Below are 144,179 nucleotides of genomic sequence, written 5' to 3'. Positions count from 1 at the left end.
TAATGCATACTTTTAACAAATGAAATTCAGCTTAAGAGGCAGGATGAGCAGAACTTATTTTAAATTTCCATCTCAAATGGTTGAGATAAATAGAACTTCTGACTATAAAAATAAAAGTACTGGGTTCAGTGCTGCAGGGTTATCAAATAATAACAGTCACTTCTGGAGCATTCTGCTTACACCAGGCTTGAGCTAACTACGTTTGCATGCATTAGCTCATTTAACCTGAATAACAGTACTCGTGGGGTTAATTAACCAAGTTTTGTATGTAAGGAGCCTGCAACCCCAAGAAGGGAAGCGCCGTGCCCAAGATCAGAGAACAAGAGGCAGAGGTGTGTTTGGTCCTGAAAACCCAACACGTGCGCCTTCCGCTTCCATCACACGACTCACTGCTGACACAGCCGAGCTCCTAAGGAGTATCAGCAACATGGGAGTTTGGTCAAGTTTTCTGCCTTGCTTAGCAATGCAGCATGCCCCAAAACTTCATTTGGGTAATTTACACTCATGGCAAGTGCTTAAAAGCAGATTGCACTTTTTACTTGGCCTAGCTCTAAAATGCATTTAATGGGCTACAGGTAAACTCTTTGATATTTATTAATCTGGACTTTTACAGCATCCTAAACAGCTGTGATGGCTTCACTATGAATTTTAAATTTGCACGGCTTTTATTTTCACTCTGAAAATAAAATTGATGGGATTCCTTACTGATTCATTTCTTACCTGATTAGCATTTGAGGATGGTAGTTCAGCAGCCGACACACAGGAGTGATTCTTCTGGGGGAACAGGGCAGGGGGGGTGTGGACCCACCCCCGAGAGGACTTGCCATGGTACATGTTAATTCTGCAAAGGCATTCACAACACCACCCGCACATTTTGTCATTGGGACATTTAGCAGCTTGCACCAAAGTCTAATTCATCTTACACAACTGGTGTCCTCAAGTTCTGGGTAAACCAAGTTGCTTTTAGTGGATTATGATTTTAAGGCCCTGAATAAAAATGGACAGGGCCACACATCCCCAGCCACTGCAGAAAATCATACCTTCGCCCCTAACAATTTTGTCTGCTAAAATTAGGTGAAAGTGCCTTTGATAAAAGAGGAGCTGGAAAGTTGTCAGAAGATGATAACTCGAGAGGAATATAAAGGTGGAGAATATTTGCTTTGTTGAGAGTAGAGGGCAGTTGGGTCGGACTGTGAGTTGTTTAGCTTCGGCAGTTGTTTTACTAAGAGTTAACAGAATCCCATGACACATTGGGGACACATCACCAGTGTCAGCATCTCCCCTATAGTCTAGACAGTATGGACTGTAACCCCTATTTCATTTCAACCACCCCCAAGATTTCTGGGTGTCTATGCCTTTTCACCACCTCTGGTTCTGAGTCCTGCTCTTCTGAATTTATTAATTTCCAGATTATTCTTCCATCCAACCAACCCCTGCTCTGCACTGTGGCAACCCTCATAGGAAAATCTCAGTTCCTTCCATCTGCACAAACCCCTCCCCCCTCCCCCCACAAGCACCTACATAACACACACGTGCACACATGCACACAAGCACACCACTTAGGAAGGGCATGCACTTGTGTGCACAACACACTCGACTAAAGATCTCAGCAAACCAGGAGAGGTGGGGGGATTATGTTACCAACATGCAGCCCCTTCGAGCTGAGCGTTTGTCATCTCGGGGCATTTAGTTCCTTTGAGCTCCCTCCCAAGGGAGGCCCTGGGATGGTTACTTTTGTGCGTCCACCCAACAAGGCCACAGATGCCCAGATACCTAGTCAAATGTTATTTGAAGGTGTGGCTGTGGGTAGGTTTCCCAAAGAGATCATGGGAATTGGCAGACGGTGTAAAGCAGATGGCCCTCCTCAGTGTGGCGGGTGCCATCCAACCTGCTGAGGCCCCCATAGAACAGGAAAAAGTGGAGGCGTGTTGAGATCCCTCAGCCCGACTGACTGAGCTGGGACATCCACCTTTTGCCTCCGGTGTTGCTGGTTCTTCAGAACTGGACGGGAACATGCAGCTTGCAGACAGCAGTCATGAGATTTCTCTGCCTCCAAAATTAAGTGAACCAATTCCCTGTAATAACCTCTTTCTGCATATACATAAGCACACATATCCATGTCCTATTGGTCTGTATCTGGAGAACCCTAGCCAATCAAATAGAGGCACTTCACACTGGCCCAGCCCCCAGTACCGTCTCCAGCTCCCCACTTGCTTCTCCTTCTCCCCAAGTCCTAATACCTGTGCACAGTGCTTTTGAAATTCCTCAGGTTGTCTTGACTCCCCAAATAACTTGTCAGGATACTTTCCTGGAATAGCTCCCTTTCTGGGAATATTTCTGGTAGCGAATGTTAAAAATAATATATTCTGCTACCACCCACATGCTTCTTTCTTCACTGCCTACTTTTGTGTGTGTGTGTGACTTGATACCTGGTACCCAGGACACCACACAAATGCAGCAGTACGAATTTGATAAAGCCCAGTAACAAAACAAAATCATTAAGTCTGCAACAGCCCCATCTTTATGGGTATGCCACTAATTTAAAGGCCATAACTGGCCTGACTTCAGTTAAACACAGGGCATACCCATACAGTCCTCGGCTCAGTACCTGATCCGTACGGAGATCCCATCAATTCCACGGCCCTCAGCTTTATTCAGGGATAGCCGGTTGTCTGTCAACCACAAGATTTGAAACTTAGAAGACAGATATGCAATAACCCAAAAAGACTGTTGGAGGAGGTGCCCATGATTCCACGTCAGAACAGAGGCCTGCCCACGACTCTGCTTAGTGGGGACTGAAGAGAGCCACGCGTGGAGGGGACAGCTGGAGTGTGACTTTCAAGGCCCAGTCTGTCATGCCAAATGCACAGATTGAATACAGCAGGAAAAAACAGAACAAAGACACAAACAGATGTGAGTTCAGAGTGCCAGGTGTTGTCTTTGCTGTAACAGAAGAAGGAGAGGGGGAGGAGGGGACTGATTTCCAGGATCCATGACCTTAAACCCCAGGCCAATTCTAGGTCAAAGACACTCAAAATGATGCACACAAAAAAAAGCCGGTCCCCCTTCCATTATCAGCATTTCTGCACTGGTCTTTCTCCTGTTGCCAGACCTCTCGAGTCCCCAGGCTGGTCTCTCTCACCTCCCTGCCTCCCCTCCTCTTCACCCCACATTTGCAGTGATACACATACATTTCCCATTTGTGGAACCATTCCTGCTGCTTTTGCCTCCGTGTGAAAGCCAGGATGCTGGCCACACCTCTCAGGGGTAGCTGCTTTCTTGCTCTGTGAGAGGGGAGTTCATCCTGCCCCAGAGAGTGGGGACAGGGGGTCGGGGCGGTAGATGATGTGCCTGCAGTTTTGTCAGAAAATTTTCCTCTTTGTTCCATTAATCATTCTCTGACTCTGCTGGCTTCTTGTTGTTTGTCTTCTACTTCTTTCTTTCTTTCTTTCTTTCTTTCTTTCTTTCTTTCTTTCTTTCTTTCTTTCTTTCTTTCTTTCTTTCTTTCTTTCTTTCTTTCTTTCTTTCTTTCTTCCTTCCTTCCTTCCTTCTTCTTCCTCCTTCTTCTTCCTTCCTTCTTTCTTTCTTTCTTTCTTTCTTTCTTTCTTTCTTTCTTTCTTTCTTTCTTTCTTTCTTTCTTTCTTTCTTTCTTTCTTTCTTTCTTTTTTCAGTACAAAGAGAACAGTTCAGCCAGGGATTATGAGCAAATTAGGAGGTACAACTTTCCTGCCAAGATGCCAAGTCACAAAGAAAATGTTAAAGGGACTTACCTAAGAAAAAGAAGATAAAAATGATGAACAGTGAAAGGACAGCAAACTCACAGTTATTAACAACCACACCTAAAACAAAAGCAAACTAAGAGAATAGCTGGATCAGGAGCAGAACCATAGAAATGAAGATCATATGGAGGGTTAGCAACAGGGGAGTGGGAGGAGGAGAAGGGGGGAGAAGGCATAGAAAATAAGTAGCATAGACAGTAGGTAGAAAATAGATAGGGTGGAGGGCAAGAATAGTATGGGAAATATAGGATCTAAAGAACTTGAGACAAGTGGTCATAAACTAAAGGGGGGGAATGGTGGGGGAGGGATTTACAGGGTGGAGGGGAAAGAAGGGGGGAAATAGAACAACTATAATGGCATAATTAATAAAATATATTTTTAAAAATTCTAAAAAAAAAAGAAAATGCAACCTGTCTGGTGATAAAGGGATCAAGAAAGAGTGATGGCCTGAGAGCTCCCCAAAAGCCACTGAGGGAAATGAAATCCAGGGTCTGAGAGTGTGGGAGGAACTCCGTCCAGCAGAACTCCTCCAGGCTGCTGTAGGTGAGAAATAAGTCATCCCAGACACAATCTTGTTCCAGCAGGAAAGGGGGTGGCAATTCCCTCTAGTGGGGAATGCCCTGAGCCCTTGTCCCAATATTGGGTTTTTATCGGGAATGGTATGTGTAGGTACATACAGCATAGATGCACAGTTCATCAATCTATGTCAAAAGGCTATAGTCATATAAAACCAGGTACTATCTATAGTCAACAATTGAAGGAACACAGAGATTTGCCATAGGTCAGGGTCTGCTAGCCATGCTGACGCTAGAGGATCTTTAAGACGTGTTTCATGAGACAAGGAGTTTACTCCTTATGCCTTGAACTGAAACATCCAGTTTATATCAACAGGGCCATACAAAGCAAAACAGAGAAACCTTCAAAGGATACAATGGATTAATTAGGTCTGATTCCCACGGGAACCCTCGGTGTTAGAGTCCAGTCATGTCTGTCACCTGCCTTACCTGGTTTTCCAGGGAGATTTACTAGCCCCTTTCAGAGCCTGTTTTCTCAGGGCTGCAACCTCCAACACCACACTGAGTGGTCCCCAAAGAGAGGAAAGGCAAAGGGACCTCCCGCTGGGCTTTCACCTCTAAGCACAGGAAGAGAGTGCAGGGTGTGGTGGGAGGCAGGGTGTGGTGGGAGGCAGACATCCACAGCTGCACCACAGTGGCCCCACCAGGAGTGTGGCTCACCCACCCCACTCTCCACCCGAAGCCCACTCTCCCTTTGCAGCCACACTGGCCAGTCATTCTCCTTTTCTGGCTGAATTCTCCTATCCCTGACCTCTTCCCTCTAGTCCCCAAACACCAGAATTTCCCAGGGCTCAATCCTTAGGCCTCCGTGCTCCGTCAGTTCTCACTCCTGAGCTGATCTCATCCCTGCTGCAAGGAACGTCCGCATGCCAATGACTCTCATATTTGTAACACCAGTATCTCCCCTAACCTCAGATTCATGTATCGATATGTCTATTCAGCATCTCTGCCTGGATGTCTGACAAGCACCACAAACTTAACATGTCCTGAGAAGAATTTCTGGTGAAAGAATGTCTGCCCCAAACCTGTTCCCCCTTTCTCTCATTCATCTCAGTAGATGGGAAAGCCATTCTTCTAACTGCTCAGACTGAAATCTTAGAATCATCCTTGAACTTCCCTCTTCTATACAGACCATCAGCAAACCCACTGGTCAGACCTGAATCTATCTACAATGCAACCGTGTTTCCCCATCACTCTCACCCTGGTACGGGGCTAAGCCCTGTGTTTGCATTGGGACCATTGCAATAGCCTCCCAGATGGTCTCCAGGTTTCCATCCCATCTGCTCCCCTGGAGCTGAGAGTCAGATTGGACCATCTCTCTATTCAAATCTTCCAAGGATTTCCAGTCTCACTTACCATGAGTTCCTACGTGGTCAGTCCCCTGCTGTTCCTCATGTCTTATTTATACCCTTAGCACTTACTTAGTCATGCCTGCCATTTTATATGTCCACTTTATTGTCTACAACAGGGGTCGTCAAATGACAACACAGAAGACAGCCATCTGTCTTGTAAATAAAGTTCAATTGGAGACAGCCATGTCTGTTCACTTATATCTTTTCTGTGGCTGCCTTAGTGCAAAAATGGCAGAGTTGAGTTTTACTGGAGAGACCTGCCGACTGCAAAGCCTAAAGTATTTACTCTCTGACCAAAAAAAGAAAACAAAAAAACTTGCTGGTTCCTGCTCTAAGAATGTAAATTCCATGGAAACAAGGACTCTGTAAATCTTTAACAACTATTTGTTAAATAAATAGTAAACAAGGGTAGGTGCAAAGTAGGGACTGGGTTTCCAACAAAGGTGATATGACATCCAGATGAGTGCTGTCCTGCAAAGGGAGTACTTGTAATAAGTAGACCACTGAGAATAGATCCAAAGATTTTTTTAAAGATTTTATTTATTTTTTAGAGGGGAAGGGAAGGAGAGAGGGAGAGAAATATTGATGTATGGTTGCCTCTTGTGTGTCCCCTGCTGGGAACTGGCCTGCAACCCAGGCATGTGCCCTGACTGGGAATCGAACCGCAATCCCTTAGTCCACACTCAGTCCACTGAGCTACACCAGCCAGGGCTGATACGAAGATTTTTGATGCTGCAGATGGCTTCTGCCTCCTGAGAGAGGAGTCTTGAATGTACTTTCAGGGAAGACAACATTTTGGTTTAGGAAAATATTTATTAGCAGATTCCCACCTGTCACCCCTGCAGAAGACCTACATGCCGTGGAGTCGCCTGGACGTTTCTGTTCCAGAACGTTCCCTTTAATAATGCACATGGTGTCTTTCAGCAGAGGCAAGGGCTGCACATTAAGGCCAGACAGACAGCTTCTGCTCAGATGCTAAGGAAGGTCTGTTCTGGACCCTGAGGGAGGGAGATGCTTGGAGCCTTAACCCAGGGCTGGGTGAGAAGCTGCCCCATTGCATGGCGGCTGGCCAGGGGTAGGCACGGACGTGGCCCTGAGACTGTCTATGAACAGATCTTGGCCTGGTCATTGGTGAGTACTGACACGTAGTGGTGGTTTTAAGTTTCTCTCTCTGGTGAAAGTCCTTGCTCCCCTGAAGCCAGATTTGGGTGCTAGAGAGGGACACCAGCACAGGCAGTCATGCCCACAGGAGAGCCACTCTGTAAGGGTCACCGGAAGCCAGGGCAGCAGCATGGGCACATTACAGTGGGCTAGAGAGCAAGAGAGAGAACTGGGTACCTTTCTCCTGAGCACCACCGAGAGATAGCCCCTTCAACAACTCCCAGAATTCCCCTGGGGAGGGGACTCCTCCAGTCAAGGTAGTGTAGAACATCACAATGTGGATTTTTAAAATGAAAACGTGATCTTATTTTAGATTGCAGCCTAGTGAGACCAAAGCATTTAGGTTACAATAATTTCAGCAATTTAAAGAATGTTCTTTTAATAAGCACCATTGAGTGTTCATGAAATCATTCCTTTAATAAATATTGATTGAGCCCTGGTCCATGAGGCTCAGTTGGTTGGAGCACTGTTCCATAACTGATAAGTTACAGGTTCAATTCCCAGTCAGGGTACGTGCCTAGGTCATGGGTTCCATACCTGGTCCAGGTGCGTATGATGCCCAGTCCCGGTGTGTACCAGAAGGCAACCAATCAATGCTTCTCTCGGTCACTGACCACCAGTGAATCATCACTTGTTTACAAATATGTTCAAAGAAGCTGATTCACTGGTGGTCTCACTCACTGGCACTTAAGATGGAACAGACTGATCCTCCCCCATAACTGCCCTGTCCAAAAGAACCTGCACTGCAACGCCTCCCTGCTGGAGAGGAGGGGATTTTAATAAAATCTCAAGTCAGTGCCATTAGTTTTTGGTGACTTTCAATTATTAGAACAGTGTAAGCTCAGTTCTTAAAGACCCATTCTTTTTCATTCTTCAAACTCATATCTGAGTCAAAGCCTCCTTCTTTTGGTGGCCCTGACTGCACAGCAGTCACCTCCATGAGGTAGGGTTCAAAGTGGACTCTCAGGAGCACATTTGTGGATTTATGTGAGGATGGATGGTCATCAGGGCCCACTCCTGTAGGAAGTCCTACTATGTTTATCCTGTACCTACCTCCCTCAATGCCCCCAAAGGAGATTGCAGGGACCCCTCTCCTGGAAGGGAGCCAGCCACTCCTTCTGGGGCATGCTCAAGAGCCACAGGCTGCTCATGTGTCCCTGCCATGCCCACGGAGGTAGTATAGGCACTTCACTGGGACCACCTCTGGTTCCCACCTTCCCCCTCCAGCTCATCCCCATGCACCACCAGCATGGGTGCTCGGGCAGAAGAGACACTGTGACCACAGGTTCCCACACTAGAGGAAGGAGAGATGGTCCAAACACCCTCAATGGATTTGGGAGCCTCCTAGCCCTTATTTGGGCAGAACAACAAAAGGAATGGTCTGTCTTCATCAACAATGCCCACAAACAGACACACCCCAAGAGGCTACTTCTCTCCCATGTCCCCAGCCCTCTTCCATCGGGGGTCAGCTGGGGCAACAGGAATGGAGCCAGTTCTCTAGCTCATGTCTCTCGAAAAGCCCTGCAGAGAAGGGCTGGGCCCCCACTGCTGGCAGTTCTCTGAACTTGGGACTCAGGCTCCTTAACAACTCTGGGTCTCAGCTGCAGGGCTCTGCGGGCAGTTCTAAGGAGAGGTGACCACGTGCCACACCAGACACCAGCCTGCTAAGCCTGTTACCCCACTTTAATGGCTCAGGGCCAAACTGGGTGAGAGCATCAAAATCCAAAAATGCCTCCCTGAAAGGACAGGTAAAGCCCAAGGGAGGACCCTCCAGGTCTCTGGTTGGGGGTCTCCGCTCGGTGACCTCTCGGTTGGTGAAACAGGACAACTCGTCTGTCGGTAGCTGAATGCTCACTAACCACTAACAGAGCAGGGAAGGCTTGTCACTGCAGCACTCACAGGACACCAGACATGGGGTGCCTCTCCCTGTCCGCAGTGCCAGCCACACTGTGCATTCGACGTTTATCGAGTCCCAGAGTAGTGGCACTTGGAACCACACATGGACAGCGCCTCCCCCGCCTCTGCTGCCTCGAGTGACAGTCTCGGGGAAGAGACAGATCTAAAAGCAACCCCTCGCCAAAGGGGACAGAGGCAGCCACAGAGGCAGGTGACCCCCAACCCCCGAGAGAACCGGGAAACCTTCTCAGAGGCTTACCATTTGTCCTGATTTTTGGAGACTAACTAGATCCAAAGGAAAATGTTAGAGGAAAAGAGGAGAAATATCACCAGCTTTTCACACAAGATTATAATGGGGTATGTCTGCTCTCTCTTTACACCTCTAGTATCCAAGAATTCCTGAAATCCATAGATGATAAACTACCACCACTTTCCAAGACAGCCCTCAACACGGATCGTTATCTATTTGAAGGGCTTTGGGTTGGGGTAAGTGAAGACTGTCTTCAAGTTGATTCTGATCTAGAATGAAAATAAACTGCCAGAAGTTCCAGAAAGGCAGATTTGAAGCTCAGTGAAGACACCTCTTCGGATGAGAGGGGCATCTGTCACTAGAGAGTCCAGGCAGAAGCTGAGCCACCACACATCAGAGCAGCAGAAGCGAGGGCTCCCCTCGCACCCAGCCTCCAGAGCACTTCCCAAAGAACTCGAAAATTCGCTAATTCCATCTGGAAGAGGTCACCACTCATTTGGATGCCTCATTTCCCACGTGTTTATTAAACAACGGTCTCCAGAGTCCACAGGTCATCCAAACAGGAAACACCTGCTGTTCATGAAAAGAGCTTATATGCCAAATCATTCATTAGTTGTCTGAACCTATAGTGAAAAGACTGGAAATCTTGCTCGGGGAATTTGGGGATGGAGGAAAGAGCATTGCTGTCAAAAACATAAAAATTATACACTTCTTATTTTTATGGTCCTAATGATAAAGAGAGGCACTTTCTTCCCTCCACACCACTTTTTTAAACTTTCCACTGTGGTTGCCATGGTGATCTGAGCTGGCGCCTGACTCCTGCTTGGAGACCCCAGCTCCCTGCTGTGGTCCAGTGTGTTTCTAAGCATGGCTGACCCAGCTCCTCTTCAGGGATTTTGGGGCCCTCTCTGCCAGTCGTGAGTTGTGTCTTATTTTAGTCAAAATAATAAAAGGGAGTTTAAACCTTCCTTCTATTGTCTTAATAACTTTTTTTAAATGTCACATAGCACATTATGAACACATATACGTACATACACACACAAATGTAAGACAGGGCCAATTAAGTAAAATCACCTGAAATCCCATTCAAAAAGGAACTTTGTCTAATATCTTGAACACACTGCAAAAAACTCAATTGTTGCCTCTGTCATTTATGGGTGTGTGCTCCCAAGCACAATGCTTTTTATACAAAATAGATCATAACGTACTTGATCTTTTGAAACCTTCATTTAGCACTGGAAATGTCATGCCATGGTCACTGATCTTGAGCAGCAAACATAATAGCATCTAGTGTTCATTGAGAGCTAAAAAGGAGGCAGTATATTAGTTCATATAATTCTCATAAAACCCCAGCCAAGAAGGTTATTATCTGTTATTATGCCTACTTTGCTGTTATTATCTCTATTTTACAAATGGCAAAATGGACTACATTCCAACATCACGCAGCTAGTAAGTGGTAGAATAATGGTTTAAACGCAGACAGTGTAGTTCTAGAGCCTGTGCACTTAACTGCCACACTGTGCCATCTGGAGCAATGCCTCTCTTTTGCAAAGGAGGTATGGTATTTTGTGGTGTAAATGTACCACCTCTTATTTTCTCAGACCTCTTTTGATGGGCATTTATGTGGTTTACAATATTTTGCCATGAAGAGCAATACTCTGATGCTTGGATATGCCTCTGGTTAACTTCATGAGCTCATCTCCTTCCTTGGCAGATACTCCCAGCAGCAGGATCACTGAATCAAGGAGTCTACTCTGCCCTTTGCAAAGGCAGTCTGACTTTTTAGTGGCATGAGGGTGCCTCTTCTACCCATATCCTCGACAATATCATCATTGATTATTTCAGTTGCAGTTCCTCATTTTTAACGACCTCTTGGTTTTCTCCTTTTGAGTGACCTGTCTTCTCCATTGCCTGTTTTTAAAATTTTGGCACTTACTTTTTTTCTGGATAGCATCTCACAGCTGTTTATGTACATTCCAGGGTATATCACTATGGGCAAGAGAGTAGATTGGCTCCTTTAGCACCTGCCCTAATCTGTAGCTCCAGGGAAGCTAAAAACCACACTTGCCAGACTCCCTTGCAGCTAAGATTTCAAATGTGATGTAATTCTACCACTGGGACATGCTGGCAGTGATTTAGTAAGAAAATGAGTCAACACCCAAAGCACGTATGGCATTCACATTTGCTGCTGTGGAAGTCACTGGGCTCAGTGGGATTCATGAGCCAATGGTTCTAGCTGCACCTTCCTATTCTTGGTTCACAGTAGTGACCCTGGGACCCAACAATCAGCAGAGGCGACAGTGGCTTCCTCAGTAGCTTCCTGGGTGGACCCCAGCAGCAGTTGCCCTTTTTCAGCCCTTCCAAGAATTCAGTAACCACTTAAATCCTTGTATTAAATCCCTTCCTTTTTAACAAGCCAGAGCAGGTTCTGTAATCTGCAACTGAACCCTGACCACTAAACGGTGAACCATAAAAAACGCTCCTTATAAATATTTTTCCAAGTTAGCCATTTCACTTTCAATATTGTTTCCATGGCTCCTCTACCCTTTAAATTTTTATAGTCATAATTTAAAAACTCTATTTTTTTCTTGTCTGTATCAGCTCTGGTAAAATATCTTCCACCACAAATTTATCAAAGCTACCTTTCCTTTCAATACAATTATTACTTAGTATTTGCAACTTGCACGTGTGGATAGGGGTGATGGGAGAAATAAGGCAACTGCTATAACATTTAGTCTCACTGATTTTTTAAGTGCCATCTGTGGACACTTGAATGTGGACTTTATTCCACGCAGGGGTTAGCACACTTTTACCGTAAAGGAACAGACAGTAAATATTTTTGGCTTTCCTGGCCAGCCAGTCTCTGCTGCAACTATTCTGCTCTGCTGGTATACTATGAAAGTTACCATAGATAATACATAGATGGATGGGCAGGGTTTTAATTGGCCTTAGTTTTCCCACTCAATTCTAGGTCCTGAATTTGTCTATTCCTGGTCCATTACCACAGTCACTGCTTTAACTACAAGTCCTTTCTCACTATACTTCCTTACAAAATTTTCCTGGTCTATTATTGAAGATCTAATCATCTGGAGGAACTTTAGAATAATTCTTTTCAACTTAAGAAAATTTTATTGGAATTATAATTGGAGTATAATCTAATTAATTAATAAATTTAGAAGAAATGCCATCTTTACAAAATTACCTTCCAATCTCCATTTATTCAAGTCTCCTAGTGTCAAGAATTTTCTTCCGGGGGTGGGGGGCAGTACAGGCACAGATTCTAACCCCAGCTCTATCACTTGCCAGCAGTATGACTTTGGGCAAGTCACTTCCCTGTGTTTTAATTTTCTCATCTGTAAAGTTGGAATAATAGTCTCTCTTCTGGGGAGTTTTGGAAGGACTGAACGACTCACCTGGAACACAGAAAGCATTGTTCAGCTGGTGCTCTGAGTTTCTTGTTCCATCTCTCAAATTACAGTGTCTACTGCTGTGGGAATCCCATCTATTTCTAACTTGAAAACCTGGTTCTATTGTCTCACCATCAAGCATGATGAAAACAACTCATGGACATTTCCCTAATATGATGAATTACTATTTTACTGTTTTGTTTAACCAGGACATATGTTGACTTTTATCCAATGCCTTTGCCACATCCTTTGAAATCAGCAGTTTTCCCCTCCCTCCTTTACCCATCAAAATAGAGAATTATGTGGGCAGATTTCCACTACTGATCCCTCTTTGATTTCCTAAAATGAACCGCACTTGGCCATGGGACTCCCCTTTACTGCAATGCGAGATTTATTTGCTTGCACTTTAGGCAGGACTTTCATTTCAGTGTTTGGAGGAAAGGTTAGAGGGCTTAGCTGATTGTTTTTGGGAAATACCCTTACCCATTATTTTATACCATTGTGGTCCCGGCTTCATAAAGATAATTCAGAAGCTTTACTTCTTTTTCTCTGTTCTAGAACACTTTTAAACAGCCAAAAAAAAATCTGGTCTGAAATCATTTAAAATTATCCAACTGGAAACTGTTTGTGTCTGATGTTTTATAACAAATGGCTCAATTTCTTCCACGAGAATTGGTCATTTTCTTTTTCTTTGTTCAGTTCCTCTTGAGTCCATTTTATTAAAGCCTTTTTCTTAGAAAAGCATTCATTTAGCTGTATGTTTCCATTTGTTAAAATATAATCTGTACTCAGATTTACTGGTTATAGAAAAGCCATAGAACTTTTCTAGTTCATACTTACTTGCTTTTTATTATCCCTTTCATTAGGTTTATTCATTAACTTTTAATTTAAAATAAAAATAGTCCATTGTTATATACACCTCATTCTGCTTTCCCTCCATCCCCTCACCTCCCCCAATCAAATGCACAGTCTGCGGCAGCCCTGAAATGATATTTAATATGAGCAGAAGCCCCCAGGCTGCATGAGTCAGGACGCAGCTAGGAGGGAAAAGCAAAGATAACCCAAGGTTGCCGGGGCAAGAGCATTATGGGCCACAAGAGTGACTCTCAACCCTGACTACACATCAAATCACCTGCCATGCTTTTAAATTTAATGCCAATGCTTGGAGCCCTCTCCAAACCAATTAAATCTGATCCTTTAGCGCAGAACCTGGGCATCAGCATTACAGGTCTCCTCAGATGATGCTAATGCGCCTCCACAGCTGAGAATGAGGCTCTAGGAATACTGACGGGGAAAACCTTTCAAAGAATGTGGCCACGTGGCCTCTAACCCACACCCAACACTTGCAGACTTAAGCCCTCGCCCAGGTCTGCCCCACGACAGCTCTAGGGATTTTGTTCCAGATACAATGGCTCAGATCTCTCTGTGGGCGTGAGACACAGGCTCACATCCTCACCACATCACACACCAAAAAAAAAACCCCAAAAGATAACCCACAGAAATACAAAAGTGCTCTCCCCCGGAGGTTGGAGAGCAGAGCCTCAGGCACGGAGACAGAGGAGGGTCAGTCCTGCAGCTCAGTGCCCTCCTCTGCTCCTGCCTCAATCCACCATTTCGTCTGAAAATGATTTAGCATCGTGGAAATAACTCCTGGGAGTGAGATTTCCACGTCTCTCTTTGGTGATCAAGGTGCAACAACACCATAGGGTGGCATTTTCAAATTGAATGTGTGGCTCAGAAGACAGTCTTTTGACATCTCGTGCAAGAGAGGGTAGAAACTTTTTGGAATAATCATTCTCCACCCACCCTCACCCCACTCCCCCACAATACCCAATTACCTTTGGCTAACAACGGGTCTGTTTTTTCCTGTTTTATCCTTCCATGTTTAATTTTTTTATTTTTTTATTGATTATGCTGTTACAGTTGTTCTATTCCCCCCTTCATTCCCCTCCACCCTACCCCCCCATCCCCACCATTACCCCCCTTTAGTTTATGACCATGTGTCTCAAGTTCTTTAGATTCTATATTTCCCATACTATTCTTGCCCCCTCATCTATTTTCTATCTACCATCTATGCTACTTATTTTCTGTACCTTCTCCCCCCTTCTCCTCCTCCCACTCCCCTGTTGCTAACCCTCCTTGAGATCTTCATTTCTATGTTTCCACTCCTGATCTAGCTGTCCTTTTAGTTTGCTTTTTTTTCCTTCAGGGCTGGTTGACATGTCAGCTAGTTGGGCTTTTAAAAATGGAATCTAAGAGAAGTTTCATACATTTCATATGATAATTAACGGCAACCCCCAAACCTCCAGCTTCCCTAGTAATTCAGGATGGAGTCAGGCAGACTAGTCCATGTCCCGACACTCATTGTGTTTGTATCCTTGGGCACGTTTTCAAGTTGTAGTTTCGAATATTACCCACCTCTTGGGATTGTTACGGGGATGGAATGAGATAACGCACGAAGAGGGCTTAGCGCCGTGTCTGCCACCTCGTAAACGCCACGTCCACTCGTCCGACAGCCACTCCTCTGCTGTGTTCCATATCATGTGTCAAGGACTCTGCTAGGCACTGAGGACACGGAGGGGCGTAAAATCAGACTTGATCCTGGCTTCCGCGGAGCTTACAAACGAATTCTCAGTAGATGCTGGCTGTTATTATTTCAAGATGCTAGGACGGGAATGATCCTTTCGCTGCTAAAAATAAATAGTGAGTGACACAGCAAGAATTTGCAACCTTTTACTTGGACTTGCTGATTCCCAAGTGGCATGTATTCGTACAGTTAAAGTTTCACAGAAAGAAACGACACAGCCCTGAAGGGCTGGATAACTTTCTGACTTTGCTTAAACTGGAAACGCCAGAGATTGGGGTGTGGAGACACAGGCTGAGAGGGCTGGCTTCCTGCTCCCCAACCTTCCCAGTGCATTACGATGTCCACTGGAGTCACTGGAGTCACTGGACCTCTGAGGGTTAGTTCCTTCCTCTGCCAGGTGGCGTCTAAGGACCCTGCGGCTCCAACATTTTCCAGTAATGTTAAGTGTGCGTGAGGGGGGCGGGGGGAGGGGTCTGTTTTTTGTTCCTTTCCCCCCAAATCGTGATGATTCAGGTCTGCCAACTTTAATAGAGTATTATTGAAATAACTAAGCAAAATGCCTTCTCACAGATTGAGACTTTGAATCATTTAAATTTTTACATTAAATCTTTGAAATTTAATAATTTTTAAAAGATTTTATTTATTTATCTTTAGAGGGGAAGGAGAGAGGGAGACAAACATCAATCTATGGTTGCCTCTAGTGCATCCCCTGCTGGGAAGTGGCCTGCAGGGAACTGGCCTGCAACCCAGGCATGTGCCCTGACTGGGAATTGAACCGAGATCCTCTGGTTCGCAGACCTGTGCTCAATCCACTGAGCTATACTAGCCAGGGCTTGAAATTTAATAATTTTTAAAAAATTAAGAATGTGGCAAACATTCACCGTCCCTTTCCTCCTCAGTAACTTAACCCCAATTTTATTTCAAGTGTCTAGGAGCCCAGCCAAAAAAACCTATTTCCCAGCTTCTCCTGTGACTCTGGCTAGAATTATACTAAATATCAGTTAATGACACATAAATTAGTCTTTCTGGCATATATTCTTGAATGAGAGAGGTCAGGCCCTTTCCCCCTGCTGAACAGCAATGAAAAATGGAGTACGTGGAAAGTAAAGGCCCCTGAACATTGCAAAAGAGGGCTTTTCAGAAGTCAAATTTTTAAACAAATGTTTTACTTCCACATCCATTACCTTAACCCAGCAAGACAGATGCAGGATCTTCAAAGGATTAAATCAATGGCCCTTATACCACTTACGACCACTAGGGGGAAGAAGCCCCCATAGTTAGACTGTAAGTTTTTCATTCCACATTCTCAACAGTGTCTGCCACATCACCGTAAACACTACATCACAAATGTTTATGATCATTGCAGATTTCCCAGGCACTCTTCTATCCTCTATGGAAAACAGTTCAAAATCCCATGCTCTAAGTTACCTTTTTGTTAGAGGAGGTAATGCAATACTCCAAAGAGAAGATTGTATCTACCTTCGTTTAGGAATTCCAATATGCACTTCTAGGATAAAGGCATCTGGGTTGGCCGGGCTTCTCCAGAGGATCAGGACCGCCAGGATGATCCTCCAGGGTGTGGACCAGCAGGACCACAGAGAGAGAGAGAAATGTATTTCATGGAATTGGCTCACGCGATGGGGAGGCTCAAATCTGTAGGGCGGGCTGGCAGCCGGAGACCCAGGCAAGAGTTTGATTCCAAAGGCATTTCACCGGCAAAATCCCCTCTTCATCCAGGAAAGTCAGTTGTTTTTCTGTTTGTTTGTTTGTTTGTTTTGTTTTATATTTAAGGCCCTTAACTGATTGCGTGAGGCCCAAGCACATTATGGAGGGTAATCTGCTTTACACAAAGTTTCCTGATTTAAATGTTAATCTCTTCTAAAAAAAACGTACCTTCACAGATACATCTAGAATAATGTTTAACCAAATATCTGGGTACCACAGTCCAGCCAAGTTAACACAGGAAATTCACCGTCACAGTGTCCCACATAGTTTATTTGCACACCTTAAGTACTTGCATGAGTAGCCACAGTCTGCATGGACCTGCCGTAAAGGGTGTGTGGGAAGGGACCTCCACGGGCCTTGTGCTTGGACCGACAGAGGGAGGCCATGGCTGGAAGACTGACCTTCACCTCACTCGGTCTTGCAACGAAGTCTCAAATCGTTCAGGATCGTTATCAGTTACACCCAGCGAGTAGCCAAGTACATATCTAGAGTCCGCAAAGCAATTAGAAAGAGCAAGAGGGTAGAGACACCCTGAACCTTCCTCTTTGTAAACAACCTGACCCTATCCCCACCCCCATTATACAGTATTACGAGCAGCTGAGAAAATTGTTGAAATTTTCAGGGTCAGAAATTGTGCAAGCCCACCTTGGAGGTCGCCACTGTGTCCCCCATCCTGAAGAACCATCGACAGGCAGGTAAGTTTTAGTATCATTGAGTGTCGTTTAGTTCCTGTAACTTACAGTTTACAGGGACCTGGAGCCTCTGCCTGCGTCTCTCAGGCTCCTCCAGTTGAGTAAGTTTAGTTCCTGTAACTTACAGTTTACAGGGACCTGGAGCCTCTGCCTGCGTCTCTCAGGCTCCTCCAGTTGAGTGGCCAACGGCTGGTTTGTTACCAGAGCAGCAAATCTACGGCAGCAAAATCACAGACGCCGAGGTCCACGATGATTCCCAAAGCACACAGTGCCGCCCTGCACACAAAATCTCTAATATGGCCTTAAACCGACCCCCACATTTTGTTAAATACAAACCACACGATTCAAACCCATTTTCGGCACAATCTGTTGAGCAGATGCCGAAAGCAGTAAACTGTATTTTCAGTGTAATCTTTAAATCACTTATGTTGGAACAAAATCACTTTGAATGTCTTGATCCACAGTCCCCCAAAATCCCTCAAAGCATTTGTATTTTTCTTAGGTGAGTAACAATCATCGATTTTGCGGAGCATCAAGTTCCATTTTATTGGAGAAGGAAGGAGAATGAGGAAAAGAAGGAAGGAGTGAAAAAGGAAGAGGAGAGGAAGAGAAGGAAAGGAGGAGGGGAAAGTAGGAGAGAAAGGAGAAACGAGGAGGAGGAGATGGAGAAGGAGGAGATGGAAGAGGGGGAAGGAGCAAATTAAACCTGAAGGAGAAGATAATGAAGGTACAAGCAGCAACTGATGAAATACAAAAACAACAGGAAAAAAATCTAGAAAGCCAAAGCTGGTTCTTTGAAAGATAAATAAAATTGACAAAATGCTAACTATACTAATGAAGATTTAAAGTGTAAATTGGCCACATCAGCCCCCAAACCCTCTTCTTTGAACTGCTTTGTGATACGGAAGAGGGGGCCTGTAAACATTTTGTAACAGTGGGGAATTGTGACATTGGGGATTTGTAACCCATCCCACCATTCTTCTGACACTGTTTCTGTAAGTACTGACTCTGACTATGTAGCTTGTAGATGAACAGTATATTTATATAAGAATCCTAGGGACTAACTTCAAAAGATACTGACTCTGACACTCAGTCATCCCAGCTCTGGGAGACTGACTGTCCTTCAACTGTAATACAATCAGGATGATGAAAACCAGGATGACACCCACCAGACCACTGCTTGATCAGTTTCAAGGTCCTCATTGGAGTGGACTGTGCTGGTCTGCAAGCAGAGAACTTTTCAACCCCCACGCCTTGATCCCTTCATTCTGCTTTCCTTCTCCCTCCTAATAAAAACCTCTGCCTGCACTGAGATTTTAAGATGGGCTTTGAAATATGGGTCCCCAATTTCTTCAGGTGGCTGGCACCTTTGGATAAACCACTTTCCTTCTCACCAGCACCTGTCCCGTGAGTTTGTCTGTCGTGGTGCCAGGGAGTCAACCCTGCAGGGACATTTTGCCCGGTTCCAATTTCTCTTTGGCCGATAGTGCAGAGGGTACCGTGGGGACCTTGTGGAGAAAGGAGCTTGTGTCTGTGTGCCTTTTTGTTCTTGCTCCCGTGGCGTGTAGCTGCCAGCAGCATTTGGCACACCCAGCGATGTACCCTTTCCAGTGAGGGTGGGGACAACCAGCGGTACCTACCCTCCATGGATGTTCACCAAACCCCAAATGGTTTCCCAGAAAGTTTAACCAGAACCACAAAATGTAACTTTCTAGGGAGTTTCAGCAGTAGGCCAGAAGGCAGCTTCCCAATATGTCTCAAACACACCCCAGAGGGCAGTTTTTTGAATACCGGACCCAGTACACACCCTCTCTGCCGAATTCTTTGCCAGCCACAGTGCCACAGCCACAACACCTCCGATGTGATCTGAATCTCAGCTTTGCAGGGAAGACCGCTCTCAAATGTGCTCCTTCCTTGACTTCTCCCAGGAAGTGGCCGGACTCTACATCAGCCATTACTGTATCTTTTAGAGGTCTGATCACCATTTAATAGTTAATCCCACTGCTAGTTAATAACTGTAAGTTTTTTCCTGGTGTGGTTTCTATCCCCTGATTGGACCTTGATTGATACAACTGATGAATTCTAAAATTTAAGAACCTCAAAAACTCTCAGAAAATAGAGGAGAGGAGGAAACATTTACCAAGTAATTTTATGAGGCATCACCCTGTCACCAAAACTAGACAAAATCATTACAACAAAAAATACTAAACCACCCTGGCTGGTGTGGCTCAGCGGATTGAGTGCAGGCCTGCAAACCAAAAGGTCACTGGTTCTATTCCCACTCAGGGCACATGCCTGGGTTGTAGGCCAGGTCCCCAGCATGGGGATGAGTGAGAGGCAGCTAATCAATGTAACTCTCACACATCATTGTTTATCTCCCTCTCTTTCTCCCTCCCTTCCCCTTTCTCTAAAAATAGATAAATAATATCTTTGAAAAAATACCTAAACCAATATTCCACATAAACATTGACCCAAAACACCCTTAACCAAACTTTGACAAATTGAATCCACTAATATATAAATAGGGCAATAAACCCCACTTGGTCACGATATATGTCAGAAATGCAGTTGTAGTAAAACAACTGCATTTCTATTTTACTATTTACTATTTTAGATAGTAAAATCTAAAAATCAATGTGATATACCACCTTAATAAAGCAGAAAAATCATATATCTCATTAGATGTAGAAAAGCATTTAACAAATTCAATCTCTACTCATAATAAAATTCCCAACAAACTTGACATAGAAGGTAACTTTCCCCAAATAAAAGGAATCTATTCAACACAACACACACACGCACCTCTACAGCTAACATCATGCTGAACGGTGAAGACATTCTGCCCTTTAGACCAGGAACAAGGCGGGAACAGCTGCTCTGACCACTTCTGTCCTGCATTGTACTGGGTCCTGGCCAGTGCAATAAAGCAACACCAGAAATAAAGCCGGCATATAGGAAAGGGAAGAGTAAAACTATCTGGGTCTACAGATGACATTATTTCATAGGTAGAAATCCAAAAGACTTTACCGAAGAAAAGGGGGGAGGGTTAACAAAACTAAGTGAATTTAGCAATGTAGTAAGACTGAAGGTCAACATAAAAGAAGCAACTATATTTTGATGTACCCACAACAAATAACTGAAAAGAAAAATTAAAAAAAACACCACTTACAATAGCATTGAGAGAACATAAAAGATTTAAGGATAAATTTAACAACATATATGCAGAACCTGCACACAAAAAGTTACAGACATTGCAGAGAAAAATTATGGAAAGGCAAAAAATGTGGAAATGTTAACAGGTCCATAGACTGAAGGGTTGATATTATTAAGATATCTATTCTCCAACAATGATGTGTAATTTCACTGTAACACAATCAAAATTCCAGAAAGCTCTTAGCATGAGTACATAAGGGGAGTCTAAAATTTATATGAAAATGTAAAAGGACCTAGGTTAGCCCAAACAATTTTGAAAAACAGAGTTGGAGGATTAAGACTGAGTTCAAATTTTATTATACAGCTACAGTAATGAAGACAGGATGGTATTTGCCTAAGGATATATGGTCAACGAACAGAATAAGGAGTTTATTTCTGGATCTGCACATTCAACAAAGAATGGTCTTTTCAATAAAAGACACTGGAAAAACTGAATATCCTATAAAGGGAAAAATGAACCTAAAACCCCTCATTATATATAAAAATTAATGCAAAATGGGTCACAGACCTGAATGTAAAAGCTAAAAATATAACATTTCTAAATGGAAGCAAAAGGAAAAAAATCCTTGTAAACTAGGGATAGACAAAGATTTTTTAGGACACAAAAGAACACCTACCATAAAAGGAAGAAGTGATAAACTGGACTTCCAAATTAAAGTTTTGCACTCCTGCAAAGATACGGACTTGGAAAAAATGATTCATAAAACATATACCTGATATTTAAAAAAAAGAAAAGAAACTTGCATCTGGAATATATAAATAACTCTTACAACTCACTAGGCAAAAAACACAATTTTTAAAATAAACGAAATATTTAAACAGAGACCTCACAAAAGAAAATATATGAATGACAAATAAGCCCATAAAAAGATGTTCAACACCTAATATACCTACCACACACCCACAATAAAGGGTTAAATCATAAAGAACAACAATACGAACCATTGACAAGAATGTGGGGCGGCTGAAATTCTCAAACACTGCTGACAGGGGCGTAAAATCATAAACCACCGTGGAAAACAACTTCCAACGTCACTTCTTGGAATGTATCCAAACAAAACAAAAATGCAAACATATCTCCCCACAAAGACTTGCACACAAACGATCCTAACAGCTTTATCTGTGACACCAAAACTCGGGGGACAAATTGGTAGAACCATATAATAGGAAGCTCTTTGAAATAAGGAGCAAACCGCTGATATAGATGGCAGCATAATCAAATCTCCAAAGGCTTATGCTGAATGAAATAAGCCAAGCACAGTAGAGTACCTGGCATGCAAGACCACCTGTAAGCTGTTTTGGAATAGAGAAAATGTTCCAGTACTGAAAGGGGGGACACCAGGGGTTGTCCGAGATGGGGGCGTGAGAGGAACTGATGCACGGGACAGCTTTCCAAGGAGGTGAACATGCATGATATTCTGTTTGGGGTGTTTGTTACATGGATGTATCCTTTTACCAAGACTCACCAAGCTGTATACTTAAAATGAGAACACTCGTTGTATGTAAATTATACCTCAGTACAGCTCATTTTTTTAAAACATGTGGGACCAAACTGGAAATCACTTAGATTTGGTTTTCATTGAAAACTTGTCTCTGTAATCTGATTTATTCTATTTAGCTTCTTGTGTTTAATAGTAATACAAAATTTCATGTCAGCTGAGCCTATATTAAACCACTATAAATTCCAAAATTGAAGAGTTAGTTCATTGAAGCTTTAAACTTTCATTATAAAGATTTCCAGAAGTTACTTTACTCACATGAATAATTGAGTTGTTTTTAGGAGGTGCACTAATTCTTAAATATAAATTGTACTTCGTGACAAATATGCTCACCCATACTTAAATACACATGCAACCGTAGTTTAATGAAATAAATGCATCTAACCACACAAAATATTAGAGGATGATCCAATTCTGTGAACTAGCAAATAGCTAAATGTTCCCCTTCTTCTGTGTATCAGCAGATAAAGGAATTCATTAGCTCTTTTAGTTTGTGGCCAGTGGCACATGAGAAGCCAGACCAGAAAAAGCACAATGAAACGAAACAAGAAAATTTGCTTCAGTTTCATCTTTAGAACACTTACAGCACTGACTGCATGGCATTTTCTTCCTCCTTCCAGCCACCTGGGAAATGTTATAACAGAGAGGTATAGAGTTATATGACTAAAAGTTGGATGGGAAAGAATAAAAAAACGTAGATACCCAATTAATCTGCTAGTATTTATTATTGCAGAAATAGCTTTAGAGGTAGTTTATTAATGAGACATTTTTCAACTTGTCCCATTCATATTATCTATAATTAATTCTAAAGCATCATCATTAATAGGAAAAGAAAGAAATACTTTTCAGAATGTCTTTCTAGAATAACAGGTTGAAGTGGTTTTCAAAAGGCAGCATTTCCAGTGTTCTTCATCTTCTTAGTATGGCAGCATTATCTTATTAGCACAAGGACATCCTTGCACTTAGACACACATCAGCATTAATAAATACATCTCCGTGACAATCACGTTATTGGCACCTTGAATGATCAGTCTGTGAATAAGATGCTGAGAGCAACCTCAGCATTAACACCAAGGCTTCAAGGTCTGGACCACCCAAACCACTTCTAAGGATGAGACCAATGTACCATTTGAAGAGTGGAGTGCATTCCAAGTAATGTTAAAGATTCATCTTCTTCCCCTTGGACTTTGTTAAAAAAAAAAAAAACTTTCCAAGGGATCAAGCAAAAATATTTTTTCTCACTTACTCTCCATTATTTTTAGCCTCCAATGGCTCATGTGTGGATCCATCAAAACAAGAATTGGTTCTGAACCAAAACCAAAAAGAAGGAAAAAGATCTGAAGAGTGATCTATGGCGCTCAGTGAACATTAGGGTGTGGCTTCCACGTGAAAGTTGTCAAACTGCGCAAATTCAAAGGAGTGAGTTCCGATCGCAGCCCAGCCGTTCTTCGGGAAATTCACCTGGATGTCCGTCCAGACAGGCTTGCCATTCAACATGCCAGAGGCGAAACGACCCTGGAGTGGAGAGAAAGGACATGTGAAAATGACCTTGGAGACACGTGAAAATGACTCTCTGCAGTCTGTTTCTTAGTAACATGTGGCCCACCAACTTGGTGGAGCAACGATCCTTGTCACTTACACCTCACCACCAGAAACCAGTTCCATGACTGGACCAAAAGTCCAAAATATGGGAACAGTTCTCTCAATGGAAATTCTTATCTACCTATGTAAAGAAGTTTCCAAGGCACTGAAATATCTCAGTATTTCCTTGGAGTCCACCGAAATGTTTTAAAACCAACAGAAATGTGAAACTTTTCATAACTTTGTCATGAACTTTTAGACAAGAGCCCACTAAAACATTTGTTATTCACAAGTGGTTGCGCGCACACAGGTCATCCTGACAGCCACCACCAAGTTCTTCGGATGTGCCTGCTGGAGCACAAACGTCCATTTATGTAAGTCCTTTTTATCCGCGTGTACAGAGCAGCACTTCAAAGTCATGCATGGACCCCACCCTTATGTTAGAAAAACAGGAACCATCAGTGATGATGAGGGTGGGGAGGGGTAAAGAAGAGAGGTCTCCACAGTAACCATGGACGGCTCACTGACACCGAAAGGTCAAGTCCAGCCCCTTCACATGGCTGCCATTCCTACTAAGCCAAGTGCCTGGCGCACGCTGAGTAAATACTAACTTGCTCTTATTATCATTATTATAGCACATTTATGAGCATATATTCACAGTATGCTATTATAACTAAACATTTCAAACTAGCTCATTTCAATAAATGGCCAGCTAAAGATCCAAAGCACATGGCCAAGCACCAAAGTAAAATCTTGTAAGTCGTATAATGCAATGGATTCTCAGTTATTTCATTTTACAAATGGAAATTCTGAGACTTAAGATTAAAAATCAAAGTCACAGACTTACCAGCAGGGCTAGGAATTGAATCCTAGTCGTCAATATATACCCCTAAACACACACACAGACACACACACAGCTACCCTCAGCTCTAAAAGTGCTTATTGAACATCTTCTGCCTCTTATGGAACAGTGACTATTACCACTGAGTCAAGGGACTCACATACACAAGTCACGTCAAGCTCAAACCCTGACGGTACCTCACCTCCTTTTCCCACGCCCCCGCCTCTCACTCTCCAGGTGTCGGCCGCCCTGGTCTCCTGGCTGCCTCTCACGCCAGGCCCATCCTAGAAGTGCCCTCAGCTCCAATATCGCCCTCTCCAAGAGGTCTTACCTGACCTCTCTATCTAGAAAATCCAGGCAAAGGAGATCCTTTATCTCATTATCCATTTTTCTTCATAATTTTATTGATTGGTTTATCTACAAGTTCATTGTCTTAAGAACAGGAGTCAGTCAACTATGGCCCGCAGGTCAGGCACCAATTTTTATAAAGAAAATTTTCCTGGAACACAACTACACCCATTCAATTTACCAGTTGTCTGTGGCTCATTACAAAAACAGAGCTGAGTAGTTTCAACATAGGCCACATGCCTCGCAAAGGTAAAATGATTACTATCTGGCCCCGTGCAGAAAAGTCCGTCGACCCCTGTCCAGGAAGAACGTGGGCCGTGAGAGAGAGAACCTTGTCTGTCTTGTTCACTGCCGTATCCCCAGAAAAGTGCATATAGTAAATGCTTAATAAAAATGTGCCAAATAAGAGAATAAAAAACATTTACCCCTAAAGCAACCTTCCAGAAGTTATCTCCATTTTACAGATTAAAAAACAGGAGCTCAAAAAACTGAACTAACTCACTAGAAGTTTCAGTACCTAGCAGCAAGATACCAGGAATACTGGTCCATCCAGTTCCATGCAAACCTACTCCTAAGAATATCAACTTGATTTGTTAAGTGCTTCCCACATACCAGGCACTGTACCAAATTTTCACATGTCTTGTCCCATTCAATCTTCATAAAAGGGTGTGTGTTCATGATATTATGGATGGACAAACAGAAGATGAGCAACATAAGATACTTGAAAATGAACATAACAGACCTCATAAAATGAACAAAGTCCCTTGTTCTAAGTACTACACAACAATGTAAAGAGTGAAGAAATAAAAAGTGGCCAACATTAAAATGAGAAAAGTCCTCATATTGGCCGTAATCTGGAACGTCATAGAGGATGTTTTCCTTTATTGTTTTCATTTATGAGCCAAGTGCTGTTTAATGCACTTGGAATTTAGGATGCACAAGAAAGACAGGGTCCCCGCCCTTACAGAGCTTACACTCTTGTGGAAGGACGCCCACACACGATAAGAGTTAAGCCATGAGTGGCATGTGCAGAAATAAAACAGGTTGATGCAGTGTAAGGACCCAAGAAAGCTGGAGAACCGTCAGAGATTCTGTGCTGATTAGAGATGCGAGGGAGGAGCAGATGCCCACAGCTGATGGAACAGGAAGCAATGGGGCCGGTGGAGGGGGTGGGGCCTAAGTCAGCAAAATCCCTCTCCATCCAGTACCAAGACCGGGGCTAACTTCCGTCAGCAGTAATCACATGGTGTTACAGAGACACAGAAGAAACAGCTACGGTCATTCCAAATGGCTGTATCGGAGGAAGAGAACACAGAATGGGGAGCAGAGGAAGAGACAAGGGAGTGAGGCAGGTGGTGGCTCTTTTCATAAGCCCTTTTGATCATTCTGAACCATGTATGCAATGCACCTAAAAAAATTCAGAGAACTTATAAGACCCCTCATAAGTTCAAAAGATTCATAAAACAATGAAAAACAAGCCTAACAAGAAATGTGTGAGAACTACAAAAATGAGACTCTGAGACACAGTGGGAGATCCTAACTGGTGAGATGCAGCATGTTCTCGTTCCCACATTCTTGATGGGTGAATACATTATTCTTTTTTTAAAAAGGTTATTTTTGCCCAAACTGATGTATAAATCCAGTGTAATACTGGCAGCCTTTTACATAGAACTTAAAATATTATTTAAAAATTCAAACAGAATATGATATATACTAGAAGAGCAGATAATTTTGAACTAGCCATCAGAGAGATGCAAATTAAAACCACAATGAGCTATCTATCACCTCACACCTGTCAGAATGGCCATCATTAACAAATCAATAAACAGGTGCTGGTGAGGTTGTGGAGAAAAGGAGACACCCGTGTACTGCTGGTGGGAATGCAGACTGGTGCAGTCACTGTGGAAAATAGTGCATAATTTCCTCAAAAAACTATAAATGGAACTGCCTTTTGTCCCAGCGATTCCACTGCTGGGAGTATATCCCAAAAATCCTGAGTCAGCAATTCAAAGGAAGCTCTATGTTCCTGGCAGTGCCATATACAATAGCCAAGTGCTGGCAACAACCTAAGTGCCCATCAGTACATGAGTGGGTCAAAAACTGTGGCACATATATACAATGGAATACTATGCAGCAGAGAGAAAGAAGGAGCTCCTACCTTGTGCAACAGCAAGGAGAACTGGAGAATATTATGCTAAGTGAAATAAGCCAGTTGGTGAAAAACAAATACCATATGATCTCATCTGTAAGACAAATCTAACGAACGTAATAAACTAACAAACAAAATAGAACCACGGGCATGGAAACATGGAGCAGACTGACAGTGACCAGAGGCGAAGGGGCAGGGGGATAATGGTGGGAAGAAGGGGTAGGAACTAAAAGAATATGTATGAATGACCCATGGACATGGACAATAGTGAGGGAATTGACTGTGGGAGCAGGGGTGAACTGAGTGGAGGAGGGCAAAGGGGAAAAATTGAGACAAGTGTAATAAAATAACAATAAAAATGATTAAAATGCCAATTATTCTCGGTAAATAAAGCAATGTGATGATTTCAAAAAGAATTCATTTGGGACTAGCCCCATGGAGTAGGCCCTCAGTCATTCACGCAGACCTGTGTGAGCAGGCGCTGTCCAAGGTGCTGGAGAGCCAGCAGTGACTGCAGCAGAAGGAGGCCAGTCACTGCAGGAGCTATGTCCCAGTGAAGGGAGTGAGACTCACACACATACACTGTCGACAGAACATGTACAAAGTCAGGAGGTCAGAAGAGCTTTGGAGAAAAACAAAGCAAGGGAAGAGGGAATTCTATTTTATATAAGGTGGTCGGGAAAGAGCTCTGAAGGAGTAAGGGGGTAAACCATATGATCAAAGGTTTTAGAACATGCATGCAATTTAAAGTGTCATACTGGATGCTAATAGATGAACAGAACAAAATAAAGAACAAAGAAATGTTCAGAAACAAGGCTAGGCATACGTGATAATTTTATGTCAAAAAAGTAGCCTTAAATTTAAGCAAAAGGACAGTCTATGAAGTAAATGATGATAGCTATCCATTGGTTTTTTAAAAATTATATTGAGGTTTCCCCTTACAATTCACAAATGAATTCCAGATGAATTAAAGACTTAAATGTTAAAAAACATCCTAAACTTTGTTTACTTTGGGAGAAGAAATGTTTTTAAACTAAAGAAAAGGGAAGGCCTTCTTAAACAAAACATAAAACATAAAAGCAATGAAAGAAAAGTAAAATATTTGACAATACCAAAAGTTTACATTTCTATTCATGAAACATACCATAATCAAAATTAAAATACAAATCATGAGAGAAGAATATATTTTTAACCCACATAACAAACAATGGATTACTACCCAAAATATATAATAAATTTATACAGATCCATCAGAAAAAGAAAACATAATAGGAAAATAAGAAAGGAATTCAGTGGGTAACTTCAGAGAAGAGAAAATACAAATGGCCAATGAACATAAAATACACAACCTCCCTAATTATCAAGGTAATACAAATCATGTCTATTAGTTTGAAAATAATCTTTAAAACTTAATAGTATCAAACATTATTATAACTGCTATAAAAACCAATCCACTTTGGCTGGCAATAGGGCAGTATTTGTTAATTTTAAATGCAATCCCATTTCTAAATATCTGCCTAAGCAAATAAAAGAATATGTGCACCCCAGGAGGCATGGATGAGATCCCACCCCCACTCTATCTGCAGGTAAAGGCATCCCTTACTGCCTCACTTTACCCAAAGGAAAGAACTGGGAACAAAGTGTAGTACAGTTAAAGAAACACTGCTACACCCAAACCACATGGTCAAAACATACATATACCGCCTGAAAAATTACTACTGTCATTTTTGGTGGTGGGTAAGGAAAGAGAACAAGGTCAAAAAGTTACCTGAACTCCATTTTCAAGTTCTAGTATAACCTGAACAAAATCGTGCCTACCTTGACAGAGATCAGTATATTGTACAGAAGAATTACTCCATATAGAATCCCTGAGAAGCATGGAGATCAATAATTCATGATCAACCAGTTATTCTGACAAATATCTTTAGAGTCCACAGAACTACAATTAACCTAGTATCTTCTCTGCCAAACATATTCATGGAAACCAATTTCTAAAATATTGTGCTTATAGTCAAAAACCAAATTATATTCAACCATCAAAAATAAATGTATGACTTTGCTTATACCCATAAGCTCCAATTATAATCTTCCTTCAGGCAAACTTGAAAAAACAGTCAATTATTGGGGAGATAAAGTCAACTGCTGATGGTTCTCCCGGGGGTTGATGCAGACGCAAACCACCATTCTAAGGAGTGGTAGTTTCCTGGTGTCATGGTAGATTCTCTATTTCCATTATTTACCACAGTTTCCCCCTCTCATTTGCTAACAGAAAATGCTAGAAAGGGGCAAGAAAAGAACATCTTACCTCCAGGCATTCTGAGCAGCAATACTTACCTTAATAGTTAAAGTGAGTGTATACCATTGTTGCGCCATGACTTCGACTTGTCCGAAAGCGTACAATATCCATCCGGCTGTAACACAAGAAGACTGTCTGAATCACAGGATCACGTGACTCAGTAGGGGCTCTCAGGTGGCATATGCATGCTGTAAAGTCAACCTTAATAAAGATCTACAACTGATTTAAAACAAAACATCCTTCATTCAGGCATGCACTCAACAAGCATACATAGAGATCCTACTCTGGGCCATATATGTGACCTCAGCAAAGAACCAGGGAAATAAACTTGCAAACCAACTACAGTGTAATGCACTAGCTTCTACAGTTCCGGTATATACTTTTACCTGATTGAACTGAATACAGAGGATGAGAAGGGGTAGCTGGTGTAATTGGTTACATGGTAAGAGCCTTCACTGAGATTTAGAGAGAGGAAATAATGAGTTGATTTGGCGATGTACTAGAGTTGGGTGCCTGAGAAAACCCCAGGATGAGATGCTGAGGGGGCAGTTCACACACAGAGCAATGGGCACCAAAGACACAGATTTAAATTCTTAGTTCCAATCCTGCCGCTGACTCACTTTGGGACCGTGGGCAAGTCAATGAACCTTTCCGGCTCTCTGTTTTGGACTGGAAAACATGAGGTACCCTCTAGATCAGACATGCTCTGACTATACAGTTTCTACTCTAATGTCCTTACTACCCACTTCTTCTTTTATTTTCATTTCATTTATGGAGCTCTTTTCACCATAGGAAGAGGCAAAGAGCAGAAAACTGCAGGAGAAAGGGATTTTTACTAATGCAAGAGGAAAGTCAAGAGACAGACTCATGAAGAGTCACCACCAACAAGGTCTAGTTTCAACAGAGCAGTGTGTATACCAAAACTGAAGGGAACTGGGTGGAATTCAACTTGAACATGGTCTAAGCCACTACTCTGGATACAACACTATTCTGCATAGAATGAGGGCTGTTAAAATGAAGGACAAAAGTCCAGCTGTTTTCAAATTATTAACTAAATTAGGAAGTAGGGTTACTCCACTTGAAGCATGCCGGTGCCTCTCCTTATATTTCCATAAGCACGGTAGCCACACTCTTATAGTCGTGCTTTTATTTACAATGTTTCCAGAGCATTCTCTCCCTACTACCACCCTCACCCCCATGTGTGCAAATCCTACCCCAGCAGCCAGCTCAACTCCATAACACCTGAGAAGGCTTTGTACAGTTTTCTCTTTTACTCAGTTGCTTCCCTCTCTCACATGTGATAGAAGAAGCCACTTACCCAGATCACCTGTAACTCGGTAGGTTCCATTTGCAAAAATCCAGAAAAAAATTCCTCTGGCACTTCTAATGACGATACCACCTTTGTTTACTCTCCCAGCAATGAACACACCTCCCGTGTAAGGGGTCTCTATGTAAACATCACACTTGATAGTGATATTGGACCTGCAGAATGAAACTGTTGATTAGCGCTTTTAATTATGCCATTCTGAGTGCAGCACAGATGCCTCATTTCATAACCACATGACTCCAAACTTCTAAGTAAGGCAAGTATGTGATTTCCTTGGTCTGTGCTTGTCTCAGGAATGGGCTTCAAGAATCCTCATTGATCACAGTTCTGTTACATGACTAAAGTCAAGTCATTTCAATGCCACTTTTAATGACTTCCTGGAAACTTGTATTTCCCATTTTAAGTTTCTTAAGAATATACAAGTATTTCTTGTCTCTCTATAATAACACAACTTCTCATGCTAAGAAGATATATTTTTAAAAAGCCATTTTTTCTAGGAGTGCATAAAACGTAAGTTTCCACACAATTCTGAACACAAGGGTTTACTGCATGTCCATGAGCAAAGATAAGCAGCAACGGCGATGGCAGGAGTCCCTGGGAGAACGTGCACGACTTCAGGGCTGGGTTGCACACTGCACCCTAACGAGACCTAGAAACTCCAGGTGGAAGATCCGAAACTGCTTCTCGGCAAAGACAGTGACTCTTCAACAGCAGTTTTCAAACTTGAGTAGCACGGATATCACCCGCAAGGCTTGTGAAATCCAGTAGGTCGGAGGTGGGCCCCTTGAATCTGCTAACAGATGCCCAGGTAATGCCGATGCTGCTGGTCTGGGAATTCCAGCAGCAGAACTATTTCCCCTAGAGAGCAAGCATGTCTATCTATACAGAGGCAGTAAAACCCCAGTTCTGGGGTCACTGATGGACCCCACTCCTGGGGTCACAGAGCACAGAAACTCAGCCGACAGGAACCACCAGGGATTGGACAATGAGCTCTCCTCCAGGCTGCCTTTTCTAAGGGCCACAGACACCTCACTCAATGAAAGAACCACCTTAAACCAACAGGAGCTCTGAACATAACTCACCTCCCAGCAAAATCTACCAGCAAACGAGAAAGAAAGCCTGAGCACAGCCAAGTAATAAAGCAAGCAATTCATCTAAAATAAAAAATGAAGAATGCCCAAAAATACACTGGAAATGGGGGGAAAACTTGATATAAAATTTTGTGGCTTTTACATTTCTAGGAGTTTCTTCTTACCAATAAAATTTGCACATGAAATTTACTCTGTAAATGAAAATATTTTTTAAAAAGAAGCACCTACAACAGGCACTCAACAATAAACATAACTCACATGCAGGCCTCTAAGCAGAGCTGGGCACTTTCCCAGGAAATTCAAAGGCTAAGTCACTGAAGCCGGTCTCTCCTGCAAGTCCTCACACAGCAGAGGGACCTTTCCTCTCTGCAGATTGTCACCAGCACAACATCTCTATGGATCTCCAAGTCCCTTACAGCCCATCCTCTCTTCTGGTCCATTAGCAGTTTGAAAGCGCTACAGGCACCATAAAATTATTCTATTTAGAGTTAGCATGAGAAAAGATTGAACTTCTTTTCCTTTCTTTTAAGTCACATTCCAGAATAAGTACTTGCTGCATCAGAACTTGCAGACAATTCTACAGATAATGAATGAAATATAATAACAGTGTGGTTTTGTCTTCCACCACCATTACTTCTCCGTAGCACCAACAGAGCAAAAATCAGCCATCGTATTAAGCAAATTTGATCAAAGGATGCAGAGTTCACACGAGAGCAGCAAAAGGTAACTTCGTGATTGTTTTCAGATCCCAACCAAAGCTTAATAACAAAGCTCTCGTTTGTTAGATGGAAGATCTTAAGTAGCTTTGGTGAAGTCTACTGAAATGATTGTGCTGCTCATCCTTGACTGTATGAGTGTGAGAGAGGAAGTTCTACCACAAACACAGTTCTGAGAACTCAGGGCCCTTGGCCCCCACCGAGGACACATTCACTCAACTAGAACCACAAAGGAAGCTCACTGATTTTCCCTTTCCTACTCTTAGGAAGAAGACAATGACTAAAATGAGGCTGTGAGGTGTGGTCCAAAGAGCATGGCTACAGAACCAGAGAGCCATGGCCTCTTCACCTGGCTCTGGAATTTACAAGTGTGGGGTCCTGGGCAAATCCTAGCCGAAGCCTCAGCCTCCCGATCTGTAAGCCGCAGAGGGTGACGCGTCTGCCATAGGTGGCTGCGGGAGACTCACACCAGCACCCCGCAGCACCCGCTGCAAGGGCTCCAGAAACTCTGGGTAGCTGAAAGTTTCTCAAGACTTAGATCAGAGCTTGGGACTAGATCTGTGATTTACACACACACAAACAGAAGTGATAAAGAGTTCCCGCAGCATTCCACCAATAAACAATTCAAGGTTCTTTTCAGAATTATATTCCCTTCCCTGTCCAGTTCCTAAACTACAGCTATGACTGGCTGGTGGCATGGCATTAATGGTTAGTATCACTGAAGCTGAAATAGTATGTTTTATGTTTCACAGTAGAATTATAACAGCTAAAAGAAAAAATAGAAAAGAGACATCTAAAATAGGTATAATAGCCAGTATGTTGGAATTGCACACTGACTTAAAAGGGAAGGGGAAGTTTTGGTTTGGTCATTATATGACGTTTTTTAATTTACTAATTTTTTAGAGACGGGGAAGGGAGAGAAAGAGAGGAAAAGAAACATCGATGTGAGAGAGGAGCATCGATCGGCTGCCTCCTGTGTGCAGGCACGTGACCTGATCACAAATCCCACAGGCGACCTTTCAGCTGCCAGGGGACACCCACCCAGCCTAGCCACACCAGCCAGGGATGGTCATTATACTTTAAGTGAAGAGTAAATACAACTTGTCTCTTTACCAGATCTGTAAAGAAAAGAGCTGAATTCACTATCCAACTAAAAGCAAATTTTGATTTTTACCATTGCCATCTACTGTCACCTGCTGAATAGATTTTCTCAAAAGGCTAAAACAGTGTAATTCTAGTACAGAACCAGCAGGTGGCAACACCATATAACAAATCAACTCTCCAGCAACCCAAAAGGGGGGCAAAAAAGCACTCAAATGATAAAGTCTGTAAATAAATATAAAATTATTATTGGGTCCAGAAGTCCTCAATTTTTCTATTAAACTCATCTGCTCCTGCAATGATCACTATTAAATTGGGCAAATCTGAGGGAAAGAAACTGACGCAGCAAAACAGTTTGCTACTCGGCAGCTGTCCTGCTATTTCACAGCTAGTGCACAGCTATCAGGTTCTCGGACAAGGAGAGTCCTCGTTTCTGAAGGCGCCCAACAACGTTACAAGGTGTTGTCAGTCGATCCGCACCAAGAACACCAGTTTTACACACCATTTGTAATCTCCGATGACACTGATCGTGTTGGAGGCATCCGCTGCCCAAGTAATGGGCCGCTGGTTGAGGACCTGGCGTAGTGTGTAGCGGTGCTCCCCAGGGTCTTCAGTGTTCACGAAGTATTCGAACACTCCAGTCTGGTCAGCAAAGTTCGGAGCTTCGCTGAAAAACGGGTAATCTGTTCAGAACACAACAAATTCTCTGTTTAATATCAAAGCCTTACAGACTATTTTCTCTCTGAGATTTTACGGTACATTTGAAGACACTGATGAAAAGTTTTAAACAAGGAAATGAAACTTCAACCAGTCAAGGTTTAGGGTTTAGGTTAATAAAGCTGTGGCGATCAAACGTGTTACAAGTGGTTTTCAAAGTTTCATGCTGGAGATTTCTAACTGGATAATGCACCATGGACCAGGTGAAGTTGATAGCGATCAAATTGAGATTTTAATTGTGAAAAGTTATACCACAGGGAAAATGGCCAACACACTCAAAAAATATCCAGATCAAGCACTGAAAATCATTTGCACCAGCGTGGTTAGGTTAATTGCTTTGATGTTTGGATTCTACATAAGTTAAGTGGGGGAAAAAAAGAACCTCTTGACCATATTTCTGCATGCAATTCTCTACTTAAATGTAAGGAAAATGTTCCATTTTTAAAACAAATTGTGACGGGCAATGAAAAGCGGATACTTTACAATAATGTGGAACCAAAAACATCGTAGGGCAAGTGAGATAAATGAATGACCACCAACCACACCAAAGGCAGGTCTTCATCCAAAGAAGGTGATGCTATGTCTGTGGTGGGATTGGGAGGGAGTCCTCTATGTGAGCTCCTTCCAGAAAACCGAACAATCAATTCCAACAAGCACTGCTCCCAACTAGACCAAATGAAAGCAGCACTCAATAAATGGCGTCTGGAATTAGTCAACAGAAAATGCATTATCCTCCATCAGGATAACACTAGACTGCATGTTACTTTGATGACCAGGTAAAAACTTTAACAGCTTGGCTGGAAAGTTCCAATTCATCCGCCATATTCACCAGACATGGCACCTTCAGATTTCCATTTATTTGAGTCTTTACAAAATTCTCTTAATGGAAAAAATTTCTATTCCCTGGAGGAATGCAAAAGGTACCTAGACCAGTTCTTTGCTCCAAAAGACAAGAAGTCTTGGGAAGATGGAATTACCAACAGAAAATGCATAACCATTTCTAAAGATGGCAGAAAGCAGTGGGAAAAATGGCTAACTATGTTGTTCAATAAAGTTATCGGTAAAAACGTGTCTTTTATTTTTACTTTAAACCTGAATGAACCTTTGGGCTAGCCCAGTATTTTTGTTATTTCTAATGTCTGCAGGATGAGGTTCTAAATCACTGGTCACAGTCATCAGCTGAGAGAACCTTAGAAAAGGCTTACTACATGCCGAACACAGAATTTAGAAATGACAATTTTTCTTCTATTTCCAAAATGGAACAAAAACCAGCCTGAGCCTAAACTATCAACCTCCCCTTAGTTTTAGTACATTAAATTGTAGTCTTACAATGATGAAGGCACTAGAGAGTAGTTTCAGTTGTAATATCATACAGCCATTTCTCACTCCATGATTTTTCCAAGTGTTTTCACATTCACCACATCATTTGAGATACTAAGAACCCAAGAGAGCTCTGAAGCCTGGCCTACAGTTTTTAACTCCAGTTTTTAGTTTATTTTGCAGCCAGTGAAGCATCTCAGTCTTCGGGCCACAGAACACGTGGTTTTGGTGTTGACGGTTCTTAGTCCCACTGACAAGGCAGTCTCCCACAGACCCTTGCTGACTGCCGCGAGCACAGGGCTGGGCCGCAGAGTGCAGAGACACTTGAGATCATTTCAGAGAGCAGCAAGAAAACAGAGTACCAAGCTCCCATGTGGATGGAGGGTCCCTGTTGTCTGTGTTACTCAAGTCATTGAAAGGGCTCCAGTGCACAGTCCAAAGGGCCTTGTACTCCAGCCAGCCAGGGACCCCTTCCTGGGAGAGGAGCTGAGACCCAGTGGCAGTGACCTCCGAGCAAGGTGGCAGGAGTCTCCATCTGCACTGGCACCAGCTCTGCAGCAACAGGGGGTTTGAGTTTCTCTCTCAACGCCGGTCTCCTCCCCACTTCTTCCCTACAGCTACAGACTGTAGGAGCAGAGACCTTGTCCGTGAGGTCCACACGGACCTTGTCCGTGAGGTCCACCATGCCATTGAAGCTTTCCCGAGTTCCCTATAATCAAAGCTCTTCTAACAGCTTCAGGACAGATCTTCCCAGGAAGCCCAGAGAGCACACACTAGAGGGTGGGGAATGAGCTGGATTACCCGAGGGCGGCACAACTGCCCCGTCCACTGCGCTGACATTGTGGGAAGGCAGACATCAAGGTGTCTGAAATTCCACAAAAAAGGACAATGGCTTTCATGAGATACGGATAACAGGGCAGTACCAGTTTTACAAACCTTAAGTTTCACCAAAAACAAGTCAGAATTCTAACTTCCACCCTGATAAGAACCTCGACGGTTTTGCTGGCACTGAAAAACATGGGGGCCTCCAGTCAAGATGCACCTTCAAGTCACACAAAAAGTCGGTCTCAGTGACCACGCAGAGGTTTGAATGCACTAAGTGAGTGTACTTTTCACAGCCGCTGCTCCATGCACTGGTCCGACAGTGGAATCTCTCCACTGCTGCTAAAAATGGAAACCCAGGTGCTGCAGTGAAGGACACTTACCGACATTGAAGTCGTCCTTGTAGACACTCGGGAAGGGCTGGGACTTGGGAGGCGGCGGGTAGCTGCCTTTGCTGCCCGTGGTGAGAGTGGTGAGTGTGTACAGCTCGTCCTCTTGCAGCTCCAGGGTGAAACTGCCATTGCTGTTGAGGAGCTGAAACAGAAAACGCCATGGTCAAGGCCAGGGGCTTTGGTTCATCTCATCTGGGCAAAACAGCTTTTTAAAAAATAAGCTTCAAAATAAGCCAAACTCATTTCTGTTACAACTGCCTAACCACTTGTAAAGGACAGACTCAAGGCCCTCAGGCAAAAAAATTAAGTTATTCTGAAGACTTTATAAGATTATACCTTATAAAAAGCACTTTTAAGAGTTTCACTACATGGAAAGAAGACTAGATGATCCCCAAATCCACTTCTGCTAGTCTATTCTCTTCCGTTTGACTGTAAGCTCCTTAAAGCTTGTATATATTCAATGTACATAACTAAAAGATCTTATTTACTTTTTTGGACTCTACTGATTTTTTACTCAGGTAGAAAAATCCATAAACTATCACTGTTGACTCAGGTGTTAGTCACAAAAAAACCTTTTACTATTAAAAAAAGTCCAATTCATTATATGTTCAATATATATTTAAATTAGCAAGTTAGGTTTATATTATATTTACGACCTTAGCAATAGTGACCTAATCTCTTTAAGACACAATTTCCTCATCTATAAAATCAGAAAACAATATACATATTTCATAGGGCTGTTATAACGAGTAAATGAGATAATACTGCTAAAATGCACTTAGCTCAGAGTGTGAGACACTCTTTCTTCACACTTGTTCTGTGCTAAACGCATGCCTCTGAGGCCCTGCAACCTTCAGCACAGTTAACGTAGGCATTCGGCACATGCCTATTTTCATGAAATTTGAGCAGCTTTTTTTCCTACTTTGAGCTAAAGGGGTTTGTATCATATCTCTGCTTTAGTACTAAATTGTTGGTCAGATCTATAAAATACTAACACCATATTCTGGTTCAAAAATAAACCCAAATGACATTATTTTTCCTATGGGGAAAATCAATTTCATTGTGTTTTTCGAGCAGTTTGCTGTACAAAACATAGAGACTGTTCTTTTTCCGCAATTTAATAATCAATGAGTTTCAATCATTGAGAGGGATTAGTGCGTTCCCAGGGCATTAACAATTACCAGAACAAAAGGGGCAGGTTTGTGTCAGCTAAAGTCCTGTGCTTGCTCAGGCCAGTCCATCCTTTGAAATATTTCACGAGAAAATACCGTGCACTCAGATCTCTAGCAGGCACCTGGGATAAAAAGCTAACGAAGGCACGGCCCCCATCCTCCAGGTGTCCAGTGTCGTGGAAAAGTGTTCAACTAGATAATCACATACTCCTAGGCGGCTATGTGCTAAGGCCAGTGGGACAAGACCCAGCGGAAGTGACTCTTGGTGAGTCTTGAAGGATGACAAAGCTATGTGGAGAGGCCTTCTAGAAGGAAGAAAGAGGATGGGCAAAGCCACAGTAGGAACTAAATCAGCATGCCACGCTCTGAAAAATGCAAGCTTAATCTGTGAGGCTGCTTTGGTAGGTCATACGCATCTAAAGGAGGGCAGTCCTTCCCCTCTTGGGGTGATAACAAGGGTCTCGGGCTGCACTAAGGGGTATGAACTTCTAGGAGAGATCGCCGAGGCACTCTGAGCCAGAGAGTAACAAAGCTCAGGTCTGCCCTTTGGACACATCACTCTGGCAGCAGTGTTGGGGGCGGGGCTTGGTGACTAATGGCTGGGAAATGGGAGTCGGTCTCCAAAATCACGGAGTGCGATAATGGGGAACTGAAACACGCAACAGCCATGGGAACAGCATGAGGAATGGGTACTAGACACACGTGGACGACAGAATCGCCTGCCCTTGATTGCTGGTGGTATATAAAGGGTGGGTGGGACAGGTAGTTAGTTTCAAATGAGACTTAAATTTCTGGCTGGGGCAGCCAAGTGATGGCAGTTACCATTCACCGAAACAACTAAACCACCCCCCCAAAAAAAACAAACACACCTATATGACACAAACCGCTGTGAAGAGTATTTCTAACTTTACAAAATGGTTGGGGACAACTTTCATGTTTCAGCCATAAAATCAATTACAAAATTAAAATTTCTTAATTCATAAATCAAATTTATGTTCCCTTGTACTGTTGTAATGCTTAAAATATAGGAATTCCTTTTAAAACTACCCATAGAGAGTCCAGTTGTTTAAAAAGAAATCTGTCAGACGATTTTCCAAGCTTGGTATACCACACTTGCAGCTCTGGTATTTCACTCTGGGGAGAAAACACACGGAAAAGCCCAGATGAGTGGTTTATCACACCCTCTTGGAGGATTCGCAAAATCAGTGCCACCAGGAATGAACCAGCAGCAATGTAAACTCTATTTACCAAGAGGCCTGCCTCCAATTTTAAATAGCAACATTTTGGAAGCAGAAATGGCATTATTCAAGCAAATATTTCATTTCCCATAAATCTACAGACTTTTGGCAAATGTTTAACGATTTTAGTGCCTGGCTTCAAAAATACTCACTACTGTACCTATGTAGAAAGGTTTTAAATAATTCTCTGGTATTAAAAAACAATTCTTAGGTCATTAGTCGTCAGAAAAAGGCACTGTATTTTCTGTATTCAAACCTAAGAAGAGGTAGAAATGGCCAGAATCTGGCGTCTCTCTTTTTTGTACAGAGCAGTGAAAGATCAATGCTTGCAAGTTCCCTACACAATGGATGCTGCTGGAAATCAGAACGATTTTGTGGCAAGTGACCTTTGTTAAGTGTTCTTCAAAGCCACAGAGAGTCTGACCTCCTAGTGGCTTCTGTAGTGTTTGATTAAAACCAGTCTGCAGATAAAAGAAACCACCTCGTTAATTCCATTCATAGGCAAACTCTGAATAACTGTAATATACAACTTCATTTAAGAACTGCTAGCCTGTGATAAAATAATCAAAGTGTCAAAATCAAAACCAAAGTAGAAATCCCGCATATTTACTCACAAAAGAGCCCCGAAGAATGAAGGTAGCCAACTGGTGGGACACGGTGAAATAAGGAAGCAGGGGCCGAATGCACTTAGAATGCTTGTGACTCTGAGAAAAGAAAATGGCATCAATTATCCAAAAGATGCACAAGCCATCTTAGGGAAAAACCTTAACCATTTAGTGTCCCTAGATTAACAGAAATTGTACATATTATGGGACAGCTATGGATTTATTTCAAATTTTAAAGACTTTTTTTTATTGTTGTTCAATAACAGTTGTCTCTATTCCCCACCCCCGACTTCCCCCATCCCAGCCACCCCCACCTCCCTCCCTCCATCCTCCCCCACCTTGGGGTTTGTCCATGTGTCCTTTATACATGTTCCTTGTAAAGACTTTTTTAATGTAACATTTATTGAATGTGCTTGCCTATGACCAGTCACAGGAAAGCTCACTGGCATTTTGACTGAGTCAAACTTTGAATTCATAGCTAAATTCCAGTCATTTTATGGCACAAATGTTAATTTTTATGCTATTATTTTCCAAGTAAAATACATCAAAAGAACAAATGCTTGGGATGTTTTTACTGAAAAGGCATCTCATCTAAATATAACCTTCAGATGCACACTCAGGTCAGCTAAATACACATAACAAATAATTCTCATAGGGCCATCATCCTTTTTTACTGAATAGTCACCACTATGGGCAGGAGTCAGACAAAGCATGAGACGTAATCCCTCCTTGAGGGCATTCAACAATCACAGAGCACTTGTAGTACAGGATTCTGGGCCAGGCTGTGCGGACAATAAAAAATTACAATTATTAGTGGAGATTCCAATAGCCCATCCTCAGTTACTGATACACAGCTAGACAGAAAAGGGACAAGGAGACAGGCGATTTGCCTGGATTGACATCTACAGATCACGTCATCCATCAACAGCAGAGGGCACATTCTTTGCAAATGCACGTTTACCAGGGTAGACCACAGTCTCAGCAGGAGAAGAGGTCTCCATAAACCCAGAAAGATTCAAGCCACACAAAGTCTGTTCTCTACAACAGAATCAAATCGGAAAAGAATAACAGAAAAACCTCTGGAAAAATTCTGAAGTATTTAAAAGCAAAATAACAAATTCCCAAATGATCTATGGCTCCAAAGAAAAATAAAATATAAAAAGGGAAATTAGAAAAAAATTGAGCTCTATGAAAATAAAAACAACATGTCAAAATTTGTTCAGTACTACGACTGCATTGAAGTCGTACTTAGGAGAAAATTTATAGCACTAAATGCCTACATTAGAAAAGAAGAAAGAACTGGAGACTTCAGCTTCCACCTTAAGACACTAGGAAAAGAGAAACAAAGTAAGCAGAAGAAAGGAAATAATAAAAATCAAAGGAGAAATCAGTTAGACAAAACCCAGAGAAACAAGAAAAAATAATCAAGAAACCAAAAGTTCATTCTTTAAGAAGATCAATAAAACTGATAGACTTCCAAATGTTAAATACAGAGTAACCAATTGACCCAGTAATTCCACTCTTACAATACCCAAGAGAAATGAAAGCACACGTCCAGAGAAAAAAGTACACTCAAATATTATCTCAGAATTATTCAAAATGCCCACAAGGTAGAAACAACCCAAATATGCATCAGCTGAAAATGAATAAACAAAATGTACTATATCCATACAATGAAATATTATACAGACATAAAACAATTAAGTAGAAATATAGAACCCCAGACATAAAAATGTACAGATTATGTGATTTAATTTATCTGAATTATCAAGAACAAGCCAATCCATGAAGATAAAAAGTCAAGACCTGAGTGCCAAGGGATGAGGGAGCAACTCACTGCAATGAGTGAGTGTGCAGTTACTTTTTGGAGCGATGAAAACGTTCTAGAATTAGATAGCTGTCCAACTCTCTGAATAAACTAAAAAGCACTGAATTGTGTACTTTAAAGGGTACATTCCGTAGTATGTGAAGTAATTTTCAATTTAAAATACAACATAACTCACCATGTTAGTAAACAGCAAAAAATAAATAAAAACAATACAATGTTTCCAATAAATGCAAAAAACATAGGACGAAACCCAACACCCATTTCAGATTTGTAAAAAGTGCCAGGAATAGAAGGTAACGTCAGTCTCCTAAGGAGCATGCAAGGAAGACATCACACTTAATGGCAAAAGACTGAATGCTTTTCTCCTAAGATCGAGGACAAGCCAGGAACGTCTGCTGTCATGGCTTCCATTCCGCATTGTATCAGACATTCTAGCCAGTCCAATCAGGCAAGAATAAGAAATGAAAGACTGCCAGATTAGAAAGCAAGATGTAAAACTTTAATTTTCAGGTCATCTACAAAGAAAATCCAATGGAATCTACGAAAAAGCTACTAAAACTATATGTGAGCTTAGCAAGGTTGCAAAAAAAACAAGATCATTATACATAAACTTATATTACTATATACTAGCTACTAATAGAATTGAAATTTCTTTAAATACTATTTACAATAGAATTGAAACAGTAAGAAACTCAGCCAAAATGTGGACAAATGATATGAAAAACCTGCGCACTGGAAACTACAAAATATTGTGGAAAATTTTAAAGAAAACCTAAATAAATCTGAGGATACGTCAAGTTAATGGGTCGAAAGACAATGCTGTTTAGACATCAATTCTCCCAAATTGATCTATAGATTCGAGGTAATCCCAATCAAAATTGGAGCAGGTTTATTTTTTAACAGATATTGAGGAGCTGCTCTGAGATGCACAAGGAATGCAAATCACCTACACTAGCCGAAACAACTGTAAAAAAGGACAAAGTGGGAAGAATAAGACTACTTACTTCTAGGAATTATACAGGGGTGGGCAGAAGTAGGTTTAGCGTCCTAATACTGTAAACCTATTATATGTGTCATCTTCAAAAGCTGGTTTATAAAGAGTGATTTAATCCCCCCAAATAAACACAGAATTACCATAGTTTCCACGATGATGGTGAGGTTACCTAAGCCATCAGTCAGAGCTACATAGCTCCCTCCTTTTTCTAAATGGCCAACTGTCTTCAGGTAATACCAGCCTGGTTCAGTAAACTGAGTAGTATGAGCTACACAGAAGAGCAGAGAAAGACCCATATAAGATAAAAATGGTAATAATGGGGTTCTTTCAAACAAACAAAAACTCTCTCTATGGATTTGTCTCACCAAGTCTCACAAGCTATTTTTATTTTGGAAAAAACTACTTGCCCATCCCATGTTCCAACTTTGAAATAATCAGTCCAGTTAAATGGCACAATTGCAGGAAGATTCTTACAATGACTAGTACAAATAAATGAACCACACTGTCAGTTCAAGAATACTGATTCTCTTTTACCAAGAGTAACATAAAGTTATCCCCTCCCAACCTTTATTCATCTCTATATAGCCCGTCCTAATATAATTACAAAAATAAGGTTTAAAAAGTTAGTAATGCATTTCAAAAACTAAGTTTATGGTTTCAAACAGGTTTATTTCCCACAATATATATGTACTGGATACTTCCAAAGCTGGCTCTGAAAATATACTAAGCAATACTGTACATCCCAACCCCACACCCCTAAAAAGCGATTTCAACATTAGCCAACCAGGACATATCCCAAGGTAGCATCATGATTATTTTCATTTATTCAAGTTACTTGAGAAACAGCAGTGAAAGAAGGATACCCGGACTCTCCTCTCTATCCACCCGAAAGCAGGAAATAAATCTCCCAGGTCCCAGCCACCCTCCCCAGACCAGGAGGCAGAGAGACACCCTTATTGCCAGAAACTGAAAATTCAGAGTGGACAAAGCTGTGTAAGCAAACTGCTTAGCACTCCAGCCTATTCTGTTGTCTCATCGGTTCTTCACAACCTTATTATTTCTTTGCCTAAAAGTTTTATCAACACTGCTTCGGTCACTTCATAGGTCCCATATCTATGAGACCTCCAGATGTACCAACTTAAATTTTTTTTCCCTCCTGTTAATCTGTCTTGTGCCTGTTTAATTACTGGACAGCCAAAAGAACCAGGAAAATTAAAAGAAAATTTCCGCTCTTCCCAATAATCCTTTCTCAGTATTTTCTGCTTTGTATCTTAGGAATTTAGGGAGTGAGCGCCGGTCTGGGAAGCGTACCTGTTATCCAGATGGGAGATTCCACGGCGTAGTGTCCACTCCACGGCTCCTGCGCGGTCATCAGTCCACTGCGCCCGTATGGCAACTGCTCATAGTAACTAGCCACCAAGTTCCAAGCGATTGTTCTACATGATTTGTTTAATCAAAGAGAAACACCAAAACAGTTTGCGATAAAAATGTAACTGTCTAGGCCTACACAGTAAAAAGACCTACACATAGTTTGTATAAAAATATGTAAATAACTGGAAAATAACCACCCCAAACCAGAAAATGTAAGCTGACTAAGTTCATTCACATTTTGAAACATCTAAATGTTGTTAATGGTGAATCCCATAGTAAACAAATACAAATGCATAAAGGCGTACAATTTTTACCGAGTAATGGTGTGGCCCGAAGACGGACCACGCCCTACCAGTAGCAGACACGTCACCAGTGTGAGTCAAACACAAACAAAGGCTGTATCCACACCTGCTTTCCTGTGATAATCAGCCTCCTCCAGGCCCCCATTTCGTGATATAACTGTATGCAGCTCTGAGCAACTGCAGAGTTTTAAGATTGAGACTGACTGCCTGGATTCACATCATGGTTCTACCACTTAACCTCTCTGGACCTCAGTTTCCTCACCTGCAAAATGAGGATAAGAACTGTACCCAGTCTATGCGACTGAGAATTAAGTGCACTGATGTACAGGGAGAGTGCAGAATTAGGGCTGGGCTGTGGCCCTACTATGATCTGCCTCATCTACAAGGACTACTTGGGTCAGCTTGTTGGTCTGGATTCTGGTCCATCCTTTCAGATGTCCACAGAAGGTGCTGACCCTTACAATTGTGACTCTGGTTCTCAGGGAAATCCAAGGGCAAAAGAGAAGCTCTGGACCCTGGATCCCCCGTACAGAGCTTAAAAAAAGAAAAAAAAAGAGCTTACCCACGGATCTTCTTTTTCTTATCAAGTCCTCACCCATAGTAAAATGACAGACTGACATTCTTAGAAAGTCAAAGCCTTCTAATTCTGTCAACACAAAGTACAAACAATAGTCCCAATACTCAAAAACCCTTATTACCAGTGAAAACCTTAAGCGCTCCCATGACTTTATCCATAGATTACAAGATGCATGGTATCTTCTCTGGCTAATGCTAGAAACGCTGGTAAACCATCTGGAGAGCACTTTGTAATCTATACAAATGCCTTGAAAACAGATAGACTTTCTGACCCAGACACTGATTCCATTTTCAAGAATGCACCATGCGGGGGAGACCATAGACATCCGTAAAGATTTCTGTACACAACCCGTCACTTCAGGGTGTACTGAGCTGTTAACAAAAATAGAAAGACACAACGCCAATTCCCAGGAAGAGAATATTCAATGAGGTATCATATATCTTCTGCATCAGAGTCTCCCAAATTTGCATGCACCAGGGTTACCTGGGCACGGACTAGCCCACCAGAGTCCCAGGAGCCAGACCTAGAGATTCAGGTTCAGCAGGTCTGTGTGGCTGCCAAGGAGTCTGTGCAAGCAAGTGTTTGGTGCTACTTGAGAGGAGGCAAGTTTGGGAAATTCTGTCTTGTGTAAAATAATACATATAAACATTAAAAATGATGAAGTCAAAGTATGCTTAAATAGGAGAAGAAGTTCATAATGCCTTGTTAAGTGAAAAGCAGCTTATTTACTGAACATTATATAGTATGGTCTCAATTCTGTATTAAAATTTTGCATATATAATTCGGAAGATGTGCAGCAAAATTTTTAGTAAGTTACTCCTGGATGGCAGAACTATGAGTGATTTTGTTTCCTACTTTGCATTTACATGCAGTTACTAAATTCTCTGCATTGAGCAGGCATGACTCCTAATAATACCAGATTAAGTTATTAGAACCAAAGGCTCCAGAGAAGCATCTTTTCTTTCAAAAAGAGAAGAAAAATAACAAAGAAGGCTGTCGGAATGGAATGTCAGCTCACATTAACATCACAAAAGCATGTATTGGCTTGCTTTTGTTCTATTTATTTTTGTTTTAGAAAGCTAAGTTGAATCTAATTACAATCAAAGCTTCGAAAAGCATTTCAGAAAAGCTTCCCCGAGAAACAAACAATGAGCTGTGTTCTCTCTTCAGAACCTCTGTTTAGGGAACAGTCACACAAATTAAGTGAAGCTGCCAGGAATCAACCAGGAGGTTTGGGAAGTGGAGAGTCCACAAGGCCACTTGCCTCGTCTTTGCAAAAGGTCACGGCCATAAAAAATGAGGAAGGAAGGAAACCATTCTAGACTAAAAGAGATTTTAGGGTCATAACATCTAAACGCAATGCTTGGTACTTGATTGGCTCTTATTTCTTTAAGCTATAAATGACATTTCTGAAGACAATTAGGAAAACTTGAATATAGACTAGGTATCAGAAATATTTTTTAAATGTTCTTAGACTCTGATGTATCAAAATGATATAGTGATCATGTAAAAAATATCCTTATTTTTGGAGTCACATGGTAAAATATTTAGTGATAAGGTATCATGATATCTGTAATTTTATTTTATAAATATATGTGTATATAAGTGTGCATATATACATATATATATAGCTTGTTAAAAATCAAAAAAGTGCATAAATTTTACTATATGTGAATTATATGTCAATAAGCCTGACTTTATTTAATACAGGCTACATTCAAATATAGAAAAATAAGCAGATATAGCCTAAAACAGATACAGTTACAGATGAAGCTAATCAGGCAAAATGTTTCTAATCACTGAATCTAGGTCGTGAGACTATGGAAGTCCACTGTACATTTTTCGACTTCTTGTGTCTTAGAAAATTTTCAAGGTTAAAAACCTTTCAAAGTTGTCCATAACTTACGAAGTCATGTAGCCATTGATGTAGTTCTGATTCAAGATGCGACCCCAGCAGCCAGCACCCACTTCGTTGTTTAAAGTGCTAAAATCTTCCGAAGACCACAGCTGCTTCTTAGTCAGCTTTGCATTCTTCACCGTGTGCGTCCCAGGATAATGAGCTCTAGGAAAGGAAGGGTGGGAGGAAATGGGCAAAGGTCAAAATGTGGCACATACAACCACTGGCTGAATACATAACAATACACGTCTTCTCCAACATGTTCTATTTTCAAACAATGGCAGCTTCCAGGTAGATGTCACACTGATTGCAAGCACCTGCTTCCCAACCCTATGTCTCAGGATGCTCTTAAGATAAGCCTATAGCCACACACTAAATGGAAAGGAAGATGAATGAGAAATGTGTTTCTGGAAACCAGAAAATGTATGGAAGCACGTTGACACAGGAGGCCGCAGCTTAGAGCCGTGCAAGAGATGAATGAGGTGGAAACAGGATTCAGACTTCCCAGGGGAGGCACAGAGTTCGGGACCCTAGGAAGGAAGGAGTAGGAAGGAAGCAAAAAATAAGACTCATGAGTCTATTATACACAGTAATACTTCCTCCCTTGCTCCTGGCCTTAGCAGACAGAGAAAGCTTGGCATTTACATCCCAACAATAACAAAAAACAATAAAAATCCACACAGAGTTCTCTCTTGAATAAACTACCTTGGGAAAATGAGAAGTTATAATCTCAGAGCAGTGCTGGCTCTCAGACTGGGTGAGGTTGCTAGGCAGTGGGGGCAGGTTTCCTGCTGGTATCAGGAGGGGCATCGAGGGAGCAGAGGCCCCAGGTGCTGCTAATCACCCAACAAGGCACAGGGCAGGGGGCCACCACAAAGAATTATCCAGAGAACTATCAAAACGGCAAAGGTGGAGAAGCCCTGCCCCCGAGGAATGAACGCTTCCCTTATTCCAGCATTTGAAAGGAGTCAGTCAGTTGAAGCGGAAATGTATATTTATTATTCCAAGAGTAAAATACTGGCGTAATGACAGTGGAAACTATTGATAACTGGATAAAAACAGTTAAGAAATTTCAAGTATAAAATAGAAAGCAGACTGATAGTTAATACAGTAATAAGAGAACACATTAGCTGAATAACTTTAGGGACATGAGTGTATACTTTTTAGGCCAACAATTATTTATAAAAAATGTAATAATAACACAAGCAGATAATAAAGATGGGATTATATCTTTGTAGTCTGGTGCAGTAGCACTCATTACATTAAAAGAATGATTTTAGCCCTGGCTGGTGTAGCTCAGTGGATTGAGCACGGGCCTGCGAACCAGACAATCTCGCGGTTCGATTCCCAGTCAGGGCATATGCCTGGGTTGCAGGCCGGTTCCCTGCAGGCCAGTTCCCAGCAGGGGATGCATGAAAGGCAACCATACATTGATGTTTCTCTCCCTCTCTCCTTCCCTTCCCCTCTAAAGATAAATAAATAAAATCTTAAAAAAAAAAAAAAAAAAGAATGATTTTGAAGTCCTATTAGAGTTTGCAGTTATTTAATTCCATTTTGGTCATGAATCTTTCCAGAGAAAGTCCTATTGGGGAACTCATTATACCTAGTAAAGATAGATTAGGGCACAACATCAATTAGGCATTTCAGGATTTCATGAGGAAAAAATATGTGTGTGTATGTATATGTGTGTGTATAAATAAATAAATAAAATAAAATAAGGTCTGCCTGGGAAAAGCCCAGCTGTTGTTCATACAAAGAGAACAGTTTGCAAAATCAGTATAACTGGGCAGCCGAGGAGAGTGTACTGGAACGTGAATGCACAAACAACGACAGCTTCACTCACTCACGGATCACGTCTGGTACAGAGTTTTTAGCAATATCTCACATCGCCAAATGACTCAGCCCCACTACAGCTCAGATTTGGCGTCCTGCGAGTTCTGGCTTTTCCCAAAACTAAAATCACCTTTGAAAGGGAAGAAATTTCAGACCATCGATGAGATCCAGGAAAATACAAAGGGGCAACTGATGGTAATTGGGAGAACTGTGTGAGGTCCCAAGGTGCCTACTTTGAAGGGGGCTGAGGCGTCATTGTCCTACATACAATGTTTCTTGTACCTTATATGTTCTTCAATAAATGGCTGGATACTTTCTGGACAGACCTCATATATACGTGTGTGTGTGTGTGTGTGTGTGTGTGTGTGTGTGTGTGTGTGTGTGTGTATAATAGAGAATATAAAAAGAAACATTTGAGAAAAATGAGGTTCCACCAAGATTTTTTGAGTCACTGAACTCAGGTGAAACAGGCAGCTCTCAGGACTGTAAATACACTTACAGAGACCACAAGAATGGGCGAGCAGCTGCCAGGGTTAAGAAATTACTGTCTCGGCACTGTAATGCCCAACTTGGAAAATGACTACTAGTATTTGTAATAATATTAATTTAATTGTTTTCAACTTCATCCTACCATCATGATACTCGGCCCCAGACAAAAGCCAAAGGCAAGGTCAGTGTATCCCTGGTTAAAAGACACTTGTATAAAAATAAAGCCTGGACAGTCCATGCCATCAGGTTGCCGCTGAACTTCAGGTGTCAGGGTGACGAGTAAATTCTGACTCTGCATTTACAGTTTTCTCATTTTCCAAATTTTCCCTAAGAAGCATGCAGTATTTTTATAATCTGAAAAAGTACCTCTTTTAAAATTACAGAAATAGGTGTTGTATCCCTTATTCAGAAAATAATAAGACTGCTATATTGCATTTAAACCTCATTGATTAAATAAATAAGCTGAGCAAAGAAGGACAGCACTAATACTGGGTCTCTGCTGATATCCGCATCCATTGCTAATTCAACAAAATGTGAAGGCTCTTAAGAATAAACTGTTTAAATGTACATACTGTATTTTGCCATGTATAATACATTTCCATGTATAATGGGTACCCATTTTTGGCCCAAACTTTCAGGAAAAAAGTCTTTCATTTTAGTTTTTTAATTCAATTATTTACTTATTTATACTTCGAAACAAAACCAAGTATCATATTTCAGAGTATTACTTTGTATATGGATATTGAAATTGCTTTCTAGAGTTACACTTTTAATACATAAACATAAATAAAAGAATCAAAAACATTTATATAGATATGGACTTAGTAATATCTATATATAATGTGCATCCTTATTTTTCCCTCAAGAATTCAGGCAAAAAATGCCCATTACACATGGCAAAATATGGTAATTAGGCAAAGCCTCTACCAACGCACAATATAGCATGGCCGTGAGTTCATCCTTATGGAGACCGAGTGGTGGGAACATGGATATACATTGTATTATTCTGCCTCGTTTGTGTATGTTTAAAATTCATTTAAAAAGCTATTAAACCAAGCACTGTCTTCACAGTGAATAAGGAGTAAATTCCACACATGCGTGTATTCTATTTTATGTAATGTGCATTGTCATGATAGATAAAATTAAAATCCACTTTTAAATGCTGGGTGGGGGGTTGGGAGTGGAATTGGAGGAAGGTACAAAATTCCAGGCATAAGAGAAATAAGTACTTCGGATGTAACGTACCATGTAATGACTAGGTAACACTGTTCTATAACATATGAGGGAGTCACTGAGAGAGCAGGATCCTAAGAGCTCTCCATGAGAACCATTTTTTACTTTTTCTTTATTGCATCTATAAGAGATGACAGATATTAACTAAACCTACTATGGTAATCATCTCACAATATATGTAATCAAACCACCATGCTGTATAGCTTAGACTTATATAGTGATGTACGACAATTACTTTTCAGTCAAACTGGAGAAAATAAAATAAATGAAATGGGAAAAATAAATACTGCTGAAATGCAGTGAGGTGCAGGCCTAGAAGGCTGAAAGGCAGATTGGACTAAGGAGCAGGGTCAAGGCCATACCACTAAGGAGACAGGACAAACACCATGGTCAGTGGTCACACCGCACCGTGGACATAAGTGTTCATGACAGAACTCCCAGCAGCAGGAAGTCTGAGAGCTGGGAACTAATTTCATGACATTGCTTTTTATAACTCTTAAAATTTAAATACTATTCTGCCCCTTAATCTAAACAAAGCCATGTTTTATTACTGCAAACATTAGCACAACGTTTAAAAATTACCGGTGCCTTTCATGGTCATAGAAAAATCCCAAATTCACACATTTCAAAGGAATGAAGTTTCAGTTATACTGGCTTTAGTTAAGTAAACACAAGAAAGCTACTTTCTGAAAATATAATCAAATGAGGAGAAAAACACAAAAAGAAAGTCACAGGCAATACTCAGAACAAGCAACCAGAAACGGAGTTTTCAAAGTAAAACGTTCCTAACCCTATAACATCAATTGCCTTCCAGAGCTCCGGGTCGAGCAGCATGGAAGCAGAAATGGGCTCCCAGAGGTTATCACTCGCAATGATTCTGACATGCTGGAGACCTTGGTAGTTCAGCATTCTTCTCAAAACCTTTTGCAGAGAGAAACAGAACATGAGAAAGGCTACGGTGAGTGTTCAGCTGCTGAATCAACACCAAGGTAATCAAAATCTCTTCAAAACTCAGCATCCTGGACAATAGGATCAAAATTATTTCTCACATGCTTCCTATGGAAAATAAAAGCATTGTTATCAAGATAATCTACTTCACAGAAATGCAAAAAGAAAATAAACAAACCCATGAGGTTAAAATGTCCTGGAGGGATTTTTGCTCTACCTTCAAAATTATGCTTAACCATAAAAACTTTGAGCAGGAGGGTAGAAAGTAGAAAAAAATTATAATAGTACTACCCAGAAATATTATTTAGGATGCGTTCTTCCAGGAAATTTCTTATACATAGACAAAATAAAATTAGAGTCATATAAACATACTATTTAGCAAAATGCTTTGAACTATCATTTTGAGTATTTTCCAGTATCTTTAAATATCCTGTCATTACTGAAAATATTAGTTCTCAATATGTTGTATCTTGTAGAAATAAGAAACACTCCATTGTGACCCTCGAGTCTTTCACATGTCTAGACAGGACAGATTTTAATAAAAATCTACCTGTAGGACTATCCACACAGGAAAATTAAAAGTACCAAGCCAAATTCTAACAGGAAGGAAGTCAACAAAGCACAGAGTGCCCACTCTGGCGCTCAGCTCTGTCCAGACACTCACACACCCCTTCCCATCTGCCACCCTCAGGCCCCCAGTGGGACTTCCCGGACACAATGTAAGAAGCACCTCACTGAGAACCCAAGGGAGATCTTCAATACAACACAAATAGCAAAAATAAAAGAAACAATAGCCCTGTCATATTTATATAAATCACTTGTTCTTATTATATTAAGCTCTGCTCCTAAAAACTAATCCATACCGTTTCCAGGGACCATCTTACTGCACTGTATGGAATATATATTCGTAAAGCTTATTGAACCTGAACACCTACGTTCATCAGCCATTACTGAACTCTTTAAATAGGCATTTTAACCAACAGGACACAGATTCCAATAAAATGCTGCTACCAAATGGCAATTAAACATTAAAAGTTTTTATATCCTGAGACATTTTACCGCAGGTAAACTAAAGGTTAAGAGAAAAGGAAATGGCCTAAATTGTTTAAAATAGCAGTTTTCCAAACCAGGTAAGTTGAATTAGAATGCAATGGAATTGGAACAGACTCATAATACATATATATATACAGACTCATAATATATACATTCACATATACATATATACAGACTCATAACATATATATAAAATATAATGCAGGGCTTATAGGAAATTACATATGCTTTAATCAGGAACATAAATATTATTAAGATTTTGCTCAAATTTTGTGTCACTACTAGCAAAACAAATTAACTGTGCTATAAACAAATACAGTTTTTAGTACTAATTTCCATAAAACCACAAAGGAATTATCGATTAATAATTTAAAGACTAAAAGATTTTAAAGTTGTACAGACCTTGATATAATTGATGTCGAATGACCTCTCATTCCAAATCTGCAAAACAAAAAGTCAAAAGGTCTGAACTAAAAGTTTTTAAGTGTCAAAAAAACAGACATTATCATGAAATGCCATTTGTCTCGTCATCTCTCATATCACATGAAAGGTCATTTTCTTACTTTACGGAATGGCCTGTTATTGAATGTACTGATAATTACAAGACAACATAACTTTTAAAATTAAAATACTATTTTTAAAAAGATAAAAATATTTCCTTGGTAGTTTCAAAAATTGTTTATTCCAGAGGTTTCCAAAAGTAGAACAGCCAACTTTCAACAAGTGTCGACAAGGAGCTGTGTGCCAGGTGCTACACTGGCACCGGAGACCTGCAGACAGAGAGGCGGCTGCGACAGCTCCCAGGAGGTTCCCAGAGGCACCTGGAAGCCAAGTGTTCCTAAGTGCACCACACACAGAGAGAAGCACGATGACGTGCTTCATCACAGAAGCAGACTCTTAATAAGAATAAAAGGAACATACACAAGTCTCTTGGGTTTAGGACCACAAAGCATGGGAATTTAGGGCTGAAAAGAGAACCCCCATGACTTTCGTCCTACGGCCGAGGAAACCATTAATAACAGAGATGGGCTAGAGTCCAGGTGCCGTAACTCTTTTTACTCCAAGTGACACAGGACAGAGCTTCTTACCAAAGAAGCTCCTCACCACAGCATGTGATTATTGAGAGGCTAAAAAAAGATGTGAATCACCCATTATTCACCAGAAAGAGTTTCTAAGTGTGGCTTTACCATAATAGAATACTATTAGACCCAAACCTATACTTAGTCTCACTATAGGTTAAAAATAGCTTAACATGTTGTCATACAAACTAAGTTTCAGTTATAATTTGGAGAAGGATAATAAGAACAAGTGTACACTTGCTTCTGGCTTACAGCCCTTGGCTCACTCCCCCTCATGTCCTGTACCATCTGTGACTGCAGTTTATCTGTTCAAGGATCTGCTCTGCTCACTGAACTCCACGAGAGCTTATTAATGCTGGTATGTGTGGAACATAATAGTTACTGTGCCGGTAGCACAGTAGGAACTAAATAATTGCTTTGTGGATTGCATGAAAACTTTTGAAGTCAGATTTGACAGGTGGCATATTAATAAACAAAAGTGTATGCAGACCTACTAGACGTGTAATACAAGGCTCTGTGGGGTACAACGCAGTCTGAGGCAGGCCTCCAGCCTGCCTACAGACCAGCTACAAAGACAAGATATCACGTTTTACATGTTTCTAATCATTAAGTAACAGTTTAGGACAAGGGAAGGCAGATTTCTGCCAGCCTGTCAAATCGGGCATCTGCCTCTGTTTTTATAGCCTGAGAGCTGTAAACAGTTTTTTCAGTTTTAAATGGTTGCCTTTTAAATGGTTACATAATTACCTATATAGATATCTTTATCAATCTCTTTTGACCTACAAAACCTAAATTTATTCATTCTCTGGTCCTTAAAGGAAGTTTGCCACCCCCTGGTTTAGAACAAGAGAAGAGCCACAGAAGAAAATGAGATTAATCAGTATTGCAAACACAGTTTTGTTATAAGAACTAGAGAAACTAGGAAAAGCTTTGAAAAGGGAGAATTTGAGTTTGGGTGACACCCAAAACAAAACAAACAATAAAAATAGTTCCAAAAATGTAAACAGTACATTTGTCCACCATAGAAAGGATATGGATGGGCAAACGTGAGGAATTAGAGGGTTACATGCAGTTAATTTATGTTATTATCAGACACCAATAGAACAACTTAGTCTCATGACACAAAATGGTTAGTCGACAAACTACCACTTTAAAAAATTACAAATAAGTGTGCCACAGCTAAGCATGTGTTAGATATATTACTAGGCATGTGTTAGATATATTGCTAAGCATGTGTTAGATATATTACTAACCCCAACATAATCAATGTCCAAATCGTGATGATGCTTGGCACCCACAATCCAGGTCACGACATAGTAGGCAGTCAGCTGCCGATTCACATAAGGCCAGTTGAAACCTTTTCCCAGCCATCCGGGGAACGACCACGGCAGTCCTGCGGAGAGGTAGAGTGGGTGTGACAATGCTGGCACTCTTGAAAACAAAGCAAAAGAAACCAAACAGAACATAGGTAAAGCAAAAAAAAAAACAATATAACCTGGCTACAAAGAAGATTACACACCCTACACAAATTCTCAAAATCCCTTCAATGCTATCATTTCTTACTGATCCCTAAATCAGATATGATAATTCCAAATGCTCTTGCAAGAAAAAGAAATAAAAACAAGCAGCAACAAAAACAAACACCTCTCCCAAAGACGATTTACCAATAGAAAGAAAAACATACCATTAACTTAACATCTTATCACCTAGGATAGTGGATGTTCAACATCCAACTTCTGCTGCCAAGGGCAAATCAAAGAGCTTTGAAAAGCCAACGCTTGACCACTCCTGTGAGGTGAGTCTAATACAAATTCCTCATTCAGTACAAAGGCTACTTCAAATACAAAGTAGGCAATGAAATTCAGCAAAACTAGCTTGTCTTTTTATCAATATAAATGCCAATGACTCAACAGGGGAAATAAATATTTCCTTGTTAAATGATGTCTATTAAATAATCCACGGTGTTCAAATACCCTAATATTATTTTTGGTGAAAAAAATGAGAATACTAGAAGCACTAATTACGATTCCAAATCCTAATTCTGTCACTGATATATTAAAATAAACTCAACAGTTAAGTTCCTTAATTGTTTATATGTTATCAACCTAGTTCACTACCAAAAAATTCAAAATCAAAATAACAAAATGTTTATTTTTCTAAACTCAGGAGGAATGTCTAAGTATATTTACATAAGAAATGTGACATTGAAATAGTGGAGCATTTTAAAACAATGAAATGCCAAATACATTCCAAAGGTCCACCACGTGTCAGTCTTGGTTCAGACAGCCTTCCGCATGCCAGGTTTCCTACACTTGAACGAGAACTGACCTTGAAGACAGCCCAATGGGCGAGTAAGCACTGAAGTCAATGGTGCTTTTTAGTGCTCCAAACATTTCCGGAATCTCTTACAAAAGTCCACTTACACGGAACACACTGACTCCTCAGTATTTAATTTAGGAAAACTTATACGTGTCCTTTAATGTCATTGTTGAAATCTCATTAATCTCACTGAACCCAGCCTGAACATGCACGCCTGTTTCAAAAAATCAGATTAATTTCAAATGATGGGAGCACGCCACCACCGTGCACACGTGAAGGTTTGTACAGGTAAGCTCACCGCTGGAAATGAGCGCGGTCCCATCGGGGGCCACCCACGATCCTGCCACCGGGACCTGAACTCCGAGGGGCTGGGGTTGCAGGCTGCATCACTCCAACCGCACATCCCGGAGGTTCAAAACAAACAAAACACCTTTTGTATGTAGCACTTCTAGAAAGGCGGACTACTGCTATGTATAATACATAATTCTGCAAATAGTTGGAATATATTCCTGCATGTAATATACAATTTTTTAAATAGGATTGCCCCTTGACGAATTTTGATGAGAAATTTTGCTAAAGAAAGTTTAGCAAAACGCTGCAATGGAATACTTTATAAATCTACTTTTGCCATTTACTAATTATCTGATCTTAGGTCAGTGGCATAACCTCTCTAAGCCTCTACTGCTTCTTATGTACAATGGGAAGAATAACGCCTTGCTCAAGAATTATTATAAAAATCAGAGATAATATCTAAGGGTGAAAAAAGGATGGCGCCTGGCACGTGCTTTGCTACTGGAGGAACACTGGTAGCATACTGGTAGCATTCGTCACACTGTTAGCACCCCAGTTTTAACAGAGCTTCCACGTACACGACTCGGAATTGTGAAGTTAAAGGAAAACAGGCCACGTAAGGATGGCCAACTTCCCTTCTTACCCACGAGTGTGATATTGGGGTTCCGCTTCTTAGCTTCCTTCATCAACCACCACTCATAGCCTCGGAAATAATTCTCATCGAGCATGTAGTGCATGTGGGAGGGCTCAGTGCCATCTGAAAGGGAAACAGCGAGAAAGGCAGCAATTCCATTATCGCTGCCCCGTGGGTGGGCCCGCTCGCCCGCCACACGCGCGCACACGCACATGCGCACGCATCTCACAAAAGGGGTGTTCCCGTTCCAATCCTGACGTGGGGCAAAGGAGAACAATCTCACAATGTAACTTGTGGATGGATGATCAAAGCATTATTATTTCATCTGTTTTCATCATCCTAAGCAACGTAAGCACCTTCCATTTCTATCATATGTGTTAAGAGATTAACATACTCTTCAGTGTTAAGAGACGTGTTACCACCTCATGCAAATTCCTGGAACTACATTCTGCTGGGCTCTTGGTCTCTCTGGGGTTTGCAAGTCCCACGTCCAACTTTAGAGTCACATCCCTCCACACCCAGCCTCTCCGTACCCGGTGTGAATCGCTGGGCTCCTGAGACCCAATTCTTACACTCCGTTCCTTTCCACACAAAGTACACACCAACACCACCACAGGGAGGTATGTATGTGTTTAACACAGATTACTTCCAAATCACTAACAGGAGCATGAGTGTACAAACTGCAGACTAAAGGTCACTACAATGGACTCTGACCTACAAATAATAAGCTATATAGTAAATACTGAGAGAATTAAATTCCTTTTTCTCCTTCCTGGAAACCTGGCCCATGAACATTTAATTGACTACATGTACAGCACAAAGCCAATCAAAACGGTCATTGAAGAGTGAAGATTGGGTGGTTAAAAATAATTTTGTTTTGAAAAGAAAAAAGAGCCACGCACCTGAAATACTGACGAGTTATATCTTACCACCTGTTTTATTTAAAGTTAGTAACAACTTACATCATTTACACAATATTAAAAACTTTTTTAACCTTTTAATGCAATTTCAAACTATCCCTACATTCTCTCTAGTGAATACCGCTTTTAGAAAACTGTAGATTTTTTTATTACTGACTACTTCAACTAAATAAACAATCTAAAGTCCAAATGCTGTTTTTGATGGGGAAAAAAATGTATACTTTGATACAATTTTTTAAAGCACTAGAGTGAAAAAAGAATACTAAGAAACAATTTACTATGCAATAATCAATGTAAAAATGTAGGCATTATTTTTACTCTGAAATTAAGTTTAACCATAGATTCAAACGATGGGGGCTGGGGGGGGGGAGAATCCCATTCCCCAAACTCCTACCTGTTGTCTGCCCATCACCACCTATTTCGACTTTTAGAATCTGCAAAGAGGCACCGAAGTTTGGCTGGAGAAAGAAGTAACAGCATTAACCTGTGATTCATCGTACAACGTACGAAACACTTCAAGACAATTACTAATCGCTGCCTTTAATTTTACAGGTGAGAAAAGCAAAGCCAAACTTCAAATACATAGCAACTTATCCCAATAGTAATTTTCCATTGAAAAAAAAACAAACTAGAATTGTAAAGGTGATCAAAATAATGGGTAAAGTTCACCATACTCTCTAAAATATCACAGGTACCACTAGACAATTATTTGTCCATTACCTTGAAGAGATAATCCAATATCTGAGAACGATAGGGCTCTGGGTAATTTACTAAAAGTCGGGAGGTTGCCTAAAAAAAAAGTTTCAAAAGTATGAATAAAGCAACTCCAATCACGAACACATTTTCATACTGTTTTATGCACCCCACCCATATTCACCAGCTCTTAGGCAAAGCTGAGCTGTGTGAAGTCATTTCCCCCGTTTTTTTGTTTTGTTTTGTTTTGTTTTGTTTTGTGTCGTTTGCCTGCATCTGTTTTGCTGCCCCACACCAGGCAAATGGAGCCACTGTTTGTCCAATTGCTAAAACACAGGTTCCAAGCAAGAAGCAAGTTTCTCTTCTACTGACTCGGGGGCTGGCTGGGAGGTAAGCTTGTTAATTCTATTGATGAACCTTCTGATCACAAATTTACCTTGAGGGCCTGAGCTCAGGGAGTGGTCACTATAAGAACTGAAACTTGAGTTCTCCATCTTAAAGCCATTTGTCAACTGCCGCATCTGGGGGCCAGGATAGGAAGGATGACTCTCAGGTAACTTCACCCCCAATATCTTGCAGGGAGATAATACAAGCAGAGATGCTGAAAGGAACCACTACCCTCCTCTTTCTCACTAGAGGTTTGTCGGTGCTCTCTGTCGCTGTTGTTACGAATGACCACACAATGACCCCCACACCCAGTGGCACTAGAGAACCGCACACAAGACCAGCATCAGAATGCATGGAAAGACGGGGCAGAAGGCGCAGGGACCCACACCAGACCACACCTAACCAAGGCTGATGACTGCTTGAACAAAGAAACCACAAAACCAGTGACTGAGCAATAACGTATCCCAAGGGAAAGAAAAAAATAAGTTTTATCATGAAGCACCGGCATATCACTTCCAGATGCACCCTAGGTTCAAGCCATTGACACCCTGCCAGGTGTATGACAACGACAAGAGCTCAGTGCTTGTCTTGTCTTTTTTGGAGCTCAATGTGCCATTTATACTCTCGTGTGTGCTCCCGGACATTTCAGTGGCACCTGTATCTGTCCCCTACAGCCAGAACCTCCCCAGCCTTTACTGAGCTACCAACGCTCAAGCCACCTCACACGCAACACATCCCCAACCGAACATGGCCACTTCTTCCTAAATCTGTTCTTTCTCCTGCCTTTGCTATCTTAGTAAAGAACAACAATCTGCCTTAACCATAAACTTAGGGTCACCCTTTCACCCCACTTCCCGTCCATCTTCAGTCACCAAGACCTCCTTACTGTCTCCAAAACTCCATCCCTTCCTCTTCAACCCAGCTGCCTTCATCCAGGCTCCTCTATTATTATAGGCTCAATGGTCTCAGAGCCTCCCATCTGCCTCCCTGTACTCTATTCTCTACACTGCCAGATTAATATACACAAAACACAAATCTAATCGTGAAACTTCTCTGTGTAAACTTACCAAGACCTTCTTCTCCGCCGAGAGCTTTCAGGATAAAGTTCAAACTGCACAATCTTATACCCGAACCCCTTAATTATTTGCATCCTAACTCTGACACTTGTCACTCTACATCTTCCTTGTCATTCTACATCTTCAGTCCAGATTAGGGGTCCGCAACCCCCTGGCCACACAACAGGAGGTGAGCTTGAATGTAATGCCTTTGAATCATCCCAAAACCATCCCTCCAACTCCAGTCCAAGGAAAAATCGTCTTCCACAAAACCAGTTCCTGGTGCCAAAAAAGTTGGGGCCTGCTGATCTAGGTAAGAATCAAATCAAACTGCTTTTTCTCTTTCTTCTTCCTGGAATGCACTCCACATCCAATTCATCCTTTATTAAGCCTTCTGCTCAAAGTCCCCAAGGAAGGGTACTGCTGCTCCCTGCTCCCCCACCCCGCCCCTTGGTTTGGAATAGGTCCCTCTCCTGCAACGCCCTCAGCATCCATATCTCCACCAGAAGTCTTTTTGCCCTGTGTCCCCACCACTGCTTTACTCTTTTCACTTTAAAATTCCTTGTGGACAGGGATTATGTCTTATTCAAGCTCATACCCCATTTATTCTCTTATTCAATACACATTTACTTAGTATCTTTTACATTATCATCTGCTGCACTGGTACAGGCAATCCAATTGCATCCTGATTCCATCATTTACAAGCTGTGTGGCCAAGGGTGAATCACCATGAGGTGGGTTATGGTACCCATGCTGCTGCTCTAAGATAAAATAAGATGGATGCGGAGGACTTAGCACAGTAACTGGCACACAGTGAGCTCTCAATAAATGACAGGCATCACTTACACAAATTGTTTTTAATAAGGTGGTCACTGCTCCCAAATAGCTTACAGGCGAGCAGAGGATCAAACGCTTAAGTAGGCACTTAGCGAATGAACCTTCTGTGTGCACACAAACCTACCTCACCCAATGCAAACAATGCTCCTACCCCACTTTAGGCCCTCATGGTGTGTTTCGCTGTTTTGAGGGTTATTTAGCCCTCTCTACACTCCTATCCTTAACACTGGAAGCTCCAACTTTAAGCAAACACACCACATCATCTCATTACTGCAAACCCCTAGTCACACCCATTGCAAAAGGATCAGCTAATGAGAATAGCCATTTAAGGGGAGACTTAGCCAAATGTGGAAATCCCCATCAAGCAGTAACGAATCACAAAATTACCAATCGCAATCTCTGAATGAGGCCTGGAGCTCTTTCCAGCCAGCACAGGAGGGAGCCTGAGCACAGTAGCTGCCCCGTAATAAGCCCTCAATAAAGGGCAGGCGTTGAATACACACAGTGGAACACCTGTTGCACTTACCATCCTCGGAATAACTTCCTCCTTTCTGACCTATGAACTAGTTAACTAAAACTAGTCGCGTTCCTGACGCCATCCCAAGGACTTTACATATTTTCTCAGAACATTCCTACCAGGCACATTATGACACAGGTATCACAGGTAGCACTGTGACCCCAGAAAAGAAACTGAGACAGAGAGAGCTTAAGTCACCTTCCCAAGGCTGTAGAGTGAGTGGCAGAGCCCAGAGCGGATGCCTGGCAATCTGCTCTGAAGTCCACATTCCCAACTACTTAGCCATATGCCTTCCCTGTCGGACTCGAAGAGTGAATGAGAACATTCCAAACACTTACTGCCGCAACCGTGCAAGGCACCAGGGACTCCGCAAAGAAGTTGACAATGGTGTGCAAACAAGATGTTGCAACCCTGTTCAGTATTTAATCAGTATTTGAGCTCCTAAGACGTATAACTACTACGCACAGAGACTCTATCAAAATAGATAAGATCCACCTACTCTGAGTTATGAAGCAATTCTCATTTTAATACTTTTAAGCTGAGTGAAGCATAATCAAAGACTGCCATTTCCAGCAAGTTTAAACACTTGATTTCACATCACAAATACCTACACCACGTAGGCCTAACTTTGGGAGCCCACCTGCATCACCACCTCCTGAAATGAGGCACAACCTTGAACCTGAACTGACCTATTCTCGGGACTAAGAGACTGGTTCGGGGAGATATGGAGCAATCTACCAATTCAGAATCGGTTCAAACCTACTTACACCAACTTACACCAGATGGCCCAAAAGGTTAAAACATTTCACAGTACTACCAAAACCAGTGAACAGATTCCTAGGGCCCCTAGACCACTGGCCTGATTTCATGGCAGGACCCTTCAAGCTTGGGATAATGGCAATGAACTAGATTTCAAACTATTGCCTATATAATTATTATAGGAGTGTCAGTATAATCCTATTGAGATGCGTACTTTCTAGGTTACAAAGGGCCCTACCCATGACTTTCAGCAGATTAGTTACCCAGGCAGTTAATATCCTCATCATTGACTCTGATGCCTCAGCATGAAGGATGAATTGCACAGTAAACCCTGAGAGATGGGTTCTTCTTTTTTGTGATGCAACTGCCTGACTTAAGCTTTGATGACTGTGCATCCACTTCCAAGAAGCATACATTTCAAAGATGGCTATCTCAAACACACTGCCAGCCACACAACTAAAGAGGCAGGTTGAGGTGGGGCTTTTAAGTCTAAATTCACCAACAGAGGGAGTCTGCAAAATACTAGGTGCCCACCTGCAACCCAACAAAAGCAGACACCTCAAGCCACACACCCCCTCACTCTCTTCCTCACCTGCAGACTCAGTGTGTGGTCCCAGGTGTCCAATGAGCTATGGTCCCAGGTGTCCAATGAGCTATGGAGCAATCTACCTTCTACTTTCTGGGACTTGTGAGTAATGAGCCTTCCCCCCACCCCAAGTTTCCTGACAGTTATTGCTGAGGGCACTGCAATCATTAACAGGAACCAGTAGAGCCACAACACTGGTTATCTACCTAATGAAACCAGCATAAAACATCCACCCAGCAAGCTAGCTCCAAATTGCATTCAATGGCATTTGAATTGCAATTGCAGATAAAAGTTCCATCTGATTCAACCCAGTAAACAACCCATTCAAGAGTTCAGCAATAATATTTTCAAATAAAATTAGCTTTAGCTTTGATCCAGGGTACAAAAAAGAAAATCCCTCCCACTCAAAGGTCCACCACCATAAACTCTGCGGACCCAAAGGTTACCAAGAATAAAACAAAGACCAGACAAAGGTTACATATAGGGGTGTCAAACTCATTTTCACCAGGGGCCACATCAGCCTCGATGTTGCCTTCAAAGGGCCGAACGTAATTTTAGGACTACTCCTTAACTAGGGGCAAGGAGCTCAGCGCTGCCACCGGGTAGAAACAAGGTGCCGGGCCAGATAAAACAAGGTGGAGGACCGGATTCAGCCCACAGGCCTTCTTTGCCACCTGTGGCAACAATCATGGGACAAAAATCAATTTTGTTTGGAGCCAAGAACAGCCATGCTACAAATTCCCACGCCTGGAGGCCACCTGACAGCATGACCAGAAGGCCAAGGAAATTATCAGCTGTGCCCACACGATTGGGCCCAAAGCTGGAGGGGTCCTCCTGTCCCCCTCACATAAATAACCCTGCCTCGTCCCAACTGTAACAGCCAAAAGAGGACTTAGGAGACATGCCAATTAAATGTAACTGGTATGCTTGATAGGGGTCCGGAACAGAAAAAAGAACATTTGCTAACGATTAAGGAAATATGAAGAGAGAATGAACTCCCGTTAATGTTCCCAATATTGCTTGTGACAAATGTACCATACTAAAGTGGAATGCTGATAACAGGAGAGCTGCTGCAGGGTCCCTGAGCATTCTGTACTGTCTTGCCCACTCTCCTGCATACCTAAAACGATTCTAAAATTAAAAGTTTGTTTTAAAAAATTCATCCCTTACTCCAGAGATCTTTGAACCAGAAAAAAAAAACAAACTGTCACTCATTACTCATTATGAGAATCAAATGGTGTGTTTGTTAAATGCAGATTCTTAGGCCCCACTCCAGGCGACGTCTGAATGGGGGTTGGGGGGCAGGCAGCATCTGCATTTCAACCGGGACACCAGGTGCTTCTCAGGCCCCCCAACGGGGGCCTAGCCACTATCCTTGCTGTTGAACCACTGTTTCCCCCTCCTTGTGCACAAAAATGATGTGCAGAGGTTTTGAAACTTCTACTGGGCAGCTCACACCCATCCCTAGGCAACACAGCCCCCCAGCAGTAAACAATTCTAGACGATAGGTTGGTACTAGTATAGCCCGCCATTTAGAAAAAGTTCCAGGCCTCTTGCCTTACTAAAGACGTCTAGAGATACCTGTCCTGTCTCCAGTGAAAACCTATTCAGACTTAAAAGATAAGAACAGACTGATAATTGCCACAGGGGAGAGGCGTTGGGGAACGGGGTAAAGAAGGGGTGACAGGATTAAGACATACTAATTGGTAATTACAAAATAGCCCTGGGGATGTAAGGTAAAGCATAGGAAATATAGTCAACAACATTGTAAGAGCCGTCTATGCCAAGGTGCACTTAAATTATCACAGAGGAAAAACTTTATAACCTATTTGAATGTCTACCCGCGGAAACTAATACAAAATAGTGTTGAATACAAACTGTATTAGAAAAATAAAATAATTTTTTAAAAAACTGTTTTGCACTGGCCCCTCTGAAAGAGCTCAGGTGCACCCTGCCTGCACTAGCGGTCCGGCGCTTCCCTTCTGACTCCGCGACCCCAGCTCCCTGAAAGGGAAAGGGGACAGCCAAAGAATCTCACGGGGGCATCCTCTCCGCCTCCGGACGCAGGCTCTCCGGCTCCCAGGATTTCTGCAGCCACCCTCCCGAGCGCCCTCTGCGGCGAACACAGCCCCGGCCCCGGTGCTCAGACTGAAAGTTCAGGTCCCAATGTCATTTTCTACACCTGTCATTCGATGGACCTCTAGATGCTCATCTGTTAAACCTAACTGGCTCCACAGCTTCATCCTAGACGAGCAAGCAGGGATCCCAGCCTGGCGACGGGCGCGCAGGAACCCGTGAGCCAGGGGCGCCCGCCCGGAGAAACGTGGGATTGGTGGGGCAGGAGGAGGCCGGCCCGGCGCCCCCCTGCCCCCGCCCCCGCGCCCCCCACCTCCCGCCGCTCACCCCGCCGCCGCTGACCGCGCCAATGCCGTCGAACTCCCGGCCCAGCCCGTCGGAGTCGTCGAGCACGTACGCGCCGCCGGGCGCCAGCAGCGCGCACAGCAGCAGAGGGACGGCGGCCCGGCCCGCCGAACCCGCGGCGGCCGTCATGGCTTTCATTCGGCGTTGCTGGGAAGCCTTGAGTAGGCTCTCAGCCATTGTGTGGGTCACATGACTCAGGCGCCCCGTGAAGCGGGTCCGGTCGCTGCCATGATGGGAAAGGGCAAGAGGCTGCAGGCGCCTCTACCGCCATCTTGGGTGCGGGCAACAGGTCGCGGTGGCTGCCGCGTACTGATGTGGGGGAGCCCAGCGAGCCTTTTCCGCTTGGGCCTATGTCAGGGTCCGGCACCAGCCTTATTGTGTGCTCACTCAGCTGTTTCTCCGCGGTCCTCCCCGGTTACAGCACTTTAGCTTTAGCGAAGGGGAAGTGGAAGTTCAAGGTCTGATAAGGCACCTAGGTAGAGAAGGCCCTACCATGCCCTCTACCGTCAATTTCAGAGCACATCTACCGTGCCAGTCGGTGGCAGTGCCGGACAGTGGACTGATCCAGGGGCTTGCAGCCCCTAACCGAGCGCCAGTTCAGCGGTCGAGTCACGTAGCTTTCTGAGCCTGTTTCCGCTCCTGTAAGATGAAAAGGGAAGAGCAGCTGCATAGGGACATGATTAAGTACAAGTAAGGTAATAGGCACTCGGTCACCCTTGGCAAACCGTAGGTGACAAGGTTCTCCAGTATGGTAACTATGTATATTTGGATTTTAGCTTCATAAACGACCTTGCACTGCCCGTTGAAATGGTTCTAGACAGATAACCCTAAATTGGTGGGGAAGTTGTGAATTGTCCTGGGATTTATGCCACATCCAGCATTGGTCTGAGATGTCTGATTTCCTTGGTATGGGAGCAAACTGCAGACAGAGCCTCTGCAAAGCAGCTATCCTCTTTCTTTTTAAGTTACTATACATCTAATCAGTTCCCAAGGAGAGTTCCAGCTGTGTTTATTGTCGAAACATAATTATAAACGGTGCCCCTTTCATCCTCGAAAGTGTTCTGGTTTGGATGGTAAGTTATACAGTCCCCTATATTTGGATCTCTTGTTTTCTTCTATTTCTTGTTTTCCCAGCACTACACATATTGGAACTCTCCACCTTCCCTACTGCCATCATGCTATGATACAAGTTAGTAACTATCCAACTTCCAAAGATTTACCTTCCCAGAACTCACTCTGATCCATCTGTTCTAACCCAGTGTGTTAAGCATGAGCCAGAGCACCAGTAGATGAAAAGCCAAGTGTGGAAAGCAGGACCAATTAAGTGACATTGGTCCAATCAAGATAGTATGAAGTATATAAAACCAAGTGGAGTCATTCATGTCAACCAAATGGCTATCAGTCAGCCATGACACTTGGGTTCAAGAAAGGAACTACCTAAGTCAGAATAGACACATCTGGCAAGGAGATACGCTTAAGATACCTCCGCCTTGATCAGAGCAGCTGTGTCTGCAAAGTGGGACCACCCATAGATAGGCTCCTGGGGAAATTCCACACTTGACATCAGTGTAACCAGGTGCTGAGCTAGAGGTCCCTCCAAAAACAGAGATGGTCCTCACAGCTATTGCTTGGAGGATGAGGTAAGTGGAGCAGGGCCACTGAGAGTTACTTTGAATATCTGAAGAACTCTTGGCCAGTGCTTTAGTAATGTTAAAAGCTGTGCCCATGCTTACAGCCAGAGAGACGAGCTTGATTCTAACCCATAATTTGATATAGCCAAGGGGCTTGGTATGCTTCAGGAGAGCAGGAAGGCTGCTAGCTCTAGGTCACTGGGCCACGCCTGTCCAGAGTAACAATGGCAGCCAAGAAAGGCAGAGAAAACCAGACTACTGGCAGATGTAACCCAGTGTGTGAGGAGTGGGAAATGGGGTAACAGAGGAAGATCCATGCTGGGATTTAAACCCAGGTACAGGGCAGCCATTGCCCTCTTGACCGTGTGGCTGGGGAAGGAGGAGCCTCTAGATTATGTAGCAGTGGTGCAGGGTCTTGGCCACCTGGTTTAAAAAGATGCAGAAGGACCCCCACACCCCTGCCACCTACCATGAGAATGAGATTTTGGATTAAGAGCAGAAGCCTACCTAGCTGGAAGAAGCTGGAATGCAGATGGGAATCTGCCCAACTAAGCTACAGACTTATATTTCTTTTCCTGAGACTGGCCTAGTTTGGCAAGAGGGGGAGGGGACAGCGCTGGCGGGGGGGTTCTAAAGAACATGGGGTTTAATAGCAGAATTCCACCATTACTCTAAACCTGCTTAATTTTTTAATAATAATTCCTTTCCTTTCCATAAGACTCTGGCATTGGGAGTCATGGTTGTTATTGGCGGCAAGCACTAGAACCCAGAGCAATAGAACTCAGTGGTTCTGTTACATCAGGGGTGTCAAGCAGAACAGCCATGTACCACCCATAGGTTCCTGGGCAAATTCCCCACTCAGCATCAGTGGTGCCAAGACATTTATCAAAAAGACCCAGAAAGGACTTCCACCAAGATGGAGGTGTAGATGGAAACTCTCTGCCTTCTCTCACAACCAAGTTTAAAAACAACAAAGTTTTAGCAACAAAAATGCAGCCAAACCACAGAAAATTGAACTACACGGAAGTCTGACAAAAATAAACCCTTCAGCCAAACCGGTAAGAGGGGCAGAGCCAGCAGCAGAGCAGGGTCTGGCAGGAAAGATCCAACAGACCTACCGGGGCACGACCCAGGCGGGTAGGCAGTGGGCGGATCCCAGGTGTGGAGTAGCAGCAGGCGGACCCACTGAGGGCCGACCGCGGTCACACATTTGCGCGCAGATTACTGGAGAAGGAGGGTGCAGTGAGACTGAGACAGACCACGCAGGCCCCAGTGGCGGGAAGCTGCAGAGGGGACCACTGTTGTCCCTCTCTGACCTTGTCCCCACACACAGCATCACAAACCAGCGACCTGGGTGGCCCCTCTCTGACCCCGCCCCCACATACAGCGTCACAAACCAGCAAGCTGGGTGGCCCCACCCTGGTGAACACTTAAGGCTCCGCTCCTCATATGTAACAGGTGCAAACAGAACAAAACATTATGGCTCAAGAACAGCTCAAAGCCCCAGAGCCAATAACTCTAAGCAATGAAGAAATAGCCAAACTCTTAGATGCACAGTTCAAAACACTGGTGATCAGGATGCTCACAGAACTGGTTGATTTTAGTCACAAATTAGAGGAACATATGAAGGCTAAACTAATTGAAATGAAGGGAAATGCACAGGAAACCAATAGTAATGGAAAGGAAACTGGGACTCAAATCAAGGGAGTGGACCAGAGGAAGAAAAAAATGACCAAACAGAAAAGGATGAAGAAACAAGAATTCAAAAAAATGAGGAGAGGCTTAGGAACGTCCAGGACATCTTTAAACGCTCCAACATCCGAATTATAGGAGTACCAGAAGGGGAAGAGGAACAGTCACGAGTGGAAACCTTATTTGAACAAATAATAAAGGAGAACTTCCCCAATCTGGCAAAGGAAATAGACTTCCAGGAAATCCAGGAAGCTCAGAGAGTCCCAAAGAAGTTGGACCCAAGAAGGAACACACCAAGGCACATCATCATTACATTAGCCAAGATTAAAATGAAGGAGAGAATCCTAGAAGCAGCAAGAGATAAGGGGACAGTCACCTACAAAGGAGTTCCCATCAGACTGTCAGCTGATTTCTCAAAAGAGACCTTACAGGCAAGAAGGGGCTGGAAAGAAGTATTCCAAGTCATGAAAACCAAAGACCTACAACCAAGATTGCTCTACCCAGCAAAGCTTTCATTTAGAATGGAAGGGCAGATAAAGTGCTTCTCAGATAAGCTCAAATTCAAGGAGTTCATCATCACCAAGCCCTTATTCTATGAAATGTTAAAGGGACTTACCTAAGAAAAAGAAGATAAAAATGATGAACAGTGAAAGGACGGCAAACTCACGGTTATTAAGAACCACACCTAAAACAAAGGCAAACTAAGAGGACAGCTAGATCAGGAGTGAACCATAGAAATGAAGATCACATGGAGGGTTAGCAACAGGGGAGTGGGAGAAGGAGGAGGGGGGAGAAGGTACAGAAAATAAGTAGCATAGACAGTAGGTAGAAAATAGATAGGGGTAGGGCAAGAATAGTATGGGAAATATAGAATCTAAAGAACTTGAGACACGTGGTCATAAACTAAAGGGGGGAAATGGTGGGGGAGGGGGTGTGCAGGGTGGAGGGGAATGAAGGGGAGGAAATAGAACAACTGTAATGGCATAATCAATAAACCATATTTTTAAAAAAACAATTGCAGAAGTCAAACAAAAAAAAGACCCCGAAAGGTGGAGTGCACCACTTTCAGGGTATAACTGAGGTGGGTCCCAGACCACTGCTGAGACACACGAGCTCCACACACCAGAATGCTGCCCCACGCCTCTCTGATCTCTCTTGGCATCAGATGCCAGAGTCTCTGCCCTGCTGCCCACCTGGCTCTAGAGAACCTTCCTTGCTAGACACAGCTCCCTTGCCCACTGTGCTCTCTCGGACCTGCAGACTGAGACTCCAGGACTCGAGTTCATTATCCCCCATCGATTGCTGTGTGTGTGTTATATTTCTCTTAGATTGTTAGAGTGTAAATGAAATTTATTGTATGTTGATGTTCTACGTACAGTGAGTGAACCTGCAATCAATAAAAGCTGAGTGAACAGCATGTAGTTACTGTGTGTGACTGGTCTGTTCCTTGGTGCCGGGCTGCTCAGCAGCCCGCGCTAGTGGAGCACTTGCCCAGCTGACTTACAGGAAAGACTGTATCACAAACATAAACTCATGACACCAAGTATGATACATCAAGTGAATGCTAAGTTTCCTTCCAACCCTGGGATTTTATTTCTATAATGTGCTTATAACATATGTATAATAATGTCACTAGGTGGGAAGTACCAAGGTTCTAATAGAGGAAAAGACCATGTGCGTGAAATTAGGAAGTTGAAGCTGTCCCCAGCATTAGTCACCCTATGGCGCATCGTTGCGCCTTGTACTCGGGAGGCACACCACAAATATTTGTGCAATGTGTGAAATCTGCAGAAGCAGAAACACACAATATTTACTAGGCTTGCTGCCAGGACAAACCACCAGTTCCGTTTAGTTCATATACCAAAGTAATTCTTCACTAGAGAAAATACCTCTTGTTTCAAGTTTATACTCTGTGCTCAGGAAACCATTAGACAATGAAGTTTCTAATAAAAACAAGCAAACGAGAAATATAAGCTGAAAAAGAAATCCTTGGACTGCTGGACATAGAACTCGAATCTCCTCAAGGTGTGAGAAAAACAGAAATGACAGTTATACAAGTGATCACATGTGGCCCTTTTCTCATGATCTGGCGGCCAGCTGCCCTCAGACTAAAGAGATGGAAGAGAGAGATTGAGAGGAGGAAGTCACAGCACTTTTCTGACCTTTCTCCGAAATAGCACAACTGTCGCTTCAGCCTGTTCGGTTCACTAGGAGTGAGGCGCCAAGCCTGGCCTGGTGAGGGAAATTAGGCCTCACCTTTTGAAAGGGGTATTACAGTTCAATTCTGAACTTTGCTCAAAGAAATGGGTGTTGTAAATTGTAAGTTGTGAATTGAGTAACCGTACAGTTACTCAATTGCTGCGTGTTTGCAATGGTATTTTAGCATCCTCTTCAAAAGCACTTAATAAAGACTAGCATTATTTTTTACAAAATTTCAGGTATTCCTATTGCTCTTGGATCTTCACGATAGTCTCTGCTCTGCTCATCCTGTGGGTCTTGATGTCACCCACAGTTCTGGGCAGCGGAACCCTCACCAGTCCTGATGCCAGTCCAGGAAGCCACACCACGCGCGCTGGCTCCAGACCGTCCCTCCCATCTGCTCCTGGCCACCCTGCCCCAGCTCACTCAGACTTTTGCATCTGTATTTCTTCTCTGTCCTATGCTTTGGTTTAAACCTCCACAGATACTAATGGATGACTTGCTTTACCCTGAATTCATGAAACACTTTTTGGCTCTTTAATCTTAAATAATCAGCTGGCTCTCCCCATCACAGACACTTCCGCAAGTCATTACAAACACTTCCACAAGAACTTGTACTTATTATCCTGACTTCACAAATTAGGCTAATCGGCAATCTGCAAATGGACAAAACATCGGAGGGAACTATTTGGAGTTAATGGTCTTAACATTTGCTCGGTATTTTTAGCAAGTGGGGATAATGAAAGCATTAAAGTTATTTATGTATAGGAGTCAGTGTGCTTATTTAGACACAGTAGTTTATGTAAAGTTATTTATGTATAAAGTTATGTATGTATAAGGTATAGGCATCAAGAAATAAATAAATATTATATCTTCTAAAAAGGTGTTTAGGATATTAAAGTCTCTAGTCTTCAGTTTCATAACATATCCCAACTTTAACTATTATTATATCTAAGCACATTCTTACTTAACCTCGAAGTCAAAAACACCTAATAAGTCTGAAATGAGAAGCTGTATTAGCTCAAATTTACTTAAAAGGTAGAGCCGAATGAACTACTGGTACAATGATGCATCAGAGAACGTAACTACCAATGAAAGCACAACAGGGTTAAGTACCAAGAACCAACACGAATTTGACCGCCAAGTGTTTCCAACCCTCCTCCCTTCTCAGAGGTTCCGTGGTCCCCCACCCCTCACAGTCTCTTACCCAGGCACCCGCTCTGTACGCCCGTCACTCCCTACCTTCGGAGCATCAGAATCACCTGTTAGGACACGCGTTGCTGAACCCCAACCCCAGAGCGTCTGACTCCTGGGCCTGGGGCAAAACCGAGAACCGGAGTTCTCCCACTTTCCCAGGTGACAGCAAGGGCCACACTCGGAAAACGGGCGCAATGGATCCTGAAGGGCTTTGCCACCATGCAGCGGCCAAGCAAGGTTTTACCTGATAACTTACTATTCTGCCCCTCCCAGGAATACTGGCATCTTTAGAAAGGAGGCCTGAAAACAAAACTTGCCAGACCCCAAAGAAAGATCGTCTAATAGTTACATTTTAGGCCCCTGACAAGGAATGAGAAAATCGTCTTTGCTCAATAGCCCTAGACGAAGTCTTAGCAAATGTGTTAAATTACAGAGCTTGGATCAAATAGGTGATCTTAACCCTGCGGATTCCAGTCTCGGGACACAGCCACAGGCGCAAGCAATAGAATGTTGTCTTTCTGTAACTCAACTACAATTCTATTTCAATCTGCCCTTCTGCCACGGTGGTGGAAACTTAATCACAGTCAATCCAGACTCCAACCTCTCTTTCCTCTGGCTCCCACCTGTATTAACGTCATAACAAAATAACACAGACTTCGTGACTTAAACAATAGAGATGTATTTTCTCGCAGTTCTGGAGGCTGGGCAGTTCGAGATCAAGGTGTCAGTAAGTGTGCTTTCCTCTGAGGCCCCCCCCCTGGGGTATCAGACGGCGGCCTGTCTCTGGCTCCTCAGGTGGTTTTCCTACGTGCTATGCACTTCCTGTGTCTCTTTGTGTGTCCAAATCCCTTCTTGTAAGGACACCAGTTATATTGGATTAGGGCCATGCTAACAGCTTCATTTTAACTTACGTACCCCTTTTAATGCCCTACCTTCAAATACACTTACATTATGAGGTGCTGAGGGTTAGGATTTAAACATGAATTTTGGCAGAGGAGTAGGGATACACCATTCAGCCTATAACACCACCTAAGTAAGATCCAAGGAGTTTGCACGTTGCCAAAGCTGGAAGGCAGCCGCTCAGGCCTTGGTTCCCCAGGCTGCTATGAGTGCTGGCCTCAGATGCCCTTATTCGGGTTTTCAATGGGGTGTCCCTCATCTGTAGTTGCAAGACTGCTTCAATGACAGACGAGGCACTAGAAGCATGCATTAAGTGGGCTGAGGCCTTCCGTCATTTTTGTGCCCCTCAAGGGCCTTGCAGAAATCATTCTACCCCGCCTGGGCTGTGCCGGACACAGGGAGCTTGGCGAGGCTGTCTCGGGGCACTCACACCCATGTTCTTGAGTCTTGCCAGCCATCCGGACTTCACCCTGGACATGAGAGACGGGTCTACTCTCCTCCCCAACCCATGCAACTCATCCGGGTAACTGCCATCCAATGCCCACCTCAGGGCTTGCTGGGGAGGGGATGCAGGCAGCGAAGATGGAGGGTCCCCGTCTCAGACCACCGCATCTGAGCTCTCATGACTGTTCTCTCACAACCCTAAGCACCACCTCCTCCACGCAGAAAAACACTTTTTTCTGTTCTTAGGGGTGGGAAGCTTTGCCTCATCTCAAGAGATATTCACTCAAGCATGTTGTTTGTGCCCCAGACCTTTCCATTCTCCTGAGTTGCCTAAATTTTTTAAAACTCAAAGCCTGGGGATGTCTTTCCCCTGCCTCCACCTCCCACTCCGCTCCCAAGAGTTCCTTCTAAGAAACAAACGCTGCTTTAACTCCTGCAGTTACCCCAGGCCGACAGGGCAGCCTCACCTTCCATCAGCAGCAGACTCAGAACTGAAGGCCCTTTCGTCAGCAGACTGGGTTCTTGCACCGTCAGCCCCAGGGAGAAGTTGGAACTGGGCGGGACTGCATTCCCTTCCCCTATTCCACAGGGTGGCCGGAGTGCCTGCCACTGGCCAGTGCTGGGTGTCCATTCTGTGGCCTCAGAAGACCAGATCACTGGCACACCAGAAATACAAACTCCCTGAGGGTAGTATTTTGAATAATTGCTCATTAGTTTTGTTCTTATGTCAGTGTTTCAAATACCACAAGAGACTCAACAGCGCTCGGATTTCCAACTCTTCATTTGATAACCCTCTGGGTCAAAAATACAGTATTGCCCAATACTCTGAACTAAATAAAAAGCAAAATTAATGAAAATTATTCAATGTCTTACTGCGTAGAATGAGCAATGTTTCAATATAGGTCAGCTACAGTTCTTCTCCTATTTAATCAAAAGTAAAAGTTTGTGTTCCTCTGTTTTTTTAACTACAACCTTTTTTTAAAGAGCAAAACACATAAAAATACCCTTTTCTAAAAGCAAAAGTATAGTCCATTGAGGTAAAACAGGAGATACTGAGAGTCATGAAATACCCGTGTGCAGATGCAACAGATAAGCAGATGTGGAAAACCCACTAAAAATGACAATTCCTGTGTGTGAAATGAAACCATTACTCTCATTTTTGTAAAGGATTAAGGGTTTTATTATTAACTTTTCACATTATACTTAAATTTTTCATCATTTCAGTAAAAATATAAAGTATTCTGAATTCTTACATTACTATATGCTCAAATGCTTGGCAAGTTCTCATACACTTTATACATTATGTTATTACTTTTATTATTCTCTATGAAAGACCTACAAGGGAAGTATAGAAACCTTTACATTCCTGTTATGTCCCAAATAATCTCAAGATTAAACGTCATGGTCATATCACAAGACATCTTTTCTATCCCCGAAGAGACTTTTTAAAAGGCACTAACAACAACCTCTAATATTCCTTTACAAAAATAGACTTAAATTGTCCTGATTACAGTTTTTAAACTTAAAGATTTCTATCTTTAAGTTTAATTCTGCCTTTATTAAGTAATATACCCCCCCTTCATTTGTAATAAAAAAGTTTAAGATAGCAAAGTTCAAAAGTGCTGTCTGACTTTCTTTTATCCGAAAAGTTCTGGGAGCTAATTTCACCTCAAATTAAACCACTTACAGATTTGGCCGCAGCTGTCACTGCTCCAGTGTTACACGAGTGTTCACGATAACAATCTATGTCTTTCATACACACATTTTCAAGTTTCATAAACTTGTTGGTTTTCCTAAAACAGTTAGTTCAACTAGTTTTAGCATGGTTTCAGCAATCATTGTCTTCTATTTTGAGATTCAAAGGAGAAAATGTTTCTACAATACAATACTATACAGCTAATCCTTTAAAGAACCAAAGGCTGTCAAGTCAGCTACCTTACCTTCCTGAGCTCCGCTGCCACCGCCATTAAGCCAGGAAGCATGCTCAGTATATGAGCCCCCAGAGCTTCCTCTGCTGGTTTTTTTTCCCCCCAAGGATGCTGACCACCCTGACTCCATGTAAAACATCCTCTCCTATCTCACACATCCAATGACTCATCCTATGGCTTTGTACTTGTCTTGGAGCATTTTTGCCATTGCATTATGGTTTCTATTGCACATACCTTTCTCATACATTAGGTGATAAGCTCTTAACGGGCTATACTCAGGTCTTAAATACCTCCTAGCACTTTGCCCTAAGTGTATAATAGATATATTTGTTGACAGAACAACTGAATTAATGAATCAATGAATCATTGAATTCTAACACATTCTATTAAATAATTCCCAAATAATTTTGGTATACAATTGTAATTAACATGCAAAGAGAAAAGCGAGTTATAAAAGCATCCTACAGTAGATAGTAGATAAAGCACATTTTAAGGTATTCAGGAAACCTTTTTGGTTCAGCATTAGCTAAGGGGTATCCTTCTTGTTAAGGTGCTGCTTCCTCATTGGTTTGGGCTGAAATGCAAGTGCCATTTCCTCTCTGCTCCAGAGTGTGGGTTTCTCTTCTCGATGCAAGCAGACTCATCTGGCTCCTCATCTCACAAAATCGTCACCCCAAGGAACGTGGGTGAGTATAAAATTTTAAAATGAGATGAGGCTTTTAAGGAAATAACATACTTTTGCATGTTGTCAGTGGTGTCTGCAACAGTTTGTCTAGTTTAGGTTGAGTATACAAGGCACTGCAGAGCGTCGTAAGAGAGAAGCAAGAATGACACATGTCCCTCTGCTCTGAGCAGTGGTAAAACGATGTCAAAATTTGCGTTTCCAAATAGTTGGGCAAAATGATCCATATACAAAAGAAGAATGTTCATGCTGTTTCCTCTTTGAGAAGCAGTATATGGGCAAACTGAAGTAAGTGGTTGGAAAAACAGCTCAATAGCCTAGAAAATCCCTCGCTGTAGAAGGAGTTGCCACCGTTTTCTTATCAGCACAATGGTCTAGTGATACTTTTTATACCATCAGAAATAATGTACAATTTGGAAATAATAATGTCATTATTAATAAGTGTTGGGCACATAGTAAAGTCTAATAGGTAGCTATTAAAATAATAAACAAAGGCACGTGTTTTCCATAACAATGTGGACAAACATTTTATCTTTTAATCATTGTCATCAATGATTTGTACGATTTTAGGAGCCAGTTAAGAACAGATATATTTTAATATCCCGTGGATTATCTTCTTTTGGCCATTGGTAACAATCAAAACAAAAATCGAAAACTCATCCACACTTCTCAGAACTGGTTCTAAAAATAATTTTTCTCAAAGTTTGATTCATGAGCATACTATCTAGAAAGATGTATGAATAATAAGAATTATGTATTTCATTAAGATCTCAGATTCACACACATTAAGTTAACAACTATTATCTGCAGAGCTGGTATCGTATGTGAAATGTTACCGTTCAGAACACACTGGGAGTGCCTCTGGCTTCTCTGTTAGACTCTGGATAGATGGCCAGAGATGCCCTCCTTTTAGCTAATCTACGGTAAAGGCTACCCATATTCTAGGTGCTCTCTTTGTGTGTTAAAGACATTTAATTCTCGAAACTCTGTGAAGTGGGTACTATCTTACCCTGTGAAAACCAAAACTTAGAGAAATGAAGACACCACGGGCAGATACCCCACAAGGACAGCTGAGAGCACTTCCAGCTCCAGAGCAGCCCACACATCAAACCACCGCAACCACGGCCTCTGTTGCCCACAGAGAAGACACCCAGCATCTGTTTCATCGAAACTTTCCATCTGTGGTTATTTCCATCGAGACAGAAAGTGTTTTTACACAGAAAGAAATTTCTTTCTCCGAGAATTGTATAAGTCTTCCTGAAATTATTCTTTCCACTTTATTCATCTTATCTTTTCTTTAGAGAGAAAAGATATTTATTGAGTACCATGGATAAAGGAGGAAGGGGAATCCATGGGCCTTCACCCAGCTCTCTCAGTCCTTGCCCCAGGAGAGGACATTCGCATGGTCCAGGTGTTCTCCCAGACACAGGAGTCTAGTAAGGGACAGATGCTGTGCACTCATCAGAGTTCCATCCTCCATAGCATGTTCGGTCCTTCGTGCGTCACAGACTGCTTTCTAGTGTCGTTTTCCTTCTTCCTAATTTACAGCCTTTCTTTAGTAAGGACTATGGGGGTAAGTCTTCTGAATGGTAGCTTATCTGAGCATGTCTTTAATTTTTGCTCTGCTTTGAAATTTAGTTCTGTTCAGCGCACAAGTATAGGATGACACATTTTCTTAGCGATTTGGAAATAGTAATCTGCTGTCTTCTGGTTTCTATTGTTACTGCTGTGGAGAAGTGCTTGGTCAGTCTGAATTTCATCCTTTGTAGCTGGTGCATCTTTTCTCTCTGGCTCTTTTCTTAATGTTGTTGTTGTTGTTGTTGTTGTTGATGATCTGCAGCTTGGTTGCAGTGAGTTGAAGTGTGGATTTCCATCTTCGTTCGTTTGTTTTTAATGCTCGTTGGGATTAGCTGGGCTTCATAAATTGGTGGATTCCATGTTCTTCATCAGTTCTAGACAGCTGCCAGTCACATTTCTTTTGTGTTACATGTCTATTAATTTTCCCTCTAAAGCCTTTGTGGATCTGGTACTCTTCATTTTTTATTTTGCTGAACCTCCCACACAGAGGTTTCTCTCTCTCTCTCTCTCTCTCTCTCTCTCTTTCTCTTTCCCTTTTTCTGTTAATGAGTTTGTATTTGGTGGAAGTCTGCCTGTGAGAATTCTTTGAAGCCTAGGTTGGGGACCTTTCCTCGAGTAAAGATTTGTATTTTCTTCTTCTGGTGCCTAAAATCTTTATTTCTCATATAATAAAAATTTTTGGTGCATTCATTTTTATATTATTTAAAGCATTCTTTGTTTTTATGAATGGTTTTTTGTATGTGAGGGAGAAAGTTAAAGCATTTCCTTTTTGAGGAAGGCATATGTGTTTCATCTGCAGATAAAACATATATTGATTGTGAAGATTCTTTATCTCCCATCTCACTTAGCCTTTTGATGTCACTTTTCAGCTTTTTTAAAAGATTTCATTTATTTACTTTTAGAGAGAGGGGAATAGAAGGAGAAAGAGAGGGAGAGAAACATCAATGTTTGGTTGCCTCTTGCGCACCCCCCTACTGGAGACCTGGCCCACAACCCAGGCATGTGCCCTGACTGAGAATTGACCCAGTGATCTTTTGGTTCACAGTCTGGCACTCAGTCCACTGAGCCACACCAACCAGGGCCTTTTTAGCTTTTTAATTTTTAGCTTTTCAGCAATAACATACATATAGAAAAATGCACATATCCTAAGTGAACAGCTTGTTAACTTTTACAAACAGAACTAGTTTATGGAATAAACACTCATCAATAAACAGAACATCACAAATGCTCAGGTCCCAAAATGCCCTCTTCAACTCATTACCCAGCCCGTCCCTAAGGTAAACGCTACCTGATTACCTGATCTCCCTCTCTCTCCCTCTCTCTCTCTCTCTCTCTCTCTCGTGTTTAATATGACACCTTACATGGTTGTCTGAAATAATGCAGTTCAGCTTTATTGAGAAGGGGGAGAAATGTACAATGGTTCTTCTGGCTTATAATAGATAGATGACTGATTCATAGATCCAGCAATAGAACTTAACATTTTTCTCATCAGCATATTATGAGTAGTGCAAGATAATTTCAACTTTAAAACAATTCACAGAGGATTCCTCAGCTAAACAATAGACTTCAAAATTCAGCCTTATGACTCTGAGAACTGGGAGACGGGTTTTTCTTAGTGTACTAATAGGATATTGGCTAGTATAGGAAAAATAAAAGCCTACCTAAGTAAAATTGTTACATTATCCCTTATAACTTGTTGAGAGCAACACTTTTATTCTTTCAAAGAAAACATGGTGATAAACATATAGAAACATAACAACACATTGTCACCAGATGTGAGGACGTGATACCAGATGGTGATTTTTACAAGTTTATTTGAAGCCCCTGTAGTCATATGGAGAATATAAAAGTGATGTCTTCTAAAAAAAACATGGGATTATTTCATCTGTAATTTGCAGAGATTACTTTTTTTTTTTAGATTTTATTTATTTATCTTTAGATGGGAAGGAGAGAGGGAGAGAAACATCAATGTATGGTTGCTTCTAGTACTTCCCCTGCTGGGAAATAGCCTGCAGGGAACTGGTCTGCAACCCAGGCATGTGCCCTGACTGGGAATCGAACTGCGATCCTTTGGTTCACAGGCCCACGCTCAATCCACTGAGCTACACCAGCCAGGGCCAGAGATTACTATTCATAAGTCATTTTCTTCAACTAGAACTGTTATAGCTAGAGATCTTGTGTTAATCTATTGGTGCTACTATTTAGATATATAATAGAAAATATTCTCTTTCTTCTCAACAAAGCCAGTTTGCATTGCTGCAACAAAAATACCTCAGATGCTAAGGTATTTTTGTACAAAAAGCAAAAGACAAAATATTTAAGAGTTCAGAGACTCTAGCATTTTGATAAAGGATTCTTTCTGAGTTCTACCAATGACATCATTTAACTGCTTCATCTGTGCTTCAGTTCTTTATTTGTAACCCAGGCTTATAGTACATAGCACAGAGTTCTAGGGAACATGAATCCCCAGCACGCATGCCATTTAACACAGTTCCCACAAAGTCTAGCCCTCAGTAGACGCACCACCACACTGACTTCTGCACAAGTTCGCTTATCTGGTGTTTAATCAGACGGTATGTACGCTTTTGTGCCTGCCTTTTTCTGTCACTCTGCTTCTGAACTTCAGCCATGTTAGTTCATGTAGCAATCATTTGCTCGTTTTCACTTACGTATGGATTTTGATTGTGTTGATATACAGCAATGTACTCACCTATTGTACTGCTAAGGAGTACTCCATCTGAGGGATATTACAAAGAGTACGACTGGGAACATCCTAATCTGTCTTTCATTTCATTTCATCTGCTGAGTGTGTAGTTGTAACTCACTGTGGGTTTAGTTTGTATTTCCCCAATGACTCATGAAGACCCAGTATTCATTTACTATTAACCTGAGATTTGAACAGATTTCTAGACTCAAACCCTGTTCTGAAATGAGGACCAGCCAGAGACCACGATTATGCAAGGATTTTTAAAATAAATTATAGCTCATCATACTACCAGAGCTGAGACGGAGAACTAGCAGTCTGCAAATATCTGTGAAGTTTGTCTGCTTGAAGGCAGAGGCTCCTGGACCCCAGCATGTGTGGGATGGCCCTAGGTCACATCCTACCTGCATGGGGCCACTCTCTGTTTCCAGTTCTCCGGCAGCCACAGGCTCTGGTTCCTCCTGGTCCATGTCAGCCCCGCCCCTGGATATCCAGGGCTTCACCGCTCACTTACCTCCCTCATCTCAGCTGCCACTTCCTCTTTCTGTCACAATTTTCTTCCCTCTCTGGAAGGTACACATATTGATTGAAAGGGCTATTTCTCACATTCTATTCCTATTTTTATGTGTGGCAAAACTAGAAGATTTCAGTTCTCCACTTTAAGAGTGACATATTTACAACATGTACTCTGGATATTAGTTACTCTACAACAAGAATCCTTGTGGTGACAGGTCTCTTTTGTGTTTGTGGTTCAATGACACTTGGAAGTCAGTCTTCTGATAGTACAGAGGCCCCACAGCACACAGAAAGGAGGCAAATCTTTCTTCTCTTGCCTAGAGACTCTACAAAGCTTTCTGTGGACATCCCCATCAGATAAGTCATCCGAAGCACCCGTGGGCCTCGCCAGCAAAGGAAAACAGAGAAAAGTGTTTCTCTACCTCAGTGTGGAGGAAAGGACAGCTTCCCTATTCCTGCATGAACCTGTGACTTCTAACTTTTATTTAAATCAAAATTAACTACCCTAATAAACAACCAGGCATAAAGGAGGAAACTGATGTTCACAAGATTTTAACCAGAACTGAGAACACTCTGCCCCCTATTTCACAAGGGATCAGAAAGAAAAAACGACTTAACCGACAAACGAAGCAAAGGGAAAAGAGAAGTGGTAATGTTATCTAATTGTGTATGAAGGTTCAGCAGGCTGTGATAGATTAAAATACTTTATCAAATCTCTTGTGGATCTATTTTCTTGGCTAATAAGCTGGTTTTGAAAGTGCCTTATACCTACGGTGCATTAAAAATGTGAAGTCATACAACCATACAGTTTATCACGCACTGAAAAAGCATTTACTGATTACAAATGTATCAGTGAATTTATCATCTTTTTTTGTCTTATTTTGTTTTTGTTTTTTTAAGATTTTATTTATTTAGTTATTTGTTTGTTTGTTTGTTTATTTTTAGAGAGAGGGGAAGGGAAGGAGAAAGAGAGGGAGAGAAACTACAATGTGTGGTTGCCTCTCATATGCCCCACACTGGGGACCTGACCTGCAACCCAGGCATGTGCCCTGACCGGGAATCAAACCAGTGACACTTTGGTTCACAGGCCTGTGCTCAATCCCCTTAGCCACACCAGCCAGGGCTCATCATCTTTTTTATTAGCTCTTAAAATGACTTTTTAACTTCAGTCTCGTGTTCTCAGATCACGACCAGTGAGAAATGTAATTCCCTCTAATCTGGCATTCCTTGGATCATTTTTATTTGAAGTAGGTAAAATATCTCAGGTTGATTTCATCTATTGAAGGCAATGAAATCATCTTTCCATTATAAACACCTTTATTGTGATTTAACGCAATTTTGATATCTCTAACCAACGAAATAAGAGAAGATTGCTTCAAAATCATGATGTATCTGTTAAACATCTAAACTATTCTAGTTCATCTTTTATTACAGAAACACAGGCATTTGAAAAAGAGATAGCAATCTCTGTGAAGACTGAAGGTGTAAGTATTTGCATCTGCCCCCATCTCCCAAGTTTCACGACAGGAAACAAACTGGGGACACCACTCTCTGAAAGACTGACCCTTGACACTTCTCCTTCAGCATTCCATGAGGATGGACACACGGACGTCTGCTCCTCAAAACTGACAGGCCACTGTAACTAACCAGCAGGTGCCTGGGTTCTGACTGCACGCCAGTGACATCAGTGTGAAAGCCATCCACAGCCTTTTTTTTAAAAAGCACTGATGCACTAATCAGAACTTTTGGAAGCAAAGAAAAACTGAAGAAGTCTTGGTGAGAGAGCACTGGATGTCGAGAACAGTCTAAATGGGGCAAGGCTTCCTTTGCTATCTGGCTTCTAAGACCTAACGTGATTACCACGTTGGAAAGGAAAAAATGAACACCACGTGCTTTGATGAACAGCACGACCTGGATCACTACTTGTTTCCCATAGTTTACATCTTTGTGGTCATAGTCAGCATTCCGGCCAACATCGGATCGCTCTGTGTGTCTTTTCTGCAAGCCAAGAAAGAAAATGAATTAGGAATCTATCTCTTCGGTTTATCACTGTCAGATCTGCTGTATGCACTCACTCTCCCCCTATGGATTAACTATACTTGGAATAATGACAACTGGACTTACTCTGCTGGATTATGCAAGGTGTGTGCTTTCTTCATGTACATGAACTTCTACAGCAGCACAGCCTTCCTCACCTGCATCGCTGTGGATCGGTTCTTAGCAGTTGTCTACCCTTTGAAGTTTTTTTTCCTAAGAACAAGAAGATTTGCGTTCATGGTCAGCCTATCCATCTGGGTAGTGGAAACCATCTTCAATGCTGTCATTTTGTGGGAAGATGAGATATCTACAGAATATTGTAATGCCAAGCAGTCGAATTTTACTCTATGCTATGACAAATACCCTTTGGAGAAGTGGCAAATTACGTTCAACTTGTTCAGGACATCTACAGGCTATGCAATACCTTTGGTCATTATGATCATTTGCAACCAGAAAGTTTACCGAGCGGTGCAGCATAATCGAGCTACAGAAAACAGTGAAAAGAGAAGAATTGTAAAACTACTTATTAGTATCACGTTGACTTTTGTCCTGTGCTTCACTCCCTTTCATGTGATGTTGCTGCTTCGCAGCATTTTAGAACCCATGTCTGTCCCCGAGTCTGGGAAGCAGACTTATAAAATATATAGAATCACGGTTGCACTGACCAGTTTGAATTGTGTTGCTGATCCAATCCTGTACTGTTTTGTAACTGAAACAGGAAGGTCCGATATGTGGAGTATATTGAAGTTCTGTACTGGGAAGATTAATCAGTCACACACCCTTTCTATGTCTGCAAAAGATACTATTGAGTTAGACATCCTGGAGTAGAACCAAGGAATTTATTGTAAGGTACACAATATTATATCATCAAGATTACATTTTGAAAAGAAAACTTAGCCTGGGATAGAACTAAGTTTTCCACCCCATGCTAGGTTGTATGAATATCTTAACATCCTCTCCAATGGAAGTGTTTTAAAAGTGCCCTGTATACCTCCCTGACTTTTATTAAGTGAATATTAAACAAATTTAATATTTTCCTAATGACTTGGGATCATTATTACTGATGAGAACTGTTTCAGTATCTGTGCTATAATCCCTGAAAGGTTAGTAAGATATACAGGACTGTGTGTCTTCCATTTAGTGACCTTTATGTCCAGTTTTTGTGATTTTTCTCACTCTTTCTGTAGATTTCAGGCTGTCTGCTACAGCTTCTCCCAACTGTATGTGCTCGTCTCCAAGAACCCTAACCACAAAATACTGCTTCTAATCTCCTCACGCATTACTAAATATCTGTAGAGCCCACTCTCTGTAGTGGTTTGTGTTTAGTACTGGGGTTACAAAAAAATGGTCCCATGAAGCCTTGGGAAGCTCAGTTCAGTTCAGACGCCTAGTCACTTCTTTGTAAAGGGACAGGAGATGGGCCCAGAGGGACAGTGTGAAGGCTCTGTCCATGGTGGAAAGCACACGCATGGTGCGGGAACTCTGTCAGCTGTTCGCAGACCTTCTTAACCTTCTTTCAAATCATATTTTTGTTTTATTTTGACTACTTGAATGTTCACAGTTGCGTACATGATAGTTGAAATTAACAGAAGTTAAACATTAAAACAAAAAATTATAGACAAAAAAGATATTTGTTGTATTAAATGTTACATTCAGAGACTTCCTTTGGGACTCAGAATATTTAGAGAATCTTGATATAGTATACTTTCAAATTCTCACTGGAGAAATCACTCTGCCTAGTTTTAAGTAGGTATTAGGTAAACCCTTTCCATAACCAGTGTATTTTTTATCCTACTCTTCTCCTTTTCTCCTTCCTTCTTTTTTTCTATCTGTTTCTTCAATTCTCCCCAACCCCCTGCTAAGAAAATGACCAGACAGCAAATGTTTGGATTAGATTTGCTACCCTCACGTTGGAAAGCAAAAAGCCAGGTAATAAGACGTACTCGTCTCCTTTTAATAAGGAATCTCTAGACACACACTGAAAAATCGGTGAGCCCAGAAACTGACTACATTTGCCAGAAAAGTTTTCTGTGATGATGTGTCCGGGAGAGAACACCTTTGCTCAGAGGCCATGCGTGTATGCTGTGTTCTTTGCATTTTTTCTGGTTATAAAGTTTTTAGAGAATAAATAAATTGTGTCTGGGGACTCAGAGAAACACATGTGCTGAAGTACTGAAGATAAACTGTTAAAACGAGAAGTAACTGAAATAGTGCAGGTCATTTGATTAATTATTGATGAGTTATTGCCAGCCTGTGAGTTGAATACTTGTAAAACTCTTGTGTCTTGTCCAAGATCACAAAACTTCCCAAGATTCCTGACTTCCCTCCAGACTTGCTTTGCCTCTTTTGTTGATTTATTTACTTTAAAAAATATTTCTACTATTTCTTTTTTAGGCATACTAATGACAAATGCCTGAAGAGCTGTTCAGGGTAGTCATTGAATTTTGGTCAGGAAGAGAGGGAAGAAAAGAGTTGTTCCATTAATTAATACCTCTTGGAACCTGATTAATCATTGGACAGTAATTGAACTGTTACAGACACTTGATTAAGATTCATCCTAATTGATTAGATGAAGAGATAGTGAGTACACATATGTTACACCTTTAATAAGAGTGTTCTACCTAATGATTAACAGCAAAACCATTGTTATGGGGTGTGGTGAGGTAAGTTCCAAAGTAAACCAGGCTGTCAAAGCCTTGGAGCAGCCCACGCTTCCTATCAGAGCAGGGCCAGCCACAAGAATCCACGCTGGAGGATGCTCAGATGATGTAGGGCAAAGCCGTGACAGGTGACCCAAAATTATCCACACTCTCAACACTGAAAAGTTAATCCTTTAGTTTTGAAAGGCTATTCAGGCTCTTGATTAAAGTTCTCCATTAAACTGAAAGTACCCCAGGAGGGACTAAGACCTTGTAGCTTTCATCAACTGGGACTTTGTTGTCAGAAGACGCAGATTAGAACACTGCCGATCTACTTACATACAAGATGTTTGACCTCAAAATTTGTTGTGCTCTCCCCAAGGCTGTTTCTATAAACTGCAGAGACAAACTCTAACAAGGAGATGTGAAAACATTTTGTAGATTTTGATGAGATTTCTTAATGTTCATCGTTATTATTCTCATCGCTATCAGGAATTGGGGACAACTACCCAAGAGATCAAAGAGTCCTGGAGGAACACTGTGGGTGGGAATGTAGCAGTGTGGGCTGGTAGGCGAGGCTCTAGCACGCACTGCGATGGTTACTTCCTCCAGGTGGTTAAACACATCCACGAATGTATCTTAAGGGCCTTTCTTGTTCCTAGTTCTGTGGGACACCTTCAATATGCCTGCTCGTAGGAGTTCACAGTTCTAAGGAGACATGCTCAGGATATTATCATAAACACAGAGATAAACATCCACTTTTAATTTGTTTAAATTTTTGACTTTTTATTTTCTTATTAAGAATATCATTTCTTTAACTTAATGAACTCAGGCCTCTGGATAGGCCAGTGAAGGGACTGAGGATAGGTGTTTTAAACCTCTATTTTCCCTACCTCATTTGGGGACGCTTCTATTCTTTAATGTCATGATCAAATAAACAATTATTCACCAGTTGCATCTGCTGACCTTGTGAACTTGATTCTTTTATTTTTAAACAGATGTACCAATATTAAAATAGAATTTGTGATACATAGCACATAGGCATTTCTTGTTATAATACTTATCTTGCCCTGGGCTTTTGTTTTTTTGCCAGTCATCACCATCATCATTCTGTCATTTATGCAGAGGGCCCCTGATGTTTTCTGGCTAAACCCATCCACAGGTTGCTATGGAAACACAAGAGCTACTGAGACACCCTGTCCCAGGAAAGCCTTTGCGATAATGGGTTTCTTTGTCTATGTCCGACTGTTCCTCCAACAGACACACCCACACACAAATTCATAGTCATGGACACACAAATAGCCTGCCCCTTCTCACAAAAACAAACAAACCACCCCTGGTCTTTTTAGCACATGCTTGTGCTGCTTTGTAAGCTACCTCATACCAAGTGGCAGAACACACATTACCTCCCTCACTTCTGAAATAACGCCGGGTGCGGGCGTTTTCATGTTTCTGTTTACAGACTCAGCAGCCAGAAGGCCATTGCCAAGGTTCTTCCTCCCTATTCTTCCTCCCTGCTTTCTCCCCTGGCCAAAACTGGCTGCCCAGGGAGCTGTGGGAAGAAAATGTTGATCTACATTTTTTTCATTCCTCCACTATTCTGAAAAGGTCCGGTTCTGACTGAGATGTTTTATTTACAGCTACTGAGTATGTCTTGTCTTACTTTTTTTCATAGTATGAACATCTGATTCAAGTGAAGTAAAAATTGTTTGGCCATATTTTTTTTTGTTCTTTGTCATTTCATACAGCTTAAAGACAGAGCACAACGTGTTTAGGTTTGTGTTATTAGCTGCATTAGCCAAATTTCCCTTATTAGCAGGAATAAGCCGATGATGGCAGAATCCAGTCCTCTTGCCTGAGAGGGAAGCGATGGGAAAGTTAAGATTCCTCTCCTCTGAAGATCCTTTTCTTCCTATATCATTTGCTGCTGGCTAGGAAAAATCACACAGGGGCCCCGTTTGTGGCCACTAGGTGTCGATCACGTTCTATTTGGAACTTTGAAGTTTGTGGCAAATGGCCGCTCCCCAAGAGCAAAAAGTAGCTTAGGGTGACATTTTTCTATCCAAGAAACAATTGAGAAATATCTCCTATGACTTGGAAGTGAATGAGGAGAAGGGCCGAAATTCAGTTCACAGCCCTTATTTCTCTGCTTTCTGGAAGGCTTGATAATCATCAGATAATTTCACTTGGTTTAAACTCCATCTGTCATTTCAGTATTTTTTTTTCAGCCTCTGCTAGAGTCAGTCCACGTGTTAAGAGCACATTCACTGAGTTGTGTAATTTCTGCAAGACTGTGGCTCTAACGTGGGTACTTCTCCTTTAGTTATCGTACTCAGGTAAGACAATACTATCTCCCTTTCATATAAATAGAAACATTTGAGCTATAAGCTGTTTGCCATTTTGTCTACTATGATGAGATTACTCTATATAAAAGTCAAGATATAATTCAACATATGTATGGTTTTTAGCTTCTAATTTATTATTCTTAGATCTCAGCACTAAAAAAAATTACCTCTATTATTTTGAATTGTTTAAATCTGTTCTTCTCCAAAGAACAGTAATGCAACCATGTTCTACTTAAATAGTATTTGCATATTATTAAACATGCAATGGCCCATAATCTACTTTTCTCCCTGTAATTTTATTAAGCCCTTTATTAAGCACCAGTGGATTTTTTTTACACATGTAAAAATAGGTTATGATTCCTCAAATAATGTTGCGATTTGGTATTCAAAAAGCAAGCCATATAAAGGAAGGAGCTATGGAAGCCTTCTCATCATTCTCCAGTGCAAGCTTTAGAATAAAAATAGAAATTTTATTACTTGGGAAATTAAACAGAATCAAGAAATCTTGCCCTATAAGGACGTGACTTGCCGATGTGGTGAAAAATATTCACTTCAGTCTCAGCATTTATTAATCTTCCTTGTATACTTGATTGAACATGTGAACATCCTTCTGAAAGAATCCCATTCATATTTCCAGTCTTGGCTCCAGGACTACTGACACTTACGAACAAATGTGGTTAACTCGGAAACGCTGATTCTTTTGACAGTTCAATGAAGCACAGGAAAGAATGGCGATAGGAGACTAAGAAATACCACAGGGAAGTGTAGTCTTCCCGTGTAGACGTGGGCACAGCGTGACTGCCCACTCTGTCAGCAGAGAGCTCCACAAATTGTGTTCTGACCCTTAAAAGGATTATGGTTAAGGTGGTTCTCCATGGTAATTAATACTGTTTAGTAAATAAGTAGTAATTAGTGGAATGAACTAAGAATGATACAATTTTATACTTTGTCCTAACCCCACAGTTCAGTTTTTAAAACCCTTAGAAGTGTTTGTCTTTTCAGTTAAAAATTTTAAGAGGATCTGGGAAAATAAAGTTAAGAAAGAGTTTTAAAAAACTTTATTCATATTTTTTTATATTTTTCAAAGAGAAAGAGAAACAGATATTACCAATGACATTTTATTCATCTTAAATTGGTAAGAAGATAAATTGTAGTATTGATTTTTACCTGTCATTCTTTATTCATGAGAAATTCTTAAGGATGTTCTTTCCTTAGTTTTGTTGCAGACTGTATGAGAGAGAATCAGTGAATCTCTCTGTTCACTGATTCGGCGCCAAAAAAATATTTCTGCCTTTTTTCTTTAAGCCAACTTGATTTTGACTTCCAGCCCACGTACCACCAAGCTATAGGAAATTCCATCTCAGCCATTACTGGGCATTCCTCCTCTCTCAGTTTGCACCACAATTAGGGCCTTTGATTGCCAGTCTCCAATGATGACCAGGGACAGTGACATTATCTAAGCATTCAATGAACCTCAGTGGTTCTTGGCTTCCCTGACTGTCTTGGGGACACAGGGCTCATTGATAAAACTTAGTAGAAGCCAGCTAATGGCCCAGACTCCTGTGCATCAGGCAGACATTCCCTTCAAAATCCATGTGGTTCTTGGCTTCAGGAATGGAATGTGTACCTGCGCTAATCCTATCAAAGCAGTCGAGTCTACTGATTGACTCAGTGGTGAGCATGTGACCTAAGATGCTCAGAATGCCAGGACAAAGGCTGTTTCTTTCAATGATGCGTTTTGCAGATGATGTACCTGGAATCTCTGTGGTCATCTTGTGATTATGAAATAGCCAACATGTAGAAGGAAGGACAATGCTGAGGATCCAACAGCACGGCAGCTGGATCCTATGACGTGATCAGTCCCCACGCATTGCAGTTACACGGACCAAATAAACCTCTTGATCTTCAAATGAGTCAGGATTTTTTTTTCTTGAACTCCAAAGACCCCTGATGGAATGTAGAACACGGAAGTGAGGGTGATGTAAGTTGCAGAATCTAGATTGTTGAATAGGTGATGGGGCGGTGAAGTCAGCAGCCCTTGTTACATTTCCTGCTGCATCCAGGGACTCAGAAAATGCCTACCAAGGCTCTCACATCAGGGAATTGTCAGGAAAGATGCAAAACTTTGGTGTCCTTGAGCTTAATCAGGTCCTGCATGAGAAAGGTAAAATAGTGCAAATTTTTTGTGAGAGTCGTCCAGATATATTTTCAAATCTAGAAAATACTACTGCTCCGAGGGGTCCATCTACTGAAGCAATGTGTTTTAATGCATCAGGAAAAGAGTGACTTTTAGCTGAAAAAAGGAAGTCAGTATTATCTGAGTCACTAGTGAGCAGAGTCCCCAAAACCAGGCGGTGTGGAGAAAGAAAAATATTCTTAAAATCCCTTAGGTTCCCACTTTATAAAAGAAAACTAGGCCTAGGTGACTAAAATTTGGAGTTTCCTGTAAATTAAGTTTCCTGTAAATTAAGGGAAGTGGGGAAGCAGTTTTGATGCAAACAAAGTTCTTGTCCTGCAAGAATATGGAAAATTCTGACCTCCTGGCCTCAGTGGACTGTGAGGAGAAGTGTTAGAATGAAAACATCAGGCACAAAATTTGAACCTCATGGACTGTGGAGCAATAGGAACTTCCAGCATGGGTGGGGGAGAGTAGTCAATGCTTGTAATCTGCTTTCCCTGTAGGCATCTGCAAGCCTTTGGGATGCACATTAACATGGATGCTCATCCAGATGCTCATTAACATGGTACAAACGTCGAGAGCAGAGTACAGTTGTGCTGGATGAGCACTGCTCAAGCCATCCATGCCTACGGGGCACCATTCACGTCGAGGGCCCATAGATTTGTACATTCACCACAGCAGTTTCGGTGTAGATGGCAGCAAAGTGTTCTAACAAAACCAGCATGACAATTACCTGGAAGGACAGTGTCTTAAGGAAGATACATCTTTTTCAAATTTGCCCAGAAATTTATGTGAGCCACTTATCCCTGCCTCTCTCCTGCAACCACAAGGCCCTGTAAGCCTCTCCCACCCCAGAGTATCATGGGAGGAGCTAGGAGAGATGGAGTACAGCTGAAAGGTTGAGCATTTAGTACCCCAAAGTAGCTGAGTTACCCCAATGATGCAGTTTAACCAGGAAGAGATGGAGATATTTTTAACTCAGGAGTGAAATGATATTTTTATACCCTGCTATCTAGCAGGTGGGTGACTCAAGAGAAAGAACAGAGAAGGAACAGGAAATAAAGATACATTTTTACAGGCACAATTGAATCATACTGTGATCGTTGTGTATATATATATATATATATATATATATATATATATATATATATCCAAATCTTTAAGCCTTAACTGGAGGTGGCCTGCCAGAACAGAGACAGAAGAAAACATCCCTTGTTTTAAAATAATCCTGTCTACCTGTGGCCTGCAAGCCAGGTTGACTACAGGTCCAGTCACTAGTGAAATTTTTCTTGAACTTTAATATTTATAAGAGGCTGAGTTTAAAAGATTCCTTTTCAGTAGATCTGAGGTAGACGTGGAGATCCTGCATTTCTAACAAATTCCCAGGTAACACCAAGTTTCTCAGGCCCGGGGTCGAGGGGGTTGAGTTTCACGATTTCAGAGTCAAGAGCAGTGATTCCCAGGCTTTCACGTGCAGCAGAATCATCTGGGAGGCTTCAAAGCAGAGTGTTGGGCCCCTGCAATATTGTAAGTTATAATAAGAAATGCATTTTTGGTCTTCATCCCCATTTCTGACACAGAGTTCCTAAAATCCTTGTTACTTCCTAAGGCTAAAAGTACTAGGGGCATCTCTTGGTCTAATATTTGGACTTTTACTGTGTCCCTGACACAAAATTCCCAAAACTCTTGTAATGACGTGGGTGGTAAGAGTGTCTTTGTTTTAATGAGGTGACTGGGTGGGTTCCTGGATGGCTCCGGGGTGAGGACTGGATTGAGCAGATCTATGATCAGATTAGAATTGTCAGTCCCACCCACCATCCTCCAAAGAGGGGAGAAGGGCTGAAAATGGAGTTAGCAATAATTGATCATGGCTACTTGAGGAAGCCTTCATAAAATTCCAGAAGCATAGGTTTCAGAGCGTTCTTGGGTTGGTGCGTACATCCACATCGGGAGGGGGACACACCCTAACACAGGGACACACACTCCAGCCAACTGACACCCTCCTCAGAGAGCTGCACTAGGACCAGCGTGGAGACCAGGAGAATGAAGTTGCCTTTCCACCCAGGAGCCATCCTGTCCATACCTAAGATATCTGTCCCAAGAGAATATAGGAATCTTGAATTTGCGTATTGAAAAGATACTAAAAGAATCTTTAAAATAAAAAAGACTAAATAAATAAATAAAATTTAAAAAGACTGTGTAAGTCAGCAAGGACTGACATCCCTTCCATGTGAAATCCAAGGGTTTTTTCTCACCATGAGTGGGAGTGAGGTTTTCAGGGCAAGACGATAATAGTTTCTTTCCCACATGCAAATGCTGTAGGAAAAAATGGGACCTCATTACTCAACAAACATTCAGCAAGCATTTGACAAGGTCATGCTGTCACGTTCGTTTTACATGAGCACTGTTTATGTGCACAGAACTTTCACCTACAGGAAAACAAGAGCAGAAAGCAGAGCTGCTGTGAATGGGCCAGAAACTGGGTGCAGGAAGAATGGGTGCACAAAACACTCTTCAAAAACTCTCCTTCCTCTTTACTTCAATTTCTCTGTTTCTCAGGCATGTATCTGATCAAAAGAAATCAGTCCCTTCCAAGGAGATCACTCATAAAGACAGAATGTTAATAATCGTGATATCTACCACATCTCACTTATAGCAGGCATTAAATATTTACTTGGTCAGGGATGTGCTGATTAGATTGGAAGAGAAATATCATGACTGATATCTCTGTACTTGGTGGATGGAATTGAAATGGGGAAGATCAGATGAGCTCTCCCGGGAATGTCCGTGGGGCCAGTAAGGACTGGGTACGGCTCTTCTCTGCGGGAGCCTTCACTGGGTGGAGAGCAGGTCTCCTGTCCGCTATCCCCGGTGTGCTGGGGGCAGACAGTGAGCGCGCTGTTGCATGACTGTCCTCTTAGATCCAGCTGAGAAGGAAGATTGGCCACTGCTCCTCCTTTTCCATATTCAGCTCTAGAAGGGCATTTGAAGAACATCGAGCAAAAAATCCCCCTATAATAATAGGTAAGGAATCGGAGCCCAGAGAGGGAAAAAAATTTACTAAAGGTCATACAACTTCTAAATGACAGAGACTGGAATAACTTTTAAGTCTCCCAGGTCAGGAGTTTTTCTTCTGCTGCAGACTCATCCGAATGCAAGTGATTAATCAAACTGTCAGAGGGAAAAATTCTGGTACGGCTGAGTTAAAATGCTCAACTCGCGGTGCCAGAAGACATTTTAGCCGTCTTCTTGTTCCATCTTTTGTTATTTTGGCTTCACTATTTTTACTTTATTTATTTATTTACTTACCTACTTGCTTATTTACTTATTTATTTTTGCTGGCATGTCAAGGATCATTATCAACACCTCCAGGCTTAGTTTCCACTACTTAGAAAATCCAATAAGATGAGGGAGTTTCTTTGCTGACTTTTCTGGTGTAAGTTGTAATTCTGGTTCGCCTGCCCACGTTCCCCACATGAAACTGACCGCTGCCGTTCGAGGTGGTCAGTCTCAGATCTCGCCCAGACCACACCCGCTCCTGGAGGGTGGGGCGGTCAAACCCCAGCCATGAGACTGAAGGAAGAGAGAGATGGTGGCTTCTCCAAGGACCATCAGAATGTTGTGACCAGAGGAGGGGAAGAGTCTGTTTTTAGGACTGCATCCTTCTAGGCCCGTGACACCAGACATGCCCCTTGTATTACTCTTAATTGAAAGGGATGTTAGTTTACTTAACTTTATATAAGGGGAGAGGTTAGAAGAGTTCTTTGCATAGAGCACAGACACCACTCTGGAGAGGGCAGCTGGACTCAAGCTGAGACCTTTAGTACTGATCTGGCTTCAACATAGGAAAGAAAAAAATACTCAAAATTTCCTCACTCCCTCTCCCCAATTTTCTGCAGGAGTTTTCTCCGGGATGAACCACAGGGAAGCCAGATAGAGGGATCCCATTGTCACGGTTCCTAAGGCACAGAACTGGATGGAGGAGGTTGAAGAGGACGTCCGGAGGAGGAGTAGACAGGTGTTCCATTTCTCAGTGATATTTACACTCGACTCATGAGTCAAATCAGGGAAATATCCATGAGATGTCTGATCATATGCCCTTGTCTACATTCCTGCACTGTAATGTTGCCTGCTAAACATTCATAATAAAAACCCACAGAGACACTAGGGATTGAGCATCCGTGACAAGAGTATCAGTGAGGTTCGCTGGTGCTTCTCCTTGGCTTTGGGTCATGAGATTTGTTCCAGTTTTTGTTCCTTTTTCCTTATCTGTGGGACCTTGAACAACTCACTTAACCTTTCAGAGACTGAGTTTTCTCTTCTTTAATATAAAGGTATTTTCCCTGCCTTTTTAATGCTGTCTCTTATTCAGCACAAATGAAATACCGGATATGGAAGTGTTCAACAGTGATAAAGTACTACTCGAATATTGATCACTTCAACCTTCATATGTGGGCATAAGAAATATATTAAGATGTTTTATTTATGGGTAAGAATTTTAATAATTTGTCACCAGAAAAAGTTCTAAAGCCCAGTCGACTCATTCCGTACGTGGCAGTATTTTTTGCGATGTCAGAGTTTAAATGAATTAATGATAAATTAACCTCCAGTTTACTCCAGGCTTGCATTAAGGAAATGATTTTCTGTGATTCTGTTTAATGCTGAAAAAAATTCATCAAGCTTTCTGCTGGCCACTGAGACACTGTGCTTATTATCTGTTTATGAGCAGGCAGAAGCGCAGAGTCTCCCTGCATGTCCCAGTGAGTTATGAAAGTCCTTTACGAGCACGGCATTAGCCATGGATCTTCCTGCTATCTCCTCCCCGCAGTGTGCTGAGGATATTTTCCATAATATAACTGGGCTTGTCACAATTCATTTCTGCACGGCTGATTCCTAGGATGATTGCCTAGATCTCTAAAGCCCGGGTTGGAAGCTGTGGCCAGATAACAAACAAGTTTACAAAAAATAGCCACCTTCCCCTCAGCCCCTCACACCTCCCTTTTTTCCTCACCCCCAGCCCTCTCTAAATATTGTGGTTCTTAAGAATTTTTTGATCACATTCCCATATTGTCCCAGTTCCTTGGGAGCTCATCAGTGATAGCTGTCATGAGTACTTTGAGAGTAGACTCTGCGTTGAGAACTGGACATCCAATATTTTACTAATTTCGACAACAATCTTTTGAAGTAGATGTGAGCGTCTGGAAAGACTGAAGCTTAGAAAGGCTAAAAACAGAACAAGAAACCCAAATGTCTGGGTCAAAAGCCTGCGACCACAACCCCCAGGCTATCTAGTCTGGCATTACTGCGTTGTTCCAGCTTATTTTCTGTCTCCCTTACACTGAAGCCTGACTGACTGTCAGTAAGAAATGGTCTTACTCAGTTAAAAATGCAGAGGGAGTTTTGCTGCTCCAGTTTCAGGAGATACATATGTACATGTTGCAGACACAATGTAGATACTTCACTGGGAAGATGGTCACTGTCCCCTGAGGACTCCACGTTAACCACTGAGAAGGGAACCATAGTATCAGTTCTCTGTCAGTCACTATGAAGTCGAAAGTCTAGTTATTCTGATATCACGCACAACTCGAGCCACCAGTCAGCTAAATCGTTAAGACAGTGTGTTCAGCTTTGCAATTGTTATTATGATAAAAATCAATATATAGAACGTAATTAAATTTTTTCCTAAATTATGACTATAAGGGTTAGTCCTGTTGATAAAAAAAAACTTTACCCCGCTAAAGCCCCCAGTTTCATGCCATTCATATTCCATTTCATTTCACTTCTTAAGTGCATAGAAGTGTATGAGAAAAAAAATGCGTACTCATCTTTTTTAAGTGATATTCTAAGTAACAGTGAACAATGTAATAGGAATAAAAGAAAAGCACTGCATTTATTTATTAATTCTTTCAATAATTATGTCCAATGGCTAATTTTTGGTAGGTGCCAGAAACATTAGGCAGCTTGTAGTCTGATCGGGGGTCCAGGGACAAGCAATAGTGAGTGTGAGGGAGTAGTGTGTGTTAAGTAAGAGTTAAGAAGGGTGGGCGTGCATGGTCACTGCTTGCCCAGTCTCAGAGGGTCCAGATTCCTGCAGGAGAACTCACTGTCTCCTCTGAAATCAAAGGGCTGAGCAGGCATTAGTCAAGCAGGGGAGGGTATCTCGGGTTGGGAGGCAGCGCATTCAAAGGCCCGGCTCCGTTTTAAGGAAATGAGAGTAGTTCAGTGTTGTTGAGCTGACTCTGGGGGAGGCTGTGGCAAAAAATAGAAGGTGGGAAGCAGAAGTTAAATCTTAGAGACTCTCTTAGCTAAGGTAAATAATTTGGACTTCTTTTTTGAGGTCAATAAGTAACCAAGAAAAAGACTTCAGCATATGACTGACACAATCAAATTTGTGTTTTAGGAAGATTACCTGGTTTTCAGTGTCCAAGAGGACACTGGTCTAGGTTGATGACCTTCAGCTCTGAGGAATCGGAGCCCTTATTTGCCTTGTCTCTGTTGGGCCATAGTTGATGCAATCCCATATTCAATTAAGTATCAGTTCCTATGAGGACAAAGTTCTGTGCCCCCCAGTGGAAGATGTCCATTGTAATTAACCTGCTACCAAAGGGCTGGCTGATCTCCTCGGTCTCTGCTGATGGCAGGTTGGACAGTCAAGTGCCGCACCGACTGGATCGGAGAATTCGCATGCAAGCCTCTGTCTCTGGCACACGACTACTCTTTCCATTCTCCAGCACAGAGGCAATCAATGAGAAAGACCGGCTGAGATGAGAACAAGCCATCCTTTCCCACTGGTTTCTGAGAGACCCTTCTGTGGTAGACGTTCTCTGGTGGGCAAGCAAAGCTGCACACTTCTGCTGTCTCCTGCAGGCCAGTCTACAGCCTCTTCCCCAGACTGGCTCGTCCCTAGTTTTCCAATCCTGTTGCTTCCAGACTGTAGACCAGTCGTCCATATAAAATCTCCCGCTGGGTAATTTCCTATCTCTTCCTTGACCAACGGACAGGGCTGAGATACAGTTAGTATGTTTTCTCAGGGGTGGACCCACAAAACTGAATAATCAGCCACATTTAGTGGCAGGCTGATTGCTAACAAATCCTCATACTGTCTCTCCTCACATCCCTTCTACTTTCTCCTTACCCTTCATTCCTGCTCTCTGGGATTATACTGTGCTTTAAGCTGTACTACCAAAGGAGCTCAGGCTAAAATGGCTGGTATCGGGAATGGCCCTAGAGGTCAAAGTATCAGGATGGGATTTTTAAAGCTATATTACTAGTGGTAGTTACTAGTGTCCTGCTTTGGGTGGGTGCATAGAAGCTGACTGAATATTCATCCCAGCTTGGAAAGGTTTAACTGTAACATCCCACTAATGGCAGCTGTAAAGAAAGAGTGCCCAAGTGTTCCAGACTTACATCCTCATTCTCATAAGCTTGGCATTCAATGGGCAGGAGCAGACACATTACTATGTTGTCACACTTTTCTGAGCCTCTAAAAAGAAAGCTGTCTCTGAAGAGCTGTGGGTGAACAAATAGGTAACTGACCAGGTATGGTGGGTGATCAGGTACATTAGTTCACTGTGGAATAGTTCAGCACTTCTCCTTTTTGATGACTTGGTAACCGAGGGCATTTTCTACCTTCACCGATTCCATGTTGTAAACCAGTAAAACTGCATTGATGTGTATAAGTGAATCGCCTGAGTGCTTAAAAGATTGATGTGTGGACTCCAGCATTTAAGTGGGAGTCTCTAAAAATAGAGCCCAGATAGCTGTATTTTAAAAGCTCCTCTTGTGGTTGTGATGTAAATCCAGGGCTGATTATGCCACTAAGACCAAAAGAGAGAGGAAGGGGGAGGGGAACTTACATTCATTGAACAAACACTAATATTGGCATCTTCATATATGTTGTTTCAATAACAATAATATGGACAGATGTTATCAGAATTCTTCTTGGAAGAACATTCCATTAGTTTAGTAGAAACATTTTGATAAGTATTTGATGCTTGGAGTAAAAGGCAAGTTCTTCCCAGGGCACGCACAAAACAAAGTAGCTTCCAAAACTACATGCATATGACAAGAAAAGAAATTAGATGGCCTTTGAGAGAATGGAGAAGAGAACGCAAAGAAGAGGGATAGAAAAGGAGAAAGGGCAAAGCAGCCTTCTGTGAGCCTCCAAATCTTCCAGGGACTGGACTCCCAAGGCATGGGGTGAGGATATCTTGTTGACACAGGGGAACTGCGTGCTAAGGCTTCTGCCCAGGTGACTTGGTGAGTGTGAAAGTGGGAGACACAGGTTCAGGTACATTGTTGCTGAGGCCTGGGTATCAACAGTGGTGATGGCTAATACTGATTGGGAGTAATTCAGACATTCGGGAGTTGGAAAAATAAGTTGAAATTTATTCGTACATTGCAACAAAAGAGAATCTGCTGAAGTCAGTAGGTCACCTTGGGAAGGGATCACAGCCAGAGCTATATTTATGAGGCTCCACAGAGAAAAAATTGTGACCAAAAATGCTCCCCTCATCCCCGGTGTTAAGCTCCTGGAGAGTAACCATGAATGAATACTCCCCAAAGGGTGTTCTGTGCAACTTGAGTCCTGAGAATGTTAACTGAAAAAATTAACAAGTGTTTCATGGTCAAAGAAGTTTGGCAAATGGGTTAAATGAGAGGACTTCCAAAGGCTTCAGTATGCTAAACAGGCATGGTGACCCTCCCCAGGGTGGAGACAGATGCAGACCCCTGCATGTTCATGGACTACCACAAAGACCCAAATTCCTTGACTCATTTTAGGAAACACTACAGTAGTTGCCCCTGATCTGACACCTCACTTTCTAAGGTTTCCATTACACTTGGTCAACTATGGGCCAAAAATAATAAATGGAGAATTACAGAAATAAGCATTTCATATAGTTTGAATTCCACGCCATTCTGAGTATCAGTTTGAAATCTCGCACCTTCCCACTCTATTCCGCCCAGGAGGTGAATCATTCCTTCGTCCAGCATCACCACACCGTGCACACTCTCCACCCATCAGTCACTTAGTTGCCTTCTCAGTTACCAGACTCTTGCGGTCTCGCAGTGCCCGTGTTCAAGTAATGTGTATTTCACTTCATAATGGCCCCAAAACACAATAGCAGTGATGCTGGGAATTCTGACAGGCCAAAGTGAGCCCCTATAATTGTTCTATTTTATTAGTTGTTGTTAATCTCTTACTGAGCCTGATTTATCGATTAAACTTTATCATAGGCATGTATGCATGCAGGACCAAAAGCATGGCGTATACAGCGTACAGTTCCATCCACAGTGTCAGTCACCCACTGGGGGTTTGGGACTTGTCCCCTGTGGGTGAGGGAAGACAGCTAGTACAGACCTATATGTAAACCATTGATGACACATGAACAACAAGTGACCGACGAATGACCACAGACACAAATATATGAGTGCACACGAGTACATTTTAAATTTGCCTTTTCTTAAAACTAAAAAGTAAATAAAGCTAAGTTGTTTACCCTTTCGATATCCTTCTAGCCACCAGCCTTTTTCAAAACAAGCTGCTACCCTACCAGAGGCAACAGGTGCACTGCAGGTGTTTGTCCCCCAGTGGTTGTACATAATGTAACGGCTCTGCACGGGTTATTTCGCCAACTCCTTGAAACTCAAGTTCCCTTGGAGAGTTGGAATAATATATGTGAGAACAGTAGGGAGCCCATAAGCACACAATTCATCCTGCCGAATTTTTCCTATTGTACATTCATGATGAGACTCCATCAGTTGAATGCAAAGTGAGAAGCAGTTAACACTTAATAGGGGGTAGTTAGGAATAGATTGTGCTTCCGGGACAAGTTACCCTTATTGAAGTGACAGGCATGTGATGGATATGGTTAGGGGGCAGTAGGCAGGAGACCTGAATTCCAATGCCAGCAATGCCACACTCTTGCCATGTGACCTTTGCCAGATGCGCAGTAGTCTCATCTGTGAAGCAAGGGTTATATGACCCTGTAAGTCTCTTCCAGATTAAATCTAGGTGTACTTGGATAACAGCATGACAATAAATGCAAGCCACACCAGAGTTACTGCAGAAAACTTCGGAGAACTCACCACCTGTAAAAAGGGTCCTTCTTAGGAAAGATCCCATCTTAAGAAAAAAGCTCCAAAATTTTTAGAGCTGCAATTCCCAGTGGCCTGGGGGTAGGGATAGTGGATACTTAGTTTGAGGAGGTTTAAGTCATTCAGGCTCCTTTCCTTACTCCATTGGAGCTTACACAAGGCTGGAAGAATGGAATTGGAAGAATTTCAATTGCAGCAATGCCACACTCTTCCAAGCTCAGAGTCTCTACCTGATGTTGCTGCCCAGTTCTCTCAGACCCTTCTCTTGACTATCCAGCCATGATGCTCCTGCACTTGGCCAGGGCTGTAGTCCTTCGTGCCTGCACATTCCACTCTAGCACCATTGCAGCTGCCACCGACTTGAAGTTCACCACCTTCTTTCCCTCTGCCCTTGACTTTCTCAGGGAGATCTCATGACAGAGCAAATTATTGTCTGGGGATCGTGAAGAGCTTAGTCATTGTAAGCGCAACAGTCTTTGTCTCATCCCCCAAAATGTTCAGCATACATTTTCTTAGAAGCAGTAAGACAATAAGGTGATTGGATTTTCATATGCCATCATATTAAATTTTCAATGACTCACCTAATTTTGCTCCCCGATAGAGTTTCTGGTGTCTGACTTGGAAGGTTGGAGTGGCCAGAATGTGTATATAGTTGACTCTTGAACAACTCAGGGAGTTGTATGTGAACATACAACTGATATGTGAATCGTTTATGTGAATAAAAGTTCACTTATATGTGAATCTTTTCTCACTGAATATACAGTTGGCCCTCCATATACCCAGGTTTCACATCCACATATTTAACCAACTGCAGATAAACAACGCGTGGGGTTGCACCCCTGACCTTCATGTTCTTCATCAGTCAATCAACCGTAATTTGGACAAAGCTCTCCCAAGTGATTCTAACCTTCCCTCCTTCATCTCTCCTCTCTTCCACGCAAAAATGAGGCCTCTTTCCCTTCTTGACCCTTTAGCGCTAAACATAAGAAAGCAGGCCATTTTTGTTGGCCTTAGAAATTTTGAAGAGGTTCGTTTCACTCAGGGCTTTAGCCTTCCCATGAAACTACGGGAAAAAACTGCAACAAAAATACTTTTTTGCTCGTGTGACCTTTCCCCATTTTAGGAAGAGCCTTGTAAAACGTCTCAGAACACCACAGCCACCTCCATAAGTCTAGCCCCTGGACAGCTGGTATAACCTCCCGCATGACCTTCCCATGCCCACTCCTGCCCCTTCTTACCCATTTTCCACACAGTGGCTAGAGGCATCTTTTATGTTATTTCTTTTAAAGATTTTATTTATTTATTTAAATAAAATCTCTTTAATGAGAGGGGAACGGAGGGAGAAAGAGAGGAAGAGAAACATCGATGTGTGGTTGCTTCTCGATGTGTGGTCCCCCACTGGGGACCTGGCCTGCAACCCAGGCATGTGCCCTGACTGAGAATCGAACCAGTGACCCTTTGGTTCTCAGCCCATGCTCAATCCACTGAGCTACGCCATCCAGGGCTAGAGGCATATTTTTAAAAGTCTGATCAGGACTTGTTTCACTGAAAACTCTCTAGGCTTCCGCTGCTCTCAGGATGGATTCTAAAACTTGTAACGTGACCCACAAGAGCTTTGTGCTCTGGAACAACCCCAACACTGTATCACATCGCAGCGCTGGCTGCTTCCCTCCCCACCGCCCCGCCCAGCTTCCTTCCGTCCCACTGGCCTCCTCCTCCAAGCCTCGCTGCTTCTGCACCAGGGCAAATACCAGTCCTTCAGGCTGGGCCCCCTTTGCCTCATTTCTTCATGTCACCAATTCCAGATGAGCATGTAGGTGAGAAGTATGTTGCTTCCTGACGTTGAGGAGTCTCTGATCAATACTTAGAACACTGAGATTTATTCTAATGAGTGGCGCATGTGCTAATTCAGCTTCTATATTTTCTGTTTTTCCACAAGAGAAGCCAGTTTTGGCATCATCTATTGATTAGCCCTCCCTCCTCACTGTACAATGCCATTTGGCCCATATTCCTTAATTCTGGTTTGTACCTAGGTCTGTATCTACATTCGCTTGTCTCTTTTACTGAGATTTGGTCCCCATTTCTGCACATTTCCACACTGTATTAACTGCCATATAGTTTTGTAGTAAATCTTTGTATCTAGTAAGAAGAGTTCTCCTTCCCTAATTAGCTTTTCTTCTTCAAAATTTCCATATTATTCTTGGCGCCCTACACTTCCATTGGACTATTAGAATCAACCTATCAAGTTCTGGGAGGAAACCCTGTTGTGATGTTCATTGGAATTGCACTGAATTTTGGAAAAATCTTACATATTTCTGACTTTTCATCCAGGAAGTTAGTGTGTGTTTCTATTTTATCTAAATTTTCTTTTATGCCCTTCAGTAAAGTTTTATATTGTGTCACTTACAGATTTTTAAAACTGTAAATGGTATTTTTTAAATTTACCCTGTAACTGCTTGTTGACGTACAAGAACAAGTTTATTTTTCATATGTTAATCTAGTATCTAGCAAATTTGATGACACCTCTTATTAGCCCTTGTTGTTTGTCTTCAAATTTCCTTAGTTTTCTATGTAATATTAATTTTGCTCACAAATAATGACAATTTGATTTTTCTTGGCCTACTTTTAAACTTTTATCTATTTTCATAAATTATTGTCCTAACTAGGACTTTCAAAATAATGTTGAATAAAACTGGTATAACAGACATGCTTGTCAGTTTTCACCATTAAGTATATTTGTTCTTGGGTCTTTTTTGTGATTTCTTGTCTCAGGTTAAAAAAATTTGCTCTAAGCTTCTATTATGAATTAGTAGTCACACTAGAAATTAGTATTAGTATTATGAATGCTTTCTCTGCATCTCTGGAGATTAGCATATGACATGGAATGTGATGGGGGCTTCTCCCTCTTTTTCTAGTTTCTAGGCCAGTAAGAAAAAGATGAAAATGATTCATTTTTGAAGGATTATGAGGACTTGCCTGCAACAATATCTGGACCTACAGTTCTGGTTTTTATTCTTTTTTTTTAAAGATTTCATTCATTTATTTTTAGAGGGGAAGGAGAGAGGGAGAGAAATATCAATGTATGGTTGCCTCATGTGTCCCCCGCTGGGAACCGGCCTGCAACCCAGGCATGTGCCATGACTGGGAATCGAACTGCAATCATCTGGTTCACAGGCCCACACTCAGTCCACTGAGCTACACCAGCTGGTTTTTATTCTTTCTTTATCTCTTAGCCCTGCAGAAATTCTTTCTTTGTGAAGTCGGCAAGCACATCTTTTAAATTGCTATATACAGTATATAGTATTTTGAATATCTAAATGTTATGAAAGTTTTTATATTACCTTGACCCATCAGCTTTCTAAAATCAGAAGTCTTGAATTATTTATTTAAAAATTTTTGCTTACTATTGTGAATGAAGACTCTATATTCATACTAGTCAATACTGCTATAATACTGGAAAATGGAAGGCTTCTGAGGTAGCTGACAAAGTTCCATTTCTTCACCTGGCATTGGTTATAAAAGTATTTGCCTTCTAATAATTGATTGAAATGTAACTTTCTATCATGGAGTTCTCTGTATCTGTGTTTTATTTTACAATGAAAAAAGTTAAAAAGAAAAACTTCATTGGGTACTTAGGGGATAATAGTACTACCATTCAAAACTTGAGTAAGTGCTACAAAACTCATCAGGTTGGGGGAATTACAGTCAAAGTCTAAACTTTGATTTCCTTTCTTGCTCCTGCAGGGTTCCAGCAGAGAAAACCTAATTCAGATATGACACTGTCAGATAGCTAAGCATCTTTGACATTTCATCTCCCAGCTTCTCACATTGTAGAGGAGGAGGTCTGCCCCCTCCTCAGAATGGAGCCTGTTCACTCACCCCTGCCCCCATCATGAATGGCAGGGGGAACACCCATTTCCTTTCAGGAAAACTCTCACCAACTCCCAGGGTGTAATCTGACCTCAGAGAAACAAGGGAGTCATAGTGACTGATAGTGTATTTCCCAAAGTCTGAGATGATCAATGCAAACAGCACCACATGGGGGACACCACCTTTTGAATCAGCCAAACAGGTCTGCCTGGAAAAAGTTCAGCCGTTGTTAAGACAATGAGAACAGTTTGCACAATATCGAGGTAACGTGGCAGCCAAGGAGAGTGGGCTGGAATGCACGTGCGTGAACAATGATGACTTCACTGTGCTAGTCAGTGGGGGCAGTAGATGCTGTTAAGTGAGCATGTGTACTGTGTGGTTGTCATATTCAAAATGACTGAAGAAGTAGAGCAACTAATCTGCCTCAAATTTTGTGTTAAGCTTCCACATTTCTCCATGGAAACTATTTGAATGATTCAGATGGCCACAGTTATGGGCAACTGCTGACTGGCAGCTTATATCACAACAATGCTCACTCATGCATCACAGCTCACGCAGAATTTTTTGGCAAAATATCAAATCACCCAGGTGTCTCTGCCCCCCTACAGCCCAGAATTGGCACTCTGTGATTTCTGACTTTTCCCAAAACTAAAATGACCTTTGAAAAGGAATAGAATTTAGAACTTCGGTGAGATTCAGGAAAATACAGCAGGGCAGCTAATGGTGATTCCAACAAAGGAGGCTGCAAAGTGCTTTGAACAGTGGAAGAGATGCTGGGAGAACTGTGTGAGGTCCCAAGTGCCTGCTTTGGAGGGGACTGAGGCGTCATTGTCCTGCATACAATGTTTCTTGTATCTTGTGCCTTCTTCAATAAATGTTCCTATTTTTCATATTATATGGCTGGATACTTTCTGAACAGACCTCATATAGTTAGGGGAAAATGATTTCTTTAGCTCTTCAAAAGCATACTCAGGTTAGGGCACACCTTACTTAATTCATGTCATAAGCAAGGTGATACCGCTTTAATCTGACATAAAAATTGAGATGTATGGTATACTGTTCTCCTTTAAAATAGCTTCCCCTTGTGATTTTTTCTCAAAACCTATTTTGGGCTTTTGTTTAAAAAAACAAAAGGAAATCCCAACTTCTAAAAAAAAAAAAACCTTAAAAAGACCTGTCTCCCCATCTGTGTATCTCCATTGCTGCAAAGCAGATCAAACTCAATTAACTTTTATCTTTGTTAGACACTCGTTATAGCCAATTCTAGTCATTGATCCCCAGAAAAGCCTCTCATTTAGCCTCGGCTCTTTTTATCAATCTTATGCCTTCCTCTCATTCTCCCCACACCATAATGACACTTCAAAGATGTTAAGTCTCCCTACAGAAAGAATTAGTCCCCTTTTTTGTCCTCACCCTTTATCATTATGATTAACAAGGACAGCAAGCTGGCCACCAAAGTCCATTACATCCTCCTTCCTGGCTCATGACTGGAGCTGATTTCTCTATCTCCCTTACAGTTTTATGTGACTAACTTCTCACCAATGGAAGGTGAACAAAAATAGTATGCTCCACTACAGGCCAAGCTCATCACCACCTCCCACTCATGCTTCCTGTGCCCTTTCTTCTTTCTAATTGACTGAGCAAGCAACCAACCAACCATAAGGAAACCTTGGCAACCACAGGGGAAAAATGGCAGATTCATCATCCCACCTGAATCCCTAAGAAACGATGTCACTGCTGTTGACCTAAACTTCCTCCATGAGAGAGGGACGCATTTTTATTTAAGCCACTGAATTTTAAAGTCTATTTCTTTACCATCTTCCTTAACTGATGTGGAAATTAGTTCCTAAAAGTGAGTGTCATAACAAACACCTACAATGTATGGCATTTAGCTTAGCATTCAGACTGAAGGAAGGAAGAAAATGGAAATCAAAGGCTGAAAAGCTAGAGCCCCATGTTATCTATGGGAGAAAAACAATAAAATTATTGTCTATGATAACTTGGAAAGCAGACCAAGAACCTTTAAGTCTGTAGCTCCAGGAAAGAGTTGGAAAGAGCAAGAATATTAGTGTGTGTTGTCTGCTATTTACTGATGTTATCAAAGTCATTACAGGAAAGAGATGAACTCAGGCAGGAATTGACTAGTTTGCCAGTTAAAGTAGAACTGAATAAAAAGACTTTTAAAATTCAGGACTACTCAGAGCTGGGAAAACTGATAGTTTCTGTACTCAAATGTTTAAGGGTTAGTTTAAAGGGTACTGGACCTTCCAGAACTACACCTGGACCTCAAGGAGAGGTCTGAGCATCTCCTAGGGATCCTAGACTTTGAGGTCTATGCAATACTGAATGGCATTTTAGGTTTTACCTCCTAATGAATGTGTATGTTTTATGTAAGGGATGATGATGCTGGACAAAGGGGCTAATTGTGATAGAGACTGCCGGCTGCCTACCAAAAGCCACTCTCCCCTTCTCCTGGGGACAAAGCTAGACTTCACTTCTCAGTTCCCTCTGCAGAAAAATGACTACATTCTCTTTAGTGGGAAGGAATTGAAGTGACACATGCTACTTCCAAGCATGTCCCATAAAAGCCTCTCACGTTATCCCTCTCTGCCTCTTTGCACCACTGGCTGACTAATATGGCAAGGATTTGGACGACCCCCAGACGTCACATGTTGAAGTTGGCAAGACCACCATCAACTTGGGTCCTAAAATGACTATGTGTAAGAAAGATATCATCAACTTGAATCCTACCATTATGGCTTTTGTGTTTTACACCTCTGAAATTTGGACTTTATTTTCACTGCATCTTAGCCTACTCAAACACATCATGTTAAAAAGTAGCAATGTCTATTTTTGCACAATCTGCCAACTTTTCCAAGAAAGGTTATAATTGATCCATTGAATCCAAAACAGAGTCTCTCACCACCATCCTACCCCTTTATGACCAAATTAGATTGCATTGGTTTCTTCTTATTTCTCGTGATGTCTTTGAATAAATGCACCCTTAATCTCTTCTCCCCTCCCCACCATCTCCATCCGTCCCCAGCTCCGCTGACATTCAACTCTCAAACTGCTCTCACTCTCCCAAACTTCAAATTCATGACTTCTAACATCAAATAGGTCCCAAGTGCTGTCCAGGAATCTCATCGCATTTCTATAGTCCATTCACACATCCAGTCTCTTACACAGCTATTTCACATTTTCTTTTCTCTCTGCAAATCTCCTTTTCCTTCTCCCTCCTCCTCACTCTTACCTGATGAGTTTGAATTCCACTTCAATAAGAAAACAGAAGCAATTAAGGGATTATTTTCATTAGCTCCCGCCACTGCCTCTACTGCCTACCCACATCTGTTCCCATGGAATCTGCCTTCCCTCCTGAGTGAATTGCCTGCGCTCTTTCTAAAGCTAAATCATCCATATGTGCCCTGGGCACCACTTCCTCTCATCTTCTGAAGGACTTTATTCCAATTCTCTTCTTTCTCTCCTGCATCATCAAATTTTCCCTCCACATTGGATCTTTTTCATCAAAACACAGAACACGCTACAATACACCTCATCTTAAAAAAAAAAAAAAAACTTGACTCGCTGCCCACCTTCAACTACTACCTCATTTCTTTGCTAGGTTTTGTAGGTCTGCTCCAGAAAAAAAACTGTCTACCTTCACCCTGCTCCCTTCTCTAATTTGATTCTCTCTTGAACCCACTTTAACATGCTTTGTCCCTCACAATGTCCTTGAAACGGTTCATATCAAAATCATCAATGAGTTTCATGTTGCTAACCCCAATGGCCAATATTAATCTTCATCTTATTCAACCAGAATTTGATACAATATAACATTCCTTTTTGAAATATGTTTTCCCCTGGCTTTCAGAGAACCCCTCTCCCTTGGTTATTTGCCTTCCTTACCGCATCCCTCCATCTAGCCAACCTCTAAATGTTGGAGTGCCCTGATGTCTCTTGTTTACACTTTCCTAGCTACATACACTCAATGTATGTAAGATTTTGTTGTTCCATAGCTTTTAACACACATCTATGCAGATAAATCCCAAGTTTCTGTTTCTAAACCACACATCTCTCTATAACCCCCAGCTTGTAACCTACTGACATCTGCACTTGGGTGTCAAAATTAACTTTCCCCCAAATTAAACTTATGACTATGCTTAAACTTTCTGAATCAAATAACTGCAGCTCCATTTGTCAGTTGCTCAAGCTAAAACCTTCATCATCCTTGACTGTTCTCTTCCCATAACACCCCACATTTCCTCCCACCTCTACCTTGAACTATATCCAGAATCCAACTGCTTCTCACCACCTCCATCACCATCCTCTTCCATCTGCATTACTACAAAAGCATCCTGTGGTCAGAACTTCTTATTGTCTCCCAATATCTCTATTTCCTCCTTCCATACTAATGGAATTTTAAACTAGGTTTATGGTCTTCCAGAATGTAGATTTCCTAACCTATCCCAGCTTGGTGTAGCCAAGGGGATTTAAGCAGAAATGTCTGCCAAACTTCAGGACACCTCCCTTAAGAGAAAGCTGGAAGGCACCCTTTGTAGCTGCCTCTTTATCCGTCCTCATCTTGCTTCCATCCACAGATGACTTCTTAATCCACAGAGAGGTACCATGTATTTACTCTTTAATATCTGCATTTACACTCTAGGTGAGACCTTAGAGCAATGACTTGGAAAGTTTTTGAGTCCCTGAGAACTTGGTCAATAGAGCTGCTATCTACCTCCAGGTTCAGACCCATGGATTTATGAGTGAGAGAGAGACCAAATTCTATTTCGAGCCACTCTTACTTGAATAATACTGTCACTGCTGAACTTCATCTGAGCCAGTATGCCTTCTGATTATTTCTCCTGCTTATGCTCTTGCTCCTTTGTAAACTATTCTCCCTACAGCATTAGCCAGAATGATCACTTTCAAACCCAGGTGGATTTATGCTGCTCTTGTAGTCAAAAGCCCTCAAGGGCCTCTCCATGCTCCTCTCCTTATAGTTCCACCCAAGCCCTTAGTAAACCCGACTGTACCTCCACACCTTGGCCCTCTCAGTTCCTCTCTGCCCTGGCCTCCACTCATTATTCCCTCTAATTGTTCCATTCCAGACCCGATGGCCACTTGCAGACTCTCGGGAACATAGTTCTTGCTGCAGAACTATGCACTTCTCTTCCTGGAAGACTACCTCCTGTTATCTTGTGGCTCACTCTCTCACTTTCTTCAACTATCCTCAGGTGTCACCTTATAAAACAGGACTTTTCTGACCACCAGATATAAACCATCATCACCACCACCAGGATATTGCCTATAAAAATTAGGATTTCAGCTTCTTTAGAAAATGCAACTGCTCTGACAATGTTGGGCCCAGTCCTTACAGGGCAACAATGGACCTGCACCACGGATAGTGCCAAGATGGAGCTTACGGGAGCTTTAGATTTCCCTCTCATATAATTTCCACCAGTGCACTGTCCTGGCTCTTTGACATGAACTATGGAGGCTCTGTTCATTTTATGTAAAACTGCTGTACAGGCTTAGCTTCAAGTACCCCTACCCCACCCCTTATCCCCAGCTACACAGTCATCCTTCTAAGTAGAAGGTATAATGTTGCTATTGGCTGGAAACTGGGTAGGGCGGGGGGACAGGCATCTATAGTTCATGGTCTCCCGAACTCTCTGGTGTTATACATCTCCCTATTTCACAGTTTTGCCAGGTTCTTTAAGGTACATGGCTAGCAAAGAATGGCTTGGAATATTTTAGTCCTCCTAAATTTATAGGGCAAAACACAAAAGAGTAAGAGGCTTTTAGAAACCCAAAGGAATGACTTTGTGGAATTCCAGGCATCGCAAAGCAATCGTTCCACCTACTAAATTTCTATAGCTGCTGTTAAGGCTGAAGTCCATCTACCAGATTATTTTACAAAGCTGTATGTATGGCTCATTCCTGGAGAGTTGTTTGATTTGGTTTAGAACCAAAGTCTGTTTTCTTTTTAAATGTTAATGCAGGCTAACCAGGCTTTGAACATGTGTGCAGAGATTATTGCAAACTGATTCATCTTCCCTGAGAAAGGATCTAGTCTTGCACAAAGGAAAAACTATTTCAAACAACTAAAAGGTGAATTTCACTATTGAGTTGGAAAATGCTATATTTAGAAGTTACTAGAGGCAATTGCTAGTTCAGATTCCTCAAAGTGAATAATTTGTAAGGGGTTTGTGTAGAGAGAGCATGGTAGCATCCTGTTATATATTTATATCAAGTTTTTATTAAAGAAAAGGATTGGTCTTTCCATGTCAATTTTACCATGTCTTTTTAAGTACTTTCAAAAACCAAATTCTTGGAAAATAGTAATAAAAACTACTTTGAATGGATCTCATGGACTTTTCATCTTAGTAGGTTGTTAAGAACTATTGTAATTTCATGCATTCGTTCAGCAAAGTCATGCAACAAATATTCATCCAGCAATGCTATTCTGTGTTCTAGGCACTACATTCAGAACAGTGAACAAAAGAACAAAGTCTCCCATCTCATGGAGATTACAATCTTTTGGGGGCAGGGGGAGATGGGAGGCAGAGACAGTAAACAAGTGAATGTGTAAGACTTGGACTATGAAGAAAAGTGTCAGCAAAACAGGCAGAGATAGAGTTTTACCTGCATTGACACCACCAGCATGTGGTGCTTCAAGGGAACTAAGAGGATAATGAACAAAGCAATGACTTAACATGGTAAACTGTACCCGCAGAATCTCTGATCAGGTAGAACATTTGCTCTCTAGCCATTGAGCTGGGTGGGGAAAAAGCATTCCACGCATGCTTTCAGTCCCACCTCCCACGACCAGGGGCCTTGTGCGTCTGTGGCAGGTGGGTTCCAAAAGGAAAAGCCTTGGGAGACAAAGTCCTTATTTTGACCTCTAACTGTGACCCCCACATACTGGGGGCTTCAGAGACACTTCACCTGCTCTAAAGTGTTGAGATTCTTGTGACTCTGAAGCAAAGCGAACCTCTACTTAGAACAAAGGTTACAGTGTTGTGAAAGGAGTCTGCAAGTTCAAATGTTTTCTCATAAGCTTTCTTTGCTCTTTGTGGTGTCCTGGAGAGGGAAGGAATCATTGCCCAAGGCCCCCTTTTACTTTCCCGGCTACTTCATCCATCTAACCATGTATGGAAGTTGTTCATTGCTTCACTAAACAGTCAGCACTTCTTTTTTCCAGATATTGTGCTGTGTTAGCAGAACTGGGGTGGCTCTTCTCCTTCCCAACAGATCCAGAAAGATGGTATCTTTACTTACAGACTTTGTGTTCTCTGAGCAGAAACAGAAAACAGATGGACACGCTCAAATGCTCAATCAATATCTTTGTGAAAATCATGCAAAACGGTATTACTCTGGGTCTCTGATAAGACCTCTCTGGACTGCAGTTCTCTAAATATCAGCGGATGTGGTGGCCTCCCCCCAGGTCAGCCCAGGAAGTGTAGGAGAGCCAGAGGCCGGGTGGGAGTCAGAGGCTGAAAGAAGAAAGGCCGTGACCTTATGCACAAGAAGTGAATGTCAAAGGCTGTAAAGTCAGCAAAGTTGCTTGGGGCTGCGTTACCACTTTGTGAGCCTGGGCACTTTTGCCTTTAAGGCCCCCTTCCTCCATTACATAATATTAAAAATTAAACTGCATGATAATGCTGTGTAAAGATGAATATAATCCTGAATGGATCCATTATTATACATTTATTATGATTATAATCCTTTTTTTTTTGTTCTTGTTTCAGGAGAAATGAAAATGGTTTCGTGGGCCCCTGAATGGATCGGGCCCCCTACACACAGGGCTTCTTGTGCCTAATGGAGAATTCAGCCTCAAGTTGGTATTTCAGCACCTTTGCCCTTCTTCAGGACACCATTGTTATCACACAAATATCTCAGGCACCTCACCTTCCGGCTCCCACTGCCTTTCCTGCCCACTGACCCATCAGCACACTATAGCCAGCTATGGAGCGAGGAAAGATGTGATAAACCAATGGACTGTCTCATGTGTTCTAATGCATGCTCTGCGTACATTACTGGGGCACAATGTTCTCTCAGTGGCTTTATCAGATTACAATAATCGGGGGGCATAATTGTAATCCAACAAATAAGGAACAACATACGTTGAATTTGTATTATAAACTGGGGAGTCTTTTGAGAGCTTCACATGTATGTGGTAATGTAGTATCTTCCCATTTTTTAGGTCCAGAAATAGATTCAGAGAGGAAAAGGGACTTGCCCGTGACCACGCAGTCTGGGCGATGTCAGAAACCAGAGCTGGCTGACTCAAGGGAGCTCGTTCTTTCCGCTTCTCACCAGACCACAGTCCTATCATCATCACTGGGATTTCTCCAGATGAGATGGCCCTTCTGGAGGGTTTATACTTCTCAGGGTGACAAAACATGATGTTTCTTCACAGGAACTGAAAGGAGATGACCACTCTGCCCACACAAACAAAGTTTGCAGGAAATCTAACCCTGGGACAGTAATTTTAAGGAACAAGAAGACATGAGTCATGATCCAAAACAGCAAGAATGAGGCCTGGGATTCTTCTTGCACCAGAACAAATGTGGGGGCTTAGTTCCAACCATAGAATGTGGGAGGAAGACATGCTGCTGTAGGTTGAACTGTCTGGAGAAAAATGAATATTGCAGACACGTGAGAATGACTATTTCCTAATGGGTGCCTAAAAGACAGGGATGTATGTGTTTAATAAATTCTTGTCATATTCTACACTTAGAAAAGTCATACTTAATCAGTATGTTACGCCAATACTGGCGCCATCTTTAGAAAATTTAAATTTGACCTTTTCTTATGTTCTGCATTATTATATTACAAACTAATCCCCTGAAGTCTTCGAAGTTAAGGTTATACTATCTCAAAACATTTTTGCTATCTATAATTATACTAAGAAAACAGAGTCATTCTACCAACTTTGGAACTGAGATGCTAAGTTTGATAAATTCTCCCTCCCCCATTATTATTTGTGATCATTATAACAGCTAGTGAGAGCTTATTGTTTGCCAGAAACTGAACTAAGAACCTTATATTATGCTATTTTAATTCATATAACAACCCTAAGGAGAAAGTACTGCTAGTATCCTCATTTTACAGAGAAGAGAATTGGAGATTAGAGAGGTTAAAATCTTGCACAATATCACTCAACTACTATGTGGGAGTATGGAGGTTCGAATTCATGATTAATCAGTGTATTTTAGTTTAGTTTATTCACCCAGCCAGGGCTCTTTCTATGTGGACCCAAACCTTTGAGTTCCAAAGTGGTTGAGATCAGGCTGAACAAAAATTACCCAATGTCACTGAGCTCTGAGCATGAAGAATTAAGGTCCTTTTATAAGTAATATCTTAATAACCTACTCCAAGAATTGGCTTCTCTATGGGACACACAGAGACCTCATTTTTTATTACTGTGATTTACAGACAAGTCGTCTTTCTGTCAGACTGTGAAAGCCATCAGGAGTCAAAACAACAGATTTTCAAAGCACGTCTTTTCAAGAACAGAGTCAAGACACACTCTCAGAGTATGAACTTAGAAATCACCTGCATCGCTCTGTGACTTTGTGACTCTGACTTGATGATCAGTGGTGACTCTAGATTTGTTAGGAACAAGAAACTGACTCTATCAAACACCATAACCCCTCATTGCATTTTGATCCATATGACATACATATATTAAAAGCTTCTTCCAGCTCAAATGTTGAAAATTGAAATGAAATCTTGGACAAGTGGGGAGACAAGGTGCATAAAAATGAACCTCGATTCAATCTGATCCAAAGGCAGAGATGCTACACTTCACACTTGGCAATAGACCCTTCCTGGGCTTGCCTCCCATCCCAGTAGCCCCAGGTTCTTCTACTCAAGGACCTTTGATAATATTTTGGAGCCATCAGAGAGGTAAATAAACATTCTACCATGAACTGCAGAGGACAGGTCCTATAAAAATCCATTAGCATCAGAGGTGTCTGTTTACTTTATAAACAACAAGAGCTGTGTCAAGAGTTGCACAGGCCTTGGGGGATGTTTACTCTTAAGAAAGCAGTATGTCGCCACCTACAGGAAGTGACCAAACTATGTAGTCCGCCCATCTGGAGAATAAATTCATCTGCTTCTCAACCCAGTGACTGGTGATAAAATTCCTCATCCCTAAAAATAATTGTCATAATATACCATAGGGTGCTCAGGTTTGCTTCCTATTCAGCAACTAGGGAAATAAATAGATACTTAAGCTAATCATTGTGATTTACCTTACAAGGCAGAGGTTGGAATCCAACAAACGCTTTCTAACGTTGAAACTAACAGGCTAAGATCCATGCATGCCACACCCTAGACTGATCTTACTCAAGCATGCCCCCCAAAAGGAATACCATGTGTTCCCACAGATCCTGCTCTGGTTGTTCTCAATCAGAGACAGGTGGGGTAGCTCTGACCTGGGGCTGCCTGGGGATCTAGGATCTTAAGTAAATGAATTATTGGTCTAACACCCTAGAATATGTCCCCTTCATAACCTTGTTAAAAGCACCATGGTCCTATTGTTACTGTAGGTAGTTAACTAGTTATTAATAAGGAAGGGGAGCAAAGGACATTGGACATTGAGCTTAATAAACTGGGGAACATGAGCCTGTTTGCTTCACCAGGAAGCTACGGCTTCACACCCCAGAGGAGCATAGCGTTGCTTTGCCATGGAAGATTAACACTCCCCTCTCCCCGTCTCTGGTATCAGATTATTGGAGGATGCAGGGAGAGGTGTTTGACCATAGAGGCCTATCAATCAAGCTAGGGGCGGACCCATCAAAAAGTCCACGAAAGCTTGGGAAACTGATTGGTTATTTTGCAAAAGCACCTGGTCCATCCCAAACCAAGCTAATATAATCCCAGGGGAACAAAGAAGTGTTCTCTCTCTCTCCCCCCCCCCCCATTAGCACACTCACCCTGTTCATTTGCATGCTCTCTCACCCAGGAGCAAGCAAGCGTGTGGCTCTAGCAGCTACCGGGGCCCCGTGGCAGACTATGTGGACTCCAAAGGACTGAGCTTTAATGTGAAGCAGAAACTCTGGACACAGACTTTTGTTTTGGCCTTGCTGAGAGCACAGTTGGGCTTTCTCTATGGCAGGATGGATGGAGAGGAGACATGGGGGCAGCCCTCCACATGAATAAACCATCTTGCCACACCACTGTCTCCCTTGTGTGGATTCTTGGGATGCTTTCCTCACAATCCCATGGAAGTGCCTGACTTCCACCTACAGCATTTAAGAAAAAGTGGTCCAAGGGGCATTCTAACTACTTCTTTCTCTAGAGAAAACACGTTAAGCCCAGAATAGTCCACCGCAATCTAATTTTATACTCCTGACCATGAGAAGAAAGCCACCTTGAAAAATAGAAGAATTTTAGGGTCTCTGTTGACCTATCCTTGGCTGTTAGCAATGCTAATAAAGATCTTGCACCATAATCCCAAGTGCAAGAATCAAAATCTTTGGATGAAACACTCAAGTGTGTAAGATGGTAGTCAGACAGATCCAGGGTGGGGGTTGATGACCCCACCACTTTTTCCTATTAAAATTGTGGATTAATAACTTAATCCCATTCGTGAATTTTCCATCTTCTAATAAATCAAAAAAGGAAAACAAGCAGCATTTCTTCATAAATATATATAATCGTTTTTAAGAACTAGGAATCTTTGTTAAAAACGGGATACAATCTCATGGGATATCATTTGCCAGAAACACGGCTGCTGATTAGCTGGCCACTACTCAAGTTCTATTCCTTGGTTGATCGCTTTCACCAAATGCTCTCCTGATTTCCTGCTAAATCATCAAAACACCTGGGCTACATCAGCATTCTGCTGGAAATACCTCCTTTGAGTTATGATTTAGTGTGAGGCCCTGGGCCATAAGGGAGAATTTTCCTGCAAATTTTATAAAACTAAAACTGTATTGAGGACACTTTTAGTGTCCTTCAATTAAGAATTCATTCTGTAAATTCTTCTTAGGATTTAGGGATACAAAACCATATAACACTCAGAAATTAATTTATAATAAAACTGCAGTATGTTTCTCTTCGTTTTTTTTTTTTTTGAAAGATGAGAAAAAATGGAATTGGCAACCATTTCATTCCTGAAACAATTGTCTGCGAGGCAGGCAGTAGGGAAGGAAACCAAAAGTCCAGCTGAAGTGCTTAACAATTATGCCATCTCTGCTACGTGTACGGTGGCAGACTAAGACAGCTACAAATTCTCTAACACTCCTTCCACCCAGAGGTGAAGTCTGCTTTTCTTCCCCCTAAATTTGGGTTGGCTCTGTGATTATCTAATAAAATACGGAGGAAGTGCTGTTATGCCAGTTTCCCGGTCCAGGTGTTAAGAGACTGGGAGCTTCCATTTCCTATTTCTATAATTACTTCTTGGAGCTCTGAGTCTGCATCTAAGAAATGAGATTACCCTGATGGAGAGACCAAGGTGGGCAGTTCAAGGTTACATAGAAAGGGTAGTACATAGCCCAGCAGAGTCCACCCTTCCAGCCATCCCCTCTAAGGGCCCAGACATGTGAATGACACCCTCTTAAACCATCCAGAGAAAGCTGGCCACCAGCTAAATACCAGCATGACCCCGGCCAATGCTGATGGAGCAGAATGATCACCAAACAGAGCCCTGCCCAAATTCCGGTCCTATGGATTGTGAATTGTTTTAATCCATTATGATTGGGAAGGTTTGTTACTACAGAAACTGGAACACATATGTTATCTCATGTGATTCTCATACAACCATCTGAAGTAGGTAGATCATAGCATACTAAACTAACTTCCCTTAAAGTAAGGTTCCACACTACCAGATGGCAAAGCCTCACAAGAGCTCAGTTTCTGGACTCAGCCCATGTGTATGCTGGATGCTGCCTCTAGGTGCCGAAGAGAACAATGCCCAGCTTTGCCGTGGCCGTGCCCCACACTGGGGTCCACGAAAGCCTGGTGCTGGAAGGGCCCCTCCAGCTTCTTCTCTGCCTCATTTCTCAACGTCACGCCCATGCCAGTCCCACCACCCTGGACAAGCCCATCTTTTCCTCCACTGGCTGTGCGATCTGAGGCAACTTACTGAACATTCTGGAACTAATGAGTGCTCTGGAAGTATCAGCTGCTGCTGATTCTGACTGCAACCCCCGATCCTCTCCACAGTCAACTTCATGAGGAAGGAGGGTCCTTAGACCAAGAGGCCCCTGGGCCTACCACACACCTCAGAATTCTCCAAGCAAGTGTAAACATTAGAGCCAACCAGAGGTCCCCTTTTTAATCAAAACATATCATTTATGATGAATTCTTGCTGCGTGTATATATTTCCTGTGTTGCTTCACATGGATGCCCAGGACCTGGGGTATGTGCGTCTACCACTTTCGTCTGTTTATTATAATGAGCCGACTGTGTGTCAAAATATGCTAGGCTTCTTTTGTGAGTTAGCTCATGTATTCCTATCAAGAACACCATGAAATGTATTTTAATGACATAACATGCAATTTTATGATCCCAACATTTTAAAACTTGCTCTAGGTGTCAAAGTCACTTCTCTTTCTTGGCATAAGAAAAAGAAGACTCAAAGCTTCTCTTTGGATGGAACAATTTTATAACAAAGAATCAAACAGAGGTGTATAGGGCAAGAAACAGAAAAGTGAGGGAAACATCAGATTTTGATTCATTTCTGTATTCCCTTCCTGAATAAATCGATCAAGCATCTCTTATGTAACAGTGTGTTGTCCTGGACACCCTGAGAAGCAGGCACCAAGACAGGATTAAATGTGCAAGAAATTTATTAGCGGGAACACCAGTGAGAAAGATCTGGGAGGGTGTCAGGAAAGTCTGAGAAAGCCATCAGCCTTTGTTCCTGGTCTGACTCCGAGTGAAGGAGAGAAGGAAGGGAGGGAGCAAGTTTAAGTGGATGCATCTTAGATTGCCTGTGGTTTAAGTAAGGCTACGGGGGAGTCCTCCAGCGAAAGTTGCCCATCAGACGACTTCTACGTCTCTCAGAAATGGGAATTTTATGCAGCAGAGAGAAAGAAGGAGCTACTACCTTTTGCAACAACATGGATGGAACTGGAAAGCATTATGCTGAGTGAAATAGGCCAGGCATTGAAGGACAAATACCATATGATCTCACCTTTGACAGGAAGCTAAAGAATAAAACAAACAAGCAAACAGAATAAAAACAAAGACGCTGAAATAGAGAACAAGTGGGCAGCGACCAGAGGGGAGAGGGAAGGGAACTTAAGGGGAAAAAGGGGGAGGGATTTTGAGGAACAAGTATGAAAGACACAGAGTTGAGGACTGGGGATGGGGGGGGAATGGGAGGGAGGGGGGAGACGGGGGGGGGGGAAGGGAAAAAAAATGTACTTGAAAAGTAACTAAATTAAAAAAAAAATTACAAAAATGTCAAAAAAAAAAAAAAAAAAGAAATGGGCCTTTTTAGTATCTCAGCGATGCATAGGTAGTTCCTGGGAGCAGCCCGAGGAAAACATGGCTTTCTCACAACAAACTCAGCAACGGGTTTCAGAGTCACACAGAGGCAGCCCTCAGTCCCAACAGCTGGAGATCTGAGAGGCACATTCTCACAGCTCCTGAAAACAGAAACATTTTTACACCCCTCCCCCAAAAAAAAGAAGAGAAAGGGAAGACGGGGTTGTACTGTGAAGAGCAGGTGAGGACTGCCACCCAGTCTGCTCCTAACCCACGACGTGTCCTCCAGAAGCTGCCCCGCGGAGCCAGTAGAAACCTGGACACTTGCACCAATATACCCAAATCTGGAGAGATGCAAACAGATGAGGAAAAACATTTTTAAGTTTATTCAACCAGGTTGTTGATACGCTCTTGGCCGGTTTGTACTCCCAGGCTCTCACCTACTAGGTATTAGAGAAATTCTGTGAGTTGGTTTTCATTCACCATCAAAACCCATTTGTTTTTGTGATCACATCTGCTACTATGTGGGGAATGGATGAAAAAAAGGCCCATTAGAGAAACAAAGAAAACACGTAGGTGTTCAGAGTAAAGTGGTGGCAATGGAGACAAAGAGAAGAGAACTGGTTGGAAATGTAACCTTTGGAGATGTAATCAACAGGATCACTAGTGGATTAAAACCCCAGCCTTCAAAGGCAGTGAAGACTGCAGCCTGCAAAGACAGGCAGGGCGGCAGCAGGGACCGCCAAAGGCTCTGACGGGGGCTGCCTCGCTCAGACTCTGCCATAACCCTAGATGGGAGACAGCACATTAAAGAGTGCCTTCCACTCCGTCCCATCACCCTGATCTCCGTCCCATCCCTGATCTCCACAGAGAGGCCCACCACTGCCATTTTTGTCGGCTAATCTGGGCTTTTGAATTTTCTTTTCCAAATGATCTGATCTACTACAAGTAAGTGAGAGCTCAAAATCATTTTATAAAACCATCTGGAAAATGATGTTAGAGCTCAGCGATTTTCAATTAAGTACAGACAGTGTCCCAAAATAGGAAACTCACCAGAAGGTTGGAAGGAGGGTATGAAGACCACATACCAAATGTCACTGTGCCTTTCATGTCTGAAGCCAAGATAACCGCTGAATTTTTCAGTGGGAATCCAAGGTCACCTTAAGACTTTGTCTTTGATCTCCTTTCTGAGCACAATACCTGCTCAATTTTACCTAAATGAAAGTATATGCTATCAGATTGAAAGCAACCTATTGAATAGAAACCTAGCTACGGGCTTTATTCTTGGGAAAAGAAAGCCTGGAGCGAGTGTGCAAAAAACGTCGGCCACCTCCCATGCACATCAACCTCCCTGTCATGCCCTTCACATGGGAGACTCATTCAAGCCTCTTGGGGAAGGCATGCCCATTTGCCTCCGGAGAAAAGTGGTCCCACTCTCCCCCGTGGGCACCATGAGGGAGAGCAGAACAGAGGGAGGGAGTTTGCTTCCTCTCTCTGGTCTCTGCCACGCGAGGACACAGCAAGAAGATGGCCATTTGCAAAGCCTGAAAGAGACAGCAGAACATGACTGTGGTGGCACCCTCATCTCAGCCTCCGCGACTATGGAAAATAATTTTCTGTGGTTGAAACCACTCAGTCTATGGGATAGGAGCCCAAGCTGACTGAGACAATGGCTTAAGCCTGACCACCCTCTGCGTCTAGGGAAATGTAAGCTAGATGTTGCCCCCATCCTCCTTTGACCCCTCCCAGCCATTTGCAGGCTGTACCATTCACCCTCATTTCTCTACAGGTCTCCAGGTTGTAGAATTCTCCAGCTCCACTCTCCATATTCAGAAAGCCCCAGGGAATTCCAGCAACACGGAGTCACGTTCTGCAAGAGCTCTCCCCTGCCCTCTGGTGGCAGAGCCGGAAAGCTGCCGTGCTTCTGAGTCCAGCCAGCTTCCAGCCAGGGAGTGAGATGCCAGTTCCCTTTCTTGAAACACCCAGCCCTAAACTCTGAAAGTCTTCCTGGACCCTGCAGATGACAATGCAACGGCAGTCCTCACGAGGCCAAAACCCCCCCACATCGAAATACTACTGATCGAGCTTTTGTCAAGAGTCACATCTTCACTTTCTACAAGCCTGCTGGGGAATGTGAGGGGGTCAGTGGGGAGACGGACAGGATGGATAGATTATTCTAGAAAGTCATAAAGGGCCTGTCCCCCAGCTCTCTGTCACTCTAAGGAACATGGGGAAACTTATCTGCTTTCCTCCCTTTGGGGCTTTACGGGGAACTGAGAAAACAGAGAAAGTGCCACAGACAAGTGTGTTACGCACGCCAGGGCACTGGTGTGAATGACTCACGCAAGGCTGGTGCTGGTTTACAACCAAGGCTGCTGGGGTGGGGCCGTGCAGAGCGGACACACACATAAGGGTAACTTTGTAACCAGCGTCTGAGCGTCCCTTTGTTGAGTGGGCAAAAGCACACCAGAGACACCTAACAAGGGCAATTATTAGCAAGAGCCATCAGTGTGCCAAGCACTGTGACAAGTGCTGGAGGTATAGATAGGACCCGGATCCAGTGGTAGTGGAAGAGGAGAGGGGGCAGGTATCCTGTGCAAAACATCGTTCGGGCACCTGAAAGGTAAATGAAAGCAAATGAAATCCCTAATCGCATTCCTTCCTGAATGGATTTGTAATTGCGTTCGTTGGGAGCAGATTGCAATATCAATAACTACAATATAATGAACCGACTTGCTATTCAATGTGTAGGGGGAACTTTGCAGCTTTCCACTAAACTATGAATCATGATTATTTGAAGACCAATTAGCCACCCCGCACCCCATCTGATACTCACAGGAAATGCATTTGTCGGAGAAGCTCAATCACGCCCTCTACCTTCCCAGCACCAATCTGGAGAAAGCTCTGAACATCATACATCATTGCCTCTGAACTGTCGCTAATTTCTCGGAGCGTTTTAGGAACTCATATTAAATGGCTATCTTCAAAGATGCACCATTAGAGGGAAAAATGAGCAATATCCTGGAGTTAAGACTCCATCAATTCAATTAGCGAGCGTTTCCTTCCGCCAGTTAAGTCTTTTGTCCCCGTGACTCACACTGCCCAGTTCCCAAACGCAAGCTCTAGAATCCATGAACCTGCGCAAAAAAGTGTTTGCTTTTTTGAGTGTGATTCCTATGTCCTAAAATCCTACTAAGTGCTGGTCACTTAGTACAGACTCTCTCTTATGACAACCGAAGAAAGTAGGCAATGTTATCCCATTTGATAGATGAATACATGAGACTCAGAGGCATTAAATAATTTGCCGACACTCATGCAATTAGCAAGTGTGGACTGAGAATTTCAAGCTAAATTTCTCTAATCCAGACTCTTCCCCTATGCCATCTCTCTAAAGAAGAGTAAAAATAACAATACTCTGAAGAACATAGCCTAGAAGTGGGGGAAAAAACTCACATGCCTCTGCTCAGTGGGTCAGCAGCAGGATATGCCGCCCACCATGGATATGCCAAGTACGACATACTTAGTTCTCCAGAAAGCCCCAAGATGAGTGACACGATTATGAATTCTCTCTATTGTAGCAGTGTTACATGCAAATGAAAATATCCACAGGTCTCAATCTTGCTACATCTGTGAGTTTCCAAAAATCAGTGCATTTCAGAGGGGACTCTACACATCACCTGGCCTGACGGTCCCTCCCTAGACTCTTCCTGTGGCGCCCACAGGCCCCCCAGCCCCTGCTCGTCCCCAGTCAAGGGTGAGAACTCCCTGCCTCCGTAGGCGGCCCCTTCCATCCTGGAGAGGCTCTGGGAGGAAATGGTTCCTTACTCAGAGCACGAATCTCTTGTCCCGCGGCTTCCATCCATGGGTCTGCCTTTGGGACACAGAAACACTTTAATCCACCTTTTACACGACAGCTAGTCTCACATTTGAAGGCATCTCTCATATTCCTATTTGAAACATCTAAGCCTCCCCTAGCTTTTTAAAATACAAACGTGACATTATTTGAAATCCTTTTGTTATTCTGGTCAGTCACCTCTGGTCTCTGTCCTTTCCCCTTGCTCCGAGCCTGGCCAATTGCAAACGCTCCTTGGTCTTCTTGCTTCATTCTTAAACTCCTGGAATCTAACCAAACTCCATTCAGAAGCTGGGATATTTTTTAATGGAAACACGGTCATCTATGTCTCTAACTCAAAACCATCCAATCACTTCTCATTTAGAACAGAATCCATACTCCTTACCCCACTGTAGTAGAAATTCACTCTTGTTCTCAGAGGGTGATGGACAGCTGACCTGAAACAATGAAACTGCAGCTTTGCTAGCCAGTTCAGAAAGTGATCTGCATTCTATTCACATGTAAATAAAAACATATGTGGGATGCGCCCAGAGCAAATTCAAGGGTGAGATTGGCTTCCAAGTCCAAAATGTGAGCAGGTCCAAGGTAGAAAACCTTCACCTCCGGCTCTGACGCTGGGAATGTTTGTATGAGCGCTTCAACCCCACGCAGATCCCAGCTCTTCTGCCACAAACTCTAACTGTTCCATTACTAGGAACATTTTGTTACCGAACAAGAGGTCCGAGGGAGGGGCAATACAATATTTGGCCCACCTAGGGATGCCGAAAACTGCTATACAACAGGGGCCCCTCCCAAAAACAAAATACTAAAATCTACTGGGCTCTTCTGTCCACCGCCAATTGGAAAGACATCTCTCAATGCCAGAGATTTGTGAAAAGGAAACAAAATGTTTATTTAATGCTATTCAGGCCTAATGCCACCATTAAAATAGCAAAGTCCTTTAGGGTATACACCTACACCCACACAGCTCCCTTCTCCCACTGTCCCAACTCCGGGTACCGTAAATCAGGAAAAGAGCACACGTCTGTGTTGCAGGCCACTGGTGCCATCAGCTGTGTCACCGTGCAGGATCTCGAGTTAATCCAAAGTACTGTGGTACCCTCTCATGGTCCACTGGCAAGAGTTCTTTGTACCCAGTTCCAGTCAAAGTCTCTCTTGCTTCCCAGGCCACGCAGCCAAACGGGGAACCCCAAAGCCGTGTGGGCCTCTTCTACCAAAGCTGCAGGGGTTTGCACTCCACCAAAAGCATGTGGCTTTCTTCTTCACCGGGCTGCAGGGATCTCCATTCTGGCAAAGCTGCGTGGTTTTCTCTTTCATTTGGGCAGTTATTGCCTCATGTCCTGGAGCCAGTCTTTTCCAAGCTCTCAGACAGGCCTCCTCACTCCGGGGCGCAGCCCCCTAGTTCCATCTTGAGTCCCAGCTACTCCCTTCTCCCTGGCTCCAAACTTGGCCACAGCTATTTAACATATCTATGAAACCAGTTAAAGGTTATAGATATGTTAAATAACCATTCCAGAGGTTAGCTGCAAAATTGTTGCTATGCAAAACAGCTCTCAATGGCCTGGCTCCATTCGTTTCTTCCCTCTGGGGGGAGGTGTGAGGACATCTTATATGTCTCTCCATATTCCTATACACTTTGAATTCTGGACACCATTCCAAATCTTTTTTTTGGGGCCCCCCGGCTGCACCCTATATCAGTCTCACATGTAGCAAGTTTATTTTTAATCCTCTCACCAAAGGAGGACATTTCCCAGTTGTTCAAAACTAAAAAGCCAAAATAATATAGGTGCAAAGATGAGTCTAGTATTTGATGCTACAGCATCTAAACCAGGAGTTCTCGGGGCCCAGATGCAGGCTCCTGAAACTATGAAAGTGTATGTGTGTGTGTGTGTGTGTGTGTGTGTGTGTGTGTGTAGGGGAGATGGAGGGAGAGGGATGGGGAGAGAGGGAGGCCAGGAGAAGACCATGAAGGCACCAGACCTGGGAGTGAAGGGACCATCTCGACATCCAGCACAGTCCGATGACACCCATCCTGCAGCTACTAACTGCAAACACATGCCTGAGCCTTGTCAACTCCCAACGCCAGAGACTAATAAGTTGTCTTAAGGCACTAAATTTTCATGCAGGTGGCTACAGCACGATGGATAACTAGAATATGCTTCAATAACCATGGGAAAATTCGCTGAGGGGGTTTAAACCAACCGCATTTGGTTTGTATCGGTCGACAGGGCCTCCTGAGAACGACGTGTGCCCAGGTGTTCTTGCTTGAAGGACAGGAAAGAAGAGTTTCTGGCTCACAATGGAGCCAACTTGGCACCTGCCCACAGGTCGTCTTCCCTTGCTCTGCGATGGAGAACAGTGACCTACAGTGGCTCTGACAAGGCCCTACCCTGACCTTTGACCTGAGTCTCTGCGAGAGACCCTAATACTTCCTGCCAGTTAACTACACTTCTAAGGTTTCCAAACTCTTCATAGAATCCAGCTCCAAGGCCGACGAACATAGTGTTTCTCTTCCTCACAATGGGTCATTTTGTAACAGGACGCAGTCAAGGCAGGGACCCAAACAGGGCTTTGTAATGAGGTTCAGAACCCGGAGCCCAGGAAATATTAGAAAAAATATATGTATATAGGATGTCCTCACCCCCATGAGTCTGAGCTGGGGGATGGGATGCATGGAGCAGGGCCATTGAGAGTTGTTTTGAATAGCAACAGCTTTGCAAATAACCTCTAGAATGCTCGTTTAACATATCTATAACCTTTAACTGGTTCACGGATATGTTAAACGGCTGTGGCCTTGCTTTGAGCCAGGAGGATGGATGGGAATGACTTGAACCCATGATATAACTGGGAGGCAACTCCCCCTAGTTACAGATGACCTTTGTAAGAATTTGGAGATGATTGGCTCCACACCACAGGGCCACACCTGCCCAGTACTTACTGTGGCAGCCCAGTAAAGCTGGAAGAATATGGGAATGCTGGCAGCTGTGGCCAATTGTGGGAGGAGTCAGAAATGCTGCAACAGAGGAAGACTGGCGCTGGGTTTTAAACCCAGGAGTGGCAGCCATGCAGGGGTTTTTTGGGACCACACACCTTGGGCAGAGAAGAACCACGGACTTCTATTTCTTTTTCTGAGATACAGTATCCCAGACTGAGCAGAGGGGGTAGGAAGGACTGTGTGATTGTGGGTATTCTAAAGGACTCTGGAATCTCAATGAAGACATTGTTATTACTCTTAACTTCGTATAACTCTTTAAATAAATAATCCTTTTCCTTTTCACCAATCTCTGGCACTGTGAGACATCGTTCCCTGGTGGCAGACAAGGTGAACCTAGTACAGGATGGGGGACCTCTGGAGCACCAGGGTGGGTCCATTTGGTAATAATATATCATTCATTCCCATCCCCCGGGTCTGTTCTGTAACAATTGCACTGTCAGTTTCATCTCTTGCCTTTCAGGTTCCAGGATCTGCTGGACCCCCCCACCACCACTGCCCTGCAACTTTCTGCTGGTGTTATGTTCTTCAGGTGCATCGGGGGTGGGGGGCAAGTGAGTGGGAAGAGGGAGAGGAGAAATCACGCTCCGAAATTGGTAAGTGTTTTTGTTTGCACATCTTGCATTATTGATATTCCTGTTTAGCATAATTAGCTCTCTTCTCCAGCTTACACACAACCAGCAGTGTTTATGCCTCCATTTGACAACTGAACCATCAGCAAAGTGGTCTATTCCCTGAAAGGTGAATGCAGGTCGTTCCAGATGCTGCAAGATGCCCGTCACTCACAAAGATGGGAGCCGTGAGCTTCAATTGTTGCTAAAAATACCTTCGCTACAAGAATCAGACTCTCTCAGTCTGTCTGGAGTAGATAAAAGTGTCTATGGATTCAGCAGTAACACAGGCTGTGCAGGACAAAGAAGAGGTGAACAAATGGAAGCAAACGAACTTTATTAATGGAGGGAAGGTAGCTAATACAGGACAATATGACTCCTCTTTATTCAAATAATTGGCAGCTCCTATTACTTAGACAATGGCTGTTGCTTGGAATGTGATTTCAGACTCAGCGAAGTAGTGCTATTTAATTTCCATCATGCCTTGTCATCCAGCTGCAGGCATCCTGGAGTAAGTCATTCCACATCCCTTTCAGCCTCACAGACTATTAAAACTAAAAAAAAGCTTAGAGTCAGAAATACGCCTTGTACGATACACTATTATTATATGGTACACTGTATGTCATATTGGTATTATATTATTACGTGTATAGTTTAGTGAATTAATATTTTCCCATCAGCCACTAAGGCACTACTCAAAAAAAGTTATTCGTGAAGGAAAAAAATTCACTTTTGACTTGTTAGAAATGAGTCGAGGTAAAAGAATATATACATTCAAGGATGTGTACAATCGACTCTCCTGAATTTAATTAGCAGAACACAGTCATCTAGCATCCAGCAAGAGCTGAAAATCCAGGTCCAGTAATGCTCCAAGCAAATATTAATACATGGAGTGCTTATCATGGGCCAGACACTGTATGTTGTCTGTTGTAGGCAACAGATGAGTCAATACACGCTCTCGGAGAGGAAAATAGGTTTCAAAGAATTCTAGTTTTATTGATCACAAAATAATAGTCCAATTATAAATTTGGTGGCCAAGCTTTACCTGCGCAGGGGCGAACTTCCCCGACTGTGACTGGAGTCAGAGCTACAAAATGGAAGTCGCGCGTGGCTCACAGACTATGGGGTTTTTATAGGGCAGAGCAAGCGAATGCGGGCTTACAGAAGCAGATGTGGCAGTTAGCTATTAGCCAGGTTGCTAAGTTAAAAACGGCGAAAGTCTCTAATTGGTGGGTGTAAGTCTCTTCTGGCGGGCCTTGGTTAGTTACCTTATTTGGCTAGGAATTTTAACCCAGCCATTCCCTGACGTTTATTTATTACCCAGTCTCAGGAACTGCAGATGCCTAACGGCTGTTTGTATGTTTCTACTACTAATGGCTATTACATTGTCTATATGTAATTCACTCACTCCTTTATGAGTCCCTGCGAGGTAGATGCTATTACTATCCCCCTTTGATTTATAAGAAAACTGAGACACAGAGGTCAAGTAAATCACCTATGGCCACAGCGTTGTTAAATGTCAGAGTCAAGGTTCGGACCCAGGCAATGTGGTACAAAGGTCCACGTGTTTCATCATTGCAATATACTCTTTCAATTCAAAGTTGAATGTTTCCATATGTATCCATTATCAAGCCTACTTTACCCTAAAACGAGTTCCTGTCTAATTCTAGCATTCACTTAGTGTGCAAATATAAAGAATGCTTACAAATAAAGTAATACAACTTGATAGGAAAAAAGTGGACGAAACATGAACAGATATTTCACAGAAGAGGAAACACACGGTTAATAAACATATGAAGAGACACTGAGCAATGTTATTAGCAAGCAGGGAAATGCAAACTTCCAGAATGCTTCCAGAATGGGGTACCACTTTTCACGCCTTTAATGGGCAAAACTGTGAATATCTCTCTATGGCAAATACTGGCAATACAGAGAGCCATAGGATCTCTTGTATGTCGCTGATGGAAATGGGAATTTGTAAGTTTCACATCATCTACTAAATATTTATATGTCGACTCCTATGTATATTCTCAAAATATCTCGTCCATCCACCACTGGAGACAAGTATTAAAATGTTTGTGCCTGCCCTCTTCACAGTGGCAAAAAATCTAAAACCAATCTAAATAGCCATCAACCCGAGAGTGAAAGAACATACTATGGTATATTTGGTAAAATATGGTAAAAATTCATTTCATAGAATATTACGTAGCAGTTTCAATGAACAGGTTAGAAAAACACATAACAATATGTATGAATCCTAAAAATAAAATGCAAAGTGGCAAAAAAAGCAGCTCTCAAAAGGTAAATAACCGAACCTACAGAAAAAGGAAAGCAAAAGAATGACCCAATAGACTCGGGAGGGAAAGAGCCAAGTACCTGGGTTATCAGAAAGATTCCATATAAGTCAAGAGATAGGCAGACATCTACAATGACCCCCTGTGAGTCATACCCTTTTCTAGTCCCCGTCCTGTAAGTGTTGGTGGGACCCATAACTCACCTCTAACCAATACAGCATACTGAAGGTGAGGGGGCATCACAACTCTGACCAAGTTAAGTTGTATGGCAAAGGTGAAGGCGCTTTGGAGATATAATTAGTCTCTAACGGTTGACTTTAAGTAACAAAATGGATATTATCCTGGGTGGGCTTGACTTCATCAGGCAACACTTCAAACAGGATTTAAAAGTCAGAGACTCAAAGCAGAAAAAAATCTCTCCACTGTTGACTTTGAAGAAGCAGCTTTGACAGATTCTCTGCCGCAAGGCAACTGATTCAGCTGGCAACCTGAGGGGGCCATCACACTTGGAGATAGGATTGCAGCTTTCCTGACGGCTCGGAAGACTCACAGTGAGAACCAGCCACACTATGTCCAGACTCCTGACCCGTGGGATCTGTGAGATAACTTATGGGGCATGGTTTTAAATGGCCAAGTTTGCGGTGATTTTTTAGTGCAGCAGTAGAAAGTTAAAGTAGATGAAGACTTTTGTCAAAATCTTAGCCTTTGTTTTAAAGTGTGGTCCACCAGTATGGATTAAGTTACTAATCAGTAACTAAATAAATAAAAGGAAGCCATCTGCAAACCAGTAATGAAAATACGGAAAGAACCAGAGATAGTAATTAATCTCTTTCTAGATTAAAATGTAACTACAATGAAGAAAGAAGGAAGAATAGTTAGCCCGAGACCTGCTCTCTTCTTTGGGCAGGTAACTCGTTAGAATTCCCAGTCCATGCTCATCCTCACTCTGGATTCAAATCCAAACGCGTAGAATCCATAAGAATCATTCAGAAATCGGTGCTTATCTGACAGCCTATTCAACCTATGAAAGCTTGAGTGAATGTCCCCATCTTTCTTCATGCCAAACCTTACTAATTATACCTTCTCTTCTACTATCATTCTCAGAGAAGAGTCTCTGGTGCCTGGAGAGACAGCCAGCTGCCCATTCCCCATAATTCTTCATAACCAAGTACTCTGATATCAACAGATTGAACCAGGGTGGTCATTGATCCAAAGACTACAGTGGATAGGCTGGCCTAAAACCTAGGGAGAAGGTTGATACAGTAGTTGGACTAGATGGGGTATGTGTGAGAGCTGGATGATATCTTTGGGTGCGTATCCAAAGCTCATTCCATTTTCTTTTGATGAGCTATAGGAAAAGAAAGAGCAAAAGTTGAATATTCAATGTACGCTTCCAAGTTCATTTAGAGGATAGAAAGAGAGAGAGTAAGAAAGAAAACATAGCAAGGACAGCATGGCCAAGCTTTCTGCGGGACACGTGTCCGGCTTGAACACACTGAATGAGGAATCATAAGGCCCAGAGTTCTTGAATGGTGATGCACAGCCTGCAGAACTCTTGGTGACTTTATGGGGCTGGGGACTGGACAGCCCATCCAAAGACAGTAACTGGTACAAAAGCCTTACTAAATGGGCACTCGGTACTGGAAGGTAACTGGCTGACCCCATCAACCATTTTCATGGAGTAGACAATCTCGTTACTGGACAGTTGGGCAGGCAGAAATGTATACACACAGAGAAGGCAAAACGTAGGAGCCACAGGTAGTAGAGAACGTATATAAGAAGATGCCCTGTGGTAGAAAGAAACCGAGTAAAAGCAGTGAGCAGTGGAACGCAATAGGAAGGCAGAGGCACAGGAGGCTTGTCCTAACCTAGCACAGCTGGGAAGATGTCTGTCTGATTTCTGGGCTCAGCATTAGGAAGTTGCCTTGGCCATGAGTAGAAGCCATGTTCTCCAATATCATCTTTAACACCACATAGGGGGTAGATACTTATCTCCACCTGCTGAACAAATTCGTCTTGAATTGTTTCAGAACCCAGATGGGGAAGAGGGGCGATGGTATTGCATATCTTCAAGATTCCCAATACATGTGTTCTTTTGTCAAGAAAAAAGGACCTGCACAGAATTTGTCGACACACGGAGGGGTTGTGCAAAACTCCCCACATTGCACACTTGTGTCATAAGAGAGAAGCCAGGTGCCTCTGTGGCTGCCTTTCAACTGCAATACTCCCAGATCCAAAATGTATTTGGTGGCTAAGTACATCTGCTGTAATGTGTCATGAAGCCCCAGTGAAAGCAATGCCATTTGCATCCTCCACTCTGGGAAGATTTTATACTGAGTGGGATCCAGGACTTTAGTGTTAATCCTTTAGCAGAGTGAGGGATTTTGGGATCTAAACTGACTATTCTCTACCACATACTGTTTTAACATTTATAAAGTGTCCATTTTTAGCAAAATCACAGCTGTGTGAATGTACCGTATTGGTGTGGAGGAGAGCTACATTTCAATATGCTGTGTTAGAAAAGAGAGAAATCACTCACTCTTAAGTCTGGAAGGAAACTTGGACTCATTGAGTCAACCCCTCCTATTAGGGATGAGAAAACCAAAGCCAAGCCCTGGCCAGTGTGGCTCGGTTGGTAGGAGTGTCCAGTAAACTGAAGGGCTGAAGGTTCAGTCCCAGGGTAGGGCACATACCTAGGCTGGAGCATGTTTACAGGAGGCAACCAGTTGAAGTTTCTCTCACATCAATGTTTCTCTCTCTCTCTCTCTCTCTCTCTCTCTCTCTTTCTCTATCACTCACTTGCCCTCTCCCTTCCTCTCTCTTGAAAAGCAATAGGAAAAAATCCTCAGCTGAGGATTAAAAAACAAAACAACTAAAGCCCAGATAGGGAAAGTGATATGTCCTTGGTCATTTAGGCTAATCAGTTAATGAATTAGACAAGAGCCCGGTAACTGCCATCTCGACATACTTTCCAGCATGCCATGCCAAGTAAAACTCTCCTTTCTTCCCTTCTCCACTTACCCTGCAGTCAGTAAAATTAAGAAAGAAGTGAAGTAGGTTAAATTCTTTATGCCTCTCTTTCCCGTCTGTAAAATGAGAGCAGTAATGCCCATCGCATGGAGCTATTTGTAAGAATTAGATAATTTTGTGAATACTCTGACGCAAACAAAATAAATGTAATCCAAAAGAGTAAGAGCTCAATAGTAGTTTTTATTAAAAGAAAAATGCATATAAAATATTAAAGTGTTAAGAAAGGACTGATGTGATGTAACTGTTCTGCCTCTGATTTGTTCATTCATTCATTCATTCATTCATTCAATCAACAGTAAATAATCAGTTATTGAACTGCCCTGTGGCAAGCACTGTGCTGAACTCTGAGGTTGTAAAGGAGATCTGATAATGCTCATAGTGTAGAAAAGAAGATAAATGTCTCCATAATACATTAAGAGCAAAAATGGAATTTTTAGTACAGGTATGAGGTTTAAGGAATGACCAACAAATTCTTTTGATGGAGGGTGGGAGAAGGGAGGTTAATAAAGATTTCCTGGTGGAAGTAACTTCTGAGACTGGTTCTCAAAATCAGGTGGAAATAGGTCATATGGAAAAACATCTCTAGAAGATGAAATAGCACATGCAAAGGCCCTGAGGCCTGAAACACCAGGCTGTTCATGGCCAAACAACAGAGTTCATTGTTGCTAAGGTGCAAAGAGGACAGAAATAGGAGGTGGCGTGGACAGGAACAAGAGCGTGAAGACTGTTCAGTCCATGCAGAGAACTCAGAGTTTATCCGTGGGCAGTCAGGAGCTTGTTGAATGCTCTTTGAGCAGCGAGAGGTATGCTCAGACTGCCTTTGATGTGAGCTGAAGAGAAGAGGCAATTTGTGAAGGCAGGAAGCCAGGAAGTCTTTCAGGAGAGGAGGTTGGTACTGCAAGCAGTCCACCAGTATCCATTCTCCTTTCTTACATAGGGACAGAATTTCTACCTGGACATCAGGCTGCCCAGCCTGAAGACTGCTTTCCCAGCCATCTCCTTGCAGTGAGCTGAGGCCCTGGGACTCATCCTGCCCAATGGTATGCGAGTTTAAATTACACGTGAAACTTTTGGGTTCTGCCTTAAAGGAAAGAAACATGCCCTCCCATTTCCCCGTCCCTCCCTCCCTTCTTCCTGGAATGCAGGCAGTATGGTGAGCCATCTTGGACCATGCAGATAAGATCAGCACCTACAGATGCCGGAGCAATAAGATAGAAGGAATCCGAGCCCCTGAGCAGGGGAAGGGGGACCCCTGGCCACCCTGGGTCCTTATGTGACTGAGAAAAATGCTTCTACTTTATGTTTTATGCCACCGTTACTGTGGGTCTCTGTTACATACAGTCAAACCTTTATCGTAACAAATCCATGAGAAGCTGCAGCCCAGACTAAAGGAGATGGTCTGAGATGGGGGAGAGGGAATGGACCAGAGCCAACAGACATGAGAGAAGCCATTGGACTGAGTCACAGGATGTCAGAGAGGAGGAAAGGAGCTGCCAATTGTGTCCTGTGTGTGCTTTTGCTTCAAGACAAGGTGGATCGTGAAATCACTGAAAAAGGAGAATACAGCAAATGTTCAATGACTTCCAAACATTTTTGGTTCATCTTCATCCATTCAAAGCCTTTTTACTGAACAAAAGAATTTGTATAAGGAACAAAGGATTTTTAAAAAGAGTTAGTTTTCTTTCTGTTGTTTCTTTGTTTTTTGTTTTTGTTTCTAATCCTTTACTCATCTCAGCAGTAAAGGAGTAACATGCAGAGCTCTCCAGACAATGTATGGATGAGTTGGACCCTACGTTGCTGTAGCTGTTAGCAGGCAATCATCTATCACCGTATTACCAGATCGTGTGGACAAAACACCAAATACGTTACTGAGGACCCTGAGAAAGAAGGTACCTACTAAAAAGGGCTCCTGGTGGCTGTACGAGGCTTCTCACTAAAACTACACTTCAGGGAGAAGCCTACACTGAACTACTTGTCTCTGCACAGAGCTCCGTGTATTTCTGCCCAGCAAGCCAGCCCTTGGAGAGGAGTTACTGGAATCCTATTTTAACCCATAGGACTGAGGCTCTCCCCATCCAATCAGAGCTGAGCAGCTGTGTCATCCATCATCATTTTTTCTGGTATGTCAAAGCAGCTCCATTCTGACAAATCAGAAAAGTCCCTTTAGGCTCAAACTGAGAAGATCTGGAGTCCTCCTTTGCATGAGGACAGACCAATCAGGAATTTGGGGTGGAGACGTCCGTCTATACAAGCCAGCGCCCCTCTGGCTCCACTAACGAGCGAACTTGTCCTTTTCACAGAAGACTGAAGACTGCATTTCCCCAGCTAAGCTGAGACACTGAAGATGTCTCCCCTGAAGATGCGTGCGTCCAGAAGAAGAGCAGAGCAGACCGGCACGGGACAGAAGTACGGCTGAGAGGATCAGCACCGCACAAAGCAGACCGGCACAGGGCAGAGCACAGCCTTCTATCCCGAGAGGCATCTGACCTTCTGGCTGCCTCGCAGCCATGCGGTTTTCAGAACCCTACTGTCAGAGCTGAGCTGTTTTGCACCGAACAGAGTTTTCCTCTCTAGTGCGTCTCAAATGGGGGATTCCTGTCAGCCCTGAATTGGTGCCAATGACCATCAGCTGACAGTGTGTACCCCCCCTCCCCTGCACACCGTAAAACACAGCCCTGTTTAAATAGTCTCTGCATGATTTCACCGCAGGCTTCTTTTTGCACCATTTGGCCTCCCACACAAGCAGTTTAAATAATCACCGTACATGAGATTCTAGACTTCCTGAGAATAGCTCTTCTCAAGTTGGTTAAAAATTCAAAGTGTATCTATAAATTGGGCGAGTCACCTGACATTCATGTTAACATCCATAGATGTTAGGCTGCCCCCAACCAATTCTAAAATAGGTTCCTTAAACATAAAATACGCTGGACAGAAGATAAATAAGACTATTTAAGTGTCTTAAGGGATCATAGGGGTCGTGTTCCTTCCAGTTGGTCTGTGTCCCCCGTGTTTCCCTTGAGTTCTCGGCTGCGGGTCCGATGAAGACATTTTCAGCTAAGGAAAATGAAGGAAAGCACTGGCCTCATTCACTGGCATTCAGTGTGGCTCACCAGGTTATTTTTTGAACACCTACTATGTACCAGATCCTGTCCTAGGCTTTTGGGGGTGCAGAAGTAAATAAGGAACAGTGTTGCTCTGATACAGATGCAGCCACGAAGCAAGAGGCCTGGAGAGGGAGGGGAGGCCCCCGTGGCTGGGATTCGAGCACATCTGGTGAGCATTCCTACATTTGAGCTGGACTTTGGAGAGGAGGAAAGGCTGGACCTGCCAAGGTGGTCCATCGGACATTCCAGGCGGAGAGAACTAGCTTCTGCCAGCGTTCGGAGAAGACTACAGAGTCAGTTGAGTGGGTTCCGAGCTGCACAGAAGGGTTGAAGGGCCACATTGTGTCTCCCAAACTCACAGGTTGAAGTCCTAACCGCCCCTCCAGAACCTCAGAATGTGACGGTATATGGAGCCAGGGTCCTTAAAGAGGTAATTAAGTTATGCGAGGGCCTTAGGATGGGTTCCAATCCAATATGACTGGTGTCCTCAAGGCGACTATGACACAGACACGCACAAAGGAAGAACAGGTGGAGATCCAGAGAGGAGAAGACAACCATCTACAAGCCAAGGAGAGAGTCCTTAGAAGATACAGCCCTACTAACACCTTAATCTTGGACTTTCAGCCTCCAGAATGATGAGGAAACATTTCAGCGGGCTCTCCTCATGCCCACGTGAACCCTGCAAAATGCACATTGTTGTGTCCCTATTGAAGGAGACCGAGGCTCACAGAGGATAAGTAACTTGCCCAAAGCCACACATCTACAAGTAGCAGAAAGAAGAATAGAAAAGCGGGATCACACCACACCTATTCTTATCTGTTTATTTTCACTTAGTGATATTTTCCTGGACATTCCTCACACCCCTAAGAATCTGACCATGTCGACCGAGGCTTTCTCCCTGTGCCGGGAAGATCTACACAAGGCAAAACCAGTTTGAAAACTAATAATGGAGAAAATTAAAATCAACCACAGCCCATTAAAACTGATCAGCCAAGAAAGCCAAATACCAGGACATGTTCCACGGATCCTGGAAAGGCAACCCTAGCCAATGTGAATACTCCGGGGAGAACTGTCTCATCTTCCCAGACCCCAGCAACGATGGAGAGCTGACCCTGGAGGCCGATGCCTCCCTGCCCCCAGGTCCCACAGAACAGAGGGACAGTGGTGTTAGTGCTCACCTCGCTGTCTATTTAAATGAGGGTGAGAGCTTGACAAGGGTCACAGCAAGGCTCAGGAAACAGTAGCAATGACTTCTAAACCTCAGAAGGTAAAAATCGAGTTCAATGCTTGTTTTTAATGTAGAGACTGTCCAATTCATCCTTTACAATTGTTTTTCAGAATTATATGGGTGATGTTTGAAGTCTACATCCAGTGAAAGCCATTGAAGAGCCAGTATTGTTCAAAGAGAAGGAAAATACTCATTACCTTTTTAGAAGCGTATTATCTGGTTGGGGAAACCATTTTTTTTTAATCTTCAGAAAAAGAAAAATTAGGATGAAAACTAATAATGGAGAAAAAATACAGGAGTATGCTTAAAGCAGCCTTCAAGTTATATTTTAAACAATCTAATAAGATTTAATGTGAAATACTTTGTAAATTTTGAAGCACTGTGACAGGTTAAGGAATTGTTGTTATTACTGTTCGCTGAGCAAATACTGAGCTTTTTGTGTGTCAGGCACTGTTCTGAGATTATTCATAATAAAAGCGTGCAAGTTAGCAAGGCAGAGTTCAAACTGAGTCAGTGGTTGCCTGGGAAACCTAGAACCAAGGACTGACCCAAAGGGTTGGCAGGAGAGCCCCGCTCACACTATCACAGGGCTTTTGGACACCACCATGGCTCAGGGACACAGTGGACACTTTGAAATTCAGGCCTGTGGCTGGAATCCCAAGTCCACCATTTATTAGTTATCTGACCTAGTTAGGTAAGTCAAAGGTCATTGGTAATAATCTGCTTTGAAGGGTCCCTGGCTGATTCTCAACACTATGTGTAAAGTACCCGGCCCACAGGCAGGGCGCTATAAATGGAAACTTTTATCATTCTTCAGAGCCCGATCAGTGTCCTAGAGCTTCTGTAACAAAATACCACAAACTGGGTAGCTTCAAACAATGGAAATGTACTTCTCATGGCTCTGTGGGCTTGAACGCCCAGGCAGGGCTGATTCTTCCCAAGGGCTGAGAGAGGAAATCTGCCCCGTGCTGCTTCTCTCCCTGCCCTTGGCAGTGCCCGGCAGGCCTTGGCGGTCCTTGGCTTGCAGGTGCACCGCTCCAGTCTCTGCCTCTGTCTTCAAGTGGCCTTCTCCCCGCACCTCCGCATCTGCACACAGCCCTCTTCTTATTGGATTAAGGGGACACCTTACTCTAATATGACTTCACTAATTACTTGTATAATGACCCTATTTCCAAATAAGGTCACAATCTGAGGTCCTGAGAGTTAGGAGTTGAACACACATTATTTGGTGCCGGAGGCCAGGGGTAAAGGGGGTGAGGGTGGACACATGTCAACCCATAATGGGAACTTCAGTTCAGCTTCTCATCCAGGTTTTATCACCAATGAGCCGAGTGACCTTGAATGGGGGACCACCTCTGTGGTGGTATCTTCATGTATAAAATGGAGACAATGCCTACATTATACAACTGCCCTAAGAACTGAGACTGTCACAGAGTGCTTTGTGCACTGTAGAGCGTTGGGTAATTTAAATTAACCATATATCTTTCTCTGGTGTATTTCTTTGGATGTCCACTCTAATTCCAGCAGTCAGCTCCCACAGCAGCTAAGAATCGCCAGATGCGCCACAATGCCTAGCTTGCCTTCAACAATCCCAAATAGGACATTTTATGAAGCATTCATTCTCTTAACTCTAAGTAAACTAAATTATGCCTGCAAATGATTGGGCCTAGCAGTTGAGTTTAGCTGGCAATTTCCACGTCATCCTCAGTGCTAACTTAATGCAATGTGACAGCTCCTTCTTGTAACACATTCTCAGAATGTGATTATTTATTGAGAGGAAAACGTTCTTCTTAACCAGGCTCAGTTTCTGCCTGGCTCACCTGTTCCTTGTGTGGGTGTGACGTTGAGGAATGAAGTCTAATTTAATATCGCTCCCTAAAAGAGAAGTAGACAGCCAGTCTGCTCAGGGGGAGGGGGGAAGTCACATTCTGAATCTTAAGCCAAACATAGATTGTTTCCAGAAATTGTTATCTTAAATTGTTCATGGCTAACAGTGAATCTGATAGAAAAAAAAAACAAGCACTGCCTATGCTCGAATTTTCTTACACATCAAAGATACTGAAAGTCAGAGTGACGGTGATGGACGGTGATGGACCACAGCCACGAGATAGGGCCGCTTTGGTCTTTTCTCCTTCAGAGTTCCCGGCACTGATAGAGCAAGCGCACATACGGATTATCAGCTGGGGTCCATTCTGAACGCTCAGACAAGCAACAGGGCCTGAGAGATGGATGTGGCTGAGTATGAGGAGCGGGAAGACTTAAGCCTCACTCAAGGCACACCCCTGAGACACTTTCCAGGCAGGGCCAGCTCCCTGTTATTAATGCAAGAAAAGAGGAAGACACATAGCTGTGCCCGCCATACCCAGCACCTCGAGGGTGGCCAGTGCCACATGCCACCTGACTGGTGACCAGTCAAGGCCAGCCATGCACACTCCAGCCCTGTTCCTTGTGTGCACTGGGTCACACTCCCAGCCTCGCTGTTGTCACGAGCTCCAGAACCCTAGCCTTGTTGCCCCTCCTAGCCCACTCCTGTTCCCTGGGTTCCGTGTATCAGTATGTTTTCCACATTCGGACCTTTTAACAAGGGTTTTTAAAGGCTCAAATGTTGATGGGACTCACCCACTTTGGACAGCCCAGTCAACTTCCCCCTCACCATCCTACCCGCCTCCCACCGAGTGCTGTCGGAGCTGAGACTGCTCCCATCAGAGTGTCACCCCTAACTAATACATGTCCTTTAAAATGCTATCCCTTCCCAAACTCCATCCTAAGCTACGTGGAGCTGATGTTCAAAATATTTAACAACAGGCGTGTGGTATGGGCACCAACCAGTCAGAACGGATTCCCACAGTAAACAGTCTTCACGCAAGGGCTAATGCATGTCCACCGACTATGGAGCCCAAAGTAAGGATGAGGACACGTGGGTCTGTGTGGACCAGTAGCTTTTCTGCTAGTGTTAGCCCTGGTGTTTTTCAAGAGTCCCAGTCCCACAGCTGTCTCCAGTACGACAGCTCAACCACCCACATCCGTCCAAGCAGGGAGATTACTGTCCATGTGCAAATAAGGTTCAACCTGCCTGCATTTTTGTTTCTGTTTTTTTGTGGTTTCAGGGTTGTTGGATTACTTTTGACAGTCAGGTCATATCTTTCCATAAATAAACATCTCCACGCCTGCCTAGAAATGTCATCAATTGTATTTTTCTGAAACAGTTTTCCTAGAAAAGGACACACCCTTTCCGTGACGCCATCATACCATGAACTATGAAGAAAGTCCAGGGAAACCATCACTCTGAACTGGGGTTTCTTCTACATTTGGGGGTCAGGGTGAACTACACGTGTCCTCACAAATGGTCCTCTTTTACCGCCCCCAGTGGGACTGTGCCTGCTGTTTTATTCCTCTCCAAACAAGACAGACAGATTGGCATCAGAGGGAGAAACGACATGGAACAAAGATCTCCAAATATATATTCTAATATTCTATTTTATAAAGCAAAGTCACAGGTCATATTAAGACACCAGCGATTTCCGGGAAATAATAGCCCACTCCCGGAGGTGTTTGGGAGTCCAAAGCATTGCCAAAACCAGCCGGCAATTAATCTCTGGGAAAGCTCTTCTTCAACTGTCTCTATTATAGGCTATATATACCCTAAAAATACTTTAAATATAGACATGCTATCTATTCCTCACATCCCCTGGAGCTGCCAGTGTAAGACCAGGATCAGCTCAGCATTGGCACTTGGCATTGAGAAAGAGTACTGATGATCTTAGCTCATCAGCAGCCCACACCTGCTGAGCTGGTCCAGACTCTGCATATTTAAAAAAAAAAAAAAAAAAAAACAAAACCTAAGTTTCTTCTTCCCTCAAAAAAATCTATAAATTCCTTGAATATTTTTTCACTATTGAGTTGGTATAGCAAAATATGTTTAAATTAGGGCAGAAGATTTGATGCAAAACCACAGTTATAAACCTCCCTGTTTTACCATAAGGTTTTACCACACTTGAAGCTTGGGACTGAAATACATACTTATATATTTAGTCAAGGCTGTCAAATAACCCAAAAGATCATGGGGTATGCCAATGGAGAGAGAATTATCACTAGGACCCTAGGGTGAAATGGCCTTAGCAGGGCCAAGGCCATTTCTCGTTCAATTCAGCACTTGATGGGCTTCTCTGGCGTGTAATAAGGCCAATCTGGTGGGATCAGTTAAAGGATGACCCGAGGGTGACTGGGTAAAGCCCGGCAAGTCTTCCTTTTGCTGCTGCTCAACTTGGTCAATCTCCACAGCAGCATTAAGCGTTCATGGGCACCTGGCTATTTTCAAGCAGCCCAATTCTCAACCCGAAAAGCTCCCAGCCTTACAAAACAGCATCAGTAACCTCTCCGGGCACCCGGACTCCCAGGCCAGCTCTCCAATTCCCCCTGTGTTAGCTGAGCCTGTCCAAGGCCAGCACGTCACTCAGACTAGGTCCAGACCAAACCTGACCTGAGGAAGTGAATGGTTGAGCTGCTTCCATTCTTCCCTCTTGTTCCTCCCAACCCCACAGCCTAACTGGGAGGGCTCAGCTTTAGGTCTGCTGCCTGTAGACTGACAGAAATGTAATGTGTACCCACGGAGGCTGGGATACCATCCTGTGCCTGGACCACCCTGGCTGCCAGTCCAACCTATGATCCCCAGGACTGATTGATCCCTGAGCTCCCACATGTTCCCAGACGCTGAGCTCACCACCTCTTGTGGTCCATTCTAGTAACAGGGCAATCAGGGCTCCTGTACCTTTGTGTATCCAAACCCAAATGACTGTTATATGACCCCAGGTCATAGAACTGGATTTCTGCTATGTACCTGGTGGTCCAACATCTGTTCCGATTCCCCAGTCTGATTCTCCAGATTGGCTGTTCTGTTTTCTGAGCTCGCAACAGACAGCAGCTCTGGCCCTAACCAATGACAACCAAGTCAGGGCTATGCCACCCAACATGGGCACCCTCTGCCAGAAAGCCGGTCTTCCTCCCAGCCCTCCTTTGCACCAGACCCAGGTCTAGAGCAGAACCCCCTCCATCGGATGCCTTTCCTGACTTGCCCCATCACAGCAAGATGAGAAGACCTCACCCCTAGGATGAAGAGGCCCCATGAGTTCACATTCCAGTGTAATTCTGCTTTGACTTGACCGCCATGTCTAGCAGGCCATGGCCTCCTTGAAGGCAGGGGTCAAGTTTTTACTATTTCTATGCAACCTTCATGCAAATATGGTGCCTAGCCCAGAGAAGAAACAAAACCCATGGCAACTGAAAGAATTTTGGATGGATAATTAAGAAAGTGAATGAGTTTTTTTATTAATAATAACCAGCCCACTTGGGCTTCTCAGTATTTCCCAAATTTTCATGAAGTAGATCCAGCTTTGTGATGAGAGCTTCTCAGTAAATCTGGGCAGCTCTGGCCTCCTGGCTGAACCTCAGCTGTGGGGACCTGTTTCCAGACTCAGTGCCCTGGAATCTGCCCCACCCTAGTGATGCTGTGGGTGCAGGCTGTCTAGAGTACCCCCTCACCCCTGCTGACCACCCACTCCACTTTGACAGTGTCTCACAGAAAACTAAGTGTCTGGTCACATTAACACGTTCTGACATGTAACACAACAGCCCTTTAAGTGACGGTATAAACTGGTACCAGCTTTGGACTGACATTGACACGAGTCTCCTTAAGTAAAATTCCAACAGCAACTGACTCATGTCTCAGAAACAACCAAGTTCACAGGCTATGGAAGAGAAGAAGAGCAGGAAGGGGGCATTTTATAACATATCCAAGTAACAAGTGCCCAACCCCTTTAAAAATCTTAATCGCCAAACACCGACTGGCATCTCACTGTGGCGTAGACAAGTGTTACAGTCTTCTGCGTCATTTGTCCCAGCCACTCATGAGAGTAAATGGATAAACAATCAAGGGCCTCAGTTCAGGAGTGCCCATTCCACTGGGGGAAGACTTGGAGGATTACCAGGGCCAAGGTGTGGGACCCCACCAGGCAGGACTTTCCAGAGCAGTCCTGATTTCAAACGTCTAGTCCTTAAAAGAAATTTCAGGAGTTACTTATCCAAAGTGCATCTCCTGCATCAGCTCTCACACATAAGAGTCCATGTGTCTTCCTTTGAAGGTTAGTTAAGGGTGATACCCATTGATAAATCCCAGTGAAGAGGGCCTCTAACTCAGGCCATTTGTACCTAGAGCTGCACAGTCTGTGAAGAGTCCCTCACTCAATCAATTAGAAGGGAGCTTCTTGGGCTTTTCTGAGAATTATCAGTCTGCTCACCACACTCATGCCCTGGCAGGAGTGGGGTGAACGCTAAAGCACAGGGCGCTAAAGAGCATCCACATCAGCTAATGGTGGGCAGAGGACATGTGCCCCGGGACACATCTCATCCAAGGGCTAAGAAACTAGAAAAGACTCTTTAAGCCTTGGGAAACTGCACCACCGACAACTCCAAAGGGGCTGCCTGCTGGGACCACTCAAAGCCTCTTCTGGATGAACTAAGAACACATGCTTGAAAGTGCAAAGTACTAAACCACCCAATGAGATACATCCACAAGTTTCCAAACTGGGTCCCACGGGCACCCAGAGCTCACTAAGAGTACCATGCAGGAGGAGGAGACTCCTCTGGCTTCCTTTACCGACCACTCAAAGTCCTTGCTCTTGGCATCGTTTGAGTTAGCAGAGTCCATCTTTCTTAGTCACGAATTTGATGCATTTATCCTGCTGGCTCTGAGTGCCGTAACCTTTATTTTTTTTTTTGAGGTGCTCATTTCCACTCTGCAATCTTCCCTAATTCACGTGGCTGCCTCGGGGCCAGACGAGAGACCATCATCCTTCCAACCACTTGGTTGGCGTTTACCCTGCTGGTGGGGTTGCACCTGCCTTGACCACGTACGAATTCTTCAGTCCCCTTCAGTCACCGCAGAGCTAGCACATCTCTGATCTTAGCACTCAGCAGTTACCACAGGTTTTGAGTAGCTGTTAAAGACATCTCTCCACCCATCCATTGTCTTCTCGCCACAGTGCAATGGATACATGGCATGGATCCTCGGAGGAAAAAAACCAGAAGCTTGCTACATGTCCCCCAAACAACAAACCCAATCTTCTAATGAATGGGAAGCTCAGCTCTCTGCATGCCTCTGCCCAGACCATCCCTTTTGACATAAGCTCATTAACATCTCAATATTCCCATCATCTCTTGGGTACCTGGCAGATACCTTACAGAATTCCTAAACACCTTCTTGTGTTAAAATTGGGACCCATAGGTTGGCATCAAGATATCCACAAAAACACTGAAATTGTATGCAATGCTTTTCTTTCTTTTTTTTTTTCTTTCTGTAAAAATGACCCATAGTTTTCATCAGCTCTCATAGGGATTCATGATCCAAGAGATGTAAAGTATATTCCAGTCAAGTAGGAGTTACCTGTGGGAACGACTTTCTCACAAGTCTCCCCGGGTGCCACAAATGAAAGTGAATCTGACTGAGATATGACATGATCTGCTTAGGGAAGGAGAAGTGGGCTGTGGCCAGTTTCTCCGGGGAAAAAGGCCAGCAGCGACCAGTTTCTCCCCGGAGTAAAAGGCCCCGAGCCCCCTGCTCTAGGGCTTTTATTGGGCCGTAATACACAGAAATACAGGGCAGCAAGGATCAAACAGTAGATAACGTTTCAAAGAAATCTGAGGGCTTACTATGAGTCCGAGTCTGTCAGGAACAGAGTTTTAGGGTTTCCCGCTCGAATCCTCAACATATGAATGAAAGCACTCTTAGCAGAGCAGATTTCACAGGTTTATCAGCAAGTCTTTGTGATGCCAGATTTTTCCCCAGGGCACACTCTAGCAAGGCAAGGAGCTGCACCTCTCCCCATCAGGTATTCAGGCTTAAGGGGATTAGAGCCAGGAAGCACTTCTCCCAGAGAACATGGGGACTGAGGCTTTGACAAAGCCGGCGGGGGGGGGGGGGGGGGGCAGAGGGGGCAGGAGTCCATTGCTCTTTGTTGCAGCCCCCCCCAGTCCTTTCATGAAGGCCTCCCAAGTGATTGAGTCTGGCTTAGGTTGCACCCCGCTGTGAGGGGTCTTATCCGTCATTGACTTCTGACCAAGCTTTGGGGGCAGGGAGAGGAATTGAGGCAGCGGTCGCTACCAGAGACAGGCTTTGTCTCCTGCGGCTGGCATTCCAGAGGTTGTCCCTCACCCTTAGCCACAAGGGATTGAGATACAATTCCTAAAACCAGGCAGAGCGGTCTACAACAGTCACCCTCTGGCTCTCCACGGAAAATGGAAAATAAACCATTTTTCTGTGCCAAAACTGGAAAGCTACCAGCAGGAACTTTGGGGGGGGGGTGGTAACCAAGACTTCATAGCCTTTCAGTTCTGACAACCTCCATTCACAGATATGTACCCTTTCCCTGGGTACAGCTGAGTCTGGCTCAATTCCCAGCTAAGCTCCCACACATTTTAGTGATCCAGCTTGAAGTCCCCAAGTACATCACTGGGAAAGTAACATGGACAACATTGCCAGCTTTGGTGCCTACTTCTACCAGGAAGAGCGCAGCCCAGAATTGTAGTTCCTGGGTGTCTTCCTTTCCCAGCTGCAGCTCAGCTTTCCTCATGAACCCAGGAACTGTCAGTTGTGATCTGCCAGTTAGAGGACACCCAAAGGTTGGGGAGGGGGTGTCTGCCTTGTCCCTGGAGGCTTAAATGCAACTAAGTGCACCTATGCATTTCTCTGCAGAGTGTGTGTATAACACCATTGCAAGCAAGGGCACACCATTGCTGGTTCCTCCAGGACCACTCTGCTGTTTGTCCTGCCAAACTCTGACTGACAGCACATCTCCCTCTCATTCCTGTGGTTCTCAATTTCAGCAGGGACACAACTGAATCACCTTCTCTGGCTCAATGACCTGTCTGTCCAGTTCGGTTCTTGCTTTACGCGTTGCTCTACTCAACTCTGGCCCTCGTAAAGACAACACTCTGGACTCAGAGAGCTGCCCCTGCACAGCGCAGCTACAGCCCCTCCCTCCCCACCTCCCATCTCAGATCTGCCTGTGAAGGTTGCTGGAAGGGTTGTCATATGTGTAAATTTTCCAG

At 42.8% G+C, this 144,179-nt stretch overlaps 2 protein-coding genes across 10 annotated transcripts; one reads left to right on the top strand and one right to left on the bottom strand.

The window, feature by feature from the left end:
• Window positions 1-22,842: 22,842 nt before the first annotated feature.
• On the bottom strand, window positions 22,843-65,144 carry GALC (galactosylceramidase). 2 transcript variants are annotated; one of them, XM_053666090.1, is made up of 17 exons: window positions 64,873-65,144; window positions 58,341-58,409; window positions 58,015-58,078; window positions 56,710-56,823; window positions 54,710-54,849; window positions 52,780-52,818; window positions 51,167-51,297; window positions 46,831-46,986; window positions 43,986-44,110; window positions 42,815-42,942; window positions 39,862-39,951; window positions 39,057-39,143; window positions 36,829-36,979; window positions 34,089-34,269; window positions 30,670-30,833; window positions 29,390-29,466; window positions 22,843-23,651 (listed from the first exon to the last, which is right to left on the bottom strand). In XM_053666090.1, the coding sequence occupies exons 1-17, from the start codon at window positions 65,050-65,052 to the stop codon at window positions 23,505-23,507; spliced, it is 2,043 nt and encodes a 680-aa protein (XP_053522065.1). In that variant the 5' UTR covers window positions 65,053-65,144; the 3' UTR covers window positions 22,843-23,504. The 2 variants fall into 2 exon arrangements, with proteins under 2 accessions (XP_053522065.1, XP_036986198.2); XM_037130303.2 differs by having other exon boundaries at window positions 64,858-65,142.
• Window positions 65,145-75,448: 10,304 nt separating this feature from the next.
• Window positions 75,449-114,670, top strand: GPR65 (G protein-coupled receptor 65). Of its 8 annotated transcripts, none has more exons than XR_005080320.2 (4): window positions 75,450-75,552; window positions 93,446-93,564; window positions 111,266-111,354; window positions 111,937-114,670. XR_005080320.2 is itself a non-coding variant. In XM_037130293.2 (2 exons), exon 2 carries the CDS (start codon window positions 82,225-82,227, stop codon window positions 83,209-83,211), a length of 987 nt encoding a protein of 328 aa, XP_036986188.2. In that variant the 5' UTR covers window positions 75,457-75,552; window positions 81,781-82,224; the 3' UTR covers window positions 83,212-84,543. The 8 variants fall into 8 exon arrangements, 1 of the variants encoding a protein (XP_036986188.2); XR_008391801.1 differs by having other exon boundaries at window positions 111,266-111,358; window positions 111,721-114,670; XR_005080317.2 differs by having other exon boundaries at window positions 75,452-75,552; window positions 111,721-114,670.
• Window positions 114,671-144,179: the final 29,509 nt, after the last annotated feature.

Source organism: Artibeus jamaicensis, unplaced genomic scaffold, assembly GCF_021234435.1.
Source record: "Artibeus jamaicensis isolate MK-2021 breed Jamaican fruit bat unplaced genomic scaffold, CSHL_Jam_final contig_444, whole genome shotgun sequence".
Taxonomy (NCBI): Eukaryota; Metazoa; Chordata; class Mammalia; order Chiroptera; family Phyllostomidae; genus Artibeus; species Artibeus jamaicensis.
The sequence above is the reverse complement of the archived record's forward strand: the minus strand, read 5'-3'. Positions and strand labels throughout refer to the sequence as shown.

Coding starts and splice junctions, on each gene's coding strand:
- GPR65 (XM_037130293.2), top strand. CDS start 82,225: ATGAACACCACGTGCTTTGATGAACAGCACGACCTGGATCACTACTTG.
- GALC (XM_037130303.2), bottom strand. CDS start 65,052: ATGGCTGAGAGCCTACTCAAGGCTTCCCAGCAACGCCGAATGAAAGCC. Junction 58,410..64,857: donor GCGCGGTCAGCGGCGGCGGG/GTGAGCGGCGGG, acceptor CTTTTTTTTTAG/GCAACCTCCCGACTTTTAGT. Junction 42,943..43,985: donor ATCTCCCATCTGGATAACAG/GTACGCTTCCCA, acceptor TCTTCTGTGTAG/CTCATACTACTCAGTTTACT.